Source organism: Kogia breviceps, chromosome 6 (genome assembly GCF_026419965.1).
Source record: "Kogia breviceps isolate mKogBre1 chromosome 6, mKogBre1 haplotype 1, whole genome shotgun sequence".
Taxonomy (NCBI): Eukaryota; Metazoa; Chordata; class Mammalia; order Artiodactyla; family Physeteridae; genus Kogia; species Kogia breviceps.
The window spans coordinates 63487946-63598509 of NC_081315.1; the positions used below are offsets into that span (position 1 = coordinate 63487946).

General features: G+C 37.8%; 2 protein-coding genes across 8 annotated transcripts; one reads left to right on the plus strand and one right to left on the minus strand.

The window, feature by feature from the left end:
• The first annotated feature begins 448 nt into the window (after window positions 1-448).
• THAP9 (THAP domain containing 9) lies at window positions 449-21783 on the plus strand. 4 transcript variants are annotated; one of them, XM_067035960.1, is made up of 6 exons: window positions 570-699; window positions 2990-3084; window positions 7594-7789; window positions 9382-9685; window positions 11142-11292; window positions 19392-21447. In XM_067035960.1, exons 3-6 carry the CDS (start codon window positions 7646-7648, stop codon window positions 21370-21372), a joined length of 2580 nt encoding a protein of 859 aa, XP_066892061.1. In that variant the 5' UTR covers window positions 570-699; window positions 2990-3084; window positions 7594-7645; the 3' UTR covers window positions 21373-21447. The 4 variants fall into 4 exon arrangements, with proteins under 4 accessions (XP_058922957.1, XP_066892062.1, XP_066892061.1 ...); XM_059066974.2 differs by lacking the exon at window positions 2990-3084 and having other exon boundaries at window positions 449-699; window positions 19392-21783; XM_067035959.1 differs by lacking the exons at window positions 570-699; window positions 2990-3084 and adding an exon at window positions 3908-3989.
• A 4607-nt stretch (window positions 21784-26390) lies between these two features.
• Window positions 26391-94558, minus strand: LIN54 (lin-54 DREAM MuvB core complex component). Of its 4 annotated transcripts, none has more exons than XM_059066983.2 (13): window positions 94376-94558; window positions 81408-81460; window positions 76680-76803; window positions 70267-70409; window positions 45281-45497; window positions 39984-40057; window positions 39419-39616; window positions 38150-38241; window positions 37267-37338; window positions 36180-36282; window positions 35883-36020; window positions 32130-32332; window positions 26391-29180 (listed from the first exon to the last, which is right to left on the minus strand). In XM_059066983.2, the coding sequence occupies exons 2-13, from the start codon at window positions 81426-81428 to the stop codon at window positions 28979-28981; spliced, it is 1587 nt and encodes a 528-aa protein (XP_058922966.1). In that variant the 5' UTR covers window positions 81429-81460; window positions 94376-94558; the 3' UTR covers window positions 26391-28978. The 4 variants fall into 4 exon arrangements, with proteins under 4 accessions (XP_058922966.1, XP_058922964.1, XP_058922965.1 ...); XM_059066981.2 differs by having other exon boundaries at window positions 80748-81460; window positions 94376-94525; XM_059066982.2 differs by lacking the exon at window positions 94376-94558 and adding an exon at window positions 92065-92416.
• Window positions 94559-110564: the final 16006 nt, after the last annotated feature.

Here is a 110564-nt window from a genome sequence, read left to right on the forward strand (position 1 = left end):
GCAACGAAGACCCACTGCAGCCAAAAATAAATAAATAAATTTATAAAAAAATAAAATGCAAGGAAATGACATGCCTCTCAGTAAATCATTTATTTGCGGTCCAATTTTGTCTTCAATACTTCTAGGGCGCTGCGTTTACCCCTCTCCCTCCTATCCCTCCCGTCACATCCTCCCGTCACTTTCAGAGCTCGCACCTGGAGACCCATCGGCATGCCACTGGATTCGCCTCAACTTTGGTCCTGCCTCTCCCGTTCGCATTCTCTCGCTGGGACTCACAAAAAGCGCGATGGCACTGGATTTAACCAGAGCGCACGGACGAAAAGGAGCCCACGCCAGCTAAATCCACTAACCACCCTCCCATAAGCGGGGAGGGGCGGCCCAATGCGCGTCTTAATGCCCCTGGCCTTTCCGATTGGCTGCTGCGACACGGCGTGGTCTGTGATTGGCCACGGCGACTGCCGCAGGGCCCCGGAGAGAAAGGGTAGGAGCCCTGCGCCTTAAGAGCCCGCTTTTCTCGACAAATAAAGGTCGTAGCCGCAGTGTCTGCGGGCGGAGCTAACTTTATCGGGATTCATGCTGTCGCGGGAACACCGACGGTGGAGCCCCACGTAGTAAGAAGATGACCCGAAGTTGCTCGGCAGTGGGCTGCAGCACCCGGGATACCGTGCTGAGCCGGGAGCGCGGCCTCTCCTTCCACCAGTGCGTGAGAGCAGCCTCCGCGCTAATTCCCAGCACTGCCAGGCGGGAGGCAGGGCAGGGTGGGGCGGGGCGGGCGGGGCGCCATGCCATCGGCGTGGCGTGGCGTGACGTGCGTAGCGTGGGGGCGGGGGAGGGAATTGGGCAACGTTTGAGAGCTAATGCTCTCCTCGTCTTCCCGCTCAGTGTTTGCTTCCGAAGTGCTTTCTCCATTAGCCTTTAGCAGGGGTTACTCGAAAGGAGTCTTGCTTCCTTTCGGGAGACCGGAAGAGAAGGCAGTTTAGAAGAACTGTTGAAGGCGTGCGCTTTCGTTAGAGTGTGTGGCTTGCTCAGGAGCATGAGTACAGATCAGTTTGTTATGGAACTGAACTGGAGTCCGCTTTCCCACCGCGCAGGAAAGCCACTTTACTGACTCCAGGTTGTAGTGAAGGAAAGTCCAGTGGTGATTGCAGGGTGCCAAGCAAGGAGAATGGGCAGCCGGTGCTGAAAAGTCCTGAATTCCCTGATGGCTTTTAGGACTATTTGGGGTGAGGGCTGCAGGGATTTGGGGTGAGGGCTGCAGGGTGCATGACATTATTCTAATTGAATGAGGGGTGAGGTAACAGTCTGGTGTTTAGAGAATGTGAATCGTCGGCCTTATGGTTCCATCCAGTCTGAGGTCTGAGTACTTGTGGTCAGCAGGTAGTCACCATCCTCCACCAGGGTGAGGGGTTAGTTTTTGCAGAACTACCCAAATATACCATCAGATTGTTTTGTATATCCCTTGAGGAGGAACTAGGACTCTATTTATCACTGAACTATTGTTCAGGCTATCTGGCTTAACTGCTTCCCCCCTACCCGCCACCCATTCCCTAACTCCCCTAACTTCCCTAATTAGTCATCGCTTGGGTCTGCTCTTTGGAACTCAGGGAAGGCCTAGGAGACTGAATTTTTTTGTTTTTTGTTTGTTTTTTTGACACGAAATGGGAGACACAGAGGGCTTTTGTACCCAGGAGGGCCCTGAAGGGACCTGCTCGGTTTCAGATTTTCACCAGTACTGTCATTACCAGATGTTCAGTATCATTAGCCCAGCTCTGCAAGCCTGGTCCGACTCTGGCTGTAACTGGTAATGCAAGGAAATTATATTTGGAACAAGAATGGGACTTATTTTCAGACTGATCTAATTTGAACCCACATCTGTGGTCCAGTCTAGTAAAGGTCACTGAGATCAATGAGAAGTGGGAAAGTGCGTAGAATAGATACTCACAGACAAAAAGAAATGTACAGTGTTTTTTTAAAGTGGTAGCCTATTAAGGCAATATGAGGGGTAAAGAGTTAAACCCCTGACAAAGGACTTTTATGAAAAAGCCAAAAAGAGCTGTGTGGGACAAGTGGTATTTGAGTTGGACCTTGAACCTTACCTAGATTGGAGAGTGGGGTGGAAGAAAGATAGCATTTAAATAGGAATAACATGGAAAAATATAAAGGGATGGAAAGTGAAGATGTAATGTAGTAGAGTGGGAAAAGTAGCTTGGAGACAAATTATTTTAAAAAAATTAACATGTCAAGTTAAGGAGTTTCAACCATATATGGTAGGCCTTTTGTAGTATTGCTTAGTTTAAGTAGGGCTGCTTCCTCCACCTAAGCTGTTATAATTGTATCCTTTCTTCTCTGGATTTGTTTCCATCAATTAGTTCCTGTCCTCTTTTTATTGTAAATTGCTCTACTGGTTACTTGCCTAAAAACACTGAACATGTTTACATTACTTCCACTTTTAAATACAGACACACACTCTTGAACCTTTGTGCACCTCTACACTACCCTCCCCTTCCATTTATAACCAAGTTCCTCAAAACAGAAGCATACACCTATTTCCCTAAGTCCTGTTGCCTTTTCACCCTACTGTAGCCAGATGTCTGTCACCACTATAATGAAACAGCACTAACTGAGGGTCATTGGTAATCTTGCCAAATCTAAATAAGCGCTTGTAAATCTTTCTCTTGACCTCTTTTAACTTTCAGTCATATCGACCACTTCTTGAAACTCTCATCTCCCATAGCTGTACTGACACTCTCTCCCTCGTTCTCTCCCTTTTCTTTAATTTCTTTCTCAACTTTTTGCTGCCCTGTTTTTCCTGTGCCTTTTTCCTAGTTTCTTTAAATAGGGAAGAACTGGCTTATTGCTTTTATTTGTTTTATATGTTGAGAACCACAGTAAGACCTGCTTAATTTTTTTAAAAAAGCTATGCATTTATTACAGTAGTCTGCTATGATTCTTCCAGCCTGATTTCTTCCCCATTCATTCCATTTTCTAGATTTCTGGAAATGATTTTCCTAAAAATGCAAATTTTATCATGCTGGTTCCCTGAAGGAAGGATTTTAATCCCTTGGGCTCTTCAGTGCCTACAAGGTAGAGTCCAAGCTCCTCTGTGAATCCTTTCCTCATACACCTCTCTTCCAATCTGAAATATATTTCTATTATTTTATAATACATATATGCGGAATTAAACACACAGAATCATCTGTCTTCCTGACACCTAGGAAGTTGTAAGGAAGGCAGGAAAGAATAGAGACAGGAAAAGGAGTTAGAATACTATGGTGTTAGTCCTGGTGACAAGGTGATATTGATCTGAAGTAAGGGCTCAGCAAAAAGGTGATCTGGGAAGGAGAGAATTAGTCAACTTGCTGTTGAAGTCTCCATCTTCAAGCTATGTGATCCTGGAGCTCTTTCCATAAAAAACAAACAAAAAAACCTGAATACATGCCTCTGATACATGGATAGTGATTTATAATAATTTATAAATTTATATATGAAGTGATATACTAATATATATTATGAAACACAAAAATTAGAAGATGGGGCAAAGAGTTATAAAAATGAATTCTAATAATTTCTTCAACTCTCAATAGATGAGTGTAGACTTCTGTGGTGGCCATTGACCTGAAGGATGGATCCAAAGCTTATAATAAGGCATACAAGACCTTTTGTGATCTGACCTCTAGCTACCTCCCATCTATAACGGCTCCCAGCTACCTCTGTACTCTCCTTTCAAGCCTCCAAATTAACTTACTTTTCCAAGCTTTATCAGCCAGAAAGTTCCAAGTAATCATTTTATATCTCTGTGTCTTTTGCATCTGCTTGGAGTGGCCACTCTGCATGGCAAACTGCTATTGACACTTCAGCTCTAGCTCAGATATTATGTCCTCTGAAGCCTTTCCCAGCATCACCAGCACCATCACCAGAGTCGTGAAAGAGGTGGTAAGGACATAAGCAAGGCGCTGTGGTTGAAAAGCCTGAATCAAAATGACTCACAGGTGTGGAAACTGTTACTATGAGAATATTGGTGCTCTGTCAAACACATAAATGGTTAAATACAAAGTGGGACTGGCAAGTTAAAATTTAAATTGACCCTTTGATTCATTCCCTTTTTGTAGGTGTAAAGAGATTAAGAAATTCCATTTATTTCATTACCAAGGAATTTATGCATGATCATTTGGAAGAGTTTTTGCCTTAATTGTTGTAATGAATTCTATTTTTAAACTTTTATTTATACGTAACAAACACATATTACCCATCACTGGGAATAAGCAGATGTTAACATGTTTGCTTTTGTTCTGTTTAGAAGAGACTTAAGTTGTAGGTATAGTTGAAGCCTTGCCCCTCAATCATTTCTCTCCCTCCCTAGATGTAACCACAGTAGAATTGGTTTTGTTAGCCACTTTTCTGGAGAATATTTGATGTGCAGGAAACAAGAAGTAAATCTCTGCTAATAGTATAAAAAAGACATAGTAGGGCTTCCCTGGTGGCGCAGTGGTTGAGAATCCGCCTGCCGATGCAGGGGACACGGGTTCGTGACCCGGTCCGGGAAGATCCCACATGCCGCGGAGCGGCTGGGCCCGTGAGCCATGGCCGCTGAGCCTGCGCGTCCGGAGCCTGTGCTCTGCAACGGGAGAGGCCACAACAGTGAGAGGCCCGCATACCGCAAAAAAAAAAAAAAAAAAAAAAAAAAAAGACATAGTCGACAGGAGGAAGAAAATGGATTCTGTATTACAGTGTAAGCCATTTCATTACTGTGTATATGAGATGGTGATTGGTTTGGGATTTTTCTTCTGCCAGAGGTGGCTTTAGACTAGGGAAACATGAATTCCAATTTTAACTGATTATTTACTGGTGGCTAAACTTGGCTGCTCCAGTCTTGGTTTCATCTTCTGTAAAAGGATAAAAACCTGTCTTGCAGAGTTATTTAAGACCAAAACTAAGTCTTTAAAATATATATATAGCACAAGGTAAATGCTTTAAAAGTGGTATCAATTGTTAATACCAATTTAATTTTGTCCAGAACTCAAATTAGTCAGTCATGCTGGTTAGACTGCAGTATTTACCAACCCTTTTCATGTTTTTTTGCAGATTGGCAATATTTGTTTAATACTTTGGGGCACACCTACGAAGCAGTTTGGGACTAGCTTGATGTAACTACATCAAGGGCTCCAGGTGGCCCAGGCCCACCCCATGGGCTAAGGGGATTGATAACTGTACTCAGCAGGCATGCCAGTTGGGAAGCTTTGCATCAGAGAATCAGGCTGGTAATGTAACTTGGTGGACTAGCCAACTTTTGATGGTCCCTTGCATGGTTAGAGACTACACCCAATCTAGAAATGTGGCCTCACAAACACGTGCCACCAGTTAAGGAAAGAGCCCAGTGAAAAGAGAAAGGTGTGCCTCATCTTTATTGGAAAAATAATTCCCTGTACATTCTCTCTTGATCAAGTAGCATCATCTTCCTGGAGCAATAAAATAAAAAGTCCCGAAAGTGGAATTAGTTGTTCCTAAGAAAGAACAAACCTTGGATAGTACTTTACCATTTAAAAAGTGCTTTTGAACGCATCTGTATCCTCAGGTACTCTTACTATAGCCCTGGAGGAGGCTGACAGATTGAGAGATGTATCTAATACTACATGGCTAGTAAAAGGGAATTGAGACTTAGAGGTTTACCAATTCAGTGTTCTTTCTCAAGGTGATTGAGAGTATCTCAGAATTAAGTTTTATCATACTGTCATATCATTTCCCTAACAAGTCGCTAAGAAAATTAAAATTTTCCACCAGTTTCAGTTCTAACAACTATGTATGTTTTAAAGTCTGAGTTAAAATATATAAAAGTCATAGGCTACCTATAGATCTATCTCCAAAGTAAATCAAAGAAGAGGGTGCAGGGAATTCCTGGTGGTCCAGTGGTTAGGACTCTGTGCTTTCACTGCTGAGGGCCTGGGTTCAGTCCCCGGTTGGGGAACTAACATCCCACAAGCCACGCAGCGTGGGCAAAAAACAGGAAGGAGAAGGGGGGACAGAAAAAGTAGTTCTGTGATTTTCATTATATTACTTTCACAAGTTTTTTTCCTCACCCATTGCTGAATATAATCATTTGGCTGGGACTGACAAGTAGAGAAATACAAGATAATTTTTATGTTCAAGGCTAGGAAAAGTGATCCTTTTGAAACAAAATAGGAAAATTGAGTATAGGAGATGTACTTGTTTCCTACTGCTTAGTAACAAATTTCCTCAAAATTCAGTGGAAGCATCTATTTTCTTACATAATTTCTGAGGGTCAGGAATTGAGGAGTGGATAAGGTGGGTGTTACGGAGTATCTCATAAGATTGCAGTCATTTGAAGCCTTGACGGAGGCTGAAGGATCTACTTTCAGAAAGGCTCCCTCACAAGGCCTTTGGCTGGAGAACTCAAGTTTCTTGCCAAGCAGACTCTCCATAGGGCTCCTTATGACATGGCAGGTAACTTCCCCCAGAGAAGAACCATTCAACAGAGAGAGCAAGGACAGATCCTCAGTGCTTTTTATGATCTTGTTTAATGCCCACTATCACGTATGCTTTTTTATATTCCTTAGAAGCAAATTACTAACCCCAGCCCACACTCAAGGGGAGGGGAATTAGGCTCCACCCCTTGAAAGGACGAGTACTGAAGAATTTGTGGACATCGTTTAAAATTGACACAGGGTTTCCCTGGTGGCGCAGTGGCTAAGAATCCACCTGCCAGTGCAGGGGACATGGGTTTGAGCCCTGGGCCGGGAAGATCCCACATGCCACGGAACAACTAAGCCTGTGTGCCACAACTTCTGAGCCTGCGCTCTAGAGCCTGCGAGCCACAACTACTGAAGCCCGCGCGCCTAGAGCCTGTGCTCCACAACAAGAGAAGCCACCACAGTGAGAAGTCCGTACACTCACCGCAACTAGAGAAAGCCCGCATGCCGAAACAAAGACCCCATGCAGCCAAAAATAAATAAATTTTAAAAAATTGACACAGGAAAGGAAAGACATATTAAATTTGAGCAGATTCTGTTAAGGGTAGGCTATGAAGATAGAATGTGCAGGTGTTTAATAGGAGAATTGTCCACATACAAATTGAAACAGATGAGATCACTTAGATATTGAGCTTTGGGATTTAAATTTATTTTATTTCAGTAATTTTAAAAAGCACGCGGGCTTTCTCTAGTTGCGGCGAGCGGGTCTACTTTTCGTTGCAGTGCGCGGACTCCTCGCTGCGGGGGCCCCTCGCTGCAGGGGCTCCTCGCTGCGGAGCACGGGCTCTAGGCGTGCGCGCGCTCAGTAGTTGTGGATCGCGGGCTTAGTTGCTCCATGGCATGTGGGGTCTTCCTGGACCAGGGCTTGAAACTGTGTATTCTGCATTGGCAGGCAGATTCTTAACCACTGTGCCACCAGGAAAGCCCAAGCTTTTGGATTTAAAAAGCCAAAGAACTTTGAAAAATGAAATCAGATCAAGTGAATTAAAATTTAATTAACTGGACTTAATGTTTATGTAAAGCAGTTAAATAATCGGTTTATATAATAAATACTACTGTAGTATTACTATATTTTCATGTTAATGGAATTTTAATATGATTGCTGTAGATTTCCAACTGATACCATTCAGCGCTCAAAATGGATCAGGGCTGTTAATCGTATGGACCCCAGAAGCAAAAAGATTTGGATTCCAGGACCAGGTGCTATGCTATGTTCCAAACACTTTCAAGAAAGTGACTTTGAGTCATATGGCATAAGAAGAAAGCTGAAAAAAGGAGCTGTGCCTTCTGTTTCTCTATACAAGGTATTTAAATCTAGGTGTAAACAAAATTAAATTTTACAGAGCCTTTAAAAATCAAGACAGCTCACATTATAGCTAGATTTTACAGAGAGAAACACAAAACCAAAAACCTAGGTCTTAAAATAAATTCTATAATACACTTTAAATGCCTAGAAAATTAGTTTTTGGTTTTTTAAAAAATATATATGTAATATTAGTAATTGTGCTTTGGAGCTTTTTAAGAAATAAAAATAAAGTGTTTATGGGACTTCCCTGTCTGTCCAGTTGTTAAGACTCTGCACTTCCAGTGCAGTGGGCATGGGTTCCATCCCTGGTCGGGGAACTAAGATTCTGCATGCCATGTGGTGCAGCCAAAAAAATAAATAAATAAAATGTATAAATGCAAACCATATGTCTAGATATACATAAAGGTTACTAAACTGATCACAAAAATCAACTAGTAAATATAAACAGCTTTAGAATGCAGGCTTTTGTTTAAGTATGAGACAGTTTTCACAATACTTTGAAATTATCTACCCCCTCCATTTTTTTGGCTCTCCCCAAAATGTTATTGATCTTGACCAAAAACATACCTAATTATTAGCATTGAGGTAGAAAGAGGTATATGGAAAATGGAAGACCTTCTATGAGTCAGTCACCAGTATTGGTGTTACATTCTTATGGTTTTTTGATTATTTTTATTTTATCCTTTTACCCCTTAGCCACATGCTCATATATGACTCAACCACTGTCTGCAGTCTGCAAATAGTCATCCAACTGTTCTATCCTTACTCTACCCTCACCTTCCTCTTATTCATTGGAGTCTCCTTCTTTCTGTATTGTTTTATCTTATTCCCTCTTTCAGAAGAATATAGTTGGTGTCAAATCCAAACTCATAAGTTTGAAGAGCTTTCTATTAATTGATTTGTGCATCTCTAACTGCCTTGAATTCTCTTTTTGAACCACATGTACTTACCCACTGTATATATGATAAATTGACTTGCTTTTATGCTTTCGTTTAAAATCAATAATAGTTACAATTTATTGGGACCTACAGTCATCCAGGCATTGCACTAGGCGATTTACATAAAGTATCTTATTGTATCCTTAAAACAACTCTGTATTATTATCCACATTTTATAAGTGAGAAGATAAAAGGATTTATAGACGTTAAGTCACCGCTAACAAGTGAGGGGAGCCAGGAGTCTTAATTCCAAAGCCCATGCTCTGTCCTTTGCCTTCCTGTTTGTGCAAATAACTTCCCTGTCCCCTCCATTAAACCATGTTATTACTCCTTCAAAGAACAACTCAAAACTCCTGTGAAACCTTTCCAAATTACCACCACCTTTCTCTAGTTACTTTAATCATTTCAGAAACTTTCAGCATCATGTTACTACTTCTGTATAGAAGCCAAAAAAACAAAAACAAAAAACCCTAAAACTTGTTTACATTATCCCAGAGATTATATATTGTAAAAAGTCAGAGATTATGACCTTTTCTTTTATAACTAACTCTCCACAGCAACCAGGTGAGTGTTTTGTATTCAGTGGTATTTTTATAGATAATCATTGTGTGATAATTTCTAAAATAAACTTCACTTTCTATTTGTGTCATAGGTTCTCCAAGGTGTACACCTTAAAGGTAAAGCAAGACAAAAAATCCTAAAACAGCCACTTCCTGATAATTCTCAAGAGGTTGCTACTGAGGACCATAACTACAGTCTAAAGAGACCTCTCACAATAGGAGCAGAGAAACTGGCTGAGGTGCAACAGATGCTACAAGTGTCCAAAAAAAGACTTGCTTCTGCAAAAAACTACAGGATGATCAAGAAGAGAAAGGGCTTACGATTAATTGATGCACTTGTAGAAGAGAAGCTACTTTCAGAGGAAACAGAGTGTCTGCTACGAGCACAATTTTCCGGTATCTTCCCTAATGACCTGTAATACTTACAGTGTAGCTCTTAATTTTTCTGAAATATCATTACATATTTATTTTGTATTGCCAGTGTAAATATGCTTTTAGCTGAGAAGTGAAAAGTCTCTAGCATAAGCAAGAAGAATGAAAAATAATCACCAAAATCCTTTTATGATTTTACAATTTTAAAAGTAATATGTTTATTACAGGAGAAGCAAAGAAATGTATAAATAATAAAAAATAACACATAATCCTACTACCCAGAAATGAGATCATATGGTTTATACCATATATTGTACTTTTCACTTTTTAAAAAAAAATTTTTTAATTTTTAAAAAATTTATTTTTTAATTATTTATTTATTTTGACTGCTTTGGGTCTTAGTTGCGGCACATGGGCTCTTCATTGCGGCACTCAGGCTTCTCTAGTTGTGGCATGTGGGATCTCTAATTGTGGTGCATGGGCTTAGTTGCCCTGTGGCATGTGGGATCTTAGTTCCCCAACCAGGGATCAAACCGGCATCCCCTGCATTGAACGATGGATTCTTAACTACTTGACCACCAGGGAAGTCCCTACTTTTCACTTTTTATAATCACACATTTGTCACTGCAAATTCTTTGTAAACAATTTTAATTGCTAGATAATTTATCACTAAAGTCTTTTTTTGCAGTGAGTTGAACTAGATAATTTGCAAAATCCCTTTGAGTTTGAAAATTGTGTTAAGTCTCCAAATTTTTTTCTAAAATACTATAGAGTATATATATGTTCATTGAAAGACTACCTAGTCTTCTTTGTGAACCAGGATATTTGAAGAGGGGCAAAGTAAGAATTGCCAACTTACTCTTTGATGAAAGCAGCAGAGATTTTGGATTTGTATTCGGGTAAAAGAAGCATGTCCTTTTCTAGACAAGAGTAGGTATCTCCAATGGAAGAGAGTATTTTGTGTTTTCCAAGAGGGGTATATAGGTTATAAATAGGGGTCTGCACCAGGAACAGAGGATTTTTTTTTCTCTCAATGGTAGGGAAGATTGTTCATTCTGAATAGTTCCCTATCCCCCCAAATATTTCTTGTGTCTAATTTTCACTCTCAGATAATTGATAACCAGGGAACAAACTAAAACTAATAAATGTCCTCATAATCCAGAGACTTAATTTATCCATTTATTTCATTTTCTTCCCTGTTCCTGTAAAAATCTCCACTCAGGCTGCCAGTGAATAGTAAAATATAACGACTCAAGTTGACACACTTTTCGTCCCTCTTTCTAGTGAAATGATCCAAGATGAACAGGATAAATTGGTTAACAGTCTCTAAGATTGGATAGTAACCTCTGAACAAACTCAGTTAAAATGTAACTATTTGAATTTTGGTGCCTATCATATTTTATATCCAAATGCTATGATCTATGCCTGAAAATGTTACTGTACACATTTTTCATCACAAAGAATAAATTTATTTTAACAGATTTTAAATGGGAGTTGTATAACTGGAGAGAAACAGCTGAGTACTCCACAGAAATGAAGCAATTTGCGTGTACACTCTACTTGTGCAGTAGCAAAGTCTATGATTATGTAAGAAAGATTCTTAAACTGCCTCATTCTTCTATCCTCAGAACGTAAGTGAATTACTTTTTAGATATTAAATAAAATAAACATTTTGTTCTTTCACTGCAGTTTATACATTAATGCTATTAGTATTCATACTCTCCTTTTGTGTACTTTCTCTTTTTAAAAACTTCTAGGTGGTATTTACATATTATCACAGTCGATATTTCACCCACAGAATGAAGACATATAGGCTGACAAATTTTTTTGCATCTTTCAGATGGTAGAGACACTCTGGATGGTAAAATCTAAATCTTGAAATATTGGAATGTCTCAGACACTTCAGTAGTTTTGATATGTGACTAGTCTAGAAAATCGAAATTGATTGGTATCTAGATTGATACCATTGGTTTGAGGCAAAGATCAAAAATCTGAATTTTTCGTAAGCACTGCAGTTGGTGCCAATGCAGGCTGTCCAGAGACCAGATTATGAAAAATAATTTTTTAGAATTTGTGGTCAAAATACATAGCTATATTTATATATATATAAATAAGCAAATAACAGTGACTTTATAGTAATGCCTTATAAATTTAATACTCAATTTTTACTGTTTTTTCATCACGGGTTTTACAGATTCTTTTATTTTTATTTATTTACTTATTTGACTTAAATGACAGAAATGTATTGCCTCACAGTTCTGGAAGTTAGAAGTTAGAAGTCCAAAATCAAGGTGCTGGCAGGGTTAGTTCCTTCTGAGGGCTGTGAAGTAAGGGTCTGTTCCATGCCTCTCTCCTTGGCTTGTAGATGGTGGTCTTCTCCCTGTGTTTCTTCACATCGTCTTCCATTATCCATGTATGTTTCTGTGTCCAAGTTTCCTCTTTTTATGAGGACACAAGTCATGTTGGATTAGGGTGTGCCCTAATGACCTCATTTTAACTTGATTACCTCTGTAAAGACCCTATCTCCAAATAAGATCACACTCTGAGGTACTGGAGATTAGGACTATGATATATCTTTTTTGAGGGACCCAAGTCAACCCATACCAGTCACTTTCCTGCTGCCCAAGCCTCCCATTAGCCGTAGACTTCTTCCTGTGGCTCACTGAGCTTCTGTGATGTGATGTGGCTCCTGCTGAATTCTGTGGCTCACCTCCTGCCTCTCTCCCTGCCCTCTTAGGTTCCATGTTCCTATTGCAAGGCATTTCTTGCTGCTTCCTTACCTTGGAGACTCACTAGTCCGTCTGCCTGAAATGCCCATTCTCCCTGTTAGTCCTGGAGATTGGTCCTCACCCTTCAGGCTCAGATTAGATATCACATCCTTTGTGAAGCCTGGCCTGCCATTCTTCCGATTCTGGACTAGGTACCCTCTTGCGCACACAATGTGGAACTGAATCTTAGTATTCAACCCTGTCTTCCCCCCTAGACTGTGAGCTGCCCAAGTATGAGATCTGTGTCTGGTTCTTTGTTAGACCTCCTGCCCTGGAGGGGTGCCTGGAACACAATGGTCTCTTGATAAATATTTGTGGAATGAAAGAATGCCTGGATGGTTGTTTAGGATTTTGAACAGATGTAAGGAAGAATTGCAGTGGACCTCAAATCGCTGTCTGAAGAGCAGCACTTCATTTAATCCACTGCTATTGGGGCAGAGGCCGCCCAGGAACGGCAGGAGCCTTCTTTCCTGGAAGGTGCTTCTTGGTTTCTTATTGCTTCAACTTTAAAACAGACTCATAGGGGCTCTGAGCTGGAGAAACTCCTAGAGATCATGTAGTCCAACCCCCTCATTTTAAAGAAGGGGGAAACTGAGGCTTGGTGGGAGGAAGGACCTTGATTATTATGAGGGGTTTTTTTTCCACACTTGGGGGGAAACTTTTTTTTTGCGGTACGCGGGCCTCTCACTGTTGTGGCCTCTCCCGTTGCGGAGCACAGGCTCCGGACTCGCAGGCTCAGCGGCCATGGCTCACGGGCCCAGCCGCTCCGCGGCATGTGGGATCTTCCCGGACCGGGGCACGAACCCGCATCCCCTGCATCGGCAGGCGGACTCTCAACCACCGCGCCACCAGGGAAGCCCTCTTCTTTTAAATTGAGATGTAATTGACACATAACATTATGTTAGTTTCAGGTATACAATGTAATTATGTGTTTGATATTTGCATTCGATATTTGTATATATTGCAAAATGACCACCAAGATGTCTAGTTAATATCCATCACACACATAGTTACAAATTTTTTGTGTCTGTGATGAGAACTTTTAAGATCTACTCTCAGCAACTTTCAGATATAGGTACAGTATTATCAACTATAGTCACCATGATGTACATCACATCCCCTTTAAAAAATAAAACATGAATGAGAATTTTCCTCCATACATACTATTAACATAATACTACTACTAACAAATTTAGAAATGAGAGAAAAAGGAGGAAAATTCATTAACTGTTCCTCTAGGTTATATTTAAACAATTGCTATTAACATAGGGAATTTACTTCCAGTCTTTTTTCTGTGCTTAGATTTACTAGTTTTTTACAAAGTTATGATCTTGAATAGCTGCAGAATATCAGGCAGTGGTACCCTACTTAACTTTGGCATTCTCCAACTATTGGACGTTTATATCGTTTTTATTTTTTGGTTGTAACTGCTGTTTTGTATATTGATATGAACATTTGTGTATAGGTTATTCCCTCTCTTCCATATGTGATTTTACCATTTAGGCCAGATATTACACTTATTTATAAATGACTACTTTCTGGTAGGCAAGAGACATTTTTATAGATACTATGGTGCTATCTCTTCCACACGGTTTTTAGTCAAGTCCTCTCCTTTGCACTGGTTTTAAAACATTAGTTACTGATTTTACACTATGGTTTATGTGAGACATTCCATATGACTTCTCATCTCCCTCCCCCACCGCCCCCCATGGTTTTCTTTATTTCTATAGTTCTGCATCAACTCCTGAATTAAGTTTTCTCTGGTAATTCCAGCTCACACTGATCTTTTTTCTCTTCATGTCATTTTTCATTTTGTAACCTTTGCTGTGTCATTATTTCGATTTACAATTTTAGTACTCAAAGGGTTGCTTACTTCTTTGGATGCTTTGTCTGAAACTAAGTTACCTTGTTTAATATGATAGTAATACATGCTTAGTATAAAACATTGAAACAGTATGTAAGTATATAAATACCAGAAAGTGAAAAATATTTATAATACTTCCATTCCCCTAATCCCACAAAGTAACCACTGTTAGCAGTTTGGTATGTATTCTCCCAGACTTAAAAAAAAAACTATACATCACCCAAATTTTGTTTTAATGGCCATCTTTCATTCCAACATATTGGAAATACCTAGATTTTATACTGAGAAATCTGAATGGTCAAAAATTTTTATTTGATTACATTTCCCTTCATTTCCCCCGTTTATATCTATTTTCAACACATCTGTGCTTAAGTATTAGATCTCTAATCATATTGAATATTCATTTATTCAATAAACATTTATTGATCAGGAGCAGCCAGTGAGACAGGAGGAAAACCAGGAGATTGTGATGGCCTAGAAGCCAAGTGTAGAAAGTATTTCAAGGAGATAGTATTGCACTGTGTCACATGCTGCTGGAGATCAAGTAAGATGAGGACAGTCAATTGACCATTGGACTTTGCAAGATGGAGACATCAGTGATGACCCTGATAAAAGCAGTTGCAGTGCAGTGATGGAGAGATAAGCCTGGCTGAAGTGGAATCAAGAGATACTGGAAGGCAAACAAGCAGAGACAGTGATTATGGACTCTCTCAAGGAGTTTTGCTATGAAAGGAGAAGAGAAATGTGTCCGTAAGTGGAAGGAACATAAATGGAGGGGAGGATATTTGATGAGATAGCAGATGCTACACCTTGTTTGCCTGCTCATGGGAGTGATCTAGTGCAGATAAGAAAATCAGTGATACACAACAGAAAGGATAACTGCAGGAGGGCAACATCCAACACTGCTGTGGAGGGAGGTCTGGCCTTAATTAGGAGCAGGGACAAATATGTGTCGAAACAGGAAAAAGAGAGAGATACAGATGCAACAGGTTAACAGATTTGGTGGTAAGAAAATGAGTTTTTATCAAATTGCTTCTGTTTTCTCAGTGACATAAAGTTAATAGCTAAGAGTTGGGGAAGGAAGCATTAGAAGTTTGGGAGAAAGGAGAAAATATGAATAGTTGTTTTTTCCCCCCATGATAATGGAGAAACAATTGTATGGATGACAGACCAAGCCAGACTTACATTTTAAAAAACCCTTGATTCAGTTAGAGAGGTACCTCACTCACTCATTTCTAACTGGTATTTCTTCAATTCTTATCTTAGCTGCTATCAGTCACCTCTCTAATTTTCTCTGTACTGATGTTGGATCCTTTTTCAATTCTCCCTTGAATTCTTTATGTCCAGAACCTTCCCACAGCTGTGCTTCTTATAATTCCAGAGCTTTGGGTCTTTAAGGTAGTTTGTTTTCACAACTCCTTTGAAATAATGTCATAGCACCCTCAGCTTTCCTAATTATAATAGTGATACATTTAGTATGATCTTAGTAGACTTTTTCTGTTTCTAATTTAATTTTCTATTTTGGCATTCATTGCAGTTTAGTAAGTTAGCTCCCTGTATAGGTGAGTTGATGTGCGAGCTTCAGAAATAACCAAGACAGTGGGAGGAGCTAATGGTCTTAAAGAAGAACACCCAGCTCAGCATTATGGCTCTTTAGCACAATATTTTTCCTAAGCAGAGCTTTAAGCTACCCAAGTGGCTCCCTATAATTATTCCATAAACTAAGCTAATGTGTAATTTAAAACATGTTGATGAGTATGTCAATTATAATTGGTATAAACTTTCTGAAGGACCATTTGGGAATGTGAATTATATTTAAATTGACTCACTCAATTATGTGCACCTGCGGCCCAAAACTTCTTTAAAAGTTGAGTTCATTCATTCTAATACATGCATAAGTAAATTTAGCTCTGCATCCTACTCGTAGGAATTGCATAAATGACATAGATATGTATAAGTGTATGTGTGCCCACAAACACACATTGTGGTGCTCTTTGTATTGTTTAAAAATTAGAAACAACCTAAGTGTCCTTCAATACAGGTTGGTTCAATTATTTATGAACCAAACTAAAGAGTTTTACTGTGTGTACACTTAAAATATTGCTGTAGGTCAGTAGTTAAGAACATGCAAAAGTATGTCTATAACATTACTATAGTAAAGAAACATAGGTTCAGTATAATTTTTGAAAATTATATCTAGTTATGTATACATAAATAGATCTAGTTATGTATACATAAAGAGATCTGGAAGAATGTCCCTGAAATATTAAGTGATTTTTAAAAAATATCTATTTATTTATTTTTATTGGAGTGTAGTTGATTTACAATGCTATATTGTTTCAGGTGTACAGGAAGGTGATTTAGGTATACCTATATATATTCTTTTGGGGATTCTTTTCCATTATCGGTTATTACAAGATACTGAATATAGTTTCCTGTGCTATACAATAGGCCCTTGTTGTTTCTCTATTTTATATATAGTGGTGTGTATCTGCTAATCCCAAATTCCCAATTTATCCCTCCAGGCTCCCCCCTGTGCCACCCCTTTGGTAACCATGCGTTTGTTTTCTATGTCTATGAGTCTGTTTTTGTTTTGTAAATAAGTTCATGTATTAACAGTGATTTTTACTTTTTTGCACTTTTCTATATTCTTTCAGTTTTAAAAAAAATGGATGTGTCATTTTATACAATCAGGAAAAGTTTTTTTTCATTTTGAGCTGGGGAAAAAAGTTGGTTTGAGAGAGAAATCAGTCACTTCCCTACAACACTAAAAACTTGGTTTGAGTGTTTCTACTCTCAGTTTTAAAAACTTAAAAAAAAAAAAATCAACAAGTCCACATATTTTTCTGCCTGAGAAACATCATTCTAGTAGTTGTGGACATTAAGATACCATTTAGTTTTCATTTAAAAAGCAAGCTCACCAGAACATAAGCTTTTTTAACCTATTTAAACTAGAACTTTTACCTAGAAGCATTAAGTAGTTTCATTAGATACTGCACATGTAACACAATTAGCATCGTCAGTGTTCATTTGAGAATCCTACTACAAAAGAATAAATTTTAAACAACTGATTACATTTTGGTGACACACTTGAAAAGGCTTTTCAACATACTAGTGGGCTGTAGCACCCTGGTGGAGAGCCACTATTCTGTTTTCTCATTGTCTTATTATTTTGCCCTGTTTTTAAATATAAACAACTGATTAATACTTTTGTCTCCTAAATAGTCAGAGTATGTCTTTTGCATTCTGTAACTGTGTTTTTCAAATCTGTTAGTGCATATTGAAATCAATTTAGTGGGTCATAAGTGGCATTAAATTTTGTATATACATTTATATACAAATATACACGTATATTTGTACCTGGCATATAGTAAGGGTAAATTCTGTTCATGAAACTTCTTGGTTACAGCAAAATATTTGGAAAGTCCTGTCCTGAAATACTTCTGGAAGTACATTAAAATTTCAATTAAATAGAGATGGCTGTCCAGGAAGAAACCTTGGCAGCCTGGAATATAGCCCCCAAATCAGAAATTCAACCTAAAAAAAAAAGTCATTTGAGTTATAAGAGTAAACTTCAGTGAAGATGAACAATTCAGTCTACCTCACAATCCATTTAGTCTTATTTTAGACAATTAATAAACTTGGCTACTTCCTTTCCTGATCTATAACAAATTAGAAAGTGTAAATTAGAACTGAGTGAAAAGAATTCTGTCTGTTAGTGACAGACACTAACAGAAATAGAAAAGAATAATCAGCAGCTTGGGAAGGTCAAAGAAATACTATGAAAGAACTCTTTTTAAAAAATTATTATTTTTTTAAAAAATTATTTTTTTAACATCTTTATTGGAGTATAACTGTTTTACAATGGTGTGTTAGTTTCTGCTTTACAACAAAGTGAATCAGTTATACATATACGTATGTTCCCATATCTCCTCCCTCTTGCGTCACCCTCCCTATCCCACCCCTCTAGGTGGTCACAAAGCACCGAGCTGATCTCCCTTTGCCATGTGGCTGCTTCCCACTAGCTATCTACTTTTACATTTGGTAGTGTATGTATGTCCATGCCACTCTCTCACTTTGTCCCAGTTTACCCTTCCCCCTCCCCATATCCTCAAGTCCATGCTCTAGTAGGTCTGTGTTTTATTCCCATCCTACCCCTAGTCTCTTCATGACATTTTTTTTTCTTAGATTCCATATATATGTGTTAGCATACGGTATTTGTTTTTCTCCTTCTGACTTACTTCACTCTGTATGACAGACTCCAGGTCTATCCACCTCATTACAAATAACTCAGTTTCATTTCTTTTTATGGCTGAGTAATATTCCATTGTATATATGTGCCACATCTTCTTTATCCATTCATCTGTTGATGGACTTCCATGTCCTGGCTATTGTAAATTCTGCTGCAATGAACATTTTGGTACATGCCTCTTTTTGAATTATGGTTTTCCCTGGGTATATGCCCAGTAGTGGGAAAGAACTCTTAAGATAAAGATAATAGTGTAGGTACTTTGGATAGGAGCAAACAGATGCAGACACTCTGTTGCCCCAAAGGGCATAATTCGAAGAGCAGTGAGAAAAAGCACTGAACAACGGCCTCAGGAAAGCTGGTTTTCACATTTGTGCATGACTAGCAGCACAATATGGGCCAGGCAACTTAACCTCTACCTCTTCCTCTACCTCTACCTCTATAAAATGGGGTAGATGTACTAGCTGTTCTCAGTTTCCTTCCCCCTCAACAGGTTTCTCATCTCAGTGAATGTACAGGTAGGACTGGTTTATGATCTAAATTACAAACACATCAATGAGAACAAACTGGGTAATTGATTTTTATTAAGAAGTGAGTAAGAAGTTAAACATTTTGTGGTATGTTTGCATCTTCAATTGCTATTCTGTGTTTCTAAGTTTCTCTATTATCTTACTATTTTATCATAACCATGAATATATGCTTGAAATGTTGGTAGAATTTGGCTACTATACTTGGCTTTGTTTCAACAGGGATTTGAGGCTACTTTAGTAGAAAATGCCATTTAAGGCATTTTCCCTTTTTAAATTTCTTCATTTGTGTTTTATGTTTTTCATTTTTTACATTTTCTAGATGGCTGTCCAAATGCAAACCCGGTCCAGGTTTCAGCAGCAACGTTTTTTCTTTTCTTCAACAAAAAGTAGAGAATGGAGACCAGCTATATCAATATTGTTCACTGATAATAAAAGGTATCTCTCTCAAGCAGCAACTTCAGTGGGACCCCAGCAGTCACCATTTGCTAGGGTTTATGGACTTTGGTCTTGGCAAACTTGATGCTGATGAAACGCCACTTGCCTCAGAAACTATTTTGCTCATGGCAGTGGGTATTTCTGGTCACTGGAGGACACCTCTTGGTTATTTTTTTGTAAACAGGGCGTCTGGATATTTGCAAGCTCAGCTGCTTCGTCTGACGATTGGCAAACTGAGTGACATAGGGGTCACAGTTCTAGCCGTCACGTCTGATGCCACAGCTCACAGTGTTCAGATGGCAAAAGCGTTGGGGATACATCTTGATGGCGACAACATGAAGTGTACATTTCAGCATCCTTCATCTTCTAGTCAACAGATTGCATACTTCTTTGATTCTTGCCACTTGCTTAGATTAATAAGAAATGCATTTCAGAATTTTCAAAGCATTCAGTTTATTAATGGCACAGCACACTGGCAGCACCTTGTGGAGTTAGTAGCACTAGAGGAACAGGAATTATCAAGTATGGAGAGAATCCCAAGAAAACTGGCAAATTTGAAGAACCACATACTGAAAATGAATTGTGCTGCCCAACTCTTCAGTGAGAGCGTGGCCAGCGCATTAGAATGTTTGCTGTCATTAGGCCTGCCTTCTTTTCAAAACTGTATTGGTACCATCCAGTTCTTACGCTTAATTAACAATCTGTTTGACATTTTTAATAGTAGGAACTATTATGGAAAGGGACTTAAAGGACCTCTCTTACCCGAAACTTTTAATAAAATCAACCATGTGTTAATTGAAGCCAAGACTATTTTTGTTACATTATCTGACATTAGCAATAATCAAATAATTAAAGGTAAGCGAAAACTGGGATTCCTGGGATTTTTGCTTAATGCTGAGAGCTTAAAATGGCTCTACCAAAATTATGTTTCCCCAAAAGTCATGCCTTTTCCGTATCTTCTGACTTACAAATTCAGTCAAGATCATCTGGAATTATTTCTAAAGATGCTTAGACAGGTATTGGTAACCAGTTCTAACCCTACCTGCATGGCATTCCAGAAAGCTTACCATAATTTGGAGACCAGATGCAGATTACAAGATGAGGTTTTTCTAAGTGAAGTAAGCATCCTTGACATTTCAGTTGCTCGAAGGACGGACTTGGCCCTTTGGACAGTTCAGCGTCAGTATGGTATCAGCGTTATAAAGACTCTCTTTTGCAAAGAGGATATTTGCCAAGACTGGTCTGACTGTTCGCTAAGTGAGGCATTGCTAGACCTGTCAGATCATAGGCAAACTCTTACCTGTTGTGCTGGTTATATTGCAAATAAATTATCAGCTCTTTTAACATGTGAGGACTGCATCAGTGCACTATATGCATCAGATCTCAAATCCTCTAAAATTGGATCACTGTTATGTGTTAAAAAGGAAAATGGCTTGCATCTCCCTTCAGAAAGTTTGTGCCGAGTCATAGATATTTGTGAGCGAGTTGTAAGAACCCATTCAAGAATGGCAGTTTATGAACTACTACTTCCTAAACAGATGGAATTTTATCTTCAGCAAAAAATATTACATGAGCTTTCCGGGCATAGTTATCTTTTTGTAGATTTAGATAAGCATCTCTTTGATGGAGAAGTGTGTGCCATCAATCACTTTGTAAAGTTACTAAAGGACATAATAATCTGTTTCTTAAAGATCAGAGCTAAAGGTGTAACTCAGTACCCTTTAAAACACCATTCAGAAAGAACTGAAATGAAAACTTTGTCAAGGAAACACTGGTCATCTTTACAGAATTACAAATGTTCAAGTTTTGCTAATACCAATAAATACAGGCACTTGCTAAGGAATGATGGCTATCCGTTCAAATGAAGGACCTAACATATATTAAAATTTTTATTAAAAATAATTGATCAACATTTACTTTAAAATTCAACTTACTACATTTTACAAATTGACCATTCTGCAGAGTGGACAAGTTTGTGGTTCTGACTTAGGAATTTCTATCATGCATATTATCAAATCTGCTCGGACTTCGGTGGGGCTTGCAAGCATTTCAGAGTTACACAAAATGTAGAAAGCAGTAAGTAAGTCAGTAGGAACAGACTAGCCAACAGGTGCTGTCTTTGAATTTACTGTTATACGACTGAGTAATTTGACCGGACGTACTTCGAAAACAAGGGAGAATAATGACGAGGAGTCACCAAAACATTGACCCTTTTTATAAAGACTACCTTCCCTAAAAGAGCTTTGGTTTTCAGCTCTTAAGAATGTTAACACTTAAAAAAAAAAAAAAAAGAAAAAAAGAAAAGTTAATAGAATGCCTATCAAACCTTGAATATAATCTTTACTTACACATGAAAATTAAGATATGATTTGAAAATTAGGCTAAAGTAAACATCAAACACCACAAAAATCCTTTTGCTGGGGTACCCTAAAATAGAAATAAGTATGCTTTATCAGGCAGAAGGTAAACACGAGCCATGAGATGATTCCTTGTGCTGCAACCAAGCTGGTTTGAAATGTTGTCTGGGGCATACATAGGAGATGTAATTTTCTCAGTCCATTGTCTCTGGACCTCAAAATACTACTTTCGAGTAATAAAATAGAGTGGATACTTACTTGACTCCTGTTGGAGGAGCTCGGTGCTCATCAGAGAATGAAAAGAAGCCCTTATTTCAACTTCTCTTTCTGAAGAGGAAAATAATGAAACATGTTTTCAGTGTTGAATACGGCATTTCATAGCATGTGATTAATAAATTGGAAAAAGATGGTCAGCTGAGTCAATGAGAGTGAAAAAATTTGTCTTAATTACAAAATGAGTTTTTTTCAGAAATTTAGCTTAAATAATCTGAAGATGGAAACATACTAAGAACAATATTCTCCATTCTCTCATACCCAGATCTGAAAAGATAAATAGAAAAACATTTGTTTCACCAATGGGAGTATTTTAATGGAAAAAGAAGAAACAAGCACATTATTCACCTGTGTATGTAAAATATCTACTCTTGTCATTGAGTGACTGTTCACAAAGTACAGTTAATATGAAAACTTAAACTTGTAAAAGATTAATGAGTAGGTGAAAGTTGAGTTTTATTAGTTGAAATTCCCCTTAGTGTATTTTGACATATTTCTGCTGGTTCTACCTCAAACAAAGGCTTCAATTCTGAAATGTAACCAGAGTTTTACTGTACTACATCTTATAAGGGGCTATTGAGAAGTCTAACTATTGTGGTTTTTGTTTTGTTTGCAGTAGAATGAGTTTAGATGCACTGGGATAAATCTTATTTAAAGGAAGCCTGTTTATAGAACACTACCTTTATCTTATTGCTTATATAAATCCAAGTTTTGTACTTGATCTTTACTTAAAATTAGGTTCATATCTGTAGCATCTTATGTTCTTTGCTGTTACATTTCACTCATGTCCTATATATTCTGTAATTTCTTAAAATAGTGTTTTGCGCTATTTAAGTGCTGGATAAATTGGACGAACCTCGAAGACAAGAATCTTTCCATCGCTGCCATTAGCACAGTTAATTGCTCTTGCCCTGGTGAAGTGGTCCAGGTCTGATGTCAGATTTACTTGATATGATATGCTTGACAGTGAAATTTTTAAAATAAATTATTTGTTCATATTTGATTAGGGTAATTTAGTTTACAATTTCTACTCAGCACCCTTGTGTTTTTTGTTTTTGTTTTTTTTCCCTACGGAGAAAACAAGCATTCCTTTCAGAAATTTATTCTTCTTACTTTCAATAGTGCTGGATATGCACATGCAAAGATGTTAACTCTAAATGGAACAAAGACCCAAATGTAAGAGGTAAAACTGTAAAACTCTTAGAATAAAATAGAGTATATCTTGGAGACTTGGCTTAGGCAATAGTTTCTTAGATATGACACCAAAAGCACAAGCAAAACAAATTGTACTGCAGCAAAATTAAAAACTTGTGCTTCAAAGGACACCATCAAGAAAGTGAAAGACAACACAGAACATTTTTGCAAATCATGTATCTGATAAAGGACTTGTATCTAGAGTATACAAAGAACTGAATAATAAAGGACAAATAACCCTGTTTTTTAAATGGGTAAAAAATATGAAGTTATTCTTCAAAGGAGATACACAAATGGCCTGTAGTACATGAATATGTGCTCAACAAAATCAGCTGCCTGGGAAATGGAAAACAAAACCACAGTGAGATGTCACGTCACACCCACTAGGATGGCTATAATAAAAACGACAGGTAACAAGTGTTGGCAAGAATGTCGATAAACTGGAACCCTCATACAATGTTGGTGGGAATGCACACTTTGGAAAACAGCCTGGCAGTTCTTCAAAAGGTTAGTTAAATGTAGAACTGCCATGTGACCCAGCAGTTCTACCAATGGGCATATACCCGAGAAGTGTACAAATTTCATAGCAGCATTATAATAGCTAAAAAATGTCCAACTGATGAATGGGTAAATAAAAAATGTGTTGTACCCATACAGTGGGTCACATGGTAAGTGTTTTACTTCATAACACACTGCCTGAACTGTTTTTTTGCAAAGTGATGTACCATGCAGTACTTCAACCAGTTATGTATGAAAAGTTCTAGTTCTTCTGCTTCCTCCCTAGCTCTTGGTATTGTCAGGGTTTTGTTTTGAATTAGCCATTCTAATGGGTGTGCAGTGATATGTCATTGTGGCTTTCCTTTCCATTTTTCTAATGACTAATGATGCTGAACATCTTTTCATAGGCTTATGTGCCATTCACAATCTTCTTAGGTGAAATGTCTGTTCAAGTCTTTTCCCCATATTTTAAGGAAGATTGGTTGTTTTCTTATTGAATGTTAGTTATATATTCTGGATACAAGTGCATTATCAAATGAGTCCTGCAAATAGCTTCTCCCAGTCTGTGGCTTTTTAAATTTTTTAACTGAGGTGTAGTTGATGTACAGTATTAGTTTCAGGTGTACAACATAGTGGTTCACAATTTTTAAAGGCTATAATGTGGCTTTTACTTTTTCAGTGTTTTGAAGAACAGACATTAATTTTGATAAGTCTAATTTATTGACTTTTTCTCTTTTAGGGATCATACTTCTTAGTGTCATATCTAAGAAACCTTTGTCTAAACCAAGGTCACAGATTTTTCTTCCTATGTTTTCTTGTAGATATTTTGCAGTTTTAGGTTTTGCATTTAGGTTATGATCTATTTTCAGTTGGTTTTGGTGTGTGGTATAAGTTCATATTTTCACATATTGATGGTATCCCAGCACCATTTGTTAAAGGGCTATTCTTTTCCAGTGAATTACCTTTGATCCCTTGTCAAAAATTGACCACATAAATATGAATCTATTTCTGGGCTCTCTGTTCTGTTCCCTTGATCTATGGATCTTTCATCAATACTACATTATCTTGATTAGCCTTATATAAGTCTTGAAGTCAGGTAGGAATCCTCCAACTTTGTTCTTTTTAAAAAAATGTTTGGCTATTCTAGTACCTTTCCATATAAAGTTTATAATCAGCTTGTTTTTACAAAAATTCCTGCTGGGATTTTGACTGGAGTTATGTTGAATCTATAGATTAATTTGGGGAGAAATGATATCTTAATAACATTTAATGTTCCAATCCATGAATATGATAATATGTATATATTTTTGAAGGTCTTTGATTTTTTTAAATCAATGTTTTTCTACATGTCACATACAGATCTTATACATATTTTTGTACATTTCATGTTTTGTGGTACTACTATAAAAGCTAATTTTAGAATTTCAGTTTCCAAGTGTTCATTGCTACTACATAGAAATACACTTTTGCATACTAATGTTGCTAAACTCACTTATTAGTTCTGGTACCTTTTTATTAAGATCCTTTGACTTTCCTATATAGGCAATCACATCACACCATCCACAAATAGTCATATTTATTCATTCCCAATCTATAGTTTTTGTTTAAAAAAAAATTTATTGTACAGTGACCTCAGACACAACGTTTTAGAGGAGGGTTTTGTTCCCAATCTTAGGGGGAAGCATTCAGTCTTCACTATTCATATGATGTTAGCTATAGGCTTTTTTGGTTGAGGATCCCTTCTATTCCTAATTTGCTGAAGAGTTTTTTTTTTTCTAATCATAAATGGGTGTTGAATTTTGTCAGATGATTTTCTGCACCTTTTTGGAAAAAAAACTTTTTGAGATATAATTTACATACCACAGTATTCACCCTTTTAAAGCATATAATCTAGTAGTAGTTGGTATATTCAAAAGGTGGTTTTCTGCAATTTTTGAGATGGTCATGTAATTTTTGTTTTGTATGCTGACACACTGAACTACATGGATTTCTTTGAATGTTGGGACAACCTTTTATTTCTGGGATAAACCCAACCTAGTCATGATGTATTTTTTTTTAAACATATTGCCAGATTTCATTTACTAATATAATAAACTACAGAGTTACATTAAAGTCTGTGGCTTTAAACATTACCCTGCATATACCCTATGGCTTTTGAATAAATCAATAATGCCTTAAATGCTTTCATAAAACAATTTTTAAACAAAATTTTAATTAAAGCCTGTATATCTTAACATTTTATAAAATCACCTGGATTATAAAAAGCTCACAGTTGAAAATAAAAAGGCTTACACTTGGTCTATAGATAAGGACAAAATGTGCATTAAAGAAGCCCTAACAAGGAGAAAAAAAGTCCTAAGTTATTTACATAATGAAAATAACTACAATAGTAAAGGCTTTCTAGCTGGTTGGCTTCCCTCTCCTTTGGGCTGCTGTTCCAGAATTCCTTTATAAAACACATAAGGGATGTAATATGATCACAGGGCTGGAGGTCCTGGTTTGAAGAAGCATTCATTTTCTTAGCTATTTGTGTTATAAAACAATAAAAATAGAAAACTTTTCTAAAGGTATTTTTATTCACATTTTACATAAGACTGAGAAAATGTCAGTTGTCCATATCAAAGAATGGGGAAGCCAAAACAGTAGTCTCTCCCCCAAGGTCACTGCTCCGCTTGTTTTTTTTACCTGTAACATTAAGTTTCTGTTTCCCATAATAGTCCAGAGGAAAGACCTACAGGTTGCTTTTAGTTCTTGAGAGAAAAGGAAATTAAGAAAGGTGCTCATCATAAGAACATCAAACATTAAAAGAAAAGAGTTTCTGCCCTTAAAAGAAACAGTGGAAAAAAGACAAGACATACTCTCATTTCAAAGCAATTTATGTTAATGATAACTGGGCAACATGATAGATTTAATTTTTAGTTGTGTGCTTTTAGAAGTAATGTCAAATTTACTTAATATCAGATATTCTAAAAGGTTTCTTGCATCTTAAATGGTTAAAAGTGGTGTTATTAAAGAAAAAATGCAAACCCTTTTTTTACAGAATAGTATAAATGTTTATTTTCTGTATGATTTACTTTGCTGTCCTGTTTTTACAATATAGAAAAGTGTATTCTTTGAATAGCTCTAGTAAATATAAATTTAATCTTTCTACTTTGGGATGTAAATAGAGCTAAAAAATTATATACCCAACCCTCCCCAAATAGTCTTTTAAAATTGTTGAATTAATGTGGATATTAATCTTGTTCAGCAATTTGATGCAAATGCCTAAATACAAAAAGTTGTTTAGTAAGTACTACACAGGAAGGAAAAGTCTTAATACTTTAGATAGCTTCCTGAAAATCAGAAAAACTAGTAGCATTTGATTGCACCTTCAAATTTTTACAAGCAAAACATTCTCAAGCAATGCTGTCATACATAATCTACAACTGTAATCCAAATTTCACAAACATTTTATGCACACTGTATATAAATACACATCACAAAGGTGCAATTAGAATTAAACACAGAATATATACAGAATGAACAAAGTTTAGGTTTAGACAAAAAAGGTAATCTTTTGAAAAATAACTTGATTAGATATTATTTTATCCTCTTACACTAGTTTACATTTTTACAAATTTTAATTAAACATACTAGATTGAGGTGCTAAGAATGTTTGCACTATCTACATTTAAAGTTACTGCACTATAATTTTATAAATCCAAATTTTAAAAGGAAGATGCTTAATGAATAACGGAATCTTTTGGATTACTTAATTTCTATTGCCTATATCTTGCATGTTCATATGAACATATATACACACTTAATACATACAACTATAGATTCCTTGTAGGAAATGTAATAATCATATACTACTAATTACTGAGGATTAAGGTACCTAGCAAAATGCCTGAATTCCAACATGGTTTTTTCTCATCATAAAATCCAGAGTCCTATTATAACAGGCTCTTAAATTCATAAAGCTTTTGAATTCTGAATTACTGAAAATGATTTAGGTTATCTTAGTAATTATATGAAAACACTCATACCTTTAGCTAACCAAATCACTGGCTAAAAATAATGCCATAATAAGCTTCCCTTATAAAAAGAAATCCCACTACAATTTTGAAAGCTTTGTTAGGAGGCCCCTTTCAGTAAATCAAGTAAGAGTCATAGATTGGTTTGAAACCTCTTAGTTCAAAAGTCTATAAAAAGAACTGTTTGTATAGATGAAAAATCCTTCTCTAAATTCATCTCTTAGAGCTTCAATATTCTTTATTTCTCCATCCAAGCCAAATTTGTTAACTGGTAATTATGTAAGGTTCTATTTTATCACTACATAATCATAACATTTACTTCTATTCATATGCACCACTCATTTTAATAGTACCCCTTAATCACTGACAATTTATTATTTCAAATACATACCGCCTCCTTGAAAGAAAATGGAAACATCCCAGAGCATTTCTTAGTCACTCCTTATTATAGAAACAAATTGTCTGTCCTTTGAGAATTATTTTCTGTCCGTTAACACTTTATATGTTTTTAAAAAAAAACAAAATAACTTTTTTAAAGTGTGCCTACGGAGTACTTCCCCTTGTGACAATTCCCAAAGTGACAACAGGATATATTCCAGAATCCACCCTAAAAAGTTGATTTTTCTTAAAAAGATAGTGCTTTTTCTAAACACAAAATGTCATTTGAATATGTTTCATAAGACTTTGTTTATGTAGACATTCTTCTATCTGCTTATATTCTAGATCTAGTACCAAAGAATGACCGGGTAATACTAGTGCCTCTTTGGCTTTTTCTACTGGAACAAAGTCATACAACGCCATACATTATAAATTATATAATAGTAATTTATAAATGTTCTTTGTCAATAGAATCAAAAGGACAGAACATCTAGTTCTTAAGAAACCCAAGCAAATTAAAAATCTATATAATACAATAAAGAAAAATTCAATTTAGAAGGGGCATAAGCAGATTTAACTAAGATTTAAAATGTAATTTCCTCATTTAAAATTTCTCCTCTCTCAATATTACAATTTCAGGTCTCACAAGACTGAATTAACAATCCAATAATTGTTAAACTATCTTCCAGAAAATCAGGTGTCCCTGCACCTTCAATTTTCTGTACAGTTCGATTTATCAGTCTTTTGTGCAAGAGTTAGCAATTCATGGCACAAGGGTCACTTTTTGCTTTTCCTGCAGAGTTGATGACGCTCATCAAACATCGTCCGAATTCCTCAAGTATCATCCGTTCAGCTGCTGCCTTTGATTTCCCCTTCTTGTCTGCCTGCTCTGCCTGGGCAAGAAGGCAATTACACGTGGCTTCAGCTACTTCCTTAGTGACAAACGTAAATGGCAATCTGAAATGATTTTTAAGAAAGAGAGAGATGATGATGGTGTTGAATAACAGCCAGAGTGGCTGACATTCTTTCACCTAGAAATCTCTGTTGACATTTTCATGATTCAGCAAGCACACTGAACATCACAGTTTGTGCGATGAACAAAAGCACATCCCAGAGAACTTGTAAAAAGTTATACCTGGTTTTTTTGTTTGTTTGTTTGTTTTTTTGTGGTAGGCGGGCCTCTCACTGTTGTGGCCTCTCCCTTTGCGGAGCACAGTCTCCGGACGCGCAGGCTCAGCAGCCGTGGCTCACGGGCCCAGCCGCTCCGAGGCATGTGGGATCTTCCCGGACCGGGGCACGAACCCGTGTCCCCTGCATCGGCAGGTGGATTCTCAACCACTGCGCCACCAGGGAAGCCCGCATACCTGGTTTTATTATTGAACGTTTTAAAAACATAACGTTTTACGTAAAATACATATAACCTAGACAAGGTTACCTGGTTAACTGAAACGTAACTCTACATGTTGACTGGATACTGCTATAACAAAAGTCCTCCTGATTCATGTATGTAAGCTCTGAGTGCAGTTTTTGTTTTATATACTGTTGTTTCTGCACTGCCTAGAACAGTACCTGACACAGAAACACTCCATGAATATTTGCTGAATGAATGAATAATATGGGAAATTGAAAGCACTATCTCCTGGACAACATGGAAAATAAAGCACTTTCCCATAGTCCCATATAATGTTTGTAAAAAACAAAGCGCACCAAAATTTTGCATTATTCCATGATATCAAAAACGAAAAAACAGGGACACCAGATGCTGTTCTGTACATGGAGTTTCATTCATAAAGACCTGAACTATTGAGTATTAAAGCAGAGGAATCCATCCCGAGGCTAGCTATATGTAGCCAAGTCGTAAAGCCTAAGAGACAAAATCGGGTAACCTAATCTAACCAGTAACTCAACAACCTGTAAGTAAGTAGTCACTGATAGAAGGAAACTGCAAAACAAAATGAATGAAGTCTGGGACTTCCCTGGTGGTGCAGGGGTTAAGAATCTGCCTGCCAATGCAGGAGACAAGGGTTCGATCCCTGGTCCGGGAAGATCCCACATGCCGCGGAGCAGCTAAGCCCAAGAGCCACAACTACTGAGCCCACGTGCCTAGAGCCCGTGCTCTGCAACAAAGAGAAGCCACCACAATGAGAAGCCCACGACACAACGAAGAGTAGCCCCGCTCGCCGCAACTAGAGAAAGCCCGTGTGCAGCAACAAAGACCCAGAGCAGCCAAAATTAAAAAAATAAATAAATTTTAAAACAACAACAAAATGAATGAAGGCCTGAACTTAAGGCCCACTATGACAAGATAGGGTGACAGGATTTAGGCTGCTATACATTTGTATAGAAATCTTTAAAATACAAAAAGCATTTTAAATTAGAAAATATTATAATATTAAAATATTACAATAAAGTTAACATTACAATATTATTGAATAAGTAATAGTGTATAACAGTAGCACTCATTATATGGTATTTGGAAACTATAGGAAAGAAAATGGAAAAAAAATTCAAATTTTTGCCACTCAAAGGCAAAACCTTGTTAATATGCTAGTAGGACTTCTTTAATACAGTTTTTTTATGCTTGGTTTTGATAACAGTGCATAATTTTGTGTTTTTTCACACTTCATAATAACAGATATCTTCCCAAGTTGAAAAATTAATTGTAAATATTTTAGTGTAGCAATATCTTTAATCTCCTCATAGAGATTAGACTTAATAATCTAAGGTTTACTGAAAGCAGATGACCAGAAAGGACCCCTTGTGATACCCCTCATTAAGGTGTCTGCCCATTTCTACTTCATTCAGTCAAGAACTTTTTGCTGATTATACTCCAGTTACAAGAGTTCTTTAGAACTAATATCTGAAATATTTTGTAAAAAGCCTTACTTTAATAAGTTTTATAAGTTGGATCTTATTCCAACTTCGGCATTTTAAATGAAATACCATTTTCAAGGCTCATTCCATTTAATAATTCCTCAGATTCACCTCTAACGAACTCTCTACTACAAATTCAAGTCAGCATGCTATGTTGCATTGGGCTGTGCTTTACTAAAGCTGTGCTTTACTCCTCAGAGCCACGTGAAAAGGGTGATGTGAAGGATAAGAAAACCGAGGTAAGGCTCAGAGAGGTGAAGTGCTTGTCAAAGTCACAAATTACAACAGAGCACAGATAGGATTTAAACTCAGGTCGGCCTGCCTGTAAAGCTCCAGCTTTCCTACTCCAGAGCTCAGCAGTCTAGGGAAATGAGGTACAATAACACAGTGTGTGATTGGCTCTCCAACAGGGTGGGGAAAGTGCCACAAGGGCACGGGAAGGTAAGAAGGTAAGAATGTGAAAAAATATGAATAACAACACAACCAGTAAGAGGTATAAAAATTTTGGTTTTCTTCAGGGTTTGTCAAATTATGTAAATACCTCATCTTAGTAAGCAGAAATCCAATTAAATTAAGCACAGTGACCTAATACACTACTGTGCATTTTATTTTATTTTTTTTTAATTTTTATTTTTTTGCGGTATGCGGGCCTCTCACTGTTGTGGCCTCTCCCGTTGCGGAGCACAGGCTCCGGACACGCAGGCCTAGCGGCCATGGCTCACGGGCTTAGTTGCTCCGCGGCATGTGGGATCTTCCCGGACCAGGGCACGAACCCGTGTCTCCTGCATCGGCAGGCGGATTCTCAACCACTGCGCCACCAGGGAAGCCCCACTGTGCATTTTAGAACTGTACAATATATCTGACAGTGATTTTTCTGTTACTTTTAAATTCCTTTACAAGTAATTAAAAATAGAAAATGCAAAAGTCAGATGTGCAACAACCAAAAGTATGAGCCCAATTTTGCCCCAAAAAAGAAACTTCACCAAAAATGAATACATCATACTATAAAAAGATATGCAAATATTGACTTACTTTCCTCCTCCGCTATTCAAAGCTGGTGCTGGCCTAGTAAGCAAGTCCGAAATCTGAGAGGATAACTTAGTCTTTGCTGCTGTTTGTTGCTGTACCCTTACTTCGGCTGCATCTGCCAAGTGCATCAATGTCTTTCTTTCTGGGCTTTCTTCAAAATTCTTACAGCCAATACATTTGCATATTGAGGAACACATTATTTTTGCCTAAAAGATTTACAAAAGAAAAGCTTCCAAATCAAAACCAAAAGACATCACTATAGTAGACTCCACGATCAAGTCAACAGGTGACAGAGTTAGCTGGTCGACTGACACAGATAAAATGGAAACATCTCTTGCTGACAGACACCAAAGGGGCCAGCTATGCATGTGCATAGGTCCAGTATTCTTGGCCACTCTGAAAGTGGCTATACTATGTTTGTTTGAGGCCTTCCACGCCAATTTTCCCCCACTATAGATTTTCCTCCTGATATGAATAACATATGTTCTTTTATTAAAAGATAAGTGATACATTACAATATTAAAAAATAAGGGTCATCCAGAATCCAGCCACCTCTATCAAATCACTATTAACATGTTGGTGACCTCCCACTTATGCAAACACACACACAGTATCATATCAAAGGGATTTCACAGACGCTATTTTTATTATGAATACCCCCCCCTCCCTAAATCCCCTGTCCAGAGTCCCCAAACCCTTCAACAGTCCATATTAAACCAGTGTGTCCTTTCATGTAAAGATATATAAACTATATGTATATTTATGAAAAACACAGCCTTTAGGTACATATATTAACTTACCAATACAGAAGTCTTCTTTTTTTTTGTTTGCTTTACATAATCATATACCCACTTTTCTGCATCTTCCTTTTCTCACACTATACTTCATGAAATCCCTCCCTCCAAGTCATCTGGCATAGGCTGAATTCATCCTGTTTAATGACTGGCTATTAATCCCTGGTATGGATGTGCCACATTTTATTTGGGCATTCACTCCTCTACTGATGGCCATTTATTTTGTTTCCAGTTCCTGAGTTCCACAAACAATGCATAAAAACATTTTTTTGTATATATTACGCTTTTATTTCTATAAGCTAGGTTTCTAGAATTGGGCTCACTGGTCAAAGGGTACATGTAATTTAATTTTAATAGATGTGGCCAGATTGTTTTTTCAAAAGGCTATATAACACCTCACATCTCATTAGCAATGGATAAAGGAAGCCTTTCCCACATTCCCCTCCAACAATGTATACTATAGCTCTTTTTAATAAAGTGAGATCCCGTTCTTTAATTTACATTTCCCAGACTCCTAGTAAATTTTAGTATCTTTTGTTGGCTACTTTTTCTTGCACAAACCCACATCAATTTAAATAAATAAACAAGCCTACTGTCCTTCCTCTCTACAGTAAGATAAATGGATCATATTATGAACACATCTACCCTGCTCCTTTTTTACAATACGCTAATAAATTCCATTTACCAAAGGAAAAAAGAAATGGATATACCTTTTGAGTTAACCGGCTTATTTACTAGGAGCCAGTCTGGGATCCAACTGAAGCAATACTTAATAAGTATCTAATGGTGAAGAGATAAAATTCCTAACTTCCGGGGGAAGAAGACATACTGATAATGGTAATTTGGATTAAGTTTTAAGAATTATAAGAAAGGTACTAATAATGTCTAATAGGAACTCAGGAGGGAGAAATTAGAAATACAAGTCATCCATTTAGCATTGCTAATTCAACTTCTCTTGTGGCCAAAAAAAAAAAAGAAAAGAGGGAGGGGGGGAAAAGAGGTCACAAGAAAAGTCACAGTCACTTAAATAATGTGGACAGTCACTCATTCAATGAACAAGCCCTGAAAGGTGTGTGAAAGGGACATGAATGTCTTATCCAGATGCAGACCAACTGGACCAAAAAAGCCAAGTCAATTCAAAAGATGAACAACACCAACTGTCAGACAACATCATAACTAATTCACAGTGAGCCAACTGGCCTCTGCTGGTCAGAGTTCACTGTATTCCAACTTTTTCCATTGCTTGGTCTTTTAGAACAACATATTAGTTATTAGACATTGTTTATGTCCTGAATGTCAAGGATTTTATCATAATAGATAGAGCAGCTTTCTCTCTTCTAACATATTTCAACCAGTCCACTGCCTTTTCTACTTCTATTAGTTCACAGAATTGTCAACCAGTTCAATTATTTAGTTCATGTATGTCTGAATTTCATATGCTTAGCATGTATTGATTGTTCAATGCCGTATGCAAGAAAGGCTTTCTTTGCCCTTCTGACCCAGCTTTATATCAGTTTCCATTTTCTCTTTTTTGTGTGTAGAATTGGTTTTATAGCTTACATGCTTACATATTCATGACAATTTTTGTATGATATGGTCTGTGAACAGAAGCCACCTATTTCGTCGGGTGTGCAAACAAGTCAGTCTTTCCCAACGTGAATGAAAAACTGGCTTGCCAGACTCTGCGACGCTGTTTAAGACTTTCAAAAATAATCTTGATTATGTGCAATTTTCACTCCTACTGACTTTAGGACTAACAAAATGTTACTTTACTGTACTTCTTGAGAGGAGTATTTGACCTCTGAAATATGTAAATTAAGAATTCAATACAGAGAGAATACAGTACACAAAATCTTTACTACGACACACCTGGTATGGGGGTGGGGCACTGGGCTGCACGTACACGCTCCTAGAGCAGAGCACACCTGGCCAAGGGAGAGTGCAGTGCTTGCTGGTATTACTTTACCAGGCCAGGCCTTCGGCCAAAACTAAAATAAGGTTTCCCTCTGCATATGAAATCTGAACGAATGAAAATATAACAGATGAGAAGAGCCAACCGCCATAGGAACGACTCAACCCAAAAGATTATCAGTAAAGAGTTTCGGGCGCACCAAGAAACCAATTGTAGTAACCTTGGTTTAATCTTGGGCATGACTAGATTGCTTTATTTAAGCTTTGAAAATAAAAGTAACAAACTATATAGTACTTTGTCTGAAACAAGTGGATCATTTACACGGCATCTATCAAAGCAGAGTTTCAATATACATTTTCCAGAAAAGATGCTGCCTGACCCATAAATAAAAACAGCCAGTTGAGTGGGATGGTTAGATGGTAAAATGAATGCAGTCACCTCACAATAGCCAATAACCTCATCCAGCAATTACATATTCCTCCTTACCTATTTTTATGCTCACAAGGCAAACCTTCTAACATAATTTAATTTTCCACAGAGCAGTGTTCTTCAACAGGGCACTACTGGCATTTGCAACAAGATAAGACTATACTCTCAAGACTGCACCCTAAAATGCAGGCTATTATCGGTATATATTTCCGAAAAGTGTGTAGGGGAGAAACTGGGTAGTAATACCCCTCAGTGGAGAACCACTACTACAGAGTTTCCAGTCCACTTTGATGTTATTTTTATTGAAAATCAATAAACTGGTGCTGTGGTTCGCATACTTTCAGGTACAATGACCACGAAGTTATGAGCTGATAACTCTGCTGATGAGACCCCAAGCTGTAATGACAAAACAAAGGTATTGTTCCTCTGAAGCCCTGCTTGGGAGGCGAGAAGGTAGGTCTTCCTCACATTAGGGCCCTTGGGCTGACTTTTCAAACTGCAATATTTTCAAACTGCAATAGCAAAGTAATTTCCCAGTTTTACAAGTAAATTTTTTTTGTATGCACTTTCTAAAGTTATTTTCAAAAGATGGTTAGATTATTTTTCCCAACCTCAACTCACCTCATAGCATTCACAGTAGTTTTTAAGACATCCTGATCGTTTGCAATTACATCCTTTGCTGTGACGTCGATCTGATTCTCCCTCCTTTCCTTTCCCTATCTTGGGCTTAAAAGCTTCTGGATTTCTGTCAAGGCATGCCTATCAAAACAGATCAAATATCAAGTGATGTTAAATCACGTAGATTAAACTTAAATTCTGCAAAGGGAATTAATTTTCTTCATAAAATACTTGAGCTCAACAAAAAAAACAGGTGAAATTGTAAACTTTTGTCAGTTAAATGAAATAAGAAATAATCACCTTTATTGCTTTTTGCCTCTCATTTTCATGTTCCAGGTTATTATAACAATTAGTACAATTGCAATTGTTGCAAAATTCACCATTTGCAAAGCAATCACAGTATCTGGAATATAAAAATCATTGTAAGTCATATAAAAAAGTCATTGTTAAGAGAAACAAAACTAGAAATTATCTTATTTAATAGCATTATATATGCAGTAAAAAGCATTTTAGAAATGTACTCAGAGCCACCGACTCAGAGTTAACAACATGTACTGACAAGGCTCAAAGGTAAAGTCACCAGCTCCTAGAATTTTGGTTTAGAAACTTAGTTCCAGTAGTAACAGCTGTCAACACAAGAGCTATGTGATTTTTATGCACCCCAAAAGTAAGTTATTTCAAAATCACAAAAAGGAAAGACATGGGCTATATTCTACTATATTAGTGGAACCTGCTCACGTCATGTTTCTTGGGATTCTAAACCCCCATAAGACCACTGCTTTTTATTTAACTGTTTCATGTCCAATCTCTTCAGTACTAACAAGCAAATTAATCAACAAGTTAAAAAAACTACTCAGTATCATCTAAGAGACCAAATATAAAGGTCATAAATAAGATCAAATTTATTAGTAAGGACAGAGATCATGTCTGTCTCATGCAGCTGGATCCCTAACCCCTTACTCCAGTGCCTCATCTGTGGTAAAGACTCTAAACTTATTTCTTTCTGAATGAATGAAAGAGTCTTTTTACCCTGTCATATGTGTTCATTCACTTGTATGTTTAATTACTTAGACTTATGAAATTGGTCTGTTAAGAATTTTTAGTTAACTCCACTTCTTTTTTTTTTTGCGGTATGCGGGCCTCTCACTGTTGTGGCTTCTCCCATTGCGGAGCACAGGCTCCGGACGTGCAGGCTCAGCAGCCATGGCTCACGGGCCCAGCCGCTCTGCGGCATGTGGGATCCTCTCGGACCGGGGCACGAACCCGCGTCCCCTGCATCGGCAGGCGGACTCCCAACCACTGTGCCACCAGGGAAGCACCAACTCCACTTATTTTTAAAAGCATTTTCAGTTATATCAAATGAGGAAACAGCAGCAAAAAGACTTACAATTTCAAACACAGAGATTTTGTACAATTACAAGGCTTTCTGGGCCGACTGGCAGACTCTGATGGCATTATGCTACACAGACACAAACAAAAAGATATACATTTTAATCAATTAAAGGTAAATATTTAAACTGAGAGAAGTCTCTAATCTGTAAATTCCTCCTAAAATAAAGCTTTAACAAATGTACCCATCTCTAATAAAAGTTTGTTATGTTGTTCCATTTACATTAAGTTGAAAAGCAAATTGTACCATGAAAAGAAAGGTAGAGAGCCAAGATATGGATTTTAAAAAAAAGAAAAGGAAGTTATCAATAGTTTCTGAAGACCATTCCACAAAATATACTCTTTCTTCTAAGAGAACTAAAGTTGAAATCTCCTAAACTCTTTTGGGATTCAATTACAAAAGGTAGTCAGTAGAAAAGGGTGCATGAAGTTGGAATTTAGGAGGGGAGAGGAGAGGTAGACTGGTTCCATGTAATTAACTAAAGCACTGCTTCTCAACCAATACTGCAAAGGCAGCAATTAACAGATTAAAAAACAAATAAACAAAAGAAAAAGCAAAGACCTAAATAACAATTTTAAAACTAGTTAATATCATTTTAAAAACATATTCAGGAGGAGATAGAGAAAGAGAGAGAAAATAACAAATCACCTGTGCCAGAACTGGTGAATCGGAGTAAAAGATAATTTGGGAGTTCTCTGACTATTCCTGCAACTTTTCTGTTTAAAGTATTTCAAAATAAAAAGTACCGCAGAGGCACACTCACATGGCTTTGAGGGGAAAAAAATTAAATACATGTATTTTGAAATATATATGTATATTTGATGTTGCATTTAACCTGATCCAACAACTTAACTTAGATATATTCAAATAACTCACTCACCCATTGAACGGAAGCCTTGCCTGGGTCTGGATACCAGGTGTTCCGGTAAAGTTAGAGTTGCTTGCTATAGACACATAGGAAGACTGCTGTAGCTACATATAAAGAAAGGTAATTTCAGACCATATTTACAAAAATGGACAATACTCCTAAATATAATGATCGGTAAGAAGCACAAATTCATCTATTAAAATAGGAAAAACAGAATGGAGAATTTCATACAAACATACTCACTACCTCATTGAGCTCTTCTAAAGACCCAAAACTAATACCAGAGGTTAAAAACAATGTGGACATTTTAAAGTACTACATGCTATAAATATAAGAAATTCTTTCACAGAGGAATAAGGATATCAGAATTAGGAAATTCCAGATGAATGTCCTGAAAGTACTGTAGTAAAACTTGTATTGGCTAGAAAAATGCAATGTGTCTACTTGTAAATAAAATAAATAAAATGTGATCATTTATCACAAGTTATAGAGAATGAGAAGTTACATACATAATAATTAAGTTTCTATTTTACACTGATTTCTAAACATAAGAAAAGAGATGCTAATGATAAAAATACTGAACACTAATTTTTTCAATCAGTAGCCACATAACATACTCCAAAGTACACTTCTTTAAAGTACACAGGTTTCTGTCTCTCTTATAATCTTGAGTAGATCAACTCAACAGCTTAGAATATGGTGCTAATTAATTTGCTTGATTCTTACATGAAAAAGGAAATAACTTCTATCTTTTTCCTAGAAAGCAGCAATCCTAACCCAAGCCAGCCAATTGGATAATATGTGGCTTTGATTCCAAAGATAACCAAATGTCATCTAAAGATGACCAGATCTGGACAGATCACTACCAATATATCACCTGGAAGTGCATCTCACAGTCTATTTTCCAAGAACAGGTGAGCGGCATCATATTCATTATGTGAGGAGGAGCTTCATTACAGTCACAGTGCTTTCTAAACGCACTGGGACTCTGCTGATTTTCACTCAACGTATTTTCTCTTATATCTACATGATCTTGCCCTCCTACCAAACTGTCCTCAGCTCCAAATTGCCTGACTTGTATACTTGACTTGTGCTATATATTTCTGAATACTAAAGATATATAAAAATAAACTCAGAAGTTTTCATTAACAATTCAAGGTTTTGGAAACAGTCTAAACACTGAGTTAGATGTTTCTGAGTAGTTTTAGAATGTGATAATGCTAGACATCTTAGACCCAATTAACCTTTTTGAAATGCAATGACTTAATTTTTTGTCCATACCTGAGTCACATACTGAGCAGGAAGCACCGCATAGCCTACATTCCCTGTTCCCGGAGCTGGTGCCAGCACAGTGCCTGGTGGCAGGTTCGTGAGGTTTGGCTGGATTTGTGGCAGTGGGGTGGCAGGCATGATGAGCCGCTGCTGTGGCTGGCTGGTGGTCACTATTTGGGAAGTTGGATTGATTGGTTTCGGAACAACCTAAAAAGAAAGGAAGTATGTCAATGACCACGAAAATAAATTTCACAGTTTCTCAATTCAGTATACATCTCTTAAACTTAGGGGATTAAGAGGTCCAAACTATTATGTATAAATAAGCTACAAAGATATACTGTACAACACAGGGAATATAGCCAATATTTTACAGTAGTTAAAAATGGAATGTAAACTTTAAAAATTGTGAATCACTATATTGTACACCTGTAACTTCTATAATATTGTCCATCAACTATACTTCAATAAAAATAAATAAATAAATAAATCTCTTAAACGTAAATCTTAACTTTCAATTTTAAAAGTAAATTGTCTGTTTGGGAGAGACTGAGACAAGAAGTGATGTGATACTCACTTGTTTGACAGTCTGCGCTGAGACAAGTGGCACTGACATCCGCACTGGGGTGGTATTAACGACCACTGGCTTTGCTTTGTAAAAAGGAGGGAGGAAAAGGACCGTTTGTTTACAGAAAATACTATTTAAAACATTTAAGATACTTAGTTCCCTCATGACATCCTCATGAGAGAGCTTAAAGAATTCCACTGGTTTCCTATTTGGAGGAATCTTTAATCAAGACAGTTACTTTCAAAATTCTTTAACCCATCTAAACTAGAGAACTTATATCTAAGGTAGCTATAGTCTATCCACTTTATGAGACAATGTCTGTCGTTTAAGATATTCTACTGAAAATACTTCAATCTGTATTCAGATGCTTTATATATTCACTACTAAATCCAGTGAGATGAAATGATGCATAAATTTAAAACTGCCATTCAGGAACTTGGGTAACAATGCTGTTCTATACTATTTCTAATTCTGTGTACAATTCATTATTTACAGAGTACTACTAAAAGGCAGCATAGCAGCAAGGTTAAGAATATAGTCTCCTTAATTCAACTATACTTCAATAAAAAAATAAATTAAAAAAAAAAAGAATGTAGTCTCCTAAGTCATAAGACTTAGGAGACTAAGTCTTATGACTTAGTCTTATGTAGTCTTACTAGTCTTAGTCTTATGTAGACTCCTAAGTCAAATCCCAATTCTGCTGCTTTCTAACTACTTAAATTCTCTTTGCCTGTATCCCCATCTGCAATCTAGGGATAGTATCTCCCTTACAGGGTAAGAGAAATAAATATGTTAATTCATGAAAATTTACTACAACAGTGCTCAACAGATAATAAGTGCTCAGTAAATGTTAGTTCCCATTATTGTTATTGTTCTTGTTGTTATTACAAGCATTACTGCTACATAAATGTCACTGTAGACAGTGTTCCAGGGAAACTATAGTACAAGACACCTGCTCAAAGAGATTACATTCAAGTAGAGCAGATTAGACGAGTACCCAAATAAAATAAATATTGTTAAAAAAAAAAAAAAGAGAAAGCACTGTGGGAGACCCAAGGAGACAGAACATACATCTGACTGGCAGGGGCTGGGAACGGGGAAAGCTGCATAGAGGACAGTGTCTGAGACAGTCCTGACCAATGGTCAGGCTGCAGAGCGGGCATACAGACTGGAGGAGGGCAGTCCACACAGAGGCAGGGCAAGAGAAGTGGAGGCTTGATGCTGGGCACTTCACAAAGTGCTACGGGACAGACCGGTTTGGCTGGAACCTAGGGTTAAAGTAGGCAAGCACTGGCAAAAAAAAAAGGCAGACTGCGGCTGTTTTGTTGAAGGCCTTGAATGTAAGGGTAGAGATCTGTATATTTAATCTGTATTATTAATTCAGCAGGCAATGAGAAGTTTCTGAGGACTGTGATGTTCGGAAACATTATTGGAATGGCACAAAAAGAAACTGTACGTGGCAGCGGTGTGTAAAATAGAACAGAGCTGCAAGAAAGAAAGTTAGAAGAGTACAAAACATGAGAGTCTAATCTGGGGTGATGGCACTGGGAATGGAAAGGAGAGAACAGCTGCAAGAGACAGGGTGGAGGTGAAAGGATGGCAGGAACTGTTAGGTACAAGGGGAAAAAAAAGGTTATCATGGAGCTTTCAAGTGAATGGGAAAATGACAGCTATTAGAATTAAAAATTCAAGGATGAGCTGATCTAAAGGGAAGAAGAAACCTGACATGGAGAAATACAGTGATGAAGTTCCAGGAAAAAGGTTGGTACTAGACCTGTATGTTTGGATCAAAAGAAGTACCATTTCTAATACTGCCTACTGCCACTTCCTCAGTCTAAAGGAGGGATTTAAGAAGACTGAAAGGACATCTCTTCAGGTCTTATTTATGCAAAAGGCCTAGAGCCTGCTATGAAAGAGAGAGGTTGAGATAACGGGATCTAAACTGCTGTGAACACTGAATCAAACAAACTTCTGAACAATAAAAGAAAAAGAACAGACTTCCTTGGATAGAAAGGCTGTTAACAATGTTAACAAATTTTTTTTTACTTTTGGTGGGGATGGAAGGGTTGATGGCTGAAGACGAGAAGTTGACAGCCCTGGAAGAACATTGGAGAGAGAGTACTCTGATCTAAAAGGGAGCAGGCCCCTGCAGCAAGGTGACAAACTAGGGAGAAGGGGGAAGGTGGGAAGGTCGGAGACCTCCAGAAGGAGCAAATGATCAGTGGTGGTGATCGCGTATCTCTGAATATACTAGAAACTACTAAACTGTACTGTATTTAACAAGGGTGAATTTTATGGTAGATGAGAACTGTATCTCAAAAAAGTTGCTATACAAAAAGAGTGTATGACCATGAGTTACAGGAGCAGTGCCATCTGATACACGATTTGAAATTGTTTCCTCTTCTGGTTTTTTTTTTTTTTTTTTTTTTTTTTGTGGTTTTTGTGGTATGCGGGCCTCTCACTGCCGTGGCCTCTCCCGCCGCGGAGCACAGGCTCCGGATGCGCAGGCCCAGCGGCCATGGCTCACGGGCCCAGCCGCTCCGCGGCACGTGGGATCCTCCCGGACCGGGGCACGAACCCGTATCCCCTGCATCGTCAGGCGGACTCTCAACCACTGTGCCACCAGGGAAGCCCCTCCTCTTCTGTTTTGATTATAATAACCACTGTAGCAATACTATAAGGAATTAAAAGGCAAATTAAAAGGAATTAAAAGCCTGAATTCATGCTTGGGACACTGAAGAGAGGACACCCAACACCACTTGTTCCTTGAAAAGGTGATGATGGTCATTGGTTCATGAGCACACAAGCAGCAATTCTGAGGTAACTGCACAGCTAGAGAAATGTAGGAACTTCCTGGTGGTCTGTGAAATGACGGGGAAGGACCCTTATTCACATCCCATGGGAGACTTGGATGATTCTCATAAGGATAAGGACAGGGAAGTGTCCCCACGCATGCACACACACACACGGAGCTAGAAAACTTGGGAATTCTGGGTTTACATTAGCTTGGCATATGCATGCTGCGTTTTAACTGAAATCTGGGGAATGAAGAAAACAGAAAATGTAGTGGTCAGAAAAAAGAACATTATAAAATACACATGGGAAAGGGGTCATACTTATATAACTAAGTCAACAGTCTGGATTTCTCCTCCTCAACTTTTTTTTTAACTGGAGCACAGTTGCTTCCTCCTCAACTTTTGAGCATGGTCCCACATCACCACTACTGCAGTTTTCATAGATGCTGGCATAATCTTTAATTTTTTTGGTCTTTAATAGCAATTCTGAACAATCCTTTTAGAACAGTCTCCTTTAAAACTTTAGAAACCATACCTGCAAGTGTTTGAGGGTAAATCAATTTCTTAAATTGATTTCCTCCCTAATCAAGATTGTAGATTACATTCTAAAGAGATTAACCAAGCAATCTTCTGGGTCCTTCTGCTGTGCTACCTGCCATCCAGCCAGCAATTAATATGGTGGAACGTTTGCTGGTGTTTGTATGGCTTTGATGGGAAAATGTACAAGATGAGCCCAATTCCCTTTGGCATTTAAGTAAATCCTTCATAGGGAATTAAGCCTTTAGAAAAACACATCAATACATTTTATGAACTACAGCAACTATTTAGTGTATCTCTAATGAAAAATGTAAATTTAACTCGTTATTCCTATGAAATAATATATTTTACATATACCCACATCTTTTATGGGATAGGAGAGTAAGACAAAAAGAGGGAAATATGGGCGGATATGAGGGAAATAGCATGGGTGGTATACGTATGTGAGTAGGTGGGAAGAGGAGATATACAGAGAGATGTGAAGAAGCCAGAGAGACAGATGGGAGAACGGAGAGGGAAAGTGAAGGAAAGCAAAAAAGGAAGCAGCAGGGAAGCAGGAGGCGGGTGAGGGATTGCTAGGAGGCAAAGAGACCAGCGAGGTAGAGAGAAGCAGAAAGACAGACATAAGGTTGGAAAAGAAAGAAATGGTAAACACACTAGAATTATGAAATGTCCAACCCATTCCTCCACTCTTCCTGGATCTTCAGCGTCCTCTTCTACTTGTACTGAACGCTTATTCTTGATAATAAGTAAATCAGTGCTAACGTTACACTGGAAATGGATACTCAGCATATGTGTATACACACAAACATAAAATATAACCAACTATATCTAATGACTGCTTTATATCATTATGATATATAAGAAAATTGGACTTGTAGCACTTAGTAGCACTTGCTAAGTAATGAGAGAATATACACTTGACTTCCTTAGTCAGTAGTACATGCAAATTTCATTTTTCCTCTCATTAAGAACACTGTAATAAAAGATTTCCTTTCAAAATCAGTTTAAAGAGGGAATAGAAAATATAATTACTTGAGATGTCTAATTTTAATAGAATACACACCAAAATACTGTTTGCCTCATGCACCCTCCATTTTCTCCCATCAGTAATTTAAAATCCAAGATTTTTCTTCCACTTTCCCTTAGATGAACTAGCTATCAGCAATGAACAGCTCCATCCCTCTGATCCCTTAATAAAACTGAAGGTGCAAACAAATGGTCTTTAATTCATCTATTTACACCCAGCAAACAATAGATCATTCACTTGCCATGTCATTTTGACACTGACAGAATATGCAGTAGTCTTCCAAGGAAAAAAATTAGGCCCCAAATATAAACTGTCCTCATCCTTTCACAGTTTCAATTTTTTAACAAGTAGATAAATATGGAGAAAGGTTATGTGTGTGAGTCTGTGTATGTATATCAGGTGGCTGGAAGGATTAAATACAAACAAAGTAGGACTACAAACAGGAATACTTTTCAGGAAAAATACCAATGAGTAAAATAACATTTTAACTGATTTTCATTAGCAATTACAGATTCAAAATAAGTAAAGGATGAAAGTTCATACTTATCATTTATACCTTTCCTACTGGTCATTTCAACTGACCCCCAAACCCTGTGTAGTTTAGACAGCTTTCTAGTTTAGAAAATAAGATAAATAATTTGGTTCCATTTAAACTATCCCACTGGCATAATGGTAGGCTTTTAAACCAGCAATAAAATGGCTACCCACAAACTGATGACTAAGTAAGATTATCTGGTATTACAGCACACTGTGTATCAGTTTCTAGCAGAGCAAAATACTATAGTTATATACAACTGGGATTCTATTTCACTGCCTTCTGCAACAGCTGCTATTCATACTCAGCTGAAATGCCATACTTAATCAGGATTTCAGCAAGAAAAGGACCAATTTCTAAAATAATGTTCAAAGCATTGATTATTGTTTTTAAAAAAATGGTTACTAACCTTGCTGAAGAGGCTGAGTGTTTGTACTGGGATTCTGACTAACTGGCTGGGTTGAGCTACTGGCTGTTGTGGCAGTAACAAGTCGGACATAATGAAACTTGCTTCCAGGCACTTGAATCTGCTGGACATTGGGAGCAGTTGCCAGAGGAATAATTGTCTTAAATTGTGATGTGCTCACTCCTCCAACAGTGATGGTCTGCACAGCTGATTTCACTGCCTAGTGAACAATACAACATGGCTCTCATTAATCTGTGATCTTATTTTCCTACTTCGTTTTTACTCATGACAACTGCTCAAGGAAAAAAGTATGTTCCTGAATTTCATCAAAAGCTGTTGAAAGGAACAACCTGTTCAAAGAGAAATGAATAGTAATAAATACAGGAGTGAAACCAAAATTAATGAGTTCTACCATCCCTAGTAGTTAACTTCCTTGACAGTCCAGGTCAGATGACTTGCTATGAAGAAACTATTACTTAAATTGCAAGAACTCACACAGTTTTGTTAACATCAGTTAAAATTTCTAAGAAAAAGGTTATTTAAAAACTTTCAGTATTAAACCTCATATTCAGAAAGAAAGGACACAGATATTTGTTTTTACTGCTATCTGCCAAATTAACTATGGCAAATTTCATTCTCACATGTCCTAAAAGAGAGAGAAACCCCAAAGAAAAGCCCTCATTAAGTCTAGCCAACTCTGAAAGGCTTATAATATTCCACAGATACAAATGTACCCACTAACCTATGGGTAGAAGGCCAAATTCAATCCAAAATTACCACTATTTTGGTTGTCTAGGGAAACTAATTTTGGATGATTCAGATCTGACTCAATATAATCATTTTAATCATTTTTAATCCTTTCCTTCAGTCCAACAAAAATGTGACTTCCCAAAAAGCTAAATGAAGCCTCAAAAGCAGAACAAAACAAAAGCCTTTTAAGATGTCTCCGATTGATGTTTAACCAATGTATGACAGACTGTCATACAAAGCAAAGATCCAGACAAGATTCTCTAATTAGTTCTATGGTATTATTTTATAAATAATTACACCACTACCTATTCTTCAAAAAGCCCTCATGCCAAAGACAGGTGACATGACTGAGGAAATCTATATTCATTATATGGATGATAATTTATAAAAGAATAATTCTGAAGAATTTGAACATTTTCATAAAAGTTCAGGGGAAAAAAGGAACAATGTCATTAGTTTGGAAACTCTACAGATAATACTCAAAGTAGATTACTTCAGCATAAAATAATTCACACATTATCAGTAAGCAGAGGCACCACAGAGTAGATTTAAAATAAAGATAAGAGATAACAGCTGTGATGGTGAGTTAAATGAAAACATAAAACTTAAGAAAAGGGATAAAATGTGTACATATGGAAGCTACTGAAAAATCAAGCAAGCTGTGAGTCAGATGCATACAATGGTACAAGAGACATTGTCTTTGGTCTATCGACTCAAAATGAAAAAAGAATACTATTTTAAGAAACAAGGTAGGGGAAGGGGGGTGGATAAACTAGGAGTTTGGGATTAACAGATACACACTACTATATATAAAATAAACAACAAAGACCTACTGTATAGCACAGGGAACTATATTCAATATCTTATAATAACCTATAATGGAAAAGGATCTGAAAAAGAATATATATATGTATAACCGACTCACTTTGCTGTACACTTGAAACTAACAACATTATAAATCAACTATAGTTCAGTTGAAAATTTTCTTTAATTAAAAAAAAAGAAAAAGAAATTATGTTTAAAAAAAAAGAAACAAGATGCCTCAGACGTTAACAGTTAAATTTACTGGGTACCTAACACATACAGAGGACATTGCTTTTGAAAACTCTAAGATTATCTGATTTGAATCTAGCAACCACATTATGAGCTAGGTATAGCATGGCACAAGTACCAGGGCTGGTTTAGTTAAGTTTGCACAGTATACCCTTTTTCCAACTCTACATTCAACTTTTCTTTTTTGTCTTTTTTTTTTGGGGGGGGGGGGCTATGCTGCGAGGCTTGCGGGATCTTAGTTCCGCAACCAGGGATCCAACCCAAGCCACGGCAGTGAAAGAGCAGAGCCCTAACCACTGGACCACCAGGGAATTCCCTCAACTTTTCTGTATGCTAAACTTCAAGCTACAACTCTTACAAGCTGTATATAACTGGCTCTTTTAAAGATTTTTTTTCTGATGTGAACCTTTTTTTTTTTAAGTCTTTATTGAATTTGTTACAATATTGCTTCTGTTTTATGTTTTGGTTTTTTGGCTGCCAGGCATGTGGGATCTTAGCTCTCCAACCAGGGAGCGAACCCACACTCCCTGCATTGGAAGGCGAAGTCTTAACCACTGGACCGCCAGGGCTCTTTTAGAACAAAACCAGATCTGACTATATTTTTTATCAGTATACCTCTATTTACATCTAACATAGTTAATTAACTATTTGGATTTAAATCTACCATTGTACTGTTTCCTATGTGAACCACCTGTCCTCTTCTGTTCCTTTTTCTCTCCTTTTTTGCCTGCTTTAGTGTTAAATGTTTCATTATTTCATTTTCCCCGTGGTAGCTTGTTATTTATACATTATGTTACTATTCTTACAGTAGCTGCCCTAGAGATTACAATGTCCAATGTAGGAATTAAATTAGTACTTTAACATCACCAAGACAATAAAAGAACCATAGAACGTTAACATCATTTATTCTTGCCCCATCTTTGTGCTACCATTAAGGATTCTTTAATTCTCCATATAATTTAAACTCTATAAGACATTCATTTAGATATACCCACAAATTTCCCTTTCTGTCCTTTCTATACCCTTTCTGTGCTTCCATTTGGGATCATTTTCCTTCTGCCTAAAGAACTCACTTTAGGATTTCCTTAAGTGCAGGTCCGCTAATGAGAAATTCTCTACACTTTGCTTCTCAAAAAATGTCTAATCCTTTTTTATAATCTCTCTTTTGCTTAATAAAGTCATCTACTGAATTTTTTTTTTTTTTTTTTCCGGTACGCAGGCCTCTTACTGTTGTGGCCTCTCCCGTTGCGGAGCACAGGCTCCGGACGCGCAGGCTCAGTGGCCATGGCTCACGGGCCCAGCCGCTCCGCGGCATGTGGGATCTTCCCGGACCGGGGCACGAACCCGTGTCCCCTGCATCGGCAGGCAGACTCTCAACCACTGTGCCACCAGGGAAGCCCTCTACTGAATTCTTAATCTCAGTTTTCAGTTTGAAAATATTCATCTGATTCCTTTTTATAGTTTCTAATTCTCTGCTGAAGTTCTTCATCTTGTTAAATAAATTTCTGAATATATTAATCTTAGTTATTTAAAAAGCAAATCTGATAACTCCACTACCTATACCTCTCTGTTCTGAATACTTTGGTCTGGATGCCTGATACGCCTAATGACTTTTGACTAAGTGCCAGACTTCATTTGTGGAAAATTAAGTAAGTAATTTGAGACTTAGAATGATTTTATATTTCTACAGAAAGCATTAACTTCGGCTTCTGGCAGGCAGTTAAGAGTAGGGGCAGATTACCCTAAACCAATAAAAAGTTGAGCTGATTAGAAGCTGAGTTTCAATCCTTGGGAGGCCTTGTCCATTTCTGGTTCGCTCCTCCCTCAACCAGGACTCCAGTATCTACCAGGATTCCTCCTCTTTGTTGGCACCTGAGCCCAAAGTTTTCTCTACAAGGTCTATAAGACTAACAGGTATGCTCAGCTCCTCAACTTTCTGGGACCACTTTCTGCTCATCTGCTCAAGTCTCTCAGCCACAACTTACAAATCAGCAAATGCCCTAAGGGGAAGGGTCACACTGAACACCAGGCAACTTCTCTAGGCTTCCCATGACTTCAGGATGGTGGCCTATAATGTCCTGGCTCCCCTGGTAGGTCTCAAAAACCTTCAAACAAATTTTTAAAATACATTTTATTTTTCTTTTTAGTTGTTCTTGGTGGGACAGTTGGTTGTCAACAAGTTAGTTCTGTATAGCAAAAACAGAAAATCCAGCTAAGTTTTAATCTAAGTTCCAGAATTTCCCAGTTGAGTGACCTTGTGCAAGTAACTTAGCTTCTCTGTGCCTAAGTTTCCTCATTTGAAAATGTTAAAATGGCACCTTTCTCATAGGATTGTTATAAGGATTAAATGAGTTAAATTACATAAGGTGCAAATAACAACTCATCACATATTATAATGCTCAATAAGTGTGTATCATTATCATTATGCCCATTATAGATAGAGAAACTGAAGCTCAGAGAGATTTAGTAACTTCCCCAAGTTCACACAGCTAAAAGTAGCAGAGCCTGGATTTGAACCAGAGCCAATTCCAAAGTCCATTTTCTTAAGATACTGTAATGCCTCCTACTGTAGACAGTTAATGAACAGTTACTAAATGACTGAATAAAAGTAAATAGCATTTAGTCCTCAAGAACTCTGTTAAAAACTAAAGTTGCACATCCGGCTCTAAGAAACATGAAAGTATTTTTTTAATCGGTTAGTATAGTGAATAGAAGTATAAATAGCATTTTTTAAAAACTTTTTGATTTTAAAATAAATTTAGATTTCACAAGAAGTTGCAAAACTAATACACTGTTCCCATGTACACTTTCCTCAAAAGAAAAACATCTCACATAACCACAGGACATTATCAAAAACAGTAAATTGACACTTGTTATAATACTATTAACTAAACCACACAACAGACCTTATTCAGATTTTACCAGTTTTTATACAGACTTTTTTTGGATGTACACTAAAGACTATAAATTCATGTAACCTACATCACCATCAAGATACAAAATTGTTCCAACACCACAAAGAAATCTCTTGCACGTCCTTGGCTACCACTGATTATAATGCATTTTTTTAACATCTAAAATACTAAGTAACATATAAAGGCTACCAACTTTGTAAAAGACAAAAACATTTGAATACTACACTTAACTGCTTTGAGAATTCACAAGTTGGTACCTTACTTGAACTAGAGTAGCCTGAGAAACTCCATGTAAATGCCTCTCTGAACATACCACATTACCAGAAAAACCGTTCATGTACATTCAAGAGAAATCTTCAATATTGCTATTTCCTGATTTACACCCTTGACAGCTGGGTTAAAAAGCAAATATCTTAATTTAAACTCAAAATAGCTACATTTAACATGTATTGGTAATTGTCCAGAAAAACGTGGACTTGATTTTTAAAAAAATCTGTACTATTTCCTAAGCCATTTCTATTTACATTTATGTCATAATTATAAACAGGAATAAATTTCTTTATTATTTTCCAATTAGCAAATGCCAGAAGTCCTTGCTTAATTGAAGATGTACCTAAAAAAATTTTTTTTATTAAATTTTTTTTTTTTAAAGGGAAAAATAAAACACTCTTCCTGTTCTGTAAATGCGGATTCCTATTTGGTGAAGTTGGAGATTGACAGCTCAACCAATATCCAAACCCTGAATTTGTGCGATTCCATATAAATATGTTTGCTTTTTTTGGGGGGGGCAGGGAGTACACTTTGAAATTTGGTTCTGTTTGTAAACACAGCCTAGACATCATTGTTTAGACATATGAGCTTTGGTTCCAGTTTGTCGCAATCTTGTGTGTATTCTGGTGAGCAACCTAACACTTCTTTATATTTTGTCTCTAGTTGTATGGAGAGAATATTACCACTAAATGAAATTCACATACTGCTTTAGGACACCTGCACAAATTTTGCTGTTCTGAACAGACATGAAGTTGTTATTTGTTTAATCTACTACAAAATCATATGCTGGTTGGGTAGCATTTACTATAGTGCGTTTGTTTCATTAAACATAAGCTCTTCAAGATCAGATATTACATGAAACAACCTACTTCTGTCACATTAATTATGAAACCCTTAGGTAAACAAAGTTAGACAAAGTCTTAGAGTCTTTAATATGCTAATGAGCATGGCAAAACTCCTAGATGGGTATGGTATAGGGTGTTTCCCAAACTTACTTAACAATAGCTTTTTGGGGAGAGAGCGATTCTCTCTCTCTTTTTTTTAATGTGAATGTAATATATTGGTGCAAGAGAAAGTATCATGTAATGACACCGGACAGGAAAGAGTTTTTCACAGAAGTTGTGCTAAAGAATGGTAGAAGAGATACAATGAATCCTAAGTACCCTCCCTGCACCTTGAAAGTCCTATTGGTGAAATCTCTTAAAGTTGCAATTCATATGCATTTCTACATAGAATATGACTTAAGACTAGGTTTTAGAGCTAAGTAACTGCTCACTCATTTTTGCATAATTTCGTGAGGATCTGATTTTTTTAATTGAAATATAGTTGACATATAACATTGTATTAGCTTTAGGTGTACAACATTATGACCTGATATATGTATATATTGCAAACTGATTACCACAATAAGTTTAGTTAACATCCATCACTGTACATAATTTTAAATTTTTTTCTTGTGATGAGAACTTTTAAGATCTACTCTCTTAGCAACTTCCAAATATATAATACAACCTTATCTATAGTCACCATGCTGTACATTACATCCCCAGAACTTATTTATCTTATGACTGGAAGTTTGTACCTTTTGACCACCTTCACTCTTTTCAACCACACACCCTGCCTCTGGCAACCACCAATCTGTTCTCTGTATCTATGAGTTCTTTCTTTCTTTTTTTTTTTTGGATTCCATATATAAATGAGATCACACAGTATTTGTCTCTTTCTCTGTCTGACTTATTCACTTAGCATAATGCCCTCGAGGTTCATCCATGTTGTCACAAATGTCAGGACTTCATTCTTTTTTATGGCTGAATAATATTCCACTGTATATATGTTTGTCTGTGTGTTGTGTGTATCACACTTTCTTTATCCATTCATCTGTCGATAGACACTTAGGTTGTTTCCATGTCTTGACTACTGTCTTTGAACACTGGGGTGCATGTATCTTTTCAAATTAGTGTTTTCATTTTTTCTGGATAGATATCCAGGAGTGAAATTGCTGGGTGACATGATAGTTCTATTCTTAGTTTTTTTTAAGAAACTTTACACTGTTTTCCATAGTGGCTGCACCAATTAACATTCCCACCAACAGTGCACCAGGGTTCCCTTTTCTCCACATCCTTGCCGACACTTGCTATTTCTTCCTCTTTTTGGTAATAGTCATTCTAACTGGTGTGAGATGATATCTCATTGTGGTTTTGACTTGCATTTTCCTGATGGTTAGTGATGTTCAGCACTTTTTCATGTGCCTGTTGGCCATTTGTATGTCTTCTTTGGAAAAATGTCTATTCAGTTCCTCTGCCCATTTTTAGATCACATTGTTTTTTAATTGAGTCGTATATGTTCTTTATATGTTTTGAATTTTAACCCCTTATAAGATATATGATTTGCAATTAATTTCTCCCATTCTGTAGGCTGCCTTTTCATTTTGCTGATGGTTTCCTTCACTGTAGAGACATTTTTTAGTTTGATGTAGTGCCACCTGTTTATTTTTGCTTTTGTTGCCTTTGCTTTTGGTGTCAAATCAAAAAAGTCACTACCAAAACCAATGTCAAGGAGCTTACCTCCTACGTTTTCTTCTAGGAGTTTTATAGTTTCAGGTCTTACATTCAAGTCTTTAATCCATTTTGAGTTAATTTTTGTGAATGGTATAAGATAGTGGTTCAGTTTCATTATTTGCATGCAGCTGTCCGGTCTTCCCAACACCCACTGTATATTATTCTTGGCTGCTCTGTCGCAAATTAATTGATCACATACGTGTGGGTTTATCTCTGGGCTCTCTATTCTGTTAAACTGATCAATTTATCTTTGTTTATACCAATACCACACTGTTTTGATTACTATAGTTTTGCAATATAGTTTGAAATCAGGAATTTATAGGGTTCCATCTTAATATGCTTTAAAAAAAATTGTGACAGAATGTTTATAGACCTTAACTTCATAGAAAAACTATGTTTATATTATCCTAATTCCCAAACTTTAGGTTAGTAAAATAAATAAACCTACCAAGAATCAAATTAGAAAGTTTTAAAATGCTTTCAAGCTAAAAGAGACAAATGAGAAAATGAGAAAAGATAAATATATGTGACTAAAGACAGAGTCAAACCTTGAGATGGGTACCAGAACTTTCAACACTGATTTACTGACTGGTGAAATAATATGAAATAGGTTAAGGTATTCATTTGCAAATTTTTCATGGATATTAACTTAACTTATGTTTTATTCAGTCATGAGTTATAGTGACAAAGATAAGTAATTTTAAAGTGATGTGTAGTATCTATGGAAGAATTCAAGGAAAGGGTCAAATGACCATATCAGGCAAGTTTAGACAATGTGCTCTATAAGGCATCAGCCTTACAAAAGTCAGAAACCAGGGAATTCCCTGGTGGTCCAGTGTTAGGACTCCACACTTACACTGCAGGGGGCATGGGTTCAATCTGTGGTGGGGGAACTAAGATCCTGCAAGCCGTGCAGCATGGCCAAAACAAACAAACAAACAAAAATCAAATCAAAAACCAGCCCTACTAAGGACTAATATGTACTATCAAGATACGGTAAATAAAAAAATATGGGATTAGCCTAGGAACAGAGTGCTAAAGATCAAAGGAATAGATAAAGGACCCATATATTAGAAAAGCTCATGATGAAATCTGGCATCAATGGAGAATAAGAGTTATTTAATAAATGGTATGGATTAGCCATTTAGTCTGAAGAAAAAAAAGCTGGATCCCTGTAACTCATTCCTTGTAACCAACTCCAAATAGATCAAAGATTTAACCTAAAAAATAAGGCCAATACTGGCATAAAGCCAGACATATAAACCAATAAAACAGAATAGAGTCCAGAAATAAACCTGTGCATACCTGGTCAAATGATTTTCAACAAGGGTGCCAAGACCATTCAATGTGGAAAAGACAGTCTTCTTAACAAATGGTGCTGGGAAAACTGGATAACGACATGCAAAAGAATGATGCTGGAGCCTTTCCCAACATCATATACAAAAAACAACTCAAAAGGGATCCATAACCTAAACGTAAGACCTAAAACTAGAAAACTCTTAGAAGACAACATAGGGCAGAAGCTTCACAATATTGGATTTGGCAATGACTTATTAGATGACGCCAAACACACAGGCAAGAAAAGAAAACACAGACAATCCGGACTTCCTAAAAATTTTTAAATTTTGGGTCTCAAAAGATACTGTCAACAGAGTAAAATGGTAACTCACAGAATAGGAGAAATTTGCAAATCATATATCTGATGAGGGATTAAGATCCAGAATATATAGGGAACTTCTAGAACTCAAACAAATCAATTCAAAAATGGGCCAAGAATTTGAATAGACATCTCTCCAAAGAAGATACACAATGACCAATAAATACATGAAAAGATACTCAAACATCACTAATCATTAGTGAAATGCAAATGAAAACTCCAGTGATATACCACCTCACATCCATTAGTTTGGCTACTATCAGAAAAACAGTGTTGTATCCTTTTTTAAAAAAAATTGAAGTACAGTTGATTTGAAATGTGTTGGTTTCAGGTGTACAGCCAAGTAATTCAGTTATAATATAATATGAATCGATTCTTCTTCAGATTCTTTTCCATTATAGATTATTACAAGATACTGAATATAGTTCCCTGTGCAGTACAGTAGGACCTTGTTGTTTATCTATTTTATATATAGTAGTGTGTAGCTGTTAATTCCAAACTCCTACTTTATCCCTCCCTCTCCTTTCCCCTTTGGTAACCATATGTTTGTTTTCTGTCTGTGAGTCTATTTCTAATTTGTAAATAAGTTCATTTGCACCTTTTTTTTTAGATTCCACACATAAGTGATATCACATGGTATTTGTCTTTCTCTGTCTGACTTGCAGTTAATGTGATAGTCTCTAGGTCCATGCAAGTTGCTGCAAGTGGCATTGTTTCGTTCCTTTTTATGGCTGAGTGGTATTCCACTATATATATATGCCACATCTTTTTAATCCATTCATCTGTTGATGGACACTTAGGTTGCTTCTCTGTCTTGGCTATTGTAAATAGTGCTGCTATGAACATTGGGGTGCAGAGAGACATTTATCTCGGAGCTTGGTTCACAATTTAAACTCCTGACCTTCAGCTTTGATGGGGGGCAGAATGTTTCAGTTCTCCTGATTAGGGAGAAGAAAGCAACACCAGGACTGAAGCATCCAAACCCGAGCACAGTGAGAGGGCGGGGTGGGGGAGTGCTCCATGGGTGATGTTTGTGCCATCAGTTTGGAGAATCTCAACACCCTCATTTTCCAGTGGAGGAAACTGAGGCTCAGAGGTTAGGCCATCACATCAACTTTGCACAGCTAGAGAGGGATGGACTTCGACATGAACCCAGTCTTAGATTGGATTCCAGAGTCCTTGCAGAGGGCGCTGTGACCTTGCTCAGCTGGAGAAGGGCTCCATAAAGGAAGGAGGCCTTGCCTTTGACCGGAGCCTGAGATCAATCATGCTGGACACTTTTCCCTTCATAACATGGTCCCTGGTGACCCTGAGCTCCAGCTGATGGACACCTCTGGCCACCTTTCTCTCTGCAGGGCTTCGGGCTGGGACTCCAGCTGAAAGTGAAGGTTGAAGGACACGTGTCCTACCCTGAATGTCACCACATGCTGACCCCTGGGGGAGGAATAAGGAGTAACTTGCCAAGGTCATGTGTGGGCAGTGGCTGAACTTAAGTCCAACTGAGGACTTTGTGAATCCATGTCCTCCCCTTGAGGTTGGCAACAGCTGGTTTCTCCTTCCTCAGACCCACACATCCGTGCAAATACCAGACTCTTCTAATAGGTAAGGGAGAACCAGGAGCCAGGGCATCACAGCTGCAGGAACCAAAAGGATGCACATCCACTGACCTCCTCGTGTCCAGCTGAGCACACATTCAGAGACGGAGCACCCTGCTGGTTACACGGGCAGAACCAGAATCGGAACCCAGACTGCCTGCCTCCCAGCCTGAGGCCTTTGGGCCACATGGCCTTTGGGGTTATCCTTGAAGAAGCTGGCTTTTCTTTCTCTTTCCTGCAAGAAGCCGGCAGGAATCTTTCAAGCCAGCAATCCTGAGTCTTCATTTGATCGCTCTGCCCACAGAGGTATTTTGGTCAGATCAATTTAAATGGCTTGAAATTCAATGGCATGGGAGTGAATTGCACAAAAAGAGAAACACTTTAGGCACTTGGATAACTTTTAAGAATGGAAAAGATTAAAAAGCTTTAGAACTACGTGTTCTAACCAAAAGAACAGGTCTTTTGAGATAGATATCTAGAATGGCCAAACTGCAGCCCAATGTATAAATACAATAATAGAGTAATACAGTAATAGTAATCATATAGTAGTAATACTGTAGTAACAATGATAGGTAATAAGAGTAATACTAATAATAGTAAGATAGTAGTTTGAGGATTTACCATGTACCAGGTGCCCTGCTACATGGGTGCCCTGCAGGCACAGGGTCTCATTTAATTCTTGCCCCGGCTGTACCATCTGGGCATGGTCATTATTCCCATTTTAGGAGTGGAGGGAACTGAGGTTCAGAGAGGTGGATTCCTTGTCCAAGGTCACAGAGCGAAGTGAAGAGCTAAGATTGTAATTCAGGGACACCTGCCTCCGAGACAACCTGAGACGATTTTGCAAAGGTCACTGGACTCAGGGCAATGCTCCCTCCAGCGCCCCCAAAGCAAAACACGACCTCAGGATTTGGAAGAGGTGGGGTCTCTTCCCCCAGTGCGCAGGGAAAACCTCCCTCCGGCCCCGCCCACCAGACCCAGTGCCGCGGAGCCTCCCTCCACTGGGAAGGTGGCTGGGCTCGGAGTCTCCGGGTTGGGCTCCCTCCATCCTTATACAGCGCCCCCTGTCGGCCTTTTGGAGCGTCTCCAGGGTCCGCACAGGCCGGACTGTGCGTGGGCACGCCCTCCAGCGTCGGCGGGCGGGAATGCACCTCATGGCGCCAGGACCTGCAGGTGGGCGCGCACCTGGGGCCGCAGCATCTGGATGCGAATTCCCTAACCTAACCTCACAGCGCTGCCTTCTCCCACCATGTATGCGCCTCTTTCCCTCCTGTTCTGCCCTTTCCCACAACTTCCCATAATCTAATTAAATCAATGTAAGTTTCTCCAGGAAAAGGCACAAAAAGCATATAGAATTCAGCCTGCAATTTCAGGATTTCATAGGCCCCTCTTTATCTCATCTGTAAATGTTCTCACTGAGTATCTTAGCAGAGCTTCTTGGATGTAAGAAAAGAACCAGGGCATTATTTTAAATACTGCTATTCCCCCCCCCAAAGTCCAGTTTCAATAAATAAATGGAGAATAGACAAAAAGAAAAAGAAAAACAAAAACAGTGTTGGCAAGAATATGAAGAAATTAGAACCCTATTGATGGGAATGTAAAACAGTATAGCCATTGTGGAAAACAGTATGGTGGTTCTTCAAAAAATTAAATATTATAGCATTACCATATGATCCAGAAATTCAGCTTCTGGGTATACATTCAAAAGAATTGAAAGTAGGTTCTCCAAGAGGTATTTGTACACCCATGTTCATAGCAACATTACTCACACAAGCTAAAATATGGAAATAATCCAAGTGTCCATCCACAAATGAATAGACATACATACAATGGAATATTATTCAGCCTTAAAAAGGCAGGAAATCCTGACTGGTGAACTTTGAGGACATTATGCTAAGTAAAATAAGCCAATCACAAATAAAGGACAAATAATGTATGATCCCAGTTTTATGAAGTAGAGTAGCCAAAATCACAGAGACAGAAAGTAGAATAGAGACTGCCAAGGGCTAGGGAGAGCGAAGAATGGGTTTAGAGTTGCAGTTTTCCAAGATGGAAAGAGCTCTGGAGATGGACTGTAGAGATGACTGCACAACGATACGAATGCACTTAATACCACTGAACTGAACACTGAAAAATGTACATAAAGATGGTAAATTTTATGTTGCATTATTTTACCACAATACAAAAATTAGATACCCACCTTGCAAGATGGGTTATAAAAATCAGTCAGGATCAAACTGATACAGAGGCTAATATTAATTGAACCATTCCATGAAGTTCAAAAAACAAGAATAAGTCTATCTGTTCTTGTACTTAATTTGTAACAAAAGAATATTATACATAAAATAATTACATAAAATAAAACCAAATAATGATTTTTTAATGGATAAATATTTTAAAATATTGGAGTAAGGAAGACTTATCTAAGCATAGCTCAAAAACTCAAAATTCATACTTGAAGACACTATTTTGACAAATTTAATGTGCAGAATGTCTGCAAGAAAAAAAAGACAAAGCCAACTGGGAAAAATGTTTGTAACCACATTGATAACAAAGGAGTACTTTCCTTAATATGCCAAGCAAGCAAAGAAAAAGACAAACCACCCAAAGGGCATCAGAGTTCAGAAGAGGAGTCCAGAAGACAAAAAATATGAACAATTTTAAAAAGTACAAATCTATGTGAGATCTTTTAATCAGCTTGGCAAAGACTAAAAATGACTGATAAACAGGAGAGCACAGAAGTAGCACAGATACAGTCAACTCATCTCTAAGGAGCAAAGGCAATTCTATGGAGAAAGGATAGTCTTTTCAACAAATGGTGCTGGAACAACAGGACATCCACATGCAAAAAAGTGAATTTCAACACAAATCTTAACATCTGTCACATATGGATCATGGTCCTAAAACTATAAAACTAAACTATAAAGCTCCTGTACGATAAGAGGAGAAAAATTAGGTTACCTTGGGTTTGGTGATGGCTTTTTAGATACAATACCAAAAGTACAGTCCATGAAAGAGGAAGTTGATAAGGCAAACTTCATTAAAATTAAAAATTTCTGTTTTGTAAAAGGCACTGTTAAAAGAATAAAAAGACAAGCCAAAGACTGGGAGAAAATACCTGCAAAACACATGCTAAGGTCTAAAGATGTAGGAGCCATCTGAGTTCTATTCCAAAAATTCTCAAAACTAAACAGCACCATAGGGATGCAACCAGCAAACTCCAGGCTATGAAAAACTACAGGATATAAACAACCTGATGTTTTTTTTAAAGGCAAGAGGGAAAAAGGAAGATGAAGAAAGTAAGAGAAATATCAATCATTCACAAACTTATCTGAATCCCAAATTCAAACACACTGTAAATATTTAAGATGACTGGGGAAATGTGAATTAACTAGGTATTTAATGGCATTAAAGGAATGTGGGTAAGTTAAAAAAAAAGTGTCCTTATCTTTTATATACATAAAGAAATATCTACAGATAAAATGACATGATTTACTTAAAAAAAAAAGTGGGAAGAGAGTTATAGATGATAACAAGATTAAGTGGATAATTCCAAAGTTGGATGAAGGGTACATGGGAGTTAATTTTACTATTCTAACTTTAAAAATATTTTTTAAATTTCTATGGTAAAAAAGCTGTTAATAATACGGCAACAGGACCCCACAGGTATTCAAACAATATAATTATAAAAGCATAAAAACAAAACCAATATAATAACATAGAAAAGAAGTAAATTCTCAGTAATTTACTCCTTCTACTCCTTTATCCTGGCTAATGGGTGCTGACATGAGAAGCTACATACGTACAAAATAATTCAGGCGACAGAATCAATGGGACCTACAACATGCAGTCACCTCAACTCTAACTCGTACCAATCTTACAACAACCTGTGTTAAAGTTTATCAGGAAAACAGATTCCCTTCGCTTCAAACTGTACTCACTGGACCATCCCCTAACTCAAACATTTAAGAGCTTCACAGCAAAAGCAGAAGCTATCAACTTCTGAAACCTCTGTCCCAAAACTGTTCTAACTCTCAACTTTCCAATACTGTCATGGCTCGTATCATTTCTTGCCTGTATATTTGCAAAACAAATTCAAAATCAGCTTTATGATTCGTCTCTACCTGCCTTGAATCTACCACACAAACACTGCCTAAGTAATTTTTTTTGCAGACTTCACTTTCATACTTTTATTATATCTCTTGTTGCCTTAGAAACATTTCATGAGTCTCCATTTAATGACAAAATTAAGTCTAAATTTGCTTGCTTTTGAAAATTATCCATAATCTAACCATATCTTTTTATGTTCTCCATTCCCTGCAAAGGATTACTAATTCTAATCAGAGTAGTTGTCTTAGTACTCTAAATGTATGTACTCTCATACGTATACATATGTGTTCATCATATGTATTATTACCTCTAGTCCTTCACTTTTGTGGCTGACATCCACTCTAATTCTACCCATAAAAAACCCTTAGCCCAGGGATGCCTTCTCTAATCATCCCAACTGTGGTTGAATCCCCTTATATAGGATCTCATGCCATCACATGTCTTTTGTAATTTTATATTTTTGTATGTCATTTAATTCATTTCTGTCACATTCCCTTCCACACCTCCGTAGACCTTAGGTTCCACATGTCTATTTTTGCTCTCTTCAATTTCTCCAAAGAATACAGTCCCTAACACAGAGCAGGCATTGCTGAGTGGTGAATGAAGGAACGTCAGGACTTCTCTTCTTCTTTTCTCTTTAGTTTCATACCACCTTGTCTATACTACACAACTTAGCACCTATTTCATTGTTCATTATTGTTTTACATGCATTGAATTTTGTCTGCCCAACCACTGTAAGCTCTTCCATAGTTCCCACAGCCTCAGCACATAGCACACAGGGATCTCAATAATTATTGACAGCCACTCAAAAACAGAGAATGGAAGAGTGACTCTTTATAACAGGAAATCTTCATTATTGTTCAGGCTTCCAGTTCCTGCCTAATGTCAACTACCTTTGTTAATATAGCACTACTACGCTATATATGGATGATTACACTACAGACTGCTTACTGCTAACCAAAATCCATATTCTCTTCTGCTTCCTAGGCATATAGCCAGATTATATTTCCTAGGCTCCCTTGTAGTAAGGTAAGCCTACAAAACTGAGCTTTAGCTAGTGAAGTGAATGATGCAACATCCATCTGGTCTGGTCCATAAAAGCCTCCCAACATGTGCTTTTCCATGTGTTTTCCCTTCCAGTTGGCTGGAGCAGAGATAACCTTCAGGGAGACTGAGAACATCATTCAGTTTACTGTAATTTCTAGCCCATTATAAATATTAGCATTTAAAAAATAAAACTGTCACATTACTTTTTAAAATGCATTCAATGGAATCAAATCAACAGTGATTTGATACTCACGAGTATCTATTATATTTTTTAAAATATAAACAAAGAACTCTTTAGCAGTCAGAAATTTACATTATTCCTTTTCCTCTGTGAACTTGTGTTTGAATCCCATATCCTCTAAAAATTTTATTCTAGTGTAACATTTTTATCCTTGAAATTCTTTTATCATAATTCTCTGAAACAAAGATGTATTTATGTAAAGCTCTATGTGTTAAATAATTTTGCCTTGAATTCATAATACAATTATTGTATACACTTATAACAACAAATATATTACAAATTGTGATTATTACAATATAAAAAGACTTTATTGAAATGCATCTTTCAATAAGATATCAGACTCATTTTAAAAGATTACTTCCTGTATCCATAAATAATATTTCATATCACTAGAGAGGTTCAGCATCAATTCTATTCCTGTGTTTTTATAAATACTGAAAAACATTATTTTCACAAATAAGTTTATATGAACAGAAGGATATTTATTGTAATAATATATATCAATACCTGGAATTCCTTCTGAGTTTTACACAAAAATCACATTGTATTCTACCATCAAAAATTATTTTTAATGATCTGTGAACTTACTTACATCCTCCTTCAATTTATTAGGGAAAAAAAATTGGAAACTCTGAACTACAAGCAAAAGAATTAATAATCTGCAGTTGTTTGTTTCCCAGTTTCTAGGAAATCGGTCATAAAGGCTTTTTACCAAAACCTATCAAATGACAGGTACACTGTTTACCCTAATATATTCAGAAATAGGAAACAAATTTTTTTTTTCTTTTTTTTGTGATACACGGGCCTCTCACTGCCGTGGCCTCTCCCATTGCGGAGCACAGGCTCCGGATGCACAGGCTCAGCGGCCATGGCTCACGGGCCCAGCCGCTGCGCGGCACGTGGGATCTTCCCGGACCAGGGCATGAACCCGTGTCCCCCGCACATCGGCAGGGAGACTCTCAACCACTGTGCCACCAGGGAAGCCCACAAATTTTTTTAATTGTCAACTTCTTGAGGTGATAATAATATTCTTTATCTTAACAGAGGTTTTTTGTTGTTGTTGTTGTTACATAGATGTATGCATTTTAGCTGAAAACATCCAAATGTTTAAGATTTGCATATTTCAGTATATGTAAATTTTACCTCAACAGGAAAAAGAAAACCCTCTAAACAAGTAGTGAATTCTAGTTAATGGTATGCTTGATGGAATATTTGGAGAAACTAAACATGTGCAACTTACTCTGAAATGCATTTTAAAAATAAGATGGATAGAGGGATGGGTAAATAAATGATGAAGCAACTACAGTAAAATATTGAATCTAGAATTTAATTATAGAAACTTTATAGAATTCTACCCAAGCTAAAAGACCTACAAGTAGAAAGAGTTCAATAAGTTATACTGGTCATAGATTTCAGAGAAGTAAGAAACTTTTCTTAAACCATTTGTACATAGCTTATGCTCTGAAATTCCTCCCCTGGGAGTTAAGTACATTCTGCATCCTAAATGGCTATGTGATGATTCAATTACTTACCATAGGAAGGGCAAACAGGAAAGATCTGTTTGCCAAATAAGGCCAAAAAAGAAGAGCACTCCCCTGGGTAGAAGAGAAAAACTAACAAAAAGTATGTATAAGGTGTATTCAAGGATGTCCAGGATAATTTGCATAGACTCTTAAAAGAGTAGTATATTTTGAAGACTTACTCATGTTCATTATAAAGATAGTCAGGAAAAAAAAAAAGAACCCCTCAACATTACATAAAGTGTGACAGGCCTGACATTTTAGAAATATTTACTTACTCTAACACCAAATTAGTGAGAAAGAAAGGGTTTTGAGGTTTCTAACCCTCAATTCTTTAATCCAATTTTCCAGGACCCAAGCTCTGCAAACTTTCACCATTTTTGAACTTCAGTTATCCAAAAGTTTAACTATCCTGGAGTCTTTCTGATCAGATTTGATATGAATCAACAGCCCAGCTTCACTCCCTGTGCTAAGTTATCTACCTTTCATAGAATATAGTTTCCCCACCCTAGATGTATAAGCTTAAAAAAAAAAAAAATAGCCCAGATGGCCATTCTAAAATGAAAGCCAGACTTAAAGATAACCTAGATGTTGCAACCATCAGATAAGGACTTTAAGATAACTACGATTAATATGTTAACAGACCTAGTGGGAAACGAAGACAACGTGCAATGAACAGAGGGGAACCGTAGCAGAGAAATGTAAACTATAAAAAAGAGCCAAATGGAAATGCTAGAAATAGAATAAACACAATGATCAGAGATGAAGAAGTCCTTCAATGGGCCCTTTAGTAGATGCCACGCAACTGAGGAAAGAATCAATTAATTTGAAGATAGGTCAATAGAAATTATCCAAGCTGAAACACAAAGAAAAAGGAGTTGCCAGGGGAGCAGAACAGAGCATCTAAGAGCTACGGAACTATCTCAGTCTAACATTTTTGAAACTGGAGTTCTAGAATGAAAAGAGAAAAAGAATGAGGCAGAAGAAGATTTGAAGAGATATAGTCAAAAGTTTTCCAAAAATAAAAGACAATAAATCACAGGTCTGAGAAGCTTTAAAATCAAGACAAATATATATTTTAAAAAGAAAAGAACAGGGCTTCCCTGGTGGTGCAGTGGTTGCGAGTCCGCCTGCCGATGCAGGGGACACGGGTTCGTGGCCCGGTCCGGGAGGATCCCACATGCCGCGGAGCAACTAGGCCCGTGAGCCATGGCCGCTGAGCCTGCGCATCCGGAGCCTGTGCTCCACAACTGGAGAGGCCACAACAGTGAGAGGCCTGCATACCGCAAAAAAAAAAAAAAAAAAGAAAAGAACAACAACAAAACAGACATCTGGACACCTAATAGTCAAATGACAGAAATCCAAATATAAAGAGAAAATCTTGACGGCAGCTAGGAAAAGGAAGAAGAAGACATTATATACAGGAAGAAAACAGACAAAAATTACAACATTATTTCTCAACAGAAATTATGCAATCTAGAAGACAATGAAGTGACATTTTTAAAGTATGGGGAAAACTGACAACCAAAAATCTCTTACCCAGCAGAAATATCTTTCAAAAATAATGGCAAAGTGGAGTGGCTAGGCCCGTGAGCCATGGCCGCTGAGCCTGCACGTCCGGAGCCTGTGCTCCACAGCGGGAAGATTTGTGTAAAGCAAAAACAGTAAAATCTATTATGGAGTTTATAACATGTAAAAGTAAAATGTTTAACAATGAAAGCTCAAAGGATGGGAGGGAGGAATTGGGAGCACTCTATATAAGGTTCTTACCCTACACGAAGGGATATAAATTTGAAGGTAGACTGTGATAAGTCAAAAATTTATATTTGACTTGAGAGCAACCAAAAAAAAAAATTAAAGTATAACATGCCAATAGTGCAGGTAAAATAGAATAATAAACAATACTCAATTCGCCCCCCAAAAAAGGCAGAAAAAGTGTTAAAGAAAAAGAGGCACCTCCCTACTGGTCCAGTGGGTAGGACTCCCCGCTCCCAATGCAGGGGGCCCAGGTTCCATCCGAGGTTGGGGAACTAGATCCCGCATGCTGCAACTAAGAAGCCCAAATATCGCAACTAAAAAGTCCTGTACTGCAACTAAAGATCCCGCATGCTGCAACTAAGACCCAGCACAGCCAAAATAAATTAAAAAATAATAAACTTTAAATAAACAAATATTTAAAAAAAGAAAGAAAAAGAACAAATGTGAAAAAGAAAAAGTAACTAGTAAGATGGAAGATTTAAAATCAATCATAACGAAACTTTATTAAGTGTAAAAGTCTAGAAATATTGGTTTTTTTATACTGACCACATATCTAATCATCTTTTCTATTGACCACATACATAACCATCAATTAAATTTATACATTAATTCTAATAGTTCAATAGCAGATTCTTATATTTTACACATATATTATAATGTAATATGTAAATTATGACAAATCTTTACTTTCCTTTGAAGCTCTACGCCATTTATTTCTTTTTCTTGCCTTACTGCATTAACTCAGAACTGCAGTAGAACTGAAGAAGTGTTGAAAGTGGGTATCTTTGTTCAACATTCACCATTATATGAAGTTTGATGTATTCATCCTCATTTTCAAGTTACAAAAGTATTTATTTTTACTGTTTCAAGTAGTTTTAACCAGAATGAAGGCTGGCTATTTTCAGAATTTTTCTGCATGTATTGAGACTGTCATATAAGTATTTTTTTCCTATTAATGTTGTGAATTAAATGGATAGATTTTTTTAAATGTCAAACTATTGTACTTCTGAAATAAACTAAAATATGCCATGAAAAAAAAATACTAAAAGGCAAGAATAAGATTACAGGACAAAAGACACATTAAATGTCCGAAACTAGAAGATAACAGTATTACTAAAATCTAAAGGAAAAAGAAAGCAAACCTTGCAGAATCATGCTTTCATTAGTTTAATGCTTATTTGCATGTCTAATAAATACTTAAGAAAGCTGAGGATTACTTTAGAAAATAAATATAATGGAAGAAATCTGCCCCAAAAGACAACTACAATATCAAGTAAACTGAGAAAACATTAGACGCGCCCGACTTTCCACAAGGAACCTGGCAACATTAGTTTCAAAGATGGAGAAGAGAGTGAGCATAGTCTGCAAACTGTAATGAGAACAAGCAAGGAAGACACTTATTCCCTAGGCCCCCCTTCCAGGCTCGATGGTATAAAGGGCTGAAGGAGAGTCATCACTTAAAAGGTCTGCAGGGGAAGCAGTACCACTGGGAAGAGTCAGGTATCCGTTAGAGTAAGAAAATAAAAGGAATATTCAGCAAAGAGGTTGAGGACTGGGGGATTATTTTGCTTATGAACTCCAAACAGGGCACAGTGGAAGGATTTTAAGAGTTGGGGATGGGTGGTGGGTAACAAGACAGAAGATACTGACAACTTTAAGGAGATTAGATGTGGGAAATGGAAGGTAATCTAGGAGTCTGGGCCTTTTGATGGTACCCTGTATAAACAGGAACAAATAATGACAGAAGTCCCAGCAGATTCAAGGCAGATGGTGGTCAGACTGTGAGTACTGGCAGGGAAGGAAGAATGGGTGCTTGAGGTTTCCTTTCGACCACTTTTGATTAATGGGAGCAAGGACATCTCCAGCAAATCCTTACTTTTTAGTCTTTTTCTTAATTGACATTTCTATGACATTTGAAATTGTTGACCGGCATCATTCTTGAAATCATCCTCCCTTCTCATTTTTTTAAGTTTCTCATACTTCCTCTCTTATCATTCCTTCTCTTCCATTGGCTCTTTTCTTCTGCTAACTCTTAATATTCTGTGGTTCAGTCCTTCTTTTCTTTTCACTCTACAAACAACTCTACACACAATGCTCCCTGGTTAACTTCATCTATATGCATAGTTTTAGCCACTGCCTATATTCAGCTTCCTAATGGACATCCTCCTCTAGACAAGCAGTGGGTACTTCCACGACAAACATCTCCAAGAACTAAACAATATCTCTTTGCCTAAACCAGCCATTCCTTCTGCATTTCCTCTCTAGTATAAAAGGATAATGGGATGTTTTCTCCGATCTTAAAATTTGGCTCTAGTGAAACCCCCAAAGCTGAGAACTACAAATGATAAACTCCCCTACACTCTAAAAAGAACAAAACATCCATGCCAGAGTTGCTAAAAGACAGCATCTCTATCATCCACCTCCCGCCTATAGAACATGAAACAAAACAAAACAAGATTAGAAACAGAAGTGAATTCATAAACACAGAGAATATGCTAGGGTGTTACAACCTTAGTGAGAACAAAAGCAGGGATTCTCCAAGAAAATCTCTGGGACAGACGGGGGTGATAACTACAAGAAGGTAAACTGACATCTGAATCTTTGGCTGGCAACATACTGAGATACAGAAACTCTTAAAAGCCCAGAAGAACCTGACGTATCCCCAGGAGTTTAGGCCATATGGGAACACAGAAACTGGTCCCAGCCTGGAGAATTCTGAAAGCAAGAGGTTGGATGGAGCTTCAAAACAGCAGAGCAAGGACTCAGAGGACAGCAGTTAGACGAGCTACATTTCTACCACTGGGTTCTATAGTTTTCCCATTAACCAAATACAACAGACGCTGCAGAAGGGCCAAAGCATCTCGGTAGGCCAAAGACATGTGCCTTCTTGAGGAAGAAGACTCAGCAGTGACAGGCCGTAGGTAGACTACAGGAGGGAAGAGATAGTTAGAAGCCTGCCAATGGTAGCTGGAGTGTGCACCATAAAAGGGACCTGGGCAATGTGGGCATACCACAGGGGCCTCCAAAAACCATCCTAAATGCACAACTCTAAAAGGCCACACTTGGACACCTGCCACACAGAGGACATTGGCAGTTGCATTACAATAGTCCCAGTCACATAAAACTTTGTCCTTTCTCTTCTAATTTTCCTTCCAATCAGAAGCCAAAAGCAGAAAGAGGGAAGAAGTAGAAGAGTGAAGAAACAGATAATACTCCTCTACTGCATGGTCCCTGAGTCATGATTAGGTCTGAGTTACATCCATTCAACTAGATGTAAGGTTTGGAGTAGACTTTTCATACCTTTGAATTTAATCATCAAAATAAGGCTTGTTCTTATAGTAAAAACGACGTCTTGTCAAGAGCCAGGGAAGGAAGATTCAACATGACATGGCTAAAGTCAAGGATAAAAGAAAAATAAAGCTAGTTCTTATTTGTATGCCATCAGATATAGCCCACATATCAGTCCACAGTGCCACCACCTACTGTGTTCTTCAGGTTAAGAATCTAGGAGTCATCCCTTAGGTTCTCCCCCTCCCTAATAACCTGACATCTAGTCATTACGTCTTAAACCTCTTTCAACACATCTCTTCTTCCTAGCCCCTTAGCTACTAGTCTAGCTCAAATGTGAAGTACTAAAATACCCTAATTTAGTGATTCTCTACCCTGGCCTACACTTTAAAATTTTTAAATATTAAATCTAATACTTAGTCCCCAGCCTAGAGACTGATTTAAGTGCGATCAGGTGGAGGTCAGCCATGAGTTTTTTCGAGAGGTTTCCAGGTGCTTCCAAAGTTGAGAATAACTAACCTAACTGGTCTCTTCTAGAATCCAGGCTTACCTTCCTCCAAACTATCTTTCATTATGCTACACAGTCATCTTTTTTGAAATGCAAATCTCATATTGTCCTAGAGCAGTTGTTTTTAATCTAGGCTACTCATTAGAATCACTTAGCGTTAAAAAAAAAATCCTGATACCAGGCCAAACTCCAGACCAATTAAAACAGAGTCTTTGGGGATAAGAACCAGGCACTGGTATTTATTAGAGCTCCCCAGGTGATTCCAATGTGCAGACAAGGTTGAGAACCACTGTCCTAGAAGCAACGGGAAGTCACAGAAAGTCTTTAAGAACAATAAAATCCAAACTCCCCTGAGGGTAAGGAAACCTTCCATTTAACTTTAGCACCCTCGGCTCTCACACTACCAAAGCAATGTAGCTCCCTACACTACCCTTTTATACGGAGCCACACTTTTTCACTTTTGTATAAAGTATTATCTCAATTTGGAAAGCTCCTATGCTCACGCATAGCTAAGGCCCAAACCACCTTTAAGGTTAAGACCTTTCAGGAACGGCATTCTTTGTATAAACCTCCTCTGACAGACAAAACAGGGACTCTTCAATCCACCTGTGACCGTTATGATTCTGTAGGGCGATTCTTAATGTTTAACTCTAATTTCCCTACTGAACTACCTGAAATTTAAAACTTATCTTATTCATGCTTTTATCCCCAGTGACTATCACTATGCAGAACACATAGTGAGCACTCAAATATCTGCTGAATTCATTCCATTTAAGTAGATAATTATCTGTATTATCATGCAGGTAGAATCCCATTTTAATAAACTGTAACAGACATCATATTTATACACTAGTCAAGTCTCATTAAAACAGAAACCAACAGTTAGACTTTTTAAAAATGTAAGGCAAACGTTTAATGTTTGCTCTACTCATGAATAGTAGCAAATTAAGGAAAAAGGCAGGTACAAAGGGCAGTGTGTTTCCAGAATCACAAGGGTGGCACCTTACAGAATAATGATGCTTGGCTTTCCACCTGAATATGTCCTTTAAAACATACTTGTTCCAAAATGTTATACTGGTATAATGACATCTGTATGTTTTAGGAAAGTGAGCTAAGACTACTTAACTTGACCTAAAATGATAGGTACTTTGCCCCCTTAAAAAGAAAATAAATTATGACAAGCTTTCAGATGCTCTGAATGAGTTGTGTTAAGCCTAAAAAACCTGAATATGATCACCAGCATTTGATGGCAATTTCTAGTACTCTAGGTACTCTGTTACTCAGCAAAAGCTCAGCTCTCTATAAAATCAAGGACAGCTTAAGCAGAAGACACCAAATATTTTATTTTTTAAAAAGTTACATTTAACATTTTATATTTATAGAGACTGACCCAAAGACAATAATTTTGCACAAGTATTACCTGAAGAGGAACCAAACACCTACATAATGCACCTCGTTCAGAAGATTTATGTTGTACCCACATTCACAAGGGCCATTAAAATAATCTTAGCATGCAAAATGATAACTGTGTAACTATGCGTTCAGGGTAAGTTTTTTATCTGTCGTACATCCTTGATTACTAAATTAATCCGATATTCACCAAATACCTATTAACTGTTTGGGAATATATTAAAACTGAACTATATGAAGTGACTAGTAAGAAAATAAAGTCATTAACCACAATACTTGGCATTTGTGGCTAATTTTTTTTTTTTTTACCTTATTTGGCGATTTCAAAGGTGAGATGGCTATTTTATTTGGTGTCTGTGTTGTAGAATTTAAAGTTGATCCAATAACACCACTTTCAGATATTGTTATGGTCTTGGATGGAGTCCCAGGAGTAGACTGTGAAAGAACCCTACCTGCAAATGAGAGGCAGCACATCAGTTTGACTCTTTTCAATAATCATATAAAAATGTATTTGATGATGATTTATACCCACAAGGACTGTAGTATATATGTTTAATATTTCATACACAGCCACTTATGAACTGAAACAATTAAGTAGGTCTAATGAACTATGGTGAACCTAGGCAGAAGGAAACAAAACAATGCTTCTTAGTAACACGTAGTATCTTAATACCACCTTATGAAAGTCCACAAAAACACTTCTGCTCACATTCTCATCAATACTGCTTTGCGTTTTGGTTTTTTTTTTTTTTGGCCACACTGCTCGGCTTGTGGGATCTTAGTTTCCCAACCAGGGACTGAACCCGAGCCCTCAGCAGTGAAAGCGCCGAGTCCTAACCATTGGACTGCCAGGGAATTCCCTCATCTATACTGTTAGGTTATATCTATAAGAAAATAGGCTCAGGACAACTAAGGAACAAGTCCTGTGTAACACAGCTCCTCGAAGTTAGGACTTGAATCCAAGTCTTAAAACTTCAGTCTCTGTTCTCTACTATACCTCAGCTTCTTCTCTTTGAACTGAAACCATTCAGGATACAATTTAAGTCCACATCTATAAAACAGATAGTCACTGAACTAACTTGAACACTGGTTTAATACTGTCCCATTTTAGTCTGCCAAAAGGGAAAAAAAAAATTCTTCTAGCTGTCCTGGCCAGAACACAGAATGCTGTGTTCCCTTCTGGAAATATCCTTCAGGGACAACACAGAAAAACTGTAGTGTGTCTGGATGGCTTACGGAATTGGAAATCATATCACAAGGAGTTGAAATATTAGGAATTTTTGTCCTAGGCGAGAGAGGAATACAAAGACATGACATAGCTCCAAATACCTGAAAGACTGTGTGATACTGCCATTCACCATTCTGGCGCCAACCTGCTCCCCCTTCCATTCTGGGCACACGGTAGGACTGCCCTTCCTACCCATCCCTGCTGCTCCCTGTGGTTAGATTAGGGCCATATGACTAGTTCTGACCAACAAATTATGAGTAGAAGTGATGTGTGTCATTTCTGGGTCAGAACATTTACTGCCTATGCAAGACCTTCCAAAGCTCTCTCTTCCTCACCACGTCTGAGATGGTGGCTCCTCCATCAGCCGGGGTCCTTGAGGGACCATGATGAGAAGAGCCCCCTTTCTAACCCACAGTAGACATGCAGATAACCATGAAGTATGAATACAAAATAAAATTTGTGTATTTTTAAACTTCTGAGATTTAAAGCCTGTTTTTATGGCAGAGAACCAAGACTGTCCTGATTGATCCATGCTGTCAAGTTGAAGGATTAGAACCACTCTGTATCCATCAGATGCACACACTAATATACAGAAACAGAAAATTTTCAGTTAAGCAGTAAGAAAGAACTTCTAACAAAAATTTCCAATTGAAACGACTGTTTCTATATGAGTGAGTTTCTACTCACTGAAGGTGTTCAAAACAGATGCTGGATAATCAAATCCACTGGCTGAAGAGGAACTCCAAGCACTCAAGAAATAGAGAAGGTAGATAACTAAATTATCTCTAAAATCCCTTTAGATGCTATGATTTAACTTACAGATACAGTTAGAGATGAAAGAGAGAGGGAGAGAGGAAGAGAAAAAAGGAAAAAGAAAAAAAGAAGCGTCTTACCCTTCAAACAAAAATAAAGAACTAGCATGTAAGTTTCAGGGCTGTTGTTTTTTTCTAATAACAATGTGACAGTATACTTTTTTTTTTAAAGATGAATCAAGTTTTGTCTGACACATGAATTTTTAAAATATTTTAAATATATTTTTTAAATTTCTTTTAGTACATGATTACATTTATATTACTGACATATTCCTTAGTGAATTTCAGTTGAGAGTTTTGCTAGGGTTTTTTAAGGCTGAATTACATCATAACTAAATAAGTCATTTCTATATAAACTAAATGAATCTATATCAAATATTTTTAGAAGGGCACCCTCAAATGTGGAGCCTGCCTGAAGTAGCATGTTTGTCTGTTCTGGTTTCCAAAACTAATACCTCTGGGATAAGCCTAAAGCCCCCAAAATCATTATTTTAAGAAAAGAAACTACCAATAAAGATACATTTTCATAAAATGATCATCATTTACAGTTATTACTATAATTTCTTATTTGTTAAGCATTACATACATTTCAGAAAACATACATATAAAAATCCTCTATTCCTGAGGATAACTGATACCAGAAAAAGGCCACTTAAAATGAATTACATTTAAAACAAGGACAAAAACTTCACTGTAAATAACAACAAAAACCCCTAAAACTATTTTTGCTTATATTTAACAAAAATTCAGTTTATAATTACAACTATGCTATCTCTTAGAATGAACTGTTTAATTTGAGGGGGAAAGGATTCTTCTGAAAATTAGTAATGACAGCATAATGACAGACTCTGTTTGATGGGCATAACGGGATGATACAGAAGATTATTTCTGCCAAAATATTTTAGGATTTCATCAATTTTCCCAAGAACCCTCTATATCCTTTAAAATTCAAATTATTCTTTTTTGAAGGGCCACTTGTTTTTCATCCAGATAGCATTTCTCCTAATTAATCTCCAAATCCCTGTTTATCCTTGGCTCTGCAGACAGATTCAAGAAAGTATACAAGTTATGCAATTTCACCTTGAAATCCATTTGCAAAGCATTTTACACTCTACTGTCAGGTATTCTTCAAGAATCAAAAGAGACATAACCAAAAAGCTACAGATGGGACAGGCTGGGAGCAGAGAGCTAGCTTATCTGAGCCAGGACTAATTCTATAAGAGATTAATTCATTAGTGAATATTTTCACATTGATGGAGTTTTCTCTACTATAGCAGCAACCTTGTACCTTGGGAGCTCTGATAATGAGGACCTCTGTACCTCATTTAACCATCTCAAAAGTCATGTGAAGTGGTTGGTATCAACATTTTACAGAAAGGAGTAAGATGAACAGAAAATATATTTACCCAAGATCACAGAGAAAATGAACAGAAGACCCATAACTAAAACTCAAGTCTCCTAATAGCTCCTCCCATACACCACACTGCCTCCATGTTATACATATTCACTCAACAATACACATTCACTGAACCACATCTATGTGCTAGAAACTGTGCTAGGTATTGGAGAGTCATAAAAAACCAGTCATAAAAGGACAAATACTGTACGATTCCACTTATACAAGATACATGGAAAAGTCAAATTGATAGAGACAGTCTCTGCTAGGGGCTGGGGGAAGGAAGGAATTGGGAAGTTATTGTTTAATGCGTACAAAGATTTAGTTTTGCAATGTGAAAAAAGTCCTAGAGACGGACAGTGGTGATGGTTGCACAACAACGTGAATGTACTTAATGCCACCAGTGGTTAAAATGGTCAACTTTATGTTATGTGTATTTATCATAATGTTTTAAAAAATAATTAATCTTTAAAAGCTAGATGGCAAACAAAATCCAAAATTACCATTAAGAAAAATCTTAAGTGTAATAGGGGAGACAGACAAGGAAACCAAGTATTACAATATACCATGACTAATGGAAACATTAAAAGCCAGTGTGAAATTTAACAGAAGTCTGATTAAAGTTAAGTATTTGGTAGGTATAACCAAGTTTTATGGAAATATATAGGAGATGGTCAGAGAAAAGAGAACCTAGCCAAACCTAGGGATCAAAAACTTCCAAGACAGGTGGAGATAATCCAAAGATAAAATGGATGAGTCAGCCACAAGGAAAGCAAAAAAAGTCATTTCAGGTAAAAGCAACAGTGCCAAGGGCCTAAGTTCTGAGAGAATATGGGCCATTTGGTGACCTCTTGAAATAAGTTACATCAGGTCTGGAGTTAATACGAGGTGAAAATGAAAAAGGTATATGTTACATAATAAATGACTTTAATGCTACGAAAGCTCTGGCATTTGAACTTATTCCTGAACGATTAAGGCCAAGAAATGGATATGGCCAAGAAAATTTAAGGAAGGGTGTGACAAGATCATATTTGCATTTTAGAAAAATTGATTTTATACAAACACTAAGTTCACCTTGATTAAAAGACAGAAAAAGATACCCATCTTCCATGAAAAGCCCAAAGGTCATTAATTAGCAGTCTAAATGCAATTTGAAAGATCTTTAGCTATAATATAAAGATAATGGAACCTCCTTGTGATAAGACAATTCAGCAAGAGCTACTTTGGTGGTTTAAAATGTGGCTTACATGAATTTAAAAAGCTATAAACTACTAGTTAACAGTAGAAATTATCCCTCCAAACTGAACTTAATGCCAACAATTCTGGTGAAATTTAATAGAAGACTATCTCTATGCATTTTGGGAGGGCTAATAAGTCTGTCTGTAATTAAAAGGTGAAGCTATGATTAGTGTGCAACACACGGTAAATCACCCAAAGACCCAGCAATGACATCCATTACAGTCAAATGTAAGAGAGGTGAAATCTTGACATTACCAAATATTCACTCAGACACTTCTGCAAAACCACAATTCTTTAGCATACAGCTCCCCTTCGCCACTACATAATTAAAAGTTTTATGGGACTCTCTCAAACTCAAAAGCAGTAGAGAACATGGCACTGAGACACCCCTCCACGTTAACCACCTCTACTCACCCAACCTCCTAAGGGTCTGGTGGTCCCTTTATCATCAACATATCCAAGCCTTCCTCACTTTCAGCCAACTAAAGCCCACTTCCTGAAGCAGCTCGAAATCCAAACCCTTTCCAGTTTTTCCTGTGGGGCCATACCTATCTCCCATGACAGCTCTCTAGATAACGAGCATCCTATACCATCCCAAATCTCTACTAAAGGCCAAAAGAAAAAGAGAACATTCACTCACCCAACACTGCCCTCAAACTACAATCTCCCCATGCCTTCTCTCACTTGCTAAACAGAGAAGCCTCCCTATATATTATAATTCAAAGCCTAGGAAAATGATCATTTCACTGCCACTGACTTCAGAGTTGCCTACTGCTATACTGTCTGTAAATTTATCAAAGACAGTAGGAAGTGGTTTTAATACATATCCCAAGGATGGTTAACTAACATTTGAAGTACCTTCATCAAGAATACACATTCTAGACATCGGTAATTAGCATTTCAAAGTCTCTAGTCAAAGTCTACCACCCAGAGGTGCTTCCATAAGCTATTAGAACAATGGAAATTAAAAATGAGCTCCTAAATGGTGAAAGGAGTAATGTTAGTATAGCTCTGAATTAAAGACCAGTCACCACAGCTGTGTGATTTTCTCCAAAAGTACTGAGGTGCTTGCCAGGCAAGAAGAAATAAGAGAGCTGGGCTTAACCAAGACATTATAGAAAGAGAGAGTGAAAAGAGAATCAATGGTGTTTTCAGGCAGCAATAATGATGGGTCATAAATTCCATGCTAAGTAAGGAAGACTTTGAGGACTGGAAAGGGATTATTAATGAGAAAGTGGAACAGTTAATGGATCAGAGATCTCAAAGTGAAAGAATTACTAGATTGGAAGTACAAAGGCAGAAAAACTAGAATAATAAAGAGTGAAATACTCCAAGTCAAGATTTCTGAGGTGTTATTGGTGATGACATATCTTAAAAGTATATAATAACAGAGAACTGGGCCACACTGAGGAATTTGCTGGTAAAAGTAATATAACTAAAATTCTGTTCTCACTTAAGTAATTATTATCATTGTGATAATTTTGTTTCATAGAGAACTGCATACAGAGAATATTAAAATACGGAAACCAAAAATTCAAACAGAAACCATAAAATACTATACTCTCACATATATTACTTTAAACCTAATAGACTTATTAGCATGTGGTCTACAGACAAATTGCCTGGATTCAAATCCCAACTTGGCCATTTACTAGCTGAGTGCCTCTGTTTCCACACTGGCAAAATGGGGATGTTATTAGTACCTACCCCATAGGATTGCCAGAGGATTATATATGTCACTCTATGTAAAGAGCTAAGAATAGCGTGGAGGCCATAGCAAACACTATGTAAATGTTAGCTAGGATTATCAGAGTCTGAGACTTCACTACTTTCAAGGTAAACCAAAAACGAAAGAGGCTAAAGTAATGGACTGATTTTGAGATAAGGCATTTTGCTTGAAGGACACATTTAATAGGTGTAACATTTCTTACTAACCAGTTTGATTTACAGTAATAAGCACTAAAACATTTCAAGGTAGTAGAACAGCCTTTTTTAGACCTAAAAGGAAGGTAAATATTTAGCTAAACAAACTATAAAGAAATATAACCTGCAATGACTGGTGGTGATACTTGAGTTGTCTGTCCTGTAACTGCTTTACTATTAATTGGTTTTGCAAAGATCAGCTTCGTGATTACTGGACCAGAGGTTGGTGTTCGAGGCTTCTTCGCAATCTGAAATATATAAGTAACTATAAAGACCATTGTTTCTATAAAACACCTATTCAATCAAAATTAGATAAGACTGATATACAGAAGTACATGAGAAACCAGCTCATTTAACAAAACATATCTAAATACTGACATTAAAAACATTTAAAATGCAGCCATTCATCAAAATACTAATATGATCACATCCTTAAGCCATTATACAATAATACCTTTGGATTTTATTGCAAATCCTTATTTTAGTCTCTGGGACATATGCATATAATGAAAAACAAATTAATTTTTAAAAATAATGTTTAATGTTCAATAATAATGTTAAAAATAACCATTTAATAATAATAATGAAACACAAATATGGCACAGCAATATCCTTTTCCAAATAACTAATTATTCAATAATATAAAGACAGAGTAGAGTATGTTAAGAAAGCATAGTGCAAATGATAAATATAACTTCATTGGCCCCTGTAAGCAAAATATAAATACACATAAAAGATAGGCTCATGATTATATCTTCAACTTTAGATCTATATATCAGGGGCAGATAAATAAGGAACTGCACAAGTTAACACACTGGGATACAAAGAGACATGTTTGGCAAAACAAAGACTATTCCAAAGGTGAAGCCTCTGAAATATTATTTACTAAAATACAGTTTACTAGACTATAAATTGTTTGAAGGGAGCGTCTATGTTTTATTCATCTCTGCTTTTACGTTACACATGGTACACTGTTGCCCTAAACTAAAGTTCTCCACAAGTCAAGGAAGGTAGAGTTACCAATGTTCTTATACTGAAATTGCAATGTATGCAAGGCACAGCTTTTTCTAAAAGTCAGAAGCAGAAATTTAGCAATGATAAAAAATCATAGCCTTTATCCATAATAAAAATCATAGACTTTTTTTATCAGTCTATGATAAAAATCATAGACTTTCAGAGCAGGAAGGACATTAAATACTAATTTTATCTTTGTCAGATTGAAAATTGAGGCCCTGAAAGTAGTATTATTGGACATAATAACTCAAAATGAACAAACATGACCACTTAAATGACAAAACATACCAGAAGCTGTAACTGATTACAGAACTAAGTAAATATAAGCTTTGTGCTCAAACTATAAATTAAACTTAATAACATATTTTCTTACACTTAAAATATTAGAATATATTACTTTCTTACACTCAGAACATATTACTGACAAAACAAAATGTAAAGGAAACACAAATCACCTTTTAAAAAAAAGAAGCAAAGAGATTCCCTACTATACTAAAAAATATCCAGCTTGCAAAACTCTGATATACCCAAATAAATCCATAACTGTACTTTTAAAAACTGATGCAATTTGGGAGACACACAAATATTTCCCAAGTGTATTTACAGGCCTAAAACTCTAAAATAAGTTAGAATATGTTGTCCATTGACTGACTTAGTATTAAGAATCTCAAGAGGTAGAGGTATTGATATTCTTGGAAATCTGTGTCTCGAAATAGGTAATCTTAGTTATAGAGTTTGGGAACTTAAAGTATTTCCCCATTTTTAACTGATTTTCACAATCATAAAACTATATGAATACTTACCAACCAGGAAAAAAATGTAAACAATACGACCAAAAGCACATTAATTATTCAAATGAACAATCTCAACTTGTCCTTGTGGTTTTGTTTCTTTAGTGTAGCATTGCTGAAAATAAGGATTTCCAGTTCTGTCAAGGAACCAGGTTTTTTGCATTATGAATTCTAAACTACCCTAGAACAAATTTACTTTATTAAATAAAACAGAGCATAAAGGAACATTTTTTAACAAATGTATCTAACTAGCAGATTAAGACAAAAATGAATCAAAGAAGGAAATTTACAAATATGACTGCCAAAGATGTGATCAAATAATACATGCAAGTAATTTTGGGCACTGTGTTATACAGTTTCAGGAACTAATAAGGAGTTATGTTGTTCCAGACGGCTAATTATATATTATTCTTATATACTATGCACAAGAAACACAAGAAAGTTTATGTATCTGTAATTAAGTGTAACTATACCTCTTTGTTACTGCCTCTGGCCTCAGCAGGCACATTTGGAGATGGGTCTCCTTCTTCCACCCTTTCCTACTGTCCATACCCTAATAAGTTTCAATACTCTGATTAAAATTAAGACAATGCTGAGAACCATCTGGGAAAAAAATCAGGGGATCATACACACCATGTAGAAGTAAACCAAATATTCTGTTGCCTAAAATGGATACAGATAGATGTGTAGCTTTTTGTTTGTTTTTTTCTGTGCTTCAGTGCTTCAGAGCTTTATAGGCTACTCTTGAGTTGAAAAGATTTGAGTTGCCTAAAAATATCTGGACAAGTAGAACAATATTCTAAATGGGGTTTCTTTTGTTTTTGTTTTTAAATAGAAGTTCTTTTTAAATAAATAGAATCAGATTTTATAAAAGTAAGGACAAGAAGAGAAGTTATAAGAATTAGAACCCAGTCTTTGTTTTTATTGTTGGTACTTAGGGGATTATAGTAGAAAACTAGTGGGTACAAGTAAACTGGTCTTACAAACAGTATATATACATTGCTCTTGTAAATGAAAAAAAAAATGACATTCTGATTTACATTTTTAGTATCTTGCGAACATGGTTATGATCCATATCCCCAAAGCCAGATAAACTCTGGTAAACCAATAAAAACAAGTTTTAAAACTGATTAAAAACAAGCTGAGGACAAGGTGGTTGATGGTGATAGGATATCTCATTCAAGAGATCCTCACCAAAAAAAGTAAAAGGAAGTCAGAATTAAGTGAGAGATGATAATGAACAAGAAAGAACACTAAATGTTTAATAGTGGCAGAAGAGACATGGACAAATTATAAAGTTTGAGAAATCTTATGAAGTTCTTAAATAAAAAGCCTGTGAAAAATAAGTTTCTAACAATTTTGCCATCATAATAACCAAAACATTATTTCTAATATCAGCTGAGAGTGGACAGTTCCCCAAACCTCCCTCCTTCCTTATACACCTGCTTTATTTCTCTAACTCATGCCTTCTTTCTAAAAGCCATCTCTTTCAAACAGGAAATGCATTTGTGTTCCCTGGTCTTAAGTGGATCATTGTTATTTCTAAGAGTAGTGGTGACCTAAAAAGGCCTACTGGGCATGAAAAATGGGGAACCACTTAACATATGTTCTGATAACCTTCTATCTTAGGATCCTATTCATACTAACAATGGGTACCATTTTGAAGGATTCTCAATGTTTTGAGAACCATACCAAAGAGTTATCTTTTCTTATGTGTTTCATCACGATCAAATAGCCATCTTACAGCTAAAATCAAAAACTCAGAGAAAATAAGTAGCCTATCCAAAGTTCCACACTGGGAGGGCAGCAGAGAAGAGACTGAAATCCAATTGGTCCAATTCTAAACCTTTCATCACATGGCACTGCCTTTCTACATTGCAAACATGAGCAATGCAGTGGACAGTAAATTCCAAAGAAGAGGCACACACTGGCTGGTATGCACTACTGCTGGCTTGAAGGGTTTCTCAGAGCAGCAAGTTTTCCTAGACTTTGGCCATCTGTTTGCTGAAAATATCATGCCTGAATGATTTTTTTGACAGCCTGACATCAACTCTGGCATCTTTATACCAGCAGAACATCCTTGTACTCAAACTACTACTGAGAATAAAATTGTTTTAAAATGAGTAAAAAGCTATAAATACACTAAATTGGAATTTAACCAAAATTAAGTTCTAAGTTCTCTGGCAGAAATTTTCAAAAGCATTAGACATATCAAACTTTACCAAAAAACCCACACAATTACTAAAAGGAACATTCAAAAGAATTCAGTAACAACTATGCATTTAATCACCCTACACACGCAACTATGAATCAATTTAATATTTAACATGCATTTTAATTAGTAAGCGCCCTTTTTTTTTTTTTTTTTTTTTTTTTTTTTTTTTTACCTGTACTGTTTTTAACTGTTGGGTCTGTAACACAGAGGGCTGAGTTGTAGTATTAATCAGTTGACTTCCTGGGGTCAATGCTGAGACACCAATGACAGGTTTCACCTCTGGCCTCCCTCCAATGGTAACTACTTTAATTTGCTGCGGTGGTAACTTAGCATCTCCTGACTGGGCCTGAGTTGTAACTTTCTGAGCCTGGGGTTGGCTATGGGGTAGTGCTAAAACAATTGGTGAACCAGACTTGCCCAAAGTTGTTAAAATTAACTTCTGTCCATCTGGCTTAAGGGTCTGATTGCCAAGTTTAAGATCAGATGTCTGTGATACTTTGTTTAAAATAATCTGATTGGCTGATATAGTCACAGGAGTCTGAGCACCAAGTTTTTGAAGGCCACTTGGAAAAGCTGGTTTCACTGTGGTATTACAATCTGCTTTAGTAATTGTGGTATTCACTGCAACTTGGTTAGTGTGGTTACTGTACACTGTTATTGGTTCCGTGGAAATGGGCGTGGCTGTAGAGTCACCAGTAGAATTTATGTTGACAATTTCTTCCAGTTCTGTCTCCATGGGAATTGGGGATGAAACAATAACAGCCTCAATACTATCATCATCCACTAAAGTTATACCAGTGTCCATTATCTCCTCTGGAAGCAAACTATTCACCTCAGCTGGCACCACCTCCATGATCGTTCTCCTGCTAGAAAGTTGATCAGGCACTGCAATAAAATTTGAAAAATGAATAAATTACTAGGTTTCAAAATAGATTTAAGAGAAGAAAAAAATTATTCAAGAAAAATGCAAATGACAAAACAAAAATTTTTAGTGATGTATAACTGAATGAAGGACATTCCTGATGCATACTTGGGTTAAACCATTTTAACAATCCTCAACATTCAAGACTCTGAAATATAAGTCATATGGTACACAAAACTAGAAGCAAACATTCTCATTTGCCATGTCTCAACCCCAAAGTATACTGCATTCAGGCAACACTAAGTCACATAATTACAGGAAACTCCTTTCCAGTTCCTGCTCATAAATAAAACCTTTTAATCTTTGACATGTCTGATCATCTTACTTCTTCCCAGTTATGGGTTGTTTTTTTTTTTTCCTACTGACAGACTTGAAAACTGCTGATTTGCACAAGGAAATAAAGATTTAAATATACACAGATCTTAGAAAATATATTCAAATCTTCAGTGAGTGAGGTCCTAAAATGAGGTTACTATACCATTTATAAAAATCCATTAAGGACTCAAATTAATGTTAAAGGAATCCATCTCAGCAACTGTAGGTCAAATGGCTTATCTGGACCAAATCTGATCAATGAGCTTCATACTAAAGAAAGCTTTATTTGGAAAGAAGGTTCTCAAATCCTCCTCAGCCATTCAAAAATGTCACAAAGAGAACCATTTAAGAGATATACAGCTAGTCCCCATAAAGAAAAAAAAATGGTAATAATAATAAAGCAGATTATAAACAAATCAGAACTGCGATGCTTTCAGCCAAAGGTCATGCAGAACTTCCAATAAAGGAGTCAGTACCATTATCTTCACATATTAAAGAGTTCATCATATTTATGAGTGACTAAATAAGTTATCTGCCCAGAGAACATCTAAGATCCATAGGAATCTAATCAGTAATTCTTTCTTTTCCCTTTTTTAAAAAAATATAAACATGCAATACCCATTCCAAGATTGAGTAACAGACATGAACAGCAAATTATAATTATTAGCATTGACAAATACTAATACTGCCAAAATTAATCTTCATTATTGAGCACTTACTATCTACAAGTGATGGCATAATTTAATCTATCCTGAAAACTCTAATATGGTATCATTATCACCCCCATTTTACAGATGAGGAAACTTAGAAAGGTTAAACTATTTGCCCAAGGTCACACAGCTAGCCAGTAAATGGTAGAGCCAGAACTCAAACTCAGGATATGTTTTATGATACAAAGTTCATAATTTTAATCACAAAATGTACTGCCTTAAATTTTTACCACTGGTATTTTTAAATGGAGAAAAAAAAATAAGTCTTCTCCTTTACAGTCAACCTCCTACCCCAAAATCCTACTCTACACAACCACTGGTCTGTTCTATCATTTCACTAGATTAGTGTTGACTTTTTGCCAATTCTAGAACTTCATATAAATGGAATCATATATTACATACTCATGACATAAAGGAATATACAGTATAAGCCTTTTCCCTCAGTATGTTTTTTAAGATTTATCTTTATTCTTACACTTATTAACAGCTCAGTTCCTTTTCATTGCTGAGTAACATTCCATTGGATGAATCTACCACAAGTTGTTTATCCATTCATCTGTGGGTGGACATTTGGACTGTTTCCACTTTGGGACTATTATGAATAATACTGCTATGAACATTCAAGTTTTTTATGGATAGATATTTTCATTTCTTTTGAATAAATACCTAGAAGTGGACTTGCTAGGTCATAAGGTAAGTTTATTTTTAACTTTGCATGAAACTGCCAAACTACTTCCCAACTCAGTTGTACCATTCTGTACACCCACCAGCAATGCATGAGGCTCCCAGCTGCTCCACATCCCCACCAACAATTGGTTTTGTTGGTCTTTTTAACTTTAGCCATTCTAGTGGGTGTGAAGTGGTATCTCATTGTGGTTTTAATTTGCAATTCCCAGAAGACTAAAGACATTGAGCATCTTTTCATATGAACGTTATCTATTTGTATATCTTCTTTTAAAAAGTGCCTGTGTTAAAGCCTTTTGCCAAATTTTTAAAATATTGGGTTTTTTACCTTCTTATTGAGTTGGATGAGTTCTTTATATACATTGCAAAATCATCAGTCACAGTAACTTGTAGCTCAGAGGAATCACTAGGGTTTCCAAAGTATGAGCACTTCCCTAGCACTTCTTCCTAATCAGGAGAATCCCCTCTGGCACTTACAGAACAGGGCATTTACAGACAGGCTCCTTAAAACATCAACACCAATTATACCTTCAGCAATGGAAGCCACAATAACAGTACACAACAATAAACGGCCCCACCCACAGTGCCACATTAACTTCCCTTCCCTACCGCAGACCTTGCCCAAGCCCCATCAGTTGTCTCTGAACGTTCCATCCCCCATAGAACAAGGCAGGATGATGACTTGGGTGTCAGTATCCAACACAACCATAAAAGTTTGACTCCCTCTTCTCCCTGAAGTTCCCCCAGCATGTTTAGACAGATGGGTGTGGCCTCTGGTCTCCATTAAGGATAGGGAGACCTCAGCCCAACCCTTATTCATCTTTCTCCTTAAAACACCTGAAGTCAAGGTGTAAAAGGAGAGGTCACCCCACGGAAGGAGACAGTGGTCAGACGGTGCATTTACTTTCAGTTTCAAGCCCCCACACTTGCAGCTCAACCAAACAAACTTCTAATGTTTTCGATCCATCCAGATCCTCATTTCTAACATCATTTTCTCAGCTTTGGGGACTCCTTGACTCAGCAGCTACAGCCCCGCCGCCCTTCTGCTAGGGCCGTGGAGTTGAGTATACAACAACCAAGGTAACCATTCAGGCTACCTCTCAGCTCAGCCCCTAAATATTCATTAAGAGGTAGAACACTGAAGGGCTCCTACTTCCCTTGCCTCTGCCACCCCTGCCCACCAGCTGGGTGAGAGCATTCGCTGCCAAATGCCAGTCTTCGATATCCCCTAGCCCAGCCCTCAAGGCCCTCATCCTTTCTCTTTCAAAAAGCCTTGTCTCTGTCAGCACTCCATTCTTATGGCTAAAACTGTCAAGTACTGGGAGGGGGCTGAGATTTTAGACTCTCCTTGCAAGCAAACAAAGTAGCCTGTCACTGTTTCTTGGATACTGGCAGACGACACAGTAGACCTAGGTCAGAGACACAGGACTTAAATACTCCAAGCACAGCAAAGAACCTAAGTATCATGTGTGTATCAGTTCCCCTGTTGCCCCCAAGTCCTACAGGGCAGATGTGGAGAGGAGCCCAGGTAGACACTGTGCAGGCAGCAGGTTTGCATCACAACTGAGGGACCCTGAGCTTAAAGAACCTGAATCATTTATAACCTGAAGCACACCTGCCCTTTGTCCAAAGGGAGATATTATCTTTACTATACTGGACAATAAGCAAACCTGCCCTTTGCAACAGCACGAGTCACTATCATCCAAGGCTTTATGCTATACAAACATCCTGGAAAAAATTATTTAAAAGGGCTGTCACACTACTGAGCCTGCGCTCTAGAGCCCGCACGCCACAACTACTGAAGCCCGTGCGCCTAGAGCCTGTGCTTCCGCAACAAGCCACCGCAACGAAGAGTAGCCCCCACTCGCCGCAACTAGAGAAAGCCCGCGCACAGCAACGAAGACCCAACGCAGCCAAAAATAAATAAATAAATAAAATTTTAAAATAAAAACAAAGTAAATAAAAGGGCTGTCACCGCCTCACTTGTAAGAAATACAGAAACGCAAAGACCCAGGGAGAACTGTTTCACAAAAGTATCTCTCTCTACTTATTTATTTTAGCAATGTTTTTTGTACTTCAAGTGTTTAGGTCTTCTTTCTATATATATTTTGGTAAATTTATCCCTAAGTGTTTCACGTTTTTTGATGCATTGTAAGTGGTCTTTTTTTTTTCCATTTTCCAACTGTTTGTTGCTAGTATACAGAGATTCAACTGATTATTTTATATTGTCCATGTATCTAACAACTTAGCTAAACTCACTAAATCTTGATGTAGAGCCCTTAGGATTTTTTAGAAAGATAATCCATGGTGTCTGAGAATAAGATCTGTATTTCTTCCTTTCCAATCTGCATGTCTTTTGTTTCTTGTCCTTACCTTACCGCACTGGCTAGGACCTGCAGTAAAATGTTGAATGAAAGTGGTAAGAACAGACATCTTTACCTTGTTCCCAAACTTACCCTTAGCTGTAGGTTTTTCATAAATTGCCTCTATTGGGTTGAGGAAGCTAATTTATAGTACCAGTTTGTAGTTGTTTCTTTTTTCAATCATAATCATATATGGATATCTAATCGTATGTTTTTTTCTACAACTAGTGAGATAATCATATGGCTTTCCTCTTTTAGTCTGGGGGTTATATTGATTTTTTATTAAGCCAATTCTGCATTCCTGAAATAAACTCCACTCAAAATTATATAAAATTGTATAAAATCATACTTTGTACATATTGCCAAATTCTACTGGCTAATATTTTGTTAAGCAATTTTGTCTATACTCATGAGGGCTACTGGTCTGTAGTTTTTTTGTAGTGGCTCTCTGGGGATAATGCTAGTCTAATAAAATGAGTTGGGAGGTCTTCACTCCTCTTCAATTTTCAGGAAGAGTCTGCATGGAATTGTTACAATTTCTTCCTGAAATGTTTTTTAGAATTCACCAGTAAAGCCATCTAGACATAAAGCTTTCTTGTGAGGTTTTTAACTATAAATTCAATTTCTTGACTATGTGTAGGGTTATTCAGGTTATCTCTTTCTCTCTTTCTTTTCTGAGTGACCTTTGATATTTGATAGTTTGTATCTTTTAAGGAATTTGTCTATCCCTCTAAGTTGCCAAATTTATTAGCATAAAGTTATACAAAACATTCTTTTATTTTAATGTCTGTAGAGATGACAACTCTTCCATCCTCATTTTGGTAGTTTCTGCCTTTTCTCCTTTTTTTCTCTGATCAGTCTAGATGGAGATTTTTCAATTTTATTGATCTTTTCAAGAACGATTTTGGTTCCATTGATTTTTCCCAACAGTTTGTCCATTTTTTATTTAACTATTACCTTTATCTCCTTCCTTCTGCTTACTTTAGATTTAATTTGTTTTTTTCTAGAAACTTCAGATGGAAGCACAGATCAGGATTCGACAAACCATAGCCTACAGACCAAATTAAGCTCATGGTCTGTTTATGTATTTCTCTGCAGCTAAGAATGATTTTTACATTTGTAAATAGTTGGGCAAGAGTGAGTATATGTATGTGTGTATATATATAAATACATACACATACATATATATACACACACACACACGTATTTATATATATATATATATATATATATATATATATATACACACACACACACTACCCTACAAAGCCTAAAATATTTGCCATCTGGCCCTTTATAGAAAAAATTTGTCAACACTTGGTTTAGATAATTGATTTTAAACCTTTGATATTTGATAGTTTGTATCTTTTAAGATATTTATCTATTCCTCTCAGTTGCCAAATTTATTACCATAAAGATTTTAAACCTTCTTTTCTAAAATAAACATTTAATGTTAAAAACTCCCCCAATGCTGCTTTAACTGCATTCTACTAATCTCAATGTTTTTATTATCATTTGCTTCAAATGTTTTCTAATAGTCCTTGTGATTTCATCTTTGATATATGGAAAATAAAGAAGTGTGCTATTTAATTCCCAAATATTTGGGGATTTTCTACCTTTTATTATTGATTTCTAATTTGCTCCTATTATTGTCAGAGACTGTAATTACCATTTCCATCATGTGTAGATGGAATTTAGAGACTAGTTTAAGGCTCAGTGTATGGTCCATCTTGGTGAACACTACACATGCACCTGAAGAGAACATGTATTCTGTGGTTGCTGAGGGTAGTAGCACCCTATAAAAGTCAATTAGGTCAAGTTGGTTGATAGTGTTTTTCAGATCTTCCATACTCTTTCTTTTTCCTTTTCTATCAATTACTGAGAAAGGCTGTTAAAATTCCCAAATACGATTGTGGCTTTGTCATTTTCTCCTCTTCTATGCATTTTTGCTTCTTCATGTATTTTAAAGCTCTGTTATCAGGCAGAACATGTCTTCCTATTTGTCCTATTACAAGAGACTAGGAGCTATAGAACTAGGAGTCTCCCTTGGAAGCAGAAGTAAAGTTCAAACTTCTAACAAGAAAAGGTCTAATTCATTTGGCCAGTCTCTAAGCAGTATGGGCTGTGCAGAGTTCAGGAGCCAGCACACCTCACAGGCCACTGAGCAGACTGTGATAACTGCTTCATGATTAGGCATCCATATCTGTTTCAGTCAGGGTCACATGCAGGGCATGGTGGCCTATACTAAAAGAAACTCTCAAAAGGAGCTTGTGGGCATGGCAGGAAAGGGTTTGGCCATCTAGTTACATGAATCATCACTCTAATTTTATCCCATAGGAATGGAAGATATGTACTAGCACATGCAACCTCATCATCTCTGTGTTGAGGACCACTCTAAGAAAAGAGAGGATCTTCACAAGCCAATGGGACTGAGGAGCTTTAGTTTACCTCATCTGTATGAAAGGTTACCTTTCAAGGTATAGAGAGAAAAGAATATTGAACATACAATGCATTCTCCATGCCTCCAACATTTCTGCTCATAAAATAAAGTTCTAAAAGCCTTAGTTTTTAACTTGTTTATGTTTTTTATCAGCATTTAATTAACATGTATTGCTTCCCAACTTTGTGGAGGGAAATTAACCAAAGCCCTTGCCCAGAAAGACCTCAGAAATCAACAGAAGAGTGGCATGATCACCGCTGTACTTTGGGGGGATTAACTTCATCTCAGTATTTTACTGGACTGGAGGCAGGGAAACCAGTTAGAAGGCTATTACAGTAATTAGTTCACGATAGAGATAAATGGAGGGACGGATTTAGGGCAGTAAAAGAAATGAATTAAATATAATATAAAAAATAATATAAGATAGAAATGATAAATGGTCTATGCTTTCTTTTTTTTTTTTTTTTGGCGGTATGCGGGCCTCTCACTGTTGTGGCCTCTCCCGTTGCGGAGCACATGCGCAGGCTCAGCGGCCATGGCTCACGGGCCCAGCCGCTCCGCGGCATGTGGGATCTTCCCGGACCAGAGCACGAACCCGCGTCCCCTGCATCGGCAGGCGGACTCTCAACCACTGCGCCACCAGGGAAGCCCATATGCTTTCACATTTTAAAATTGTTTCTTAGAGAATATTACCAGTGCTGAAACACTGTTCTTTCCCTTAGTTACAGGTAGAGGACAACCTGGTAAACAACTGTTTTCATTCTTGCACATACTAATATAAAATGGCAACGACCTATCATCATATTGTAGGTGAGTAATTGGCCAGATGTTGGGACAGAAACATTTGAATGTTTAAGAATTACACTTTTATACCTAGAGCTTACCACCAGCACTATCTGGTTAACTATACTACTTGGATTTTAGCTTTCATTTCTAAGATCAAACATCAACAACTCAAAAACTAGGTACAGAACTACATTTCTCAAACTAAGCTGGGAGCAGTAAACTGTAAAACATGAGTCTTGAAGAGATTTTGAGAAGTTCATATTTTCATTTCAATAATATTTATTTTTAAAAGTATATTCTGGATCACCTTGATAACCACCTCATATCTACCATCAATGGTACCAGAATTAGAATGGGCATAGAAAGGTCTTACAAGGTAAATGATATAGTTATGCCAAGTGAAAGCCAAACCACCTAACCAATGATTTAAGGAGGAAAGCTCTGCGGCATTCAAACACAGAAAAGTAGTGTAGGAGTTGAGTTATCACAGGATATACAGCATATAGAAAACTGCACACCTAGCCAAGGCCCACAATAGTATATTCACTATGCAAAGAAAGATTTCATTTCAGGAAAACAACATCATCCATCACCCTGAATTTAATTGGTTTTACTGGCTTTGTAGTTTTGTTTATATTTCATTTATAAATTTACTTTTCTTTAATACTTCCATAAAAGCAATAAGCATAAGGAATTTATATACATCTAAAAATTAAATATTTTAATAAAATAAAACTATTTAGGCCAATACTGAGGATCCACAGTATTTTTTTCCCTTTAAGAGGGATTGTATATTATTCATGCTCAAGATTAACCTGGTGGAAAAAACATGGGGATTCAAATCAGAAAGATCTGCTTCCAAATCTTGACTCTCCTAGTTGCTTATCATGTAACCCTAAGCAATAATCTCTCTAAGCCCTAGTTTACTTGCAGGGTTACTGTGAAGACAGTTATGCGGTACACTAAAGCTCAAATGAAAATTCTTCTCTTCTTTTTCTATCTAAATTAGCTTCTCCTGATATCTCCCTTTTTTCAATATTTTATTTACTTTTATTTATTTATTTATTTATTTATTTATTTATTTATTGGCAGCTCCACATGGCATCTCAGTTCTCTGACCAGGGACTGAACCTGGGCGCTGGACAGTGACAGCATGGAGTCCCAACCACCAGACCGCCAGGGAATTCCCTCTCCATAGAACTTTTAATCTGTCATATATCATGCAGATTACACCTTCACAATGTCTCCTTCCCACTGTAACCAAGAGTTTCCAATCTCCAAAGCTCAGAGCCAACTACCTATTTTTACCTTTATCTCCTCTTACCTGCAATACCTCCTACAGAAAAAGCTACAGGACTTATCTCCCTCAAGTGCATCTCTGAGGCTGTCACTCTCCTACTCAAAAATTTTCTGTAAGTCTCAAAGCCTTCTGTATTAAGGTCCTACCCAACCTATCCTTACAACTTTATCTCCACCAATTCCTAAAGTGAAAGTTTCCTGAGGCAAAGATACTGAGGTATCACCCATCCCTAGCATAGTATGTGACACATAATAGATACCCAATAGTAATATTTGGAAAAAAGTAACAGGAATCTGTAATGCTCCTCTCCACCAAAACAGACGACCGACTACCTCCACTGACATAACTCTTCATTTCTTTCTAACACACTTCTAATTTTAATTGTTTTAACTGCAATAATCTAAAAGCTGGTCTTGAAAGACAATCACAAGGAATCACAAAAAGACAATAGCACTCAGTGATTAAAAAAATAAAAAAGAAAGCCAGTGAAAAAGCATTGAATCTCCCTCTTTATTTTAATTATTTTAAAAATTCTTAGCTTTACTACTAACTTAGCAGCTGGGTTGGCATGGACCAAATAACTGCAACATAAAAGTTATAAGAAACAACAACAAAAACAACCAAATTCCTACTGGATAAAAGGAGAATATCAGGAAAAAAATGATTTAGAAAATTCATTAACTAAAACCTCTGAGTACCTCTCAGTTATTTCCCCTAAAAATTTTTTTTTGGTCTCTTATTCTTCTAGTGAATGAATTTGGACACTCAAATGTCCAAGCTATTCACACAAATATTTCCTCTCTGAATAAAACACTCAATGAATAATATTGCATGACATACTATGACATCATCTCTTTGTAGGAAACTTGGATAAGGATAATCACTGCTATCATAAACATTACCAGGGGACATTTCTTAAACATTCACCTCTCTGTTCATTCATATATTCAACCTTCCAGTGACCCAACCTTCCACTACAAAAGCTGGAAAAAAACAGAGGGCCCCAAATTAATGTATAAAAATTTGATTCACATGTAACTTTTCAGTAACACTACTGTTGGGGATCTGCAGCACAATCTAAAACATACATGAATCTTTAGGTAACCTAACAAAATTAGACAATGGCTGTCACAGAGTCAATCAACCCAACTCTCCAGCTCTTTAAACAAAGGGCTAACAAGTCCAGTATGTAAAATAAAAGAGGTCTCAATTCATCTTTAAGCAACTTAAAATTTGACTCGTATCAAATGCGAGCATCAAGCCATCACAACTTCCTTCTTAACAATGAAGGTAAAACTTGTGAACCAAAATAGAACGCCCAGAGCTGCACTTCACTTGGATCATAAAATCTACTGTGAAATTTTCCATAACTTTACTCTCTGAATTCACGAAATGGATGAGAGGTAGGGAAAAACATGGATATTAAATATGACTGACAGTATCTCAATTGTTATTTGCCAAATGGCAGGGCCCAAGGGGTCCTCTATAGATGACAGAGCCATAAAAGAAAACGACAACAGTTTTAATGATTACAAAACTGGTCCATATGCTCAAAAAATGTGAACATCCACACCCCAACAAGTCACAGACTATGATCTAAGACACAGAGCTTAAATGCAGAATAAAATGTCAATGCTCTGCCTCCCTAAAGAAACATACAACCCCATAAACTGCTGAACATCATCAAACCAACACCCGCCAGAGTGGATATTTTAAATATTAAATCAGGTAATCATGATAACTGCTAGCGGTTCATCTAGGCCTCAGCAGCAGCCTTAGGTGTAAGAGCAAACTCAAGCCCTCTTAACACTCAAAGAATAATGTTGATGTCATTATGAGGCTACTGGTTCTTTGCACTCTGAACTAGTCATTCCCTGACCCACAACGCAATTCTTCTCCCACCCACCCCCTCCCCCAAATAAAGAGAGCTCAAAACAGAGCAGCCCTCGGGTATCCCCTTCTCCTCTACCTCCGGCGGCTGCCGCTGTCTCCTCCCTCCGGCTCCGATGTGGGGACTCCAGAAGGTCCCGGGCAATTCCGAGCCCGGGCGGTGCTTGTTTTGCCTGTGCACGGTAGCTCCGGCCAGCCGCTTCCTTCCCCAGTCTGCCCGAACTGGAGCGCTACAGGGATCCCGGGGGCCGAGAAGGGAGCCCGGGTGGCGACGCCGCCGCGGCCGCCGCCTCTGGTATGTCAGGGGCTGGGATTGTATTTCGAAAGATCCGCCATTTTCACCTCGTCATCACCATCACAGCTCAGCAGCTTCCCCGACAGCCGGAGCCCGGGCCGCCGCCGCCGCCGCCGCCAGTAACCTCCCCCTTCCTCCTCCTCCCCTCCCCGGCCCTCCCCTCCGGAGAGGCGCACACCCACATATCCGGGGAAACCTCCCGCCGGCCCCGCCAACCTTCAAATGCTCAGGGAGATACTAATGCACACACAGCCCACGCTGAGACCTTTCACCCTGCCACGAAAGATGGTGCTCCGGCGGGCCCGGTAGCAACGCGAAAGCAAGTCGCGCTACCTGCGGAGCCCCAAGTCCGGCACATTTTTGTTTTGAAGAGCAAAAAACATGCGGAAGGGAGCAGAAGAACAATAAAAAGCCCAAACTCTTTCATTTTCAGGAAAGCAACTTGAGAGAGATGACGGAATGCCTTTTATTCACTGTGTCCCTCTCAGACACTAAAAACAGGATCAAGACTTTAATGTCATTCACCAGCTCTGACATTTTCCTCCACCGTCAGCACTACTTTTGACAGAATGGGCTACTTCCAACTGCACGTCCGACCTCTTTGATACATTTGTAAATTACAGGCATTGAGTCTCATGCAGATACTGTGATCAAAAGGTCTAGTTTTCAAAATAAATTTCTGAACTATTTTCCACTTAATTTCGTCTGATCGTTTCTGTCCATAAACACTGTGACTTCCAGTTCGTTTGTCATTGGTTTAAGACGTCAAAGTGCCACTAAGTTTAAAATGTACTGAACCTATTCATGAGTGAACAATTTCTAAAATACAGAAAATATACCTCTAAGTTAAAATTCTTTGCCAAAGCTTTTAGAATCTAAGTCACCAAATTAAAAAAAAAAATCTGCCGCTGATATGTTTATTTGATACTGTGAAAATAAGGAGCTTGCTTCAGAGCAAGACCTTGAGTTACCCACCCAGCTCCACCAGCTCCTCTCATCATGCAGTTTAATAAATAACTAAAAGAGAATATATGCATATTTTAATCATCAAAGAAATATCAGGAAAACATAAGCTGCAAGGCTTCTGACGGGAACAGAATATTTTTAAAAAACTAAGTTGACTACCTTTGTTAATTTCAGATTTGATAACCACCCATTGAAAAGCTGAATTCTATACCTACCATTCAACTACAGCATAAGCTCTAAAAAACCTGTCTGAAATGAGCAAATTGAATTTCAAGGTTTCGAACAGAGCCACTCTACCGCCTTTTTAAAAAGTTAGTTTAAGAAGAGAAAGGCAGAAGTTGAAAAAAGACATTTAATTTCCTTACCTTGCTTGAATGACAACTCCATATAAAAGTCGGTAGCTTCAGGCTTAAACAAGTGCTATCTATCACCCAGCCCAGTCGCCGTTTCTATATGCAGCCTGCTAGACTCTGAGAGTATCAAGCCTTCCCAATTTCTTTATCTTTAAACTTTATTTCCCCACCGCCAGCCCTGTTCACCCCGACTCTGCTTGGTGTTTACCGTTGGTTGGCCAAGCTAAGTCCTGGCCCGCTCCCTTCCCCCGTGCACCTCGGGAACATTGTGACATTTGACTGGTGGGCTTCGCGAGGAAAACGGACATACACGAAGAAGACACCATACAAAGGGGCATAGGAAGAAAGGGGTGGCGGGCAGTAGGGAAAGGAGGAGCTGGTACAAAATGACACAGCAGCAAAACCGGTTCCCAGAAACCCAGGACCGACACGGGGACTCCTCGGGCCGCGCAGTGTGCGTGTCAACAGCCGCGGGAGCCCTTCCTCCAGACCGCCGGGAAGGGCGGGCTGCCGGCCGAGCGCCGGCCCCGCTGGGTGACAGCCGCCCTCCCGAGCGCCGGCGGGAAGGGGCCGAGCCCGGAGGATCCTCTCTCCCCCTGCGGCCCAGGGATGCGGCGCGGCGGCCCCCAGACGGCAGGTTCCCGCTCTCCGCCACGACCCACTAGCCCGGGCTCCCGGAGGGGGCGGTCCGGCGCCCTCCGTCCGCGCCACCACCCGCAGCGCCCCCTTTCCCGCCCGCCCGCCCAGAGGCCCCCACCCCGGGGGCTGACACTCACCAAAGCCGGCGGCGCCGCCGCCTCCTTCTCACGCCGCGCTCCCTGGGCTTCCCGCAGCCGCGGCGGCGGCGGCGCCTCCGAGACACAGACCCGGGTTTGTTCAAAATCACGCGCCCAGCGCCATTCCACCGCCGCATCCCATAATACGCTGGGCCCTCCCCTCCCGCTTGCCCCTCTCCGCCCGCCCCTCCACTCTGCCCGCCCCGCCTCCACGGCTTCCTTCGCCCCGCCCTTTCCGCGGCGCCTTGCCCCGCCCCTTGGCAACCCTAGCTAGCGTCATCCCGCAAGGCGGCCGCGAGTACGCTCCTGCTCCACGTGACTCCGAGTGTGCGCTCTGTCAAAGCTTTCGCATGGAATGTTCCATCCAGCTGAAGCTGGGAGGGGGAAGGCGGGGTCGCGCCCGAGCTTGGGAGGGAGTGTGTTATCTTCTAGCTTTCCTTGTTCGGAAGTCTGTGCTGTAGGTGCGATTTCCAGCATCTTGCCGTTGTTTGATGTTCTTGGGTGGGGAAGTGATCAGTAATTACAAATGCCAAATCTGTTTGTTTTTTAGGCACTGATTTTGCTGGGGTCGCTAAAAAGCCCCTGGAAGACCACGCAGAGTTAAACTTATTTTGAAAGGGACTTTTTTGACGGTATACAGTCAAGACTAACACAATCAAAATTCTTTGTATTTGCTAACCTTTTACTTTTATTTTTCCCGGTATTCTTTTTATAAGGTAAGAAAAGATACCCAAATTTGGAGTCGGATAAGCAGGCAGAGATTCAGTAAATAACTGCCCTGTGTGAGAAGACTACAAAGGAAACAATAGAAAATACAAAAGAGTATATACGTAGTATAAAATGGTGTGGTATAGTTTGTAATTGCTAGTGGAGCACGGAGGACGTGCAGGTCAACGTGAGAGACTGTAACCTGGGAACACAAAGAAGGAGGTGAGACATGCTGTAGTGGAAGCAACAATCATTTTGGAGTTAAGCAGTCCTAGTTTTAAATTCTGGCACCTCCACTAAAGTGTATAACATTTATCAAGTTTCTTTTCCCATCTACAAAAGGAAAATAACAGCTTCCCAAGATCCTGAGGATCATATAAACTGAGAGGTGTCAAGCAGCTACACACAGTCTCTGCCTCAAATGTTAGTTCTATTTTACCATAATCAACAGCACCCCATACCTTCCACCTCAAATTCTATGGTTAGGATTTAGCAAAGAAAGTGGCATGAAATTAGCAAAGGCTTGGTAGCTGGAAGGTCTGGAGCCTGTGCAAGGAATGTGAGAAACCTGAATGATACACAGGCTTTATTGAGGATCAGTAGGTGAGTCCAGTTTATGAGGAGCTTTGAGAGCTGGTGTAAGAAAACATCCTGGTGGTGGGAATTCCCTGGTGGTCCAGTGGTTAGGCCTCTGCGCTTGCACCCCACGGGGGCCTGGGTTCCATCCCTACTTGGGGAACTAGGATCCCACAAGCCACCCGGCCAAAAATTAAAGGAAGAAAGAAAGAAAGGAAAAGGGCCTGGGCAGTTAAAAAAAAATCCTAGTGGTTAAATGATGAGTGGTACTTGTGGGGCACCTCTGGAAGGAAGAAGAGAGTGAGATGGGGTACCCAAATCCGGCTGGAATCTAGGGAAACAAAGAATTACCCTCAGAAGGAGAAAATTTCTCAATTTATTCCACAAGGCTAGCATAAAAGGGTTACCAAAACCCAAGGCAAAGAGCACCAAAAAAAAAAAAAAAGGAAAATTCTTCTATTCTCACTATGACTTTGTTAAAAAGACAAAATTGAGTATTAAGACATAAAATCCAGTAACGTGGTAGTAAAAAGAATTCACACCATAACAAAGAATGGTGATTTAACATTAAGAAATCTACTCATGACTTTTATTAAAGGAGAAAAGCCAAATGATATTCTCTAGAGATGTACCATATAACATTCAACAGCCATTTCTGAATTTTAAAAATTTCTTAGTAAACTAGAAATAAAAGAACAGTTCCTTAATTGGATCAAGATAATCATCAAAAAAACAACAGTAATATCATACATTAGAGTAAAATGGCAGAAGTACTCATATTAAAATCACAGATCCAGGGACTAACCTGGTGGTTCCGCGGTAAAGACTCTGCCCTCCCAATGCAGGGGGACCGGGTTCGATCACTGGTCAGGGAACTAGATCCCGCATGCCCCCGAGTGTTGCATAAGACCCAGTGCGGCCAAATAAATAAATAAATGAATATTCTTTTTTAAAAAAATCAGGGACCCACAAGGATGCAGGGCTATAGTAGCTATTTAACATTTTTCAGGGTGTCCTAGCTAAACGCAATTAAATACGAACATTAAAAAAACAAAGGTTGAAATAGTGGAAAGAAGAGACAAAATTGTCCTTATTAAAAATAATCACAAAGAGCTCAGTGTTGTGGTTAATTGCTTGGCCTCTGGAGCCAGACTGCCTGGGTCCAAATTCTGGCCCTGCCACTTAATAGCTGTGTGAACCTAAGCAAGTTACTTTCCTCTTGCACCTCAGTTTCCTCATGTGTAAATTGGGAATAAAGTATTATCATAAGGTTGTTGTGAAGATTAATGAGGCTCTATGTGTAAAGCACTTTGAATAGTGCCTGGTATATGGTAAGAGCTCATGACTGAAAACTAATAATAATCTAAGCTACAATACAGTCTAAAATATAATGTAATTTTTTTCTTTTTCAAGGAGAGCATTTTTAGCCCCTAAGAACAACTGCTGTTCAAACAAAACAGAATCTCTGTTTATATTTGCATGACAGCTTTCCTAGATGAACTAAAAGCATTTATTCAGCAAGTATTTGTTGATCATCTACCAAATCCTAAGCACTGACAAGACACTGGGAATAAAGTGGTAAACAAGACAGAGCAGCGCTATCCAATGGAATGTTCCACCATGGTAGAACTGTTCTATACACACAGTGTCTGATACAGTAGCTGCTAGTCCCCTGTGCCCGTCAAGCAACTGAAATGTGGCTAATGTGGATAAGAAACGAAATTTTCATTTCATTTAATCGTCATTAAATTTAAATAGCCACATGTCGGGGCTTCCCTAGTGGCACAGCACAGTGGTTAAGACTCCGCCTGCCAATGTAAGGGACACAGGTTGGAGCCCTGGTCCGGGAAGATCCCACATGCCGCAGAGCAACAAAGCCCATGCGCCACAGCTACTGAGACTGCATTCTAGAGCCCGCTAGCCACAACTACTGAAGCCTGTGCTCTGGAGCCTGCAAGCCACAACTACTGAGCCCGTGTGCCACAACTGCTGAAGCCCGTGCACCTAGAGCCCATGCTCCGCAACAAGAGAAGCTAACGCAATGAGAAGCCCACGTACCACAACAAAGAGCAGCCCCCGCTCGCTGCAACTAGAGAAAGCCCGTGCAGCAATGAAGACCCAATGCAGCCAAAAATAAAATAAAATTAATTAATTAAAAATAAATAAATAGCCACATGTCGCCAATGACTACAGCATTGGACAGCACAGCTCTATAGAAAGTGACAAAAACTAGTAGGAAAAAATTAGAGATTTTAAATAAATAAAGGGAGTTTCTGAAGAAGATATCAATACAAAAAATAAAAAGATTGTATAGAGGTATGAGTTGCATAGAAGAAAAAACAAAATGTACTATGGGGCACCTATTATGTGCCAGATATACTGCTAGATACAAAGTACACACTAGTTAATAAAATTTTCTTAAAATATATTCGCTTCCAAAAGATTATTTAGACGTTCCTTTGCTCTTTAGTGCATTTGTCATAAATCCAGGATGTCTCTGTAAAGCAACTATCATGTATAAATCTATACAAGTGTAATTATCACCTTTATTTCTTTTTCATCATCACATAACTCTTTTTGTAACAAATCCACAACCCCTTATCAACAATTTTAAAATAAAAAATGTTTTTAAAACTGAAAAGTTTCTGGAAGCTTATGACAAACTCATTCAGTAGGAAAACCAATATGACATAAGGTATTAATAGTCTCTAGAACATTTAGTGTAAATATCTATATATGTCAGTGCAGAAACATGAGTGTGTTTTCACTATGGAGCTTGATAAAGGCTAAAGGGGTTGGAAGGAGCTTTCCAAGGTGATGGGAATTTTTTTTTTTGCAAGTTAAACATTTTTATTTTGTTAAAGGTTACACATCAATATGGCAAAACAAACAAACAAAGTACCATACATAGCCAAAGTAATCTCCCACTCAGACTTGCTCCCCAACAGGTACCCTTCTCAGAATGTGTATGTATTTAATTTAACATTATTTACACACATTCTTTTGATTCTATCTTTCGTGATGGGAATGTTTTTGACCTTGATTGTGGTATTGGTTACGTAAGGGTATATACATTAAAAAAATTAATTAAAAAGAAAACTATTCCATCCTGAAAAAAAAATAAGGGCATATACAATGGCCTAAACTCATTGGGTACACTTAAAATGGATGTGTTTTATTGTATGTAAATTCTACGCCATTAAAGTTTTTGTTTTTGTTTTTGTTTTTTTGGCTGTGTTGGGTCTTTGTTGCTGCGCACAGGCTTTCTCTAGTTGCAGCGAACGGGGGCTACTCTTCGTTGTGGTGCATGGCCTTCTCATTGCGGTGGCTTCTCTTGTTGCAAATCAGGGGCTCTAGGCGCATGGGCTTCAGTAGTTGTGGCACACGGGCTCAGTAGTAGCAGCTTGCGGGCTCTAGAGAGCAGGCTCAGTAGTTGTGGCACAGGGGCTTAGTTGCTCTGCAGCATGCAGGATCTTCCCAGATCAGGGATTGAACCCGTGTCGCCTGCATTGGCAGGCAGATTCCTAACCACTGAGACAACAGGGAGGTCCCTAAAGTTGGTTTTAAAAGAAAAAAAAAAGACAATTCTTAAAATCTGTGCATGTGCCATCTAAAATCCAAAATATCCTCAATTCCAAAACACATTGGTACCCAAGGGTTTAGAATAAGGAAATGTAGATCAGTATCACTTTGAACACACTCCAAGTTTTTTCACTTATGGTGCAGGATGTGATTAATAATGTCAAACCACCTAAAAACAATAAAAATCATCTGTTGGTGTCAGGCAGCGTTCATTTACTTTTCCTCTGGCTTTATGATTTCTTGGCCTCCTTAATAGTTGTTTTTGTCTTTCTAATTAAAAGGATAGAAATAGAGGCTCCTTTGTAACGTTCTGATGTACTTGTCCTGCTAGGGGTATAACCATCCCTGTGGTTAGGAGCGGGGTTTTCCCTTGGAGGAAGTAGATATTGCCAGTATCAGTCATCCTAGGAAGCACATCTTGAGACAGGATATGGGAATTTGCAAGAAGGGCTCACACGGAGCGAGGGAGATGCTTCCTTTCTCTCAGCTTTGCTTATTTGGACTTGGACACAAAAAGTTTAATGTGTGTGAAGGAATGTGCCCACATTTCCACCTAGTCAGGGAAAGAAAAGTCTGCCTCCAGAGGGACTAAAAACTAGGTAGAGTTTTTTCGTTGATGTTCTGTTTTTTGTTTTAATTATAAAACATCTTAAAATTCTTCATAGCTTATAACCACAAGCATTTATTTTTCTCATGAATTGTATGAATTGATCTAGGCTGGGCTCAGGTAGGCCAGGTTGTAACCCAGGCTTTTGGTTGGGTTCCCATCTGTTCCATATATCTTAATTCTGGGCCCAAGCTGATTCGGCATTAGCTACCTAGGGCATGCTCTTCTAGTGGATCAGAGGAACACAACAAAAAGTGAGTGGAAACATGATATCCTTCTTAAAGCTACCCCTCCCCCTCACCCAACTGGCACACTGTCACTTCTGCTTATGTTTCATTGGCCAAAACAAGTCTTACTGCCAAGCCCAACATCAATGAGATGGAGGATATGTATTCCTTTGTACTCTAGTGAGAGGTACTGCAAAGGTACATGGCACAGGGTGTAGATGTATTACAAATTCTAGTACAAAGAGGGAATAAAGAATTGGGAGTATTGATCCAAACCAGCACAAGAGGTAAATGTGAAGACACCTTGCACATCAGCCTAAACAGGTGTAGCATGGGAGGAGATCAGAACGCCTTAATACTTTACAATCTCCATGAAAACACCCCTTTTAAAAACAAATACAAATGACTCTTTTGTAAATTGCTATGCCTATACAGCATTAACCTCCTTATTCCAGTTATTCTTTTTTCTTCCAATGTAAAAATTCTAGAGCTGGCCCTGGCCTGGGACCTGCGAACTCACAAAGCTACCCACACAGCTATCTGCTACATAGTTGTAACTTACTAGCTACAGTAACTAGGCTGCTTTCAGCTGCAAGTAAAAGTAGCTTATATATTTCATAACTGTCTGCACAGCTCATAAAATAAATAGTATAGAAATAGGCTTTCCCAGGATAATTCAGCAGAGAAAAGATATTATCAAAGATCCTGGCTCATTCCTCCTTTCCACACCACCAGTCTCAGGGTGTTGTCTTAGTTCATAGACTTGCCTTCCAGTGACTGTCACTTAGTACCATACATAGACATAATACATACCACACACAAATATCAGCCACAGAGGAAGGGTATTTCTTCCCATGCACCACTTTTTATCTGCAAGGTTAAACCTGCCCCCTAGAAGACTTCCCATCATGATGCACTGGTCAGACCTGGACCATATATGTCTTCTTAAGCCATTCACTAGCAAAAGGAAATAGAATTACCATAAATGGCCTAGAGTATGGGTCAGCAAATTAAGACTCACAGGCTGAATGCAGCCCATGGCCTGTTTCTGTTAGGCCTACAAGCTAAGAATGTTTTTGTGTCTTTTACATTTTTAAATGCAAAAAGAAGGAGAGGGAAAAGGAGAAGAAGAAGGAGAAGAAGAAGCAAAGAGAACATATGTGGCCCACAATACCTAAAATACTATTTGGCTCTTAACAGAAAATGTTTGCAGACTCCTGCCTAGATCAACCATGTTATACCTTGGGGGATGAAGAAAGGCCTACCTTCCCTGAGCACCATACCAGTGTTAGGTCCACCATATCACATATGTGTAATTTCCTTCTGCTTTCCCCAAGCCTTGAGTAAGATCTTATTATCCATTACTGAATAGTTCCACTATTCACCACTCCTGAGGTAAATTAAAGGAAAAGTCTTTGTCCACATGGGTGTCAGAATGTTATGGGGGAGCAGTGGCTTTTCATTTCTCTTTTATGGGAATGATAGTGTTTAGTGAATTACCCCCAAAGGGAAGGTACACCTCAAGGGAAAACCATTAAAATATAAAGTCCAGACACCGTATGTTGCCAATACGTCACTCCATTGTCTTCTGAATCACATAATTTGTGACTATAAGTCTGTTTTAATTCCTCTGCATGTAATGTGCCCCCCCCCAAACAGATACCTTTAAGATTTTTCTCTTTATTTTTGGCTTTCAGCAGTTTGAATATTGTATGTCTAGGAGTGTGTGTGTGTGTGTGTGTGTGTGTGTGTGTGTGTGTGTGTGTGAGTGTTTCATCCTTTGGGGAGTTCTCTGAGATTCTCTGGATGTATGGTTTGATATGTTTGATATCTTTCATAGTTTTGGGAAAATTCTCAGCTGTTATCTCTTCAAACTTTTCTTCTGCCTTATCCTTTCTCTCTTCTGCTTCTTGGATTTCAGTTATACATATGTTGGATCCCTTTGTTCCACAGCCCTTGGATAGTCTACCCACCCCACACTCTTCCACCTACACATTCTTTTTTTTTTTTTTTTTTTTTTTTTTTTTTTTTTTTTTTTTGCGGTATGCGGGCCTCTCACTGTTGTGGCCTCTCTCGTTGCGGAGCACAGGCTCCAGACACGCAGGGTCAGTGGCCATGGCTCACGGGCCCAGCCGCTCCGCGGCATGTGGGATCTTCCCGGACTGGGGCACGAACCCGTGTCCCCTGCATCGGCAGGCGGACTCTCAACCACTGCGCCACCAGGGAAGCCCTACACATTCTTTTTATTCTTTGATTCTTAATTTGGGTTCTTTCTATTGACCTGTCTTCAAGTTCCCTGATTCTTTTTTTTTTTTTTTTTTTTTTTTTTGCACAGGCCCAGCGGCCATGGCCCATGGGCCATGGGCCCAGCAGCTCCGCGGCACATGGGATCCTCCTGGACCGGGGCATGAACCCACGTCCCCCGCATCAGCAGGAGGACTCCCAACCACTGTGCTACCAGGGAAGCCCCAAGTTCCCTGATTCTTCCCTTGGGCTGTGTTGGGTCTATTCACGAGCTCATTAAAGGCATTCTTCATCTTTGTTGACATGTCTTTTTATTTCTAGCATTTCCTTTTTATATTTTCTTTTACTTTCCACCTCTCTGTTTTAACTCTTCATCTGTTCATTCATGTTACCTACATTTTATATTAGAGACTTTAACATATTGATCATAATTATTTTAAACTCCCTGTCAGATAGTTTCAACATCTCCAGATTGCTTTGTCTCTTGAAAGTGGTGTGTGTGTGTGTGTGTGTGTGTGTGTGTGTTTCTCATAATTACTGATTGGATGCTGGACCTTGTGTGCAGACAGGAGAGATGGAGATAAATATTATTTATGCTTGAAAATGGGTATGCATCTTTTTCTGCGAGGCTATTAGTGTAACAGGTTTAGTTATTCTAGTCAGGAGCTGAGCTGGGCTTGGGTTTTATTGTTGCTATGGTTACCTTCAGTGCATCATCATTTTCAAATTCCTCTAAAGTTATTTTGTGCTTAGAGTTGGGGCTGGTTTGCTAAAGTTTTTTCTCAGTGCTGCTGTTCTACTTTCAGCTTTAGACCTTCTATGCTCTTACCATTCAGAGGGGGTCACTCTAAGCTCATGCCTTTCTCCCAGCAGTAACCTGCTTGTTACTTGGTGCTTACTAGAATGGTTGTAGTGATTGGGAAGAAGGAAGACAGTGTCTCTGTGGTCCTGTTCCAACTTCATTCTTAGGCAGGCTCTGTGTCCCTGGGTCTGGGTAATCCAGACCCTCTCAGAGCATTATGACCTCTAAGAGTAAACAGTTTCCAGTATCTTCCCCGGGATTAGAGGTTTCGGTTTTTTTTTTTTTCATTTTTCCTATTCTTCCAGCTGCAATGGGTCTTTACTGGTCCCTTGGGGAACAACAGGGCTTGCTGCCTTCTCCCATCAATTTAAGTCTTTTGTTCCTTGGGGGAGAAGTGTCTGGGTTTCTTCCTGCCTTTCCTGCAATGGCAGCCATTCCTCTCCTGTAGGCTTGAAGGACCCAGGAGTCTTTTCCTTACCTACCACCCTGCCCCCAATCTTTGTCCTGGCTGCCCAGTGGTGGTCTCTGGAGAAGAGCCTGTGAATAGATGTGAGCTCCTTTTATGACTGTGGCTTCCATGGTGTTCTACAAGCATGCCAGCCCACACTCAGTCTTTAGCAAATTATTTAAAACTTTAGCAGAATTCTTCCTTCCTGTTTGTATGGCTGCCCCATCTTCCTTCCCGTGCTCTGCCATAGATGACACAGTGCCTGCATATCATCTGTGTTTAGAAACACCTGTCTTTCCTTAGATTTCAAGTTAGTGGGTTGCCCTATGACCTCAGATCTTTGATTGGCTTAATAAAAAATTATGATTTTATAGATTACCTAGATTATTGTTGTGTGGAGGGAGCAATGCTTTTTTGCAGTTCCCTCCAGCTAGGCAGAAGCTGGAAGTCCTCCAGGTGTTATTTTACTAAGAGAGTCAGAGGGTCTCTATTGTTGGACCACAGTGCTTATCACAGGTTTTACCCAGGATAGTCTTTCTACTTACTCTCTCTCTTTTTTTTTTTTTTTGCAGTACATGGGCCTCTTCCGTTGCGGAGCACAGGCTCCGGACGCGCAGACTCAGCGGCCATGGCTCACGGGCTTAGTTGCTCCACAGCATGTGGGATCTTCCCAGACCGGGGCACGAACCCGTGTCCTCTGCATTGGCAGGCAGACTCTCAACCACTGCACCACCAGGGAAGCTCTCTACTTACTCTCTTAACCCACCCCTTCCTATTTGTCTTACTAGCTCTCAGAACTCTTGCTTTATGACTCGAGTTTAATATCTGCTTCTGGTTGTTGCCACAGTTGGTGGCAGATTTAGATCATCTTCTCCACCTTACCCACATTAGTTCCTACTCAGCCTTTGGATTTATATACTCCTTGATTTTAGCGCTACCCCAGAGAAGGGAGAATTAGATGGATACACCAGCACATTCAATGATGCTGGGATTTTCTAGGTCTTCTGTTTATCCTACTATGTTCTTTACTCAATTTAACAAGTATTTTTTGAGTGATTACTTAATACAAAGAACATAGTTCTGGGTACTGGGTGGTTTATAAAAATCAATCAAGCTAGCACATCTCTTTCACTCACTTTCAACTATATGACCCCACTTGAAACATGAACACAAGGGAACAAGCAGACAGACATGGTGGGTACTAGATAGCACAAATGAAGCCTCAGGTTACAGGGAATCTAGAGATAGCAAGGTAAGAGGATCAGAACACACTAGATAGTGAAGAGAGTGTAGCCTTGAAGATCCATGGACCTCCAAGTGGACGGATAAGGCCTGCCCTGGCACTATTATTAAGAGGATCTGTTGGTCATTTTGATACCAGAGGAGCTTTGGGGAAGCATAACAGTTGTGTTCGAGCATCTCTTCCTCTAAGGCTGGAAGAGCACTAGCCTTTGAAACTAGTAGAAAAGACAGAAGACACGTTAACTGTAAATAGATATAAAAAATACATAAATAAAAGCATTCAAGAAGACTAAATTCAAAACATACACACAAGACTATGGAACAAAAAGCATGATTTTGTTCCCTTTTTAAATTAAGGTTTTACACTCAGTGAAATGCACAGATCTTAAATGTATAGTTTGATAAACTTTGATAAATCCATACACCCCACGTAACCCACACGCCTACCAACATACGGCATATTTCCGTCACCTCCACTTCCTGCTACTTCCCAGTAAATTCCTACCTTTCTCCATTTCCTCCTCCTCAAGCACTTTCTGATTTTCTATCATCACAGATTAGTTTTTTCTAATTCATAACTTCATGAGATGGAACCTTATTACATGTATTTTTTTAACATCTGGTTTCTTTCAACTTATTATTTTTGAGATTCATTCATGTTGTTGCACGTATCTGTAGTTTTTCTTTTTGATGCTGAGTAGTGTTCTATTGAATGAATATATCACACTTTGTTTACCCACTTTCCTGACAACTTTTTTTGTTTTCACTTGGGGATTATAAATAAAGCAGCTATAACATTTTTACACAAGTAGACATATGAAAATCATGATTTTTAAAATACAACATTGAAGATACATTAAATGAGAACTGAATCTTGCTAAGTGGCCTGAAAAGTGGAAAAGATATCTCAAAACAGAGCAAAAATATAAAGAGAGAAATTATGATGAAAAAGGCAAGTCACTTTGAAGATAAACCCAAGAGACCTGATATATGACTAGTTGGAGTTCCAGAAGGAAACAAAGTAAACGATAAAAGAAAGATAATATTAAACAAATAATACTAGAAAATTTCCCTGACCTGAAGATAGACTTGCATTTGCAGATAAAAGGGGTCACTGAATTTCAGATAAGATCAATGAAAAAAGACACACCTAGGCCCATTTGAGGGAAATTCCTGTATAGAAAAGATCTTAAAAACTTCCAGGTGGAAAGAACAAGTTTCCTACGAAAAGAATAGGAAAAACAAGAAGAACAATGAGGAGGACAGGCAGGTGGGGGAGGGGAAGAAGAGGGAGAGGAGGGGCAGGGGAGAAAAAAGAGGAAGAAAGTTGGAAATAGACAGGAAGACGAACCAAATGACAAGAAGTAAAAGCTATTTATTCAGAACTTTCTATAGCAAGGGATTTGGTCACCATCACTTGTGTTTGACAGTGAGTCAGAGGCAGGCAGAGAAAGCTTTATAGTGGAAAAAAAGGAATGTAAATGTTCCCTGATTGGAGGCTGTGGACTTGAGGAGGTTGTCAACAGCCTAACTTGAAGTGAGGTATCCCATGTGATTGGTTAAGGGGGCATATTTGTCCTCCTCTGGTTAGTCATAAATTAGAAGTGGGGACAAAAACTCGGGAATCTGGTAGTTATTGATCAGGTAGTGGCTGTTTTGGGCTAATGGCTACAGGAGTTGTTGTTTGGATCCTAGAAGGGTTGCTGCAGATAGTGAGTTGATTTTTTGGACCGGTTGCTACAGATTGTGGGTCAGAGTTTTATTTTCATATATGGTCTTGCTATTGCCTGTTTGCATATTTAGTCTCTCAAAGAGAAGAAAGAAAGAGAGAGAAAGGGAAAAACAGGGAGAGAGAGAACGGAGGAGGGAGGGAGGGAAGGAGGGAGGGAGAAAGGACGGAAGAAAGAGGAAGGGGAAGAGAGAGGGGGAGAGAGAGAAATCACTGGCACTGAACTTATCTGAAATCCTGGAAGCCAGAAAACTGTGGAAGAACATTTGCAGGTCACTGAGGGGAAAGGACGGCAGCTCAGACAAAATCCCATTTAACTGTCAGGATGACAGAAAGATATTGGTCAATGTGCACAGATTCACAGGTTTGTTACCCATGCACAGCATCTGCGTGACCACTTAAGAGTAAATATGATCAGGAAATTCCCTGGCGGTCCAATGGTTAGGACTCCGTGCTTTCGCTGCCCAGGAGAGTGCGCGGGTTCAATCCCTGGTCAGGGAATTAAGATCCCACAAGCCGCGCAGGTGCAAAAAAAAAAAAAAAAAAAAAAGAAGAAGAAAGAGTAAATACTACCAAACAATAAAACAATCTGAACAGAGACCTCATATCAAGACAGGGAAGATGAAGAGAAAGGAAATTTGTGGTGAGTAATTCACCTTGTATTTATTATATAGTAATGTAAGTGAATAATGACAATGTGGGAATTATAACACAAGTGGTAAATTAAGGATTCCTAAAGTAGAAGAGACATATTGCAAAGGAAAACAAAAAACTTGGTGAAATGGAACGAAATACCAACTTTTCTCAGCGAAACCTAGGAATTAAGTGGAGGTAGAAGGGGCAGAAGTAAGTACTATAGGTTCTGAAAGTCTCCACTAGGAGTGAAGGGTATAGAAGAGAAAATATGCTAAAAGTCTCATTTATTGAGGTATAATAAAGAGGTAATGGGGGACTAAATTGTCTAGAAGGAAGGAAATGGCTGAAAACTTGTTCTCATATATTATTAAAGAAGAAGTGTTTGACAGTGAATGTCAGAAAAGGGAAGATAATCACTAAATAGAAAAGAAGATGATATAGGACAGGACAGGATACCATAATAAAATCAGAAATACCCAGAATGAGCGGTGGAACTCAGGAAAGATTTAGAAGTAAAAATATCATTTTCAAAATGAAAACTAGACTAGAAGGAAACCAGGAGTAAATAAAAAGGAAAAATAATGCCTTAAGAGTAATAGAGAATGAAAAGGAGGACATTTTAAAAAATAAAAATGATGTGAAAAAGGAATAAAAAGATTTTGAGGAAGTGTGACTAATACTAAAGATAGGTAGATCTTCTGTTTTAACATATAGATGATAGTAGTTTCTGAAGAAAGAAACCAAAGGAATAGAACAGGTACAAGAGATTATAATGAAAGATGATGTTGTTGAATAAAATTAAAACTACATATCAAAAGAGCACACTGTGTACCTGAGAATATTGACCCAGAATGACCAATACCAACACATAGTGTAGTAAACTTACTCGGTGTTAGAGAAAAATAAATTTGGAGCATCTAGGCAAAAAGAGTAGGTCATTTATAAGAAAAGAAAATTAGACTCTCATGAGATATTTTTCAGCAATGCTTTATGCCCCAAGAAAATAGAGTACCACATTTAAGATTCTCAAGAGAAGTGAGCCAAGGTTGATTATATCTAACAAAACTGACTTTCAAACATAAAAGGCAAAAGATGTTACCGAGAATATGCCTTCTATGAGTCCTTCCTGAGAAACCTGTTGAAGAACTACCTTCAGACAACCAAAAGGACTAGAGAGATATCAATATAAGAGCTGACAGTGAGCATTAAATATGTATTATTTATAGAGCTAAGACTAAATAAGGATTAAAAGGAAGAAAGTACTATTTGTACTGGCTATATTTGCTCATAATATAGACACAGTACAATTATGAAAAAATGAAAGGAAATAGGAGAGGATTAGCAGGAGAAGATTGAACTCTTCTCAACCTCAATCATATTGAGGGTGTTCGTTTTAGTATTGTTTTTCTGAGACTGTTGTGTGTATAATGTGGGATGAATTAAATGAATAATTATGGAATTTTCTGATTCTGTAATCCTCTATGTACTTGTGAACCAGGACTTTGGATGCAGAATTAAGGAGATACAGATGTAATACAGAAGAGGTTAAGTAAAATCACCTAAATTGGAATTGGAAGTATCACTATGAACTCATGAGTTATTTTATATTTAATTATGTGTGTGTGTATGTGTGTGTGTGTGTGTGTGTATATATATATATATATATATATATATATATATATATATATATCTCCTAGATCCATCCTATGAAAAGGTTCCCAATGACCAACGTAGTAGCAGTAAGCATCCCTAGCACTCAGATTGTTATCTGTAACTATCATTCCTAAAAGGAACTAAAGGAACAAGGGCTTCTTGGAAAAATGGCTGATTCAGGGACTAGGCTGGGAAACACACAAGATGATTATAGAACAATTTTGATAACAGCACTAACAACATATGGAACAAATTCAGAGAAGCAATTCGTGCTCAGAAAACAGCACTACATACACTCAACTATACGTTTTTTTCTATTACTTCTATAGCAAGGCATATTTGAGCTGGGCACATGGGATGCAGAGTGGAAGACGTGCTAGGAAAAGATGCTAGGATGGCTCCCTTTGCATATTTGTAGGGAAATTGTGAGGGGGTAGTGATCATCTAGTTGATTATGTGAAAATAGGAGACCACTGGCCAGAGAAATGGCCTTATTAAATAAGCGTTTAATGAGAAGAGCTCATATACCAGCGGTGACATCAGGTAGAGCATTGCTACTCAAACTTTAATGTGCAAGAATTACTAGAGGTATTTTGTTAACATGACAATTTTGACTCTGTATGTTGGGGCTAGGACCCAAGTTTTTACCTAGTAAAAAAGAACTAGCATCCATGCACTTCCCTTAATTTGGATGTGCCTAGCTAGTTTCCTGCTAAGCAACTGAAGAGAGGGAGAGAATAAGCTTCCAGTGCCATCCAGGTTTGTTTTTCTCAATGCTGTGAGCAAAACCTAAAAATAGGTAGTATTGTCTTAGAAGTTGGGCAGGGGTAATAAAGAGTTTGGAAGGGGGAGGCCTTGTCATGTCAAAAAATTTTAGTAAAATTGCTGCCTACAATAACGAGAAAGGCAGACAACCTTCCTCCCTAGCTTGTAGCTCTAGTGGAGATATCTGGAAAGAGCCAATTTGTGTGTGTGGCTGCTTCTTTTTGTCTTTTAGCAAGGTATTACAAGTAAAGTTTGAAGTCAGGGTAAAAAGGGAACAGAATGTCCAGAAATTCTGGAGCTTCACTAAGTTGAAAAAGCCAACTGCTTGTGTAAACCTAAATAACAGAAGAGGGATTTCCCTGGTGGTGCAGTGGTTAAGAATCCACCTGCCAATGCAGGGGACACAGGTTTGAGCCCTCGTCTGGGAAGATCCCACGTGCCGCAGATCAACTAAGCACGTGCACCACAACTACTGAGGCTGCGTGCCACAGGTAGTGAAGCCCACGCGCCTAGAGCCCGTGCTCCACAACAAGAGAAGCCACCGCAATGAGAAGCCCGCGTACCACAACAAAGAGTAGCCCCTGCTCACGGAAACTAGAGAAAGCCCGCGCGCAGCAACAGACACCCAACGCAGCCAAAAATAAATAAGTAAATAAATAAATAAACAATAAATTTAAATAACAGAAGAGAAGACTTGGCTTAGAGATTTCTCAGAACCCATTATGACTTTTTGGCAAATGCAAATAAATTTTAAAAATCAGAAAAGAAAGATAAGCAAAAATCAAACTAATAGAGTCCTCTTTTCACCTAAGCTTATTGTTTCAGGTGATTTCAAGGATGCCATGATTAAGATGTTAAGAATGGGCTGCATGTGGAAGTCAGGAAGTAGTGCATATTTAACAACTACTTCTAGAAAAAACTTTGGGTGTGGTTATTGGCCCCTGAAACTGTCTGTAAGCGAACAGAGTTT

Coding starts and splice junctions, on each gene's coding strand:
- THAP9 (XM_059066974.2), top strand. CDS start 620: ATGACCCGAAGTTGCTCGGCAGTGGGCTGCAGCACCCGGGATACCGTG. Junction 700..7,593: donor CGCGGCCTCTCCTTCCACCA/GTGCGTGAGAGC, acceptor TGATTGCTGTAG/ATTTCCAACTGATACCATTC. Junction 7,790..9,381: donor CTTCTGTTTCTCTATACAAG/GTATTTAAATCT, acceptor TTTGTGTCATAG/GTTCTCCAAGGTGTACACCT.
- LIN54 (XM_059066981.2), bottom strand. CDS start 81,428: ATGGAGGTGGTGCCAGCTGAGGTGAATAGTTTGCTTCCAGAGGAGATA. Junction 39,617..39,983: donor CAGCGCAGACTGTCAAACAA/GTGAGTATCACA, acceptor CTTTCTTTTTAG/GTTGTTCCGAAACCAATCAA. Junction 32,333..35,882: donor ACTACTGTGAATGCTATGAG/GTGAGTTGAGGT, acceptor TAAATCTTTTAG/GCAAAAATAATGTGTTCCTC.